The 144,179-nt window shown below is 38.0% G+C and overlaps 6 protein-coding genes and 1 long non-coding RNA gene across 13 annotated transcripts in view; 5 read left to right on the forward strand and 2 right to left on the reverse strand.

Moving 5' to 3' along the window:
- The first annotated feature begins 200 nt into the window (after positions 1–200).
- On the forward strand, positions 201–17,691 carry smg6 (SMG6 nonsense mediated mRNA decay factor). Of its 3 annotated transcripts, none has more exons than XM_038295779.1 (19): positions 201–316; positions 2,021–4,301; positions 4,375–4,567; positions 5,720–5,830; positions 5,955–6,061; positions 6,566–6,644; positions 8,359–8,469; positions 8,600–8,815; positions 9,424–9,485; positions 9,621–9,766; positions 9,963–10,076; positions 12,730–12,904; positions 13,935–14,154; positions 14,289–14,468; positions 14,574–14,744; positions 14,825–14,969; positions 15,090–15,352; positions 16,991–17,072; positions 17,155–17,691. In XM_038295779.1, the coding sequence occupies exons 1-19, from the start codon at positions 226–228 to the stop codon at positions 17,283–17,285; spliced, it is 4,878 nt and encodes a 1,625-aa protein (XP_038151707.1). In that variant the 5' UTR covers positions 201–225; the 3' UTR covers positions 17,286–17,691. The 3 variants fall into 3 exon arrangements, with proteins under 3 accessions (XP_038151707.1, XP_038151709.1, XP_038151708.1); XM_038295781.1 differs by having other exon boundaries at positions 14,577–14,744; XM_038295780.1 differs by having other exon boundaries at positions 12,733–12,904.
- LOC119790280 lies at positions 11,014–11,689 on the reverse strand. The gene is made up of 2 exons (XR_005281704.1): positions 11,581–11,689; positions 11,014–11,123 (listed from the first exon to the last, which is right to left on the reverse strand). It is a non-coding gene; the product is annotated as an uncharacterized LOC119790280 (long non-coding RNA).
- Positions 17,692–27,767: 10,076 nt separating the features above from the next.
- Positions 27,768–58,679, forward strand: taok1b (TAO kinase 1b). 4 transcript variants are annotated; one of them, XM_038295802.1, is made up of 21 exons: positions 27,768–27,896; positions 41,920–42,178; positions 42,519–42,590; positions 43,295–43,396; positions 43,470–43,515; positions 43,615–43,711; positions 43,805–43,918; positions 44,271–44,362; positions 45,778–45,871; positions 46,062–46,143; positions 47,090–47,257; positions 47,432–47,638; positions 51,858–51,992; positions 52,078–52,314; positions 52,406–52,534; positions 52,659–52,742; positions 52,877–52,996; positions 53,077–53,316; positions 53,404–53,616; positions 53,741–53,923; positions 54,224–58,679. In XM_038295802.1, the coding sequence occupies exons 2-21, from the start codon at positions 42,047–42,049 to the stop codon at positions 54,722–54,724; spliced, it is 3,048 nt and encodes a 1,015-aa protein (XP_038151730.1). In that variant the 5' UTR covers positions 27,768–27,896; positions 41,920–42,046; the 3' UTR covers positions 54,725–58,679. The 4 variants fall into 4 exon arrangements, with proteins under 4 accessions (XP_038151730.1, XP_038151727.1, XP_038151728.1 ...); XM_038295799.1 differs by lacking the exon at positions 27,768–27,896 and adding an exon at positions 28,153–28,365; XM_038295800.1 differs by lacking the exon at positions 27,768–27,896 and adding an exon at positions 28,443–28,882.
- LOC119790292 (protein ABHD15) lies at positions 56,855–64,521 on the reverse strand. Of its 2 annotated transcripts, XM_038295804.1 has the most exons (4): positions 63,852–63,994; positions 63,608–63,763; positions 60,742–60,971; positions 56,855–60,654 (listed from the first exon to the last, which is right to left on the reverse strand). In XM_038295804.1, the coding sequence occupies exons 2-4, from the start codon at positions 63,749–63,751 to the stop codon at positions 59,931–59,933; spliced, it is 1,098 nt and encodes a 365-aa protein (XP_038151732.1). In that variant the 5' UTR covers positions 63,752–63,763; positions 63,852–63,994; the 3' UTR covers positions 56,855–59,930. The 2 variants fall into 2 exon arrangements, with proteins under 2 accessions (XP_038151732.1, XP_038151731.1); XM_038295803.1 differs by having other exon boundaries at positions 63,608–64,521.
- Positions 64,522–80,256: 15,735 nt separating this feature from the next.
- On the forward strand, positions 80,257–90,382 carry LOC119790294 (von Willebrand factor A domain-containing protein 7-like). The gene is made up of 17 exons (XM_038295808.1): positions 80,257–80,305; positions 80,558–80,625; positions 82,061–82,264; positions 82,356–82,628; positions 82,709–82,802; positions 82,938–83,072; positions 85,324–85,510; positions 85,594–85,769; positions 85,842–85,954; positions 86,050–86,166; positions 86,694–86,900; positions 86,975–87,107; positions 87,267–87,416; positions 87,736–87,828; positions 87,907–88,169; positions 88,260–88,553; positions 88,806–90,382. Exons 3-17 carry the CDS (start codon positions 82,082–82,084, stop codon positions 89,193–89,195), a joined length of 2,808 nt encoding a protein of 935 aa, XP_038151736.1. The 5' UTR covers positions 80,257–80,305; positions 80,558–80,625; positions 82,061–82,081; the 3' UTR covers positions 89,196–90,382.
- An 11,480-nt stretch (positions 90,383–101,862) lies between these two features.
- Positions 101,863–117,290, forward strand: LOC119790308 (von Willebrand factor A domain-containing protein 7-like). Its single transcript, XM_038295820.1, has 13 exons — positions 101,863–101,916; positions 105,587–105,797; positions 105,898–106,164; positions 107,133–107,226; positions 107,369–107,497; positions 108,806–108,992; positions 109,093–109,262; positions 110,253–110,365; positions 110,453–110,569; positions 113,177–113,383; positions 113,452–113,584; positions 117,004–117,095; positions 117,147–117,290. The coding sequence occupies exons 1-13, from the start codon at positions 101,885–101,887 to the stop codon at positions 117,288–117,290; spliced, it is 1,896 nt and encodes a 631-aa protein (XP_038151748.1). The 5' UTR covers positions 101,863–101,884.
- A 14,122-nt stretch (positions 117,291–131,412) lies between these two features.
- The window catches only part of LOC119790295 (von Willebrand factor A domain-containing protein 7-like), a 17,608-nt gene continuing 4,841 nt past the window's right edge, over positions 131,413–144,179 (forward strand). Inside the window, exons 1-9 of the mRNA XM_038295809.1 lie at positions 131,413–131,446; positions 135,707–135,910; positions 136,002–136,274; positions 136,364–136,457; positions 136,569–136,703; positions 141,236–141,422; positions 141,507–141,682; positions 141,757–141,869; positions 141,963–142,079. Of these exons, the coding sequence (XP_038151737.1) occupies positions 135,728–135,910; positions 136,002–136,274; positions 136,364–136,457; positions 136,569–136,703; positions 141,236–141,422; positions 141,507–141,682; positions 141,757–141,869; positions 141,963–142,079 (1,278 nt within the window). The 5' untranslated portion in view covers positions 131,413–131,446; positions 135,707–135,727. The remainder of the gene's footprint in view (positions 131,447–135,706; positions 135,911–136,001; positions 136,275–136,363; positions 136,458–136,568; positions 136,704–141,235; positions 141,423–141,506; positions 141,683–141,756; positions 141,870–141,962; positions 142,080–144,179) is intronic.

The raw sequence follows: 144,179 nt of genomic DNA on the forward strand, positions 1-144,179 counted from the left end.
TTTAGCAGCACATTTATTTTGTATTATGACGTTTTATTTATGCATCTAAATCAGTCGCTTTAGAAAATCGTAGAATTTGTTCATTTATTCAAATAAATAAATAAATGGACACCGAAATTTAATACTACTATACTAATCCGGTTTGAATACAAAACAATTATCGCTGCGCTTTTAGATTTGATCAGTTCAGGCCACCATACTTGTTGTGTTTGTTTCGAAGCAAAAATGGCGAACGAACTGGACAGAGTGCGAATCTCAGCCGCGGAACTTCGCGCAGAAGCTACAAATTCAGAGCAAATAGTCGATCGTTTCAGCGGTAAGAGAGAGTGCGTTCCGTCCTAGGATGGCACACGATGTTTAAAGACTCGTTAACTCTACTAAAACAGTAGCTGGGTGTCAAAGTTAGCAGGAAGTGCCGCGCGGAACTGCTAACTTCTTATCTAGCTAATGTTGTTAGCCGCACTGCTCTTGGTGTGTCTGTGCTCTAGTGTTCGAGGCTCGAATATTTCATATTACTAAATAACTGTTTAATTGTGCTGCTTATTCTTTCTACCATTTCAAAAGTGGTATATTTAAACATTTTAGTTTTTTATTGTTCAATATAAATATTCATTTTAATTTGTAAAAGGTAAGCCTTGATTTAGAGTGGACGTTAATGACAGTCAGCTCCATTAGGGGATGTTAGTGCTACCTTAGCAACAAAGATAACTTTTTGTTTTAAAGCTCTAATCTAAGTTCTTTTGTAGGGTGTTGTAGTATTTTTTTACGTCTTTTTCAATATTTTGTACTCGAAATTATCAAAGTGATTACACGTTCACTCTACTGCCAGTGGTTATTACTTTGAAATAGATTTTTTTTTAAATGCAGCTCGTGCCCTTTTGTTGCAAAATTATCATGTTTCCTATTTGTGAATTAAGTCTCTTAAAGTACAGAGTTGTTCAGTTACTTTTCAGTTAACACCTGAAGCTTAATGTTTAATGTGTTTGAGATCATTTTCATGAAACAAAACAAAGGTTTTAACCATTTAGCTGTTGAGTTGAATGTTTTGGATATAGTATTAATTTCTTTCATCTTCTGTGAAAAGCTGCATTGGCAGAAAAACAGTCTCACAGCAGGATGCCTCAATAGTTTACGCTGGTGAATGTTCTCAGTCATCCAGGTCATGGTCACTCCAAAAAAAAAAATGTAAAAACAATCCACTGACTATTCCTGAAACGTCTTCAAACCTGGAAACCAAGTCCATTGGATTGTTTCAAAGTTTTCTTTTTTTGAATGAATACTTTACATTTGGTGCTGTGATTTTAGGTTTAAAAACCTAAACAGCCTTCCAAACATTCTTCCTATTAATGTGACCAAACAGCCCAATCTTAGTTACATTTCACTGTAAAGTATTTCTCAAAATGAACCTTCTGTAACTCCAGGATTATGTACATTATTTTCGCCTTTGAGATTTATACCTGTGTTCTAGCATCTCTTGTTGGAAGTAGAAGATCGGTGATGTATCCATAGCAGAAAACCAATCATTTTCACTGAGCTTTTCGGCTCCTTATAACAGTTGTAATACATATTCACCAGGGCTAATGCTGGGATTCTTTTAAATAAATGAAAAATGTGCACAATTACCCTGCAACTTGCTGACTGATCATTATTCAAATATGTATGATGTGTGGGTATATTTTTTTTTTCTGTATTCATGATTTTGATATGGTTCTTCAAAGAAAAAATCTAAATTCTTGGATTAATTTGTGTTTAAAATAAATTTAAGCTGTCGTTGCCGTCTTAAAAATTCTGCAGTTTAAAAAACAGTTAACTTAGTTAGGATGCTTTGAAATGGTTGACAAATTAAATGTAACACTGTTACACACTTTAGTATAAGCAGTTTCTAAACAAGTATGACACGTAATGATGAAGAATGATATTATTATACAATACATGTTTTATTTATGTCTTTGAATGATGCAGATCTTTAATGTTCATATTCAGCATTTTTGGTTTCTTTCTTTCTTTCTACTTTTTCCAGAGGAGCAACAGGAACATAAAAAACACAAGCAGCACAAGAAGCGTGAAGCGAAACGTCCTGACCTGCAGCGTTATCAACCAGTGGCTGGACACGGACGCCGTCATCGAGACAGTGAGGAGGAAGAACCTGGTCAGAGTGATTCTCTAGATGCCAAAACACAGCAGAGCGATCAATCATCACACAGTGACAAGGACAAAGGGTCTGGAAATGATTTAGCTAGACAAGGGTGTACCGACCTGTCAGGTACCAAAAGCAGTGAAGACAGAATGAGAGGTGACGGCAGTAACAGCCTCATCTGTAAACAAAGTACACAATCTGTGGGTAAAACAGATGCAAACAGTGAAAAAAGGTTTGATGAAAATGAAAAAGAAACAGAAGAAGCTTCTGGAGCTGCTAAACCTGCAAAGAAAGTCCGCAAGCCTGACAGAGCGTTTTATCAACCCGGGAGCCGCAGGAATGTGCAGGGAAAAGACAGTGGTGGTGGGAAAGAGGTGGTTAAGCCTTCTCCCAAAAAACAAGGGTCAAACAATGAGCCAGAATCTCTGTCAAGTACAGGTGATGGGAGCAATGAAAAACCAATAGCCAAACATGGAGCAAAAGATAAAGAAATCAATTCTGACTTCAAAAAGAAAACTACAGAACAAGGGAGACTAACTATGGACCCATCAGTGGAGAAAATTATGAGTAAAGTTGAAAAACTCAACATTAAAGAAAAAGGGGAAGCTCAGAGTCATGGCAGCAATTTTGAAAATGTTACCTCTACAAGAAGAGAAAGAGAAAAGAGTTCTCAAGGTGCAGAAACCAAAGGTGAGCAAGAAAAGGCAGCTAAGAAGGAGAAAGGTCATCACCGGAGAAGAGGAGGGGAGAAGAAAGAAGAAAAAGGGGAAGGTGTGGATTTTAAAGGAGAAGATGAATTAAATCAAAGTAGAAAGAACAATCAGCGAAAGGCTGAGAGAGAAAAAGAAAAGAGGGCTCCCGAGGCAGACAGAAGAAAAGTGGATAAACCAGGAGAGTCACGGTCAAGAAAGGATAATCCCAGAGAAACTCATAGCATAAGAGACAACAACAGAGACTTTAAAGACTCAGGAAAAGCTGCTAAAACAGGGAGCCATGTAGACAGGGCTATTGAGGAGCGTGATCGACCAAGATCTAATCTAAATCCCCCTACACCAAACTCGAAGCGTTATTCCAAATCTAATATCCGACACTCCCGGAACAGAACTTATAGCAGTAGTTCAGCGAGCAGCGTAACCAGCCAAGATGGTCCAAGGCCACGAATAGGCAAAGAGAGCGCCAAGTGGCAACGCTTCCCTGGGCAAACTAACAGGGAGTTGGTGAATAAACATGAGGGGCGACAGAGACATTCTTCTACAGAATCACTGGATGGGAGTGAAGTGTGTTACAGAGAAGAGGAGGATAGAAGGAGGAGGAGGAAAAGAAGTGTTGAGAAGGAAGAAATGGGTGCCGTAAAACGAGGGGAGGACAGGAAGACGTCAAAGTCAAGTAAAATGGGAGGTCGAGGAATCCTTAGGGTTTCTTTAGATGATCAGTCATCTATCCCAAAGGATAGCTCAGTTCCTCGTGGCAGAGGGAGAGGCATCCTGGTGCTTCCCGCCCGCACCGAAATCTCTCACTCACCTGAAATGGGGCAGAGGCTGTTTTCTGCTGGAACTCGGGGAGGAGCAGCTGGCAGGAACAGAGGAGGCCGAGGAGGAGGAGCAAGACGTCTCTGGGATCCAAATAACCCCGACCAGAAACCTGCTCTTTCCAACACTCCCTCATCCAAGCATTCGGCTCTCAAACAGCCACTGTACCTTCAGGCTGGGACTGGATACGGGCAGCTTCACTTTCTGGACACAGATGATGAATTAGCCGGCAGCCCTCCGGTGCCACAAGGGGATCACTTCCAGTCCCAGCAGGCTGCTGCTATGGCGTACTACAAATTTAAAAACTCTGACAACCCTTACTGCTACCCCATACCCTCCAATAACACACACAATCCAAACACCACAACGGGGCAGCACTTAGCTTACCATTATGACATCGGGCCGTACCAAATGGCTTCCCTTAATGGTACGTACCCGAGTCCAGGTACTAGTCCATACAGTGGTAGTTATAGGGGGGCAGCATACACCCAACCGGCTATAGGAGGTGGTCTGACATATGAAGAGGACATGGGGAGGCTGCTGAAGGCTGCAGATGCACATGAACTTCAGCTCAGTAACCTGATCTCCAGGGACAGAGTCAGCGCGGATGGCTTGGACCGTATGTCCCAGCTCAGGTGAGCATTGCTGGAAAAAGTGTGTTTATACTTCAGGCTCGCAATATTTATCTGTCTATGTTGTTTTTTGAAGAGCTGCACTTTTGGGGCTGTATGAGCGGATAATTCTGACAGATATCGAGTTTTCCGACTCCAAGAACGTGGATCAGGCTTTGTGGAAGAACGCGTTCTACCAGGTCATCGAGCGCTTCCGGCAGCTGCTTAAAGACCCCCCCTGTGACGACATGCACGATATCAGAAACATGCTGCTCACGCTTCTAGATGAGGTGAGAAGCATGAGGACTTCAGGACAGAGAAGGAAGCCACTATGCAGCCTCCTGTCATCACTAAGATGTGAACCTTCTCTCTTTATTTTTTTTTTATTTAAGAAGTAAATATAGACTAGTCTCATTATTACAATTGGAATGCGAAAACAAAAATATTCCTATTTCTACAATAATAAAAAAAAGTCTGTGGTCTCTGTTTCATTTAGAGGTTGCCATATTTGTTTCCCACATAAGCCCCCTGTGCAGTCCTCCAGCAGTGCTTTAAAATAATAATTTTGGAAAAAAAAAAATACCAAAGGACACTTCTCTTTAATAAACACATCAGTGTATGATATAGAGTTAAACAACACATGGATCTACATATTTTATTTTTTTACTAAAACAGCAAGAGCTGTCCTCAGGAGTAAATTGACAAACTAAACATGCTGTGAAAACTAAAATACTTCCCCACTTTTCTCAGTTGATTCTTATTGATTTAAACATATATATATATATATATATATATATATATATATATATATATATATATATATATATATATATATATATATATATATATATAGTTTTTAAGTAAATGTCAAATTGCAGTTGTCAACATGGTTTGCAATCACTAGTACGATAAAAACATCTCTACACCTTTTTCTTAAATATTTTCTTCAACATATTTGTTCAGCCCAAGGTCTAGGTGTTAACAAACAGAGTTTATGTGACCCTAAAGGAAGAATAATTGCTCTTCTAATAATCTTCAACTCAAATAATCTGTGGATTATTGACTGGAGCAAGATGAGACACCAAAGCCAAGTATGTACTACTTAAAGCAACATGGGCTTCTTTAACAAATCAAACAGCACAGCCTATTCACCTTTGATTAAAAAAAAGAACCATGACCTAATGATGTGAAAAAAGTCCTGACAGCAAAGAATAGTGATGATTTTTTTTAAAGATATACATTTTTTTAATCTAATAAACAGAGAAACTGAATGGTAGGCATTGTTAGTTGTAAGTCATAAACATTAGAAAAATAAGAAATGTTAAAGTTCTCAAACTGCAGGTAACCTGGGATGATTAGACCCAGATGTGGCTTTACGTAGTCTATCAATTCATCTTTCATCAGAAGAAAATGTAAAAGTGGGTTTTTCTCTACTTTCACAGGGAGCATTGTTCTTTGATACGCTGCTTCAGAAGCTGCAGGCTGTGTACCGGTTTACATTAGAGGACTACATGGATGGTATGGCCATCAGAACTCGTCCTTTGCGTAAAACGGTATGTAAATACTGCTTTTTATTTTGTGAGTGTATATAACCTGTCAGAATTGTATTGATGTGTGCAAGTCACACTTATGTTTTAAGTATAATATTGTTCTTTGTGTTTGTATTTGTATTTTTAGGTAAAGTATGCACTTATAAGTGCACAGCGATGCATGATTTGTCAGGGTGATATCGCACGCTACCGAGAACAGGCCACTAACTCTGCCAACTATGGCAAAGCTCGCAGGTAGGCAGATCTTTTAGAGGGATTTCTGTAAATCCTTAAAAACACACATGGTCTTCTTGAAACTTTTATCAGTAAATATTTATTTACTTGATTGAACAGAATCAATCACAGTACTTTTGTTTTTGAATAGCAATGTCCATGGACAACCCAGTTAGGAGTTATTATAGCATAACATAGTAGCCATGTTAGATCCCAGTTTGATTCATTGCTGTCCAATTTTTCTCCTCTGTCTCAGCAATGTGAAGCATCTCTCAATTATTTTGATTCAGTAGAATATGAATGAAGATGTTAATTTCTTTCAAAAACTCAATTAATTTTATCTGTTTGCTACTTTTTTTTATGCTTATCTGTTTGTTATTCCTAAAAAGTTTATCTTAGGTTAAACTGCTGTTCTTGAAAAATACATTGATAAATGTCCTAATTGAAATGCATATTCTTCAGCGAATTATTGTTATATTTAATTTTTTAATAATGTTGGGTGTTCATCATTTCTTTTTTCTATAGTTGGTACCTGAAAGCTCAGCAGATTGCACCTAAAAATGGACGACCCTACAACCAGCTGGCCTTGTTGGCAGTTTATACAGTAGGTGATGCCAAGATAGTAAAAACAAGTATTTTGAAATGTATTCTTATCTTGATTTCTTTCTTTTTTTTTTTTTATTATTAGTTTATTTATAATTCACATAAATTAGTTTATTTATAATTCATATACCATTACCTAAGAAAAGCCTAATTTTCAGTCAGTTTCATTTACCGCAATTTTCAGACTATTAGCTGCACCTGAATATAAGCCGCAGAAGCTAAATTGCATGATTTGTACATATACAAGCCGCACCGGACTATAAGCCGCAGGTTTTTTATGTTTAATGTCCGTCTTTCTCACTGTCGTTCTGTCTCGTACCACTCGCGGTAGAAGTCCGCTTCTGGAGGACCTACGCATTAGGTATTACCGTTAGCTGTAAAAGTCCATAGATAAGCCGCATTGTTATATAAGCCGCAAGGTCGAAAAATGGGGAAAAAGTCGCGGCTTATAGTCCGAAAATTACGGTAATCATTTTTTATTTTAAGTCACTGACAGAGCTAACGGATATAATCATTATTTCTAGTTGCCGTTCAATAGCTAGATTGACCCCTGGATCATTCATTTAAACTTGACATGTGGGTCTTAAACACTTTTTCTAAAACATTTATTACAAAAAAGCTTTATGTTTGTGTAGCTTAAGCTCTAGTCCTCTGATAACCTTTGTCTTTCAAGTGTTTAGGTTCAGTTAACCTAAATCCAACAGTTGAATTGCATTTTGACATGCCTGTCAGTAGTGCAAAGAATGTCATCATTTAACTTAAATATGCTAAAGCAGAGATGTACCTACATATCTTAATACACCAGTCCTGAAATAAAAGACCTGTATTTAGAGAAAGTAAAACAGAGCTTTAACACACTGTCATTCTTAGGTCACTTTCACAGTTTTTTTTTTCATGCTTCCTAAAAATCCAGAGTATTATTTTTAATAACACTCTTAAAAATCTTGAAAATGCAATATGAAAATGTTTACACACTCAATCTTTGTTAATGTCTCAGCTAGAGTGGATGTATAAAAACTGCCTCATGTACCAAATTAGGGCTGAAACAAATAATCGGACTGATCGTGATTAATCTATTTTTGAAATGATCATCAACTAATTAAATAATCGACCAATCGTTAAATGGAGGGTAGAGACTCTAAAACATGCCTTTACCTGACCGAGCAACCCACTTACAGCAGTAATTATAAAGAAACTGTAAAAACATTTAAATATTTTTCATTTGAGGTAAAAAAAAAAAAAAAAGAAAATAGGTCAATATGCTTTATCCAGAACTCATTTTAGTTTCACCTGGTTTGATTTTATAGAAAATCTTCTTTAAGGAACCTTTGGCTGTGCCATTATTAATCGATTGATCGAATAAATAATCAACAGATAAATGGATTTGCAAAATAATTGTTAGTTGCAGCCCTATACCAAATGTAAACCTCGAACCTTTTAAGCTATAGTTATAGAAATTAATTGGATATAATTGATAGAAAAGTTATATATGTTTTGTCCAGTCGTAGGTGTTTTGGTTCAGTCACAATGATCAGTATTATCCTTCATGATGTCTGAGCTTTAGTGTTTAAGAAAGACTTAGCTAAAAGTTGTTGGTCCTTTCTTAATTTAATGTGTTTAATTAGGGCCTAAGACACCAAAATATTGGAGTAAATATTTAACATAACATACAGTATGATGTGTTTTAATTATTTTTCTATCTTTTTCGTCTACAGAAGAGGAAGTTAGATGCTGTGTACTATTACATGCGCAGTTTGGCAGCCTCTAATCCCATTCTGACAGCAAAGGAAAGTTTAATGAGCCTCTTTGAAGAAGCTAAGCGCAAGGTAAGTCATCAAAATGCACAGTGTTTCTGAGGAAGCAGTCATCAGCCTTTTTTAAGTCTGCCATTTGAAGTTTGATTTCCACAATGGAAACAGAACACGTTCATGACGATCATAATCTTTATTTTAACAGGCTGAACAGTTTGAGCGAAGAAGGAGGCAGGAGCATGAAGGAGGTTCCCAGGGTCCAGCAGTGAAAGGGAGACGAAAGTGGGATGATGGCGCCCGTGTTGAGGTTTGGATCCGCCCTGGTGGCCAAACAAGAACCCCATCATCTCAGAGAGGCGGCAGCCAGTCCAGCAGAGACTCCGAACAGGATGGAGAGCTTGGCAGTCTTAGTGCTGCTGAGGTAAAATATCCCTTCTTTTCTGCCTTGCTAAATTTTAATGGGTCAGATACCATTAATTAGATCCACCATTAATGAAAAAATTTATTGTATTAGAAAATACTCATGTATAGCGACTTCCTGGGAGAGGTTGTCCTCCAGAACTCTTTAACTTAACTTTCTATTTTTAAATGTACAACTTTTTTTTTCTTTTGTTGTTTATAAAACCTGTTTGAACAGACAGAGGGTGTGTAGGGCTATTTATAGATTTACTTTACTCACCCTTTAAACCTGCTTAACTATCCAAACAACAAAATATACTTAAAATAGTTGAACTAAGACCAGTCAAATTTCTCCACACCAAGCTTTCTACACATGTCTCTTTGAGAGGGATTGCAACACCTAATTCATTGTTGGTTTCACCCAATTCATTTGGCTCTATAGTTTATAATATCATGTGTCCACATCTTAGTTTCTTCCATATGTTTTAGAATATGCACTTTCTTGATATTTGTCCATGCAGCAAGATGTTAGTAACTGTTAGTGTACTGTAGTATATGGCACAAATACACTACTTGCACAGGGATGAATATTTTTTTTGTTGTTTACTTTTCCCCTTCTCTTTTTTTTAGCTAAATAAGCGATTCATTTTAAGTTTCCTGCATGCCCATGGAAAGCTCTTCACTAAGGTTGGGTGAGTCATGACTCCTAATGGGGTTCATTTGTAGATTAACAAAACCAAGCTGTTTAAATGAAGCTAGAATTTTTCTCATGCCTTTTGTGCCGCATAAGTTTTCTAAATGTGTGATGTTGTGTCGCGGCTTCACAGTATGGAGTCTTTCCCTGGAGTGGCGAGTCGTGTTTTAAAGGAGTTTAGGACTCTTCTTCAACATGGCCCTTCACCGCTCGGGTTTACAAACCTGCTGCAGATCATTACCATCAACATGTTTGCTATATACAATGCACATAGTAGAGGTAAGTTTGCATATTTGTTTTCTAAAATTTGCTGTAGGAATTTAAATTCAGACAACTTTGCAAAGTTTTGAGTTTGCTGTGTAAATAGTTTTTTTTATGTAATTGGGCATTGTATTTAACTTCTTAAATGCAAGATTTAAAAAATTAATAAATGCCCTAATTACACACAAAAAATAAAGTTATTTTTCTTTGCCAGGTGAAGAAGGAGATACCCGATCTGTCTTATTAGAACAAAGCACAGCTCTTGGCCTCAGTATGTTTGCCTTGCTGGTCCAGCGATGCACGGAGCTTCTGAAAGAAACTCCCTCAGGTAAATATTTCGTCCAATTCTTTTGAACAAGACTGAGACCATTTTAATGTTCCTTATTTTCCCAGATCACAAGTTTTACATCTCTCTAAGAAAGGATGGAAGGTGGTTAGTATGGGGCCAAAATGGTAGCTTTAATATTTGCAAATGTGTGTGGAGAGTTGTGTGTCTGTATCTCGATTTGTGTGTGTGCAGTGGGATTTGAAAATGTGTAAATAAATCTGTAAATGTGTGAGGAGATTTGTGTGTCTGTACAACAATCTGCAAATGTGTAAAACTACTTGTGTGTAATCCGTTTTGCAAATGTGTAAAAAATCCACAAATCTGTATTCAGATCTGCAAATGTGTACTGAGACTTGCAAATGTGTAAAAAATCCACAAATCTGTATTCAGATCTGCAAATGTGTACTGAGACTTGCAAATGTGTAAAAAATCCACAAATCTGTATTCAGATCTGCAAATGTGTACTGAGACTTGCCAATGTGTAGATCAATCTGTAAGCACACACAGAGACACTTGTGTCTGAAGTATTTTCGCTTCAAGACCCAGAAATACAGACAAATCATTGGTTACAAGTCAAGCGGTTTTTCGGTTGGCTCTCTTTACACACGTGATTTTTGCTACTCTTCTGCCGCGTGAGATGCACAAATGCGTAGAAGGATTTGTATGTGTATTTTCGCGATTTGTAACCCCTTGCGCAGGCTCACATGCTGCCCTGACCGCAGGCTCACAGGCTCACACACATCCTCTTTCTGCTGCGGCAGTTCAGCACAACTTGCTTCACATACAGCCACATACCACCAGTTGGCGGTATTGTACAGTACGTGACGTTACTGGGGTCCTAGGGGTTGTACCTGCTAAGTTGAGAGCAATGGAATCCCGTCAGCTTTCTGTAAGTATATTTCTTTAATTTTTCCTATAGTTTGCATTAGTAAAACAGTTTCTTCTTCTTCTGCTTCTGTTTTATGGCGGTTGGCAAGCAACTTTATGATGTGCATTACCACCATCTACTTCAGTGGAGTGTGGATCGGGATGCTATGTATTTTCCCACTGAAAAATTAAAATAAATATTAACAATATTTACATAAATAAACTTATATCCTTTCTACCAATTTCGTTTTTTCAGGATTGTTTATCAAATTACAAAAATAATCATAAGTAGATTTTTTTCCCCCAACATATCTTGTATATTTAACTGTAATTTATTTTCTTGTAACCCTTCTCTCCATAGAATATTTATAACATAACAACAAAACATGCTCCACCGTCTCCCCTTGATAACAAAAACCACAACCTCCTGTTCCCATTCTAAATAAGTTTCCATTTAACCCCGTGTTTCCGAAACTTAATCTAGATATAACCTCTTTTTTATTCCTTTCCGTTCTCCTCATTTCACCAATTTTCCTTTGAATACTATAAAGCCAACTTCCAGTTCTATGCTCTTCCCACAGCTTCTGCCATCTTTCCGTAACCTTTTGTTTAATAATATATTAAATTTTTTCCTTACTGAATGGTATCAATATATCATCCTTGTCACGTCAACTCCCGCAGCGGAGGAAAAAAAAAAGGTAGAGGCTGTCTGTGAGCCTGTGAGCCTGCGGTCAGGGCAGCATGTGAGCCTGCGAGCCTGCGCAAGGGGTTTACAAATCGCGAAAATACAGATACAAATCCTTCTACGCATTTGTGCATCTCTCGCGGCAGAAGATTAGCAAAAATCACGTGTGTAAAGAGAGCCAACCGAAAAACCGCTTGACTTGTAACCAATGATTTGTCTGTATTTCTGGGTCTTGAAGCGAAAATACTTCAGACACAAGTGTCTCTATGTGTGCTTACAGATTGATCTACACATTTGCAAGTCTCAGTACACATTTGCAGATCTGAATACAGATTTGTGGATTTTTTACACATTTGCAAGTCTCAGTACACATTTGCAGATCTGAATACAGATTTGTGGATTTTTTACACATTTGCAAAACGGATTACACACAAGTAGTTTTACACATTTGCAGATTGTTGTACAGACACACAAATCTCCTCACACATTTACAGATTTATTTACACATTTTCAAATCCCACTGCACACACACAAATCGAGATACAGACACACGACTCTCCACACACATTTGCAAATATTAAAGCTACCATTTTGGCCCCATAGTTAGTAAATAAGTTCTGAGCGATTTGTTTTGTGATAAAGATGGAAGTGAGCATAAAAACAGTTATTCTAAACCAGCTGCTTTAAGAAAAGTTATATTTCTTTATTTTTTTGCTGGAATTGATTTCAGCAGGAAAAAGATCGTAAGAAAAATCCCAAAAACTATGGTTGGTTTTTGTGTTTCCAAACAGCCATTACAGTTAGCTGTGTTTATCTCTCTGTCATGTTTAGTTTTTGTTTTCCCATAACTTGTCAATAATGCATGACTTGCATTGCTACATGTGATGCACCAATAAATAATATATATTTTATTTATTCACAGGTTGGGCTTTTTAAAACCACATTTTCTTCTCTAAAGGAGCTATGCATTCTATTCATTAAATAAACAACAAACTAGCCAAGTATTATTACGAATGGTTGATGCATCCATTCAGCTGTGTCTGACTAAATGATGCGTATGATTCAATTTAAATGGATAAGCATAGTGTTGCTCTCTGTCAGAAGCAGTCCCAGTGGCGGATGGAGAAGAGGAAGAGAAAAGCGAAGAGCTGCAGGGTATGGTCAAAGTTTCTGCATTCCCGCCGGGGTTGAGAGAACTACTGCCCAGCATCAAAGTGTGGTCAGACTGGATGTTAGGACATCCAGAAGAGTGGAACCCACCCCCATGCAGCCTAGAGTGAGTACTTTTGTGGTCTTAAATATAAATCTTCTATGGCCCATCTCCTGCGCTCCATTACTCTACACACTTTGGAACAAATGGCTAAACTGCCTCGCTAGCATTCAGCCAAGCCCTGCAGATCTATTTGCAGGAGCTAATGTTAAGTTGTGTTGAAGCAGAGATGCACTGTATAGTTCCAAGACAAGGTCCTTGACTGAAGTGTGAGACCACTGTAAAATTATTTGTATAAAAACCATGAAGCTAATTTTGTTTCATTGTGTGTTTATGTGAAAGAGCACAAAAGAGCTCTGCATAACCAAGGAGGTATTTTTGTTCATAAATGAACCCACAAAATTAAAAATAAAACATCCCATCACATGAGTCAAGTGATCTACAACTGGAACTTACTGCTGTGCAAAATGATAAAGAAGATCAGAAGTATTTGGAGAATGACGGCGTGGCAGATTTGAAGATTAGAGCCATGGTTCAGCCACATTGATATAACTTAGAATTTTCTGCTGCCACTTGATTTTCAAGAGTTATCACGTGAACAAACATAATCATGTTTGATTATTATGACTTTTTTTAATTACAATGCTGATGTAGTTGGAAAAAAACAAACAATTTATTTCCTTTTTAAAGTAAAGAAAAGCATACATCTATTTGAAAGAAACATGGAAACATCCTATTTAATGGAAATTTGTTATTTATAGAAGATAAAGTAAAAAAAAATATTTCCAACTTTATGACAAGAAAGGTACATTGAAGTTACATTCCTGGTATCCAATGCACTTATTCAACAAAAGAACCTTAGAAACTCCTAAAAACTGAATTATTCAGGTGTTTTTGTTTCCTTTGTTTTATCACTGTTAGCCAAAGTGATAAAACTGTTTATTTAGAGCTACAGTGGAAGGTTCTAAGAACCACTTGTGTCTCTGGAGCTGCAGTTTGCTGAGCCCTCCTCTAGTGCCAATGCAGTCAACCACCTATAGAACACATCCTCTAATGCAATCTCCTCATGACTTCATGTGATGATTCCTTGATCAAGGTGCAGTCCAGATGTTTGGCAGTGTCTTGCTGACTTGTGTAATGCTCTGGCCCTTGTGGACCATGAGGAGATGCCTCTCTACAAGATGGATACGGATGAAGTAGAGGGTGACGAGGAGCTGACCATGCTTCAGTTGAAGGAAGACAAACTGCTTGCTGGCTTTGTGCCACTGTTGGCTGCGCCTCAGGAGCCATGTTACACAGACAAACACACCGACATGGTCAGTGGTTTGTAAAGCACTGGGTGAAAATAAAAGCTTGTGACCACATGCTTTTATTTTCAATATTTTGCATGTGTCCCAAAGTTTCTATGCTGTGGTTTTCGGCACTACTATCTTTCATTCTCTTGTCTCAGGCCATAGCAGAGGATTGTAAGAGGGTAACAGTATTGAAGTACTTCCTAGAGGCTTTGTGTGGACAAGAGGAACCTCTGCTGGCCTTCAAGGGAGGCAAATACATATCAGTCGCAACCTCTCCCTCACTGAACCACTCAGAAGATGCAAGGAGCAGGCAGGATTCTTTAACAGAGAAAGAGGTGAGTGTCTGTGCTCTCCTTTCTCTAAATCTACTGCAGGAAACCAAAACAATAACACCTGCTGTTGGCAAAAAGCTGATCTCATTCTCATTATCGTCTGGTTAGCAGTCCGATGACGTCATACTTGAGGGCGAATCTTCTCTGTCTGGATCAGAAGAAGAGGAGGATTTTGAGGAGGCAGGAGACAGCGAAAACGACATCAAGGAGCTAAAGGCACGGCGGCAAGCCCTCGCTAGCAAGCTGGCGCAGCAGCAGAAGCGCAGGGACAAAATAGAGGTAGGAAACAAAGTATGGATGACCTGTATCGGTAAAGCAATCTGAGACAAAGTGGAGCCTCATGATTCTTTGTGTTTCAGGAGGTGTTACAAACCGGTGGCCAGTTAGAACTGGAAGTGAAGCCCCTGTTTTTGGTCCCAGATACCAACGGCTTCATCGATCACCTAGATGGGCTGAAGAAGCTCCTTCAGTGTGGAACCTACATAATAGTTGTGCCTCTCATTGGTTAGAGAAACAAAGAAAACATGATCATTCAAATGATGAATTAAAAGTTTAAATATTAAACGCCACATATTGCATTTATTCAATTTTTGTGTAGTGACTTTCTTTTGCTTTCTCTTCCAGTGATAACAGAGTTGGATGGTCTGGCTAAAGGCCAGGACCCTTCTGGGGGGGCAATGGGGACAGGAGGACGAAGCACTGGTAGTCGAGGCAACTATAATGTGAGTATGAGCCACGTGCGGGCCGTGCAGGAACAGGCTCGTTCTGCGGTGGCTTTCCTAGAGAGGGGCTTTGAAGGCAGGGAGCCATGCCTCCGAGCCCTAACAAGCCGAGGGAATCAGCTGGAGTCCATCGCCGTCCGCAGTGAAGACACATCAGGACAACAGGTAGGAGCCTTGCTGTTTGCAGTTCCTTGCAACATAGTCGTACCCCTTCTTGAAATATTTAAATTTTCAGGTATTATTTTTCATGTTTGAACCATAAAGTTGAATTTCTTTGAGTTTCATATAAAATATCAAAGCAATTACTATGTAGTCAATTTAAAAGGAATTCATCGTTTTTAGGATAAAAATGTTCATACCGCTAAATAAAATCAATTGCAACACACTTAATTTTACAAAAATTTAGATTAGGAAGTGTAAAGTCAAATATACATGTATCTTTCTGCCTTCAAGGTCCAGCTGGCAACACAGAGATGAAACATTTCTACTGACATCATTATGTACGAGCAGCAAATAATTAATAACCTCGTTTACACCTTCCCTCTATGTGAATAGAGTCTGTATCGTACTTCAGTCTTCTAGCCTGGGTGGAACGGTTCACAAAATCCACGGTTTCGTGGTCACGGTTTTCGGTTCGGTTCGGTACATGTTGATTGTTAGCCTAACATGTTGGCCGTGTTGCTGTTAGCATAAACAAAACGTGTTGCACAATGCTTGCACACCGTTTTTATCCACAACTTTCTTTCCGCCGTCATGGTAGGTCACTCTAAAGTAGTGGTCCCATACAGCAGACCTATAAAGTGCTGCTGGCGCGTCTTCCAACTCCTGTTCTTTCCCACTCGCCATACCCACACAATTCTCCACAACAACAGATTTTTTTCTGCTACAAGCGGCTATGCTGCTTCGCTTCTTCTTCTTCTTGTTTACTACTGGTGGTTAGCTTTGGTCGCAGTACCGCCACCTTATGCTCTGAAGTGTGAACGCTTTGCCTATGAGAAAAAGGAGCCGCGCATGAACCGAACGCAACACACGTGAATCAAACCGAGACAGTCGAACCAATTGGTTCGGACGGTTTACATAAACCGTTCCATCCCTAATATATATGTATATATATGTATGTGTGATTTATTCCTTTTTTTTCTTTTGTTTATGGTTTTTCCTTTTTTACTCCTTTACTTGCGATTGTTCAGTATTTTGTTTGGATCTTTTATTTTTTTTAATATATTTTTCCAGCAGTGCACCTTTTACCTGTCTTGCTAGTTAAGGCTGATTTATACTTCGAAACTAGGTCATCTGCGTAGGTGCAGTGAACAAAAAGCCGTCCCCGCCCCTCCACAGACACTCCGCTGCACCTCTCCCTAATTGTAACTGACCGCAGACAGTGCCGCAGACAGGAGGCCGGCTTGTTTTGTTTTTATGACCGAAATTGCGGAAAACAACTTGTGAAGTTTGACCAGCTAGAAGATCGAGGTGCGGGAGAACGCTGGGACCCTTTTTCCACTTGGATCCTCGCTCTTTTTCGCCCTCATGTCCCTCTGTTGTCGGACTAAACTTTTTTCTTAAAGTGATGTCACTATGAGCTTCTTTTATTCATTTTGAATAAAGAAACCATTAATTAACCTTTTGGCCAATGTGCAAAACCACACATGCAAAGTAAAATAACACCCCACATGACTTTTAGACTATAGAGCAAACCCCTCTGTCATCCTAACAGAAGAAGATCCCATCTTCAACAACATGCGGTTGTTTTATAACTAACACAAGCCAAACTCATCCCTTTATCTGCTCTCTGTTCTCTTTCAGGGAAACAACGATGACGTGATTCTGTCCTGCTGTCTCCACTACTGCAAAGACAAAGCAAAGGATTTTATGCCTCCTCAGAGAAGTATGTAACAGTGACTCCTTTAAATCACTTTTCACACGTTAAAGTAGCTTTCTGACCTAACTCTGTACCTGACTATAAACAGATGGAACTGTGAGGCTCCAGAGAGAGGTGGTCCTCCTCACGGACGACCGCAACCTGCGCGTCAAGGCTTTGACCCGCAACGTCCCCGTGAGAGACATCCCATCCTTCCTCAGCTGGGCTAAAGTGGGCTGAACCAGAATCGGGCTAAAGTCATAGGGATCTAGCTGATGAAGCCTGCTTGTCACTCAGGAGAGAAGACACTCAAAGCAGAGGAAGAAGAAGGAGATGAGTGGGGAGAGGAAAGGGTAATGAGAACGCAAAGCACCACTTCTTCAGGAATACAAGCAAATAAAGAGCAGATTGGTGTTAATGAGCTAATTTCTCTTAGCGAGGAAGTGTGTGCGTGTATGTATGTTTTAGGATCATCGAGCTTCCCCCCCTTAAGAAAGAATGACTTAATTAGTCTCTAATAGGTTAAAGGAGAAAGAGGTAAAACCGACTTATTGGATCTGGGGGTTACTGCATGCAGCCTGAAACTTCTGCAAGAATAATCCAGATTAAAAGCAGATGATGATGAAAACTCAGTGAGGTAAGCTGTCTGTGATCATTCGTTTGAGTAAGAGAGCAGAATATTACATACGGGTGTCTGCCTTTGAAGGCATCAGCCTGTACTGGTGATCCTCTACAGCAGCGCTGACAGAGCCCAGGGTAGAGCTTGAGTTTTAAGGTTTGTATCAGGAGAGATGATTGTTTGGGCTGAATGACAAGCCCTGTATCCAAATGCAGCACCCAGATAGAATCGTATGAAGACACTGTGTTTCCTGCTTACCCAGGAAATACTTCTTCTTTGGCAGCTTTCTCCAGCTTGATGCTAATGTTAACATATCTGTGCTGAAAAACAAAGTCTTACAAGATTTTTTCTGTTTGTTCTTTTCCCTTTTCTTTATTTCCTGTATATATTGCTTCATTTGATGGACTTAAAAATAAGAAACTGCAATTTCCCTTTGTTTTCTCTTTTTGATATATTATATATATTATTATTTTCTTTGTTTTTTTTTTTTTGTTCTTTTTTTGGTGGGGCCGTGTAACATGTTCAAAACCAGATTCTGTCTGGTGATTTACTTGGTGTTTTAATCCCAGAAAGTTTGTCTTTTGTCATTGCATGGTGGTTTCTCAGACAGCTGTAATCTTAGAAGGGATTTTTTTTTTATCAATTAATGTTGTTTTTTTTTGTTTTTTTCTTCACAACTCTTCAGTAATCTTTAAATTTTTTTAATGAATTTCTTTTAATCAACACTGCCTGTTTGGAAATAAGGCAGTGATAGCTTTTTTATAAATTTTTTTTGGGGTGGTATAAAGTTTAAATAAACATGATAAAATTTGTATTAAAAAAAACAGTCGACAAATAATTGTTGTTTTTTTGTTTCTTTATCCATTGTGTTCAACAATCAGCATCATGTTTGTTTTTCCGTTTTATGAAATGCATCAAAGTTAATACCGTCTGTTATATGTTTGCTTTTTGCACTCGTGTTACTTTTTTGGTGGGAGGGTTTAATGTCAGGGCTTAATGAGATTTGCCTTAATGCAGTGTTTCTCAACTCTGGTCCGTAGGACCCACAGTCCCTAATGTTTTGGATGGGTGTCCTCTCCACCGCACTTAAATTCAAATGATTGTATTTTATCCTGCATGCCATCAAGTAGCCTGTTAATCAGGTGTGTGAGAGAAAGAAAAACAGCTGAAACTGCAGGACAGTTGGCCCTGAGGAGGAATGATGAGAAACCCTGCTTTAATGCTTTCATTTCGATAATCCTGGAATTCCATCACGTTCTCAGAGATGGGGGATCTGGAGTCAACACGTCATTTCTATGTCATGAATTTGTTCTGCCCTGACACAGAACAAGGCGACTCCAATCTGCACAGGTTAAACCAGATTGGACAGATTAATCATAGAGATGATTTGTTGAAACCAGATCCCCCATCTCCGCTTTTTGTTGGTATCAAATCAGCTACTTATGAAAGAAACACTGTTTTTCTTTTGTATATTGAACTCTTGATAGAAAAACAAAATTAGACTTGCAAATAACACAAAGAAATCCAACAATCTGTATTGTTAAGAAAAAGCAGCAAGACAATGCACATCTCTGTGGATTTAATCATTGTGGGGTCAAAAATTGGGTGAGGGTTTTTTCTTGTAAATGCGTGCTTTTGAGAATTCTGTTTTCTTGAGTTTGTGTGGGTGTTTCTGTTGTAAATCTTTATCTGGATGCTTTTTGTGACATCAGCGTATGGCTCCTCCCTAGCTTCCTTCGCCATGTCCCTTTTTAATGTTCAGTGGCATGTAACTCAAACAAAGTTATACTGGAACTTCAGCCATTATTCCATGAGCAGCTTATTTGTTTTTGCCAACTTGAGCAATCAAGAAAGCTGTTTCATTGCTATATGTTGTGTTTTTGGTTCTGTGGCACATTTCAATAAAAATTACTAAACAATCACTTGGTAGTCATGGATGCTCAAATGATGGTGGTTATAAAGAAAAACAAAGATGTCTTGACAAAGGAAAACATTTATTCTCTCAGGTTTCTACATGGAAATGTGGCAAAGAGGTTAATAAAGCACCTTGTGTAATAAAAATAATTAGAAAAACCAAACTCATCTAATTTGAATAATCATTAATTTAGTACCAAAACCATCACTTATATGCAGTTATTGCATTAATGGAAGGTGTATTGGAAGCAACTAGGGCTGCGACTAACGATTATTTGGTTAATTGATTAATCTGTCAATTTTTTCGATTAATTGAATATTCAAAAAAAATTTTAAAGATTGATACACAATTAAACCATGTGAAACAAATGTTTCCCTTCTGGATAGAGCATATTAACAGATGAAAGATGACGTTTTTATGTTAAATTTTGGTCTAAATACTGCTCTAAGTGGGTTTCTCTATCAGCTAAAGGCATGTTTTAAAGTCTATACTCCAGCTCACGATTAATGGATTACAAAATGTGTTGATTATTTCGATAATCGATTAATCAGACTAATTTTTTCAGTCCTAGAAACAACCCACTTCTGCTTTCAGCCCATGCAATGGATATATCATTGAACGGTAGCTCTGGAAACACCAATACTTCACTTAAATATGATTCACAATCCTTCCAAGGTGCTAGTTTTTCATGTGCACCACTTCTATCCTCCATTAACTTCCTGCTCAGACACAGCCTTCTTATCATAGCAGGGATTATTCAGCAACCACAATTTTAACCAAATCAAAATCGCTTTAAGTGGCAATTTCATCAGAAAGGTTCTCCTGCATTGGACTTCGTTGAAAGTGTCGTTGACACCTGGACATACAGCGGGTAAAATAATTCAATTCAATTCAGTTTATTTATATAGCGCCAAATTCACAACACATGTCATCTCAAGGCACTTTACAGTTCAACCAGATCATACAGTCTAATTGATACAAAGTTTTCTATCTAAGGAAAACCAGTTGATTGCATTGACTCAAATACAATCCCTCACACTAAGCATGCTTGTAGCAACAGTGGAGAGGAAAAACTCCCTTTGAACAGGAAGAAACCTCCAGCAGAACCAGGCTCAGTGTGAGCGGCCATCTGCCGAGACCGACTGGGGTTCAAGGAGACAGAAGCAGAGATACAAAAAGCAGCTGTAAAAGGCGGCCCCGTCCAGGAAACACACAAAATAAGTATTGAACACTCCTCCATTTTCTCAGTAAATATTTTTCTAGAGGTGCTATTGATATGACATTTTACCAGATGTAGGTAACAATCTACACACACAAAGAAAACAAACCATAGGTGTCCAGAAATTATGTAGAACATTGTGAAATGGCACAGGGAAAAATTATTAAACACATGGCATGGAAAGCCAAGACATCAGCAGAAATCTGCCAGTAATTAGTGCAATCCTTGTCAATTCAAATTAATATCAGCTGGTTCAGTCCTAAATGATGGCCTTTAAAAAGGTATATCTGATGTCACACAAGAAACATCTCATGATGGGTAAAAATAAAGAGCTTTCTCAAGTTCTTTGCAACCTTAATAATGGCACTGGTTACAGAAGTATTTCTAAACTAAATGATCCATCATTTTGTATCTATATACTGTCATATTCTATGAGTTAGAATATGCATTCTTTGAGCCTCCTTATTCAGAATAAAAGTATATCTTTAAAATAAATCAGTAAGGCTCTGCCCAAAGACACTAGAGACAAAGTTGTACACCTCTACAAGGGTAAAAAGGGCTATGGGGAATTTGCCAAGCAGCTTGGTGAAAAAAGGTCCACTGTTGGAGAAATCATTAGAAATAAAAAATGGAAGAAGCTAAACATGACTGTCAATTTCCCTTAGACTGGGGCTCCATGCAAGATCTCACCTTGTGATCCTGAAAAAGGTGAGAAATCAGCCCAGAACCACAATGGATGAGTTGGTCAAAGACCTGAAAAGAGCTGGGAGATTTTGGGGAACAACCTGCTTGCCTCAGTTAGAGCATTGAAGATGTGTCGAGGCTGGATCTTCAAACATGATAATGACCTGAAGCACACAGCCAGGATAACCAAGGAGTGGCCCTGGAAGAAGCATATCTAGGTTCTGGCGTGGCCTAGTCAGTCTCCAGACCTTAACCCAATAGAGAATCTTTGGGGGGAGCTCAAATTCTGTGTTTCTCAGCGACAGCCCAGAAACATGACTGATCTAGAGAAGATGTGTGTGGAGGAATGGGCCAAAATCCCTTCTGCAATGTGTGCAAACCTGGTGAAAAATCTACAGGAAACATTTAACCTGTGGAATTGCAAACAAATGCTACTGTACCAAATATTAACAATTATTTTCTCAGGTGTTGAAATACCCATTTGCAGCTTAACATACAAATAAATAGTTTTTAAAAATCATACATTATGATTTTTCTATGTTGTTTTAGATTATGTCTCTTCCGGTGGACATACACATACAAAGACAATCCCAGACTCCTCCACAATACCTTTGGTGGTCAGGGCTGTAATTTTAGCTGGAGAAAACACATTTTTTCACCAAACAAAACCCTCGATCTGTTGGAAGTTCCGTTTGACTAACAACTTCCTTCCGAGCTGAGAGGGGGAAAATCAAGAGACCATAAAGGAAGCTGAAGCTAAGAAGTCTGAGTTGGTTCTGGGAAAGTAAACTGGTTCTGAACCAAAATGGAGGGATTCTGTATCCTGTCGCTGTATTATAGGGCAGTTTTCCAGTATCTGACCTACTAGTCTGCCTCTGTTGGGACCTATCCCCCCATTTTTTTAAGCTTTCCCTTAGACCAGTAATAACATATTTACATTTAAACTTTTTGTGTAAGGAGAGAGATTATATGATAAGTAAAGGTTTTTTTCAAGTAAAAAAAACCTAAACTTTCATTATCCAATCGTTTGAGAATCCCCCCATAGTAGCTCGCTTACACATCACTTTTCTTTTCACAGTTATATTCAAATCTGTGGGTTTTAAAGTGACATGTTATTTTTAACTGTGTAAAGTTAGCAAAGACTGCATTGTTTGAACCGAGTTACATACATGATTACATCAACATAATTGTGCAACATAATCATTTCAGCCTGAAAAGCAATCAGAAATGAATTTTGAAATATTAAAATAGCATAATTTGTAGTTTCAGTTTTCTAATAAAAATCTGAATTAGTCATACGGGAGAAAGGATAATCAAGGAGAAGGTGAGAATATTTTTGTTGAGAAACAAGCTCTGTTCCATCTGGTCTTGTCTGAATGTTTGATCTCACCATTTTCAAATACACAATTTAAAAAGAAAATCCACATTTCATAAATATCACTCAACAATTATTGTTTTATTTTACAGCTACCTATCTTTTCATGTAGGTAGCCTGTATGTGCAAGCTTACAAATAACTGCATTATCAATATTAATGGAATTTCATCTCACTGAAAAAAAGTTAAACACCTAATTGTTAGTAGAAGGTGTAGAAACGTGGGTCCAGACCACTTGTCCCTCTGCTGGTCCTCGGAAAAGATCACAGTGTAATGCAGGGGTAACAAATTAAACATCAGCGGGGTACGAATAAAGAAAATCATCAACCAGTAAAGGTCCGGTGACAGTTTTAATTATACTGTTACTTTAAACAGAATTTAACACTGAAATAAAATGAGGTTTCTATGCATCCATGTTATACATTATATTTTTAAATATATATATATATTATAAATATATATATATTTATATGTAAAGAAAATTTCCTCTTTTTAAAATCTAAAGTGTTTTTTGAAGTAGAGAACAACAATTGTTCAGTTTGGTATATAGACAATTTGCTGACTCACATATTTTATAAAACACCTGAACTGACTTTTTGTCTTTTTGTTTTGTTTTGTTTTATTTTCATTTTTTTATGGCTTAATGAGAGCAGTGAGCTTTAGGCTGCCCTGCAAGGCTTTAAACCTGGGTTTAGATGATCAAAGGCGTAGCCAGAACATTTTGAAAAAGGTGGCCTGGCAGTAACCAATGTACGCTGAGGGGTGGTTGAAAGTAGATCGGCACCAGAACCTCAGGGTCAATCTATACTGATCCAACAGGAAAATGAAGAATAAATTCAAATAAAGACAAACTATATGTTCCTCCAACCTTTGCTAACTAATAGACACATATATTTAAACATCCTTGCTTCTTAGTTATAAGTCATAGTGGATAAAGTTCTTTCAGGTTTGATTTCTGGGGCGAACATCTTTTCCATTGCTTAAAATTGATATTTAAAATGACTAATATTTGCAAAAAAATTGTATTGACGTATAAACATAAATATGTTTATTTACGTTTAAAAATATTACGTATTTAAGTTTTTATTAAAATAATTATTTATCTACAGTGTTGGGCACGTTACTTTGAAAAAGTAATTAGTTATAGTTACTAGTTACTTCTCCCAAAAAGTAACTGAGTTACTAACTGAGTTACTCCACAATAAAAGTAACTAGTTACTAGTAAAAGTAACTATTGCGTTACTTTTGCGTTTCTCGCCCCCGTAACCCTCACCACCCAGCCCCCACCTTCTCGCCGTGTGTTTCCAAAGCCAGCTGAATAGAGTGGACGACAAAGACAAGAACCTGCAGACAGTTTAGCATTTATTGCAACTCAATGTAAATGACATCAGGGGGGAACGCGATGTGAAGTTTTATAACAGGACATTCAGATCCGGTGAGTATATGAAATTAATAACTGGGGATGTCTAATTCTGAAATCCTCTGTGTTTGGGTTGTTATAGATAATGCAACATCTATCTATCCATCTATCTATCTAGATGTATACTCTGTGTGTGACATAAAATATGGATCTCCATCCCTGCCACAAAGGCCATCAAATAATGTTTAAAATAAAAAATACAGTAGGTTGAGAAGTCAGAGTATCCATCCATCCATCCATCCATCCATCCATCCATCCATCCATCCATCCATCCATCCATCCATCCATCCATCCATCCAGATTTCTCCCTTTCATTTGATCGTTCACGCTCTCCATAGTTCTCCTGTGGCGCGAGCACAGGGCGACTGTTGCGCGCCTTTAGCGAGCATGCGCGTTTCCTGTCGCTTGCGCGGTGACTCTTCCCGCCTGCGCTGTGTGGAGATGCAGAGGAAACCGTTATGTGATGGGGAAACGCAGCTCTACATAACACCGGTATTTCCATGTGGAAAACGCTGTTTTGCTGCTGGAGTCATCCTCACTCTCCATCTCTCTGTGTGTGCTGTACGTTAACACCCACCAGCAGAAACACCCACCTATTCAACTGACAGACGGAATCTCATCCTCCCCTCTCTCATGACAAGGCGCGCACCTCTGGATGACCTAAAATAAATCTTTAATATCTCTTAAACAAATGTAGCACAAACAATATTTTTTTCTGCACAAATCTGCACTAACGTTGCACTAACCATTCAGTCTATTTGCAGAGTTTTTTGACGTGGGTGGGGTGTCAGCTTCACGCAGCTGCGCACGAGTCCTATCATGAAAAAAGGTTCATTGTGCGACCTGTGTAACGCGCAGTAACGGGGTGCCTGCAATGGTAACTGCGTTATAGTTACAGTCAAAGTAATTAGTTAGATTACTCGTTACTAAAACAAGGTAACGGCGTTAGTAACGCCGTTAGTTTCAACGCCGTTAGTCCCATCACTGTTTATCTATGATTAACTGAAGACTCCTAGATGACTTGTATTTTCTCTTTACCCCATATAACAAAATCTAGTTCTGAAAAGAGCATGAATTCTGTACTTATCATCTTTAATGTTAGCATATTAATGTGCATAATTAATCACAGTGTTTTTGTTGTCAAGTAATGTAGTTAATGTATGAAAAATTAAAATGTCTTGATTATTGAGAGTGTTACGGCTGCCACTGTCTGTATTATAGGGAAAAAATGGTAGGGATGGCCGAAGGGGTGGCCAATGATTGGCTATGGGTGGCCATGGCCACCCCTGGCCCCCCATCTAGCTCCACCCCTGTAGATGATAACAAGCCATTCTCAAGCACTTCCAGGCTCATTCATGAGCTTATATACCTATTACCAAAAATAAAGAATGTTTAATTAAATGATTGGATGCAAACTATTGGTACTTCCACATACCAGGATATTTATTTTTTTCTAAGAGGCTTAAAAGTTTAATCAAATCCAGTCAAAACACCCAAGAGCACCTCCCACAACTTCAAAAGAAACAGCTCATCTCAGGCATGGATGAAGAGATGCTGAGTTTGGAAGCAGAGAAAAACATAGTTCATACAAACCATGGATGATCCTAGTTATCCCTGTTACAAAAATCCACAACAAAACTAAAATATTTGGGTAGAAACTGAACACATGCTGTATGCTGATGGTGGGGACTTTTTTAAATATGTCATAGTAAATTAAGCGTTCATTTCTGCATGTTTTGCTTCTGAATTTAATATTAATATCACGCATGCTCTCCTTGAGCTCCGAGGAAGTCGGAGCAGATCAAGACGGGATGAGTAGTCCATCCCCCTAGAAGGTGTTTGGCTCAATGGTCCATGAGTTATCTTTACTACTGACCACAGAGCTGAAAGCCAATTTTACTCCATAGTGTTATATTAAGTATAATATTAAGGATACACTTGGTATTTTTGGTTATTTAAGCCTATTCTGGTTTTATTTTGGTTTATTCACTGCAATTTTATCAGGCCAGCTATTGTTATTTCAATAAATTAATAAATTAATACTAACTGTATGTGTGCAACCCCATCACTAAAATGGACCTACAATGAATTAATATCCACTTAATGTTATGGCTCATTGGAAAGTAGCCATTGTGTTGATATTATTTATCTATGGTAGGAGATCACTAGGCTATTAGGCCTGATCCCAACACTGCACAGCTCTGCCATGTTGCCTACTGGTGGCGTTGATCATATTTCTGCTCCTCCTCTGATTGAATATAAGCAGGGACCCTCCATTCTATGGACCATGGTGTAATGAGGGGTCTGTCCCTGGATCAATCCCTGACGAAATAGCAGAGGTCCCTGTTGGTCTGCACAGACCATTAAGCCAGAGGCCCTTTTGGCGAGATGGACCACTCATTACACAGTGGTCCGGACCACTGATTCAGACACCTGAGTGGGGCAGACCAATCATTTTTGGACACTGCTGTTAATAAGTATGATCTTTGGGTAGGCCTATTAAAGCAGCATGAATAAAATAGGAAATGAAGAAGGATATCAAAGAACCTTTTAGTGATACAAGCACTCAGGATATTAAAAGGATTATCAATTAACAGTAAGTCCAATAACACACAGTTGTCACACACATAATGTTAATATATTCATTAACTACAAGGTGCAACAGGTAACCTATTGTATGAACCAAAATGCAATAAGAATACATATTTAAACAAAGACCAAAAATTAGGTTGTCAGTTGGAAAATGATGGAATAGGAATTGCCACTGAGCCAGGCGCCTTCTATGGGGGCAACCACTCATTACACTATGGTCCTTAAGGGCCAGCAGAGAAACCAGTTAGCCAGACGCCCTCTGGCGGCAGGGACCAATAAACACCCCCCCGGTACAGTGGTCCTGACCAGAACATCATTTTCTCTACAACCCCTTCTATTTTTTTTTTAAAGAAAAGGTTTTTTGGTTTATTATTGTGAAGAGGAGGGATCATATATTAATAAAAAAAAACTTCACAGACATTTTTTGATACATTTAATTCACTATTTGTTAAAAAGTTACACATAGATCCATTTTATTGGGGGAAAAGAAAACAGCAGGGCATTAATTGAGTTCCCTGAATTTTCATAAAATTCAGAAATAACTATGATTACCATAATATGTGTATCATATATGTTTGCAATCTAACTACAATTATACAGATCAGGGCATTACAATCTATTGCTGTTAGTTGAGGCATCAGGGATGGGTACGTCTGCAGGTGAACCAGTAGCATCCTTCTGCATCAGACGCCTGGATACAGACCACACAGGCAGGCCCTGATTCCCATCATCATGACAACAGGGATGCAAGACAACCAATCAAAGCCCCGCTAACCCTTTCCTGGAAGCTGATTGGTCTTCCAGCCTACAGCCTGTTGTGGAATGTCCATCTTTAACCTCTCTAATGCCACGCTCCCATATCTTCTCATACTGTCCATTATAGCTACATATGTCCTGCACTGGAATATAGCTTAAAGAACAAGCTGTCGTTGGTTTGATCTGTTTGAATTATGGCATTTATTACATATAGAAAAGTGGAGGAAAAAAATAAACCCAAGACACTGGCATAAATACTAAGTTAATAAAGGTAAACAGTATTTTTTTTGTACCATATTTCTTAATAAGGGGATCCAAATTTCTGGGAGATTCTTCAAAAAAGCAATGTTATTGTCAAATAAGCTATTATAATGTCTTATTATATAACATTTCCGGTGCTTAGATACAGACATACATCTGATGTTCCATAATTTAAGGAAGATAAGATACAATATTAGAGATGACTGGGGTCTATTTATAGAAGACAGATTAAGACTGAAACGGTTAATCAGGTTAGGGGCTCAGAGAGGGGCTGGGAGTGAATAAAGAGAAACACAGGAAAAGCCCAGCAGCCGTTTATCTTCTAAAATCACAAATGCTTCGGGTCTAATGTCGTGTTGATGGGTATAATGTGTATGGCTCAGCCTGGCTGCCACACACCTCAGCTGGATGTCACACCATCGCCTTAACAGGGAGAAAGCTGCAGTCAGTCACTGGATATAAACACCGCTCACGACCAGGTTAAATGATTTCAATCGTTTCTGGGTTTCTTTTTTTTATAATCTAAAATTTTCCTTGTAAGTGAAGGAGGAGGTTTTATCCGTCGCCATTTTTAGGGAAACTTTACAGGCAGTCGTTAGCCGCTAGCGCCTTCTTCCAGCCAGCTCCCATTGACAGTTAAAGCTCTGCTGTCGTTAGCTGCTAGCATTGCTTTGCATTAAATAGTTTGTTATTCCCGCTGTCAGAGCCAGTCAGCACAGCCGGAGAGACACGAATATAGTTCATATGGAGAATTAGAAAAGAATTGAAGCCAGTTGCGTTTATCTTTTTATTTTTTATTTTTGGGTAGTGCAGTTATGGTTTTTGGTTAACAACTTAGCATTGCTATCTTGAACAACAGGCGAATTTCCCACTTTGATTTCCCCGAGCTGCATTGGCAGTCTGTGATTTTTAGCCACCCTGGGCTCCTGCGGGTAGAGATATTGGATTATTCTGCCTCGTATCCCATCACCCCATGTGTTTTTTTCCTGTTTGTCGGTGAGTTTAACCTTTATATTAAAGCTTGGTGACTTAGTTGGTAACAGTTGGAGGCTTGTTTTCTTTTCAACCCCTATTAGCATCCGAGCTAGCCAGCCAGATTTACTGCTATCCGCCTGCTAACAGAAAGTTATTGCTCTGTTCCCCTCGGCAGATTTGAGTTTTTTTCTACTTGGAAAGAAAGGGAGCAGAGATGATTTAATATGTAGAAATGAATAAATAAGAATATATATTTTACGTTTTAGTATTCATAGTTGGTCTCAACATGCAGGATTTAAGGGCTTATTGGAGATGTAAATAATGGGAACAGATCGCTTTATCATATACGTGTTGGTTGGATGCGGTTAGTTCGCTAATCCGCTTTCTGCAGCTATCGTTACACGCCGTGCCACTCCCTCGGTTTTTGTTTTTGTCCAGCGTAGCTTTACGCTAACGTCAAATCAAGCTCGGCTTCGGATGTGTTTTCGTTTAGAAGGTTATCCGCAAAAGGATAACATGAGTCATCCATTACTGTGAATGATTAGTCGGTGACATCCTCTCATATATATGCCCCCCCTTCCCATAGGTTGCATGTCACGGCTGTGTGTGTTTACAAGCGGCAGTGAAGGAAAACGAATCACTGCCCTGATCGTTAGAGAGGCTAGCGGCGGATCCATCGGCTGCTGATCGCTGTTTTTATGCGCTGACGTGAGTCGCATTCCTCAGCTTTGTGTTGCGTAACTGCCTAGCATCGACTAAGTTATCCATGGCACAGTGGATCAGATACATAAGGAGCGTTGTGTACAAAATCGGTTTATGATAAGGCGTTTGGATACGTATACAGAGGATTGAGGCCGCTTAAATGTTATATCAGTACTATAACTAAATGTACCTGACCACCCACACCTTTTACAGCAGTCAAGCAAACACTGCAGTATAAAAAAGCTCACATTTAAACAGTTTTAATGCAGTCTTTATGCTAATTTGGACATGTTTCTTGACTTCCTGCTGTTTCTTTTATTGTATCACTGTGTGATTTCTCAAAGTAAAAGGCTCAAACTGTAGCCCCTTTAGTTTGGAGTTTTGTTGTTTACTTGTCAGCTGTGCATCAGCCAGTACTACATGCAGCACTAAATGCGGTTTAGTTTAGATGCAGCCATCGATAGTCTGTTATACAGGATGAGCATCCATGTTTCCCTAAACGAAATTGATACAAGATTATTTTATTGTTCCCCTGCTGCCTGATGACTACTTCCTTGTCTTCATGTGTTAGAGGAGTTTGTCAGTCTGGCGGTTATAATGCAATAGCAATGTTTTTGTTTTTTAAGCTGGCTAGAGGTGTCTAGTAACGAAGTACAAATACTTTTTTACTGTACTTAACTACAGTTTTTAGGTATCTATACTTTACTTAGTTGTTTTTCTTCCTACTTCTGACTTCTAGTCCTTACATTTTTTAAAACAAATGTTACTCGTTACTCCTGGCTTCGGTTTAATGTTTATAAATATTTATTTCGCGTCATATGAGCCGTCCAATGGAGGTCATTGGCGCTATCCACATCAAGTGAGAACTGGTGTAATTGGATGAGTCATATAACGCAAACACTCATTGGTTAGCTAAAGGAAATAATCAGAAGCGAGCAGGTGTTCTTCAAACTGCAAACGTGAATTGTCTATGCCATGCTACACTATGGATTCAGAAAAAGATGCTGAAATGTCTGAAAGGTCGGATAAGGCGAGAGCGTATTGGGAGATGGAGTCCAACAAGACCTCTCTCATCCTTGGCCCTATCTCAAAGAGTTTTTCGAAATAGTCGAAAAATTGAGCTTTCAGTTTATATAGTGGCATCTGGCTGGTTTTTTTTGTTTTTTTTTTAAAGGTTACTTTACACTTTTATACTTTAAGTAGTTTTTGGAGCACATACTTTTTCACTTTTACTTAAGCAAAGAAGTCAAGTTGATACCTTAACTTTTACCAGAGTGTTTTTAAACTGCAGTATCTATACTTCCACTTAAGTAACAAATGTGTGTACTTTTGACTCCACTGATGCTGCCTATGTATTCCAGTAACCATTAAAGGAATAGTACACCCAAAACATGATTAGCCTTCATTTTCTACTCACCCCCATGCTGAACAACACTCTGGAGTACTTTTTTGATATCTCAAATGCATCTGGAGATCTGGGAGGCTTCTTGCTGTTTGCTGACATTCAAATAATGGAGGTCTATGGCGCCCGAGGCAGAAAGGTCCATAAAAGTCCACAAAAAACGTGTCAATATTCCTCCATACTGTCCATAATTTACTCGAAACAAAGTCATTTAGAATGTTTTTAGAGCATAAACAGTAGTGTAGAGGATTTCCTAAAAGCGCGTTCACGAGTCTACGGAAACCGCGGCAGACCAAACCAGATGAAAGTGCGCATTCAGCTCGGCAAAGAACTCATGCTCTTCCTCAACACTGAAGTCCTCAGACATTTTTCTTTTGTTGTTTCTTTCTTTGCACATGTAAACAGCACATTTCGTCTTCTACGCTTGCATTATCGGCAGAGCAGACGCTGAATGCGCACTTTCGTCTGGTTTGGTCTGCCGCGGTTTCCGTAGACTCGTGAACGCGCTTTTAGGAAATCCTATACACTACTGTTTATGCTCTAAAAACATTCTAAATGACTTCGTTTCGAGTAAATTATGGATGCTACCCACTCAGGACACTTGGAATACATTGGACGACCAGTATGGAGGAATATTGACACGTTTTTTGTGGACTTTTATGGACCTTTCTGCCTCGGGCACCATAGACCTCCATTATTTGAATGTCAGCAGACAGCAAGAAGCCTCCCAGATCTCCAGATGCATTTGAGATATCAAAAAAGTACTCCAGAGTGTTGTTCAGCATGGGGGTGAGTAGAAAATGAAGGCTAATCATGTTTTGGGTGTACTATTCCTTTAAGATCCCTTTTGTTTATTTAGTTTTCTCTATCTCTAGAGCAGGGGTTCCCAAACATATCAGAATGTGCCCCCAAAAATAACAAAACAACAGACTGGAGAACACCTAAAATAAATAAATATAATTACTTTAAATTTATTAATACATATAAAGTTAAGTAATAATGTTGAATTTTATCTAAATCAATTTTAAATTATATTTAATCATCCAGGTCATAATTTTAAATGTTATATTTAATTAGAAATTTAATTACTCCTTTGTGCATTTTACAACATAATGGTGTATTTAAATATTTTTTTGATTTATATATAAATACGTTTTGTTTCATCTACTAATTTTATGTGACATTTATGATATATTTTGGCCCTCTATCTATCTCAGGAATCACTCTGGGATTGGGAGAGCCATCTCACGACCCCCAGCGGTCCTGACCCCTACTTTTGGAACCTCTGGTCTAGATATAAAGTTGTTTAAGAAAATACATCAAAACCTTTGACAAGCTACAAGTGGCATGTGTGTTGCCGGATAATTCCCTGAGGCCAGCTGGATAAAAATCTATTATGTATTATATAGAAGATGATTAGTCTAAATTCTGAATTCTTTGTATGGTACTATAAATGAAAGTTAATTTAGGTTTCAGAGAACAATAATAAAATGGTAACAAGCAACGTCAGAGGAATAATAGCTGCTTCTTTCCACTTGAATAATAATAAAAAAATCTGCTCAGCTTTCTAATATAAACCTTAAACTATTGTATTTTGAGTCAAAGTTATTATGGTGCGATGATCACATCTTAGAGGCATATGTAGAAATGAACCGATCCAATACCTGAATCGGATTTCCATGATTTGATATTGGATATCAGAGATCCAATCCAGTGCATTTTACATGGAACTCTTTAAAAAAAATTTTTTTTTTTTGCTTATTTGTTAATTATTAGTATAAAGTACATTTATATCCGTGTTAATTTGTTACCTTTTTTTAACAACATTATGTCAAGGCTAAAATCTTCACTGGCATGGCAGGACATATGGTTCATTCATTTAAAGTCGTAGGGAAGTCATATTTAAATGTCAAATCATTCTGGCTTAAACATGTATATAAATGTACTCTTTGTCAGTCCATATTTTTCCAAAAGGTAGAAAATTTCGTAAAAAAAAAAAAAAAAAAAATCTGTCTTAAAATCAGTGTTTTTTTTGTGTTGTTTTTTATTTTATGCAGACCAGTTAGTTATATGTCAGCTTGTATACCTAAATTTGGCATCGGGCATCTGTCAATCAAATGTTTTCGGTCATAGCATCTTGCCTAATACGTTGCAGAAAATATACACAACGGTTGAAATAAGAAACACGAATCGTTTTTTGTTGCATGTTTCTGCTGTCCATAGCGTTTCTTGACAGTGTCGTTTCTAAGTCACCAATTTAGTTCTACTTGGTCCCAATATAATTTCCCATTGGGAACCTACAAGCACTAAGTTGCTAACTGCTTACCAAGATGCTTCCGACTAATCGGCCACAACCAAACTTGCTGCAAACCTTCCGCCACAACAATCCCGCTCCGTTGATAATCGACCAATCAGATTCACTTTATTATATACTCGTGTAAATCCGGGCACCACTCAGGAGAATTTGGAACTGAAACTGTTGGAACAGTCGCTTCCCTACGACTTTAACAGTTGAATCGGAACTGTAACGGATATCAGCCAATACCGTTCGCCCAGGTATTGGATTGGATCAGAAAAATCTGGATCGTTGCATTACTATTTATATGTAGGTGTGTCTATTATCTATTGAGACATTATTTGTACAGCATATTTTATCTTTTAGTGAAGAAAATCAAATCTTAAACCTGAATTTGAATCTTCTTGTTTGTCTCCTGTTGGCAAGGAGAAGTCTTGCAAAGTTTTATCTTGCTGAGCAAGGGAGTGTAGCAACAGGTAGGGGAGGGGTTGGACTGAATTAATGTAAGGTCATTATAGTCTTGGAAAAAGTCCAGTAGCTCTGTCACCTTTTCTCTAAAAGAACTGTTGATTATAGGACGCCTATCACATAAATGTTTTCTTATTCTGTCATGTATAAACAGCTTATATTGTTTGGATCGTTTAAGTGGCCTTTGCATATTTAAATTGTTGCATTTTTCTTGTCCAATTACTGGAAAATCTCATTCTTTTTTTTTTCATAGTTATGCTGCTTTTTCAAATTTTCATAATGCAGCGACTTCAATCCTCTTAGCGCTTGGTCATTTTATTCCTCTCCTCCATCACCATCATGGCGGTAGCAGTAGAAATGAGATGTGTCGCTGTTGAAGCTAGGGGGTGTGGGTGCAGGAGATTTTGACTTCCTCTCCTCGGTCAAGTCAACAATCTGTAATCAGTCTGGAAAGCAAAAGCGTGAATGCCCCACCCTCCATCTTGGGATAGAGATGTAGTGTATATGAAAGCCATTTGGATAACAGCTCTCACGTAGGTCCTGAAATGAAGGTTTCCTCTGAACAAACAGCTGTAATGATGCCGTGTTGCTTTTATTGAGCGCCTGACTGATCACTAAGTAACCCTACACCAACACTCTGTTTATTGGCTAATTCCAGTTCTGCTGGGGTTGTCTGATGTTTCTTTTATTTTGCAACAGCTGAAAATGATCTCTGAATTTTACTGAACTTCCACTTTTTAAGTGGATTGGAGATACTTTAATAATGCATCTGCTGTTTATAAAGATGAATTAAAGTATTTGACACTGAGAGGCTTAGAAATATTTTACACGGATCCAGAGCAGTTTCATTTCCTATCGGTTTAGAACATGTACAACCTAAGTGCATTTCTGTTTTGAATTATTTAGTATTGCAGCATTCAGGAACATGGATGATGTTCATTGAGCATCCATATAAAAGGATGTGTAGATGTAGCTTATATGCATGAATGAAATAAAACAACAAACTAGATGTTGTTCTTTAAAAATGTCATCTTGCTTTCCTAAGAATCTTGGTTCATACGTTTTTCTGTAAGAGGCATTTTCACTTTGGGAAGGATCAAAATTAAACCACTGTTAAGTTGAACCACACGGATAAAAGTGTCTTCAGCTATTTCTCTTAGATTAGGGCATCTTAAACTTCTTGCAATAGCCTCTACAATACTGAACTATCACTGTCTTTGTCGGTGTTCCACATCCCGTTTTGCTCCAAACTCACCTGGAGTTTGAAGGATTGTAATGTCAGCCATGGTCTCATTTAACCAAAGCACAGAGTTCATGCCAGATATTTGAGTGATGCTGAGAACTTATCTGATAGTCCTCCCATCCTTTCCAAACAACTAGGGGGCTCATATTTTTGGGTTAACCTGACAGTGAGCTCTGGAAGCTTTTGTTTTTCTCCCTGGCTGAGACAAAATGTGTCACTCTGTTACATCAAATTTGTATAGTAGGAAAACAGGAAGCTATTTAATTAGAAGTTCTTAAAAGCCGTGATTTAAAAAAAAAGAATCAATAAAACTGTTTTATTTATTCTCAAGAAACTATTAAGGTTACTTACAACAATGCTGATTTTTATTGTTTTGTGTAATGTTTATTTCCCAACCTGGGGTTTTATTCTCCCCCTTTGAGAAAGGTACTCGAATTCAGAGTTGTGTAGTTCTTAAAGTTGATATCAGATTAACATATCTTCAAAAGCTACATTCATTTGGAGGCTTTTTACACATCTTTACAAGGGGTCATCAAACTCCTCTACATGTGTGCAAGTAGGGCTGGATGATATGGCCTGAAAATAAAATTTCCAATTTTTTTATGTTTGATTCAAATTATATATTTTTTCCCCTGATTTTTACCTCCCTGCCCCTCAACCCTTTATAGGGCACTCAGTGAAATACTTTGAAAATCAAAAATTCTTGTGTTATTGCAATTAACTTGCCATCAAAATATGGATGTTTTGAAGGCAAAAATTAATGTCAATGTAATAACAAGAAACACCAACTTGCCCTAATATATTAACAAAAATAACAAAGTGCTTCTATTAAAAATTCATGAAAAACACATTAATATACAGAGGCATTAATACTGGCACATATTTTTAAATTTATAAACCTAAATATAATTGTTAACTAGGCTATTTTAATTTCTAAATTAGCTTTTTACCTTTCTTTTCTTGACTTAACTTTTTTTCAGTAGGTATATATCATTCAAGGGCTCATCTAATTGGTCAATTGCCAAAATAAAATGTACAGCCATGTAGCAGTATCTTTGCTGAATGGCTGGATATAGATATTGTGCTTCTAGACCTCACTGAGGGATGAGGATGGGGACTTTATTTGTAAAGGGTATGTAAGTGATTGCTGGCGCTCCACTTTGTATGTTACCTGTTAAACTTTTACCAATATAGACATGTTATAAATCCTTAGAAAGCTTAGATTCTCTACAATTCAACCACTACGTTCATTTTATGGAAACCAGGAGCACCAAAGCATAATTAATAAAGATATAGAACCATATTAAATCAGAATTTTTCAAATAAAGTTTGGACTTCTACATTTGAAGTGTTCCTGAGGCCGTATTTTAAATCCAATATTAGATTGTTTATATTCCATTTGTCCGAAAGGGTCCACAGATAAAAAGTTATCCAGCATATTTGTAATAAAAACATCCCATTATAAGAAAAGTGCCATAAAATGTCCGTTTTTTTTGTTGTTTTTTTTAACGATCGGAAATTCCCATCCTTATAGCTAATGCTAACCGTTTTGCTAATTACCCTACCTTCCACAAACACATCCGGTTGAGTTTTTTGATATGTTTGTATTTATCACCTACCAGCCTGGGATTCTAGTGGAGGTTTGTTGGTTTGTTCAGGGTTGCTCGTTCCGTAGTGACTGGCATTTTTCATATTCTGCTGGATGTTGCAGCGTTGGGTTTTTGCTCCACGTCTGTCGCAATTCAATTCAACCCAAACCAGTACCAAACAACGGATGATTTTATTCCTTTTTTCAGGACTATCTTCCCACTCTCACTGGGAGCCCTGATATCGCTTGCGGAACTACACCGTTATAGTAGTACTCCATCTACGGAAGCTCCAGGGAGCCAAAATTGGCGCGTTATACAAAACAATAAATTTTTAAATCACCCGCAGAAAAAAAAACTCGAATTGATTCATTGAATCGATTTTTTTTGTTTGTTTGTTTGTTTTTTTGCCCATGCCTATGTGGAAGGGATGCTTTATAACGCACCTAAACTTTGTATTTAGTTTAGAATTACATAATTATTTGAAAATCCTTGTCTGTAAACTTGGATATGATTAGATCATAAATACAATGTTTTAATGGTCTCAATAACTGATTGAATATGTTATGTACCTGTAATTATCATTATATACTGGGTTTTTTAAGCAGCTTTTTAAAACAAATATGAAATGCTTATTTTGATCAACCAGTTCATTTAAGGTTTGTTAAAACCTGCTGATGATATAAAGTCTTTGTGAATTTCTCTGTAGAAATGATTACTTATTATTCACCTCTGCATGTCTTTTGGATGCTGCATCTCCAGCTCCTCGGCTTTTGCTTCTTCATTGGGCCCTTTCTTTGTTATTTGACACCCAAAGGAAGGCAAATCACACGAATCAAGAAAATAATTTTCTTCTTGCTGTAAAAGCAAAAAAAAAAAAGAAAAAAACGTAAAAACATTCAGTGATTTTTTTTTTTTTTTTGGACGCACTGTTCCTCTGAGTAATTACACACACACACATATCCTGCAGTCGGGCACATATCTTCCAGTTTTAGTCTTGTGACTGTACTCGGTGTTCTGTTTGACAAAGATGGAAAGAAAGAGCTGTTTGGGTAATAGATTTTCGTTTTAGCCCATATAATCTTGAAATATATGTGTTGTATTTTCCTCATGCTGCCCATTCACTAAAATACAACGTTTCAGTAAGGGACTAGGATGTTTATTGTAAAGGTTAATTATCATTTGAAAACTTAAGGCCTTATGTAGCATCCTGCATGGCTGTAATCAGGTTTGATAAGGCCGGCACGTCCTCCAGAACTATATTTGATTGATTTTTACTGTATTAGAGAGAAAGTTCAAAACTGTCCAAACAAATATAGTTTGAATAAAATTAATCAGATTTAAAGTGTCAACAAAAATTTTATGTCATGTTAGATTCCCAACCAGAACCTCTTTCAATTAACCTTTGGCACGTTTCATTAATGTCGGTGGTTTTCTTTACAATTATTTTTTGAATTAATACTAAATTTCTTTAAATAATCTTGTCAGTCTTTGTGAGAAAAAAAAAATCAATATGGTTAGGTGTTAAAAAGAAGCAAAATTGGTTACTGCCGAGTTAACCCTGATCTGTAAGTATTGTGAAATAGTCGTAGTCTTGCATATTAAAATAAATATTGCATGTGTCAGAATGATGCTAGAATAAGATGACTGACTAAATCATGAGAAGTAATAAACTTCCCTTTTCTTTTGAAACTGTGCAGATGGCTCCTAAAAGATGAAGTCCCTGACCGGGGCCTTTTTTAACCGCAGGTCTAATACTAAGATCTCTGACTTGATCACAAGTTCCTTCCTTGCCTCTTCTGCAGTGGTGCATCTTATTAGTGTTGATTCTGGGAATCTCTTCTAACAGATAAAACCACGTCTATAGGCCAAAGCAGACAGCAGGCTTATTTAGAGAGGTTGCATTGGTTCATTTTGGAGCACAGTCTTAGTAAAATTCCATAATATTAATGATACTTTATTCTGACATATTTCTAAAATATTTGTGGCACCAATGTGATCGTTTTTAATTAATAAAGGTCAGAAATGCTGTTCATTTGAGTTGCTAATGATTTCCTCTGCTTATGGAGTGAAAGGTATTCAGCCTAAATGTCCGGCTTTATCTGGATAAAGGGCTTCAAGAACTTTACAGGAAGTCTTTATGTCTGAAAATATCATTTTTTTTAACCCAAATAGTCCTGTTGATGGTTCTTATTGGGAGGGTAGAATGTAAATATTTTTAACTTTATCTGTTGAAATTGAAACCAATTGGTTTAGAAGGAAAGGAGTTCATGCTGTTGTGTTTGCTATGTGGATCATGTAGCTCCTGAAAAATGTTGATCAGCCGGCTCGGCAGCTTAAGTTTAGATATAATCATATGATGCTCTGAAGAAGCACAATTGGAAATCCCAGAAGTCAAATATAATTAACAAGTATGGTGTGGTGGAGGTAGTGGGACTACTGCACTGAATAACTGGTGGCAAATCTGAATAACTGAACATCCACATTTGAAATTTAAACTCAAGGGAAGAAATATTTAAATCTGTAAAACAGAGTAATTCGTTTTTAAGTTATAACAACTTTAAAATGTGTTTGAAAGGCCTTTCTTGGCCTTAATTAAAAGCAGGCACACAGCTGGAAAGCTTTACAGCAGAATAAAGCTTCTGAAAGATTCAGTGCTTCAGGAAGGTTAGCTATTGTGCGTATACTTGTCAACATCAGCAGTGCTGCAGAACCAGAAATAAACCTGCTCATCACACGTTTTATTTTGTTTGAGCTATTTATGGAATGGAAATCATTTTTATATATGTAAAATGCTTTCTCACTGACAGCATGTTATGTCAACGTGGCTTAAAAGTTAGAGAAGAGTTTTTAATGTTTTTTGGTTTCAGGAAATGTCATTTATTTTCTTGAAAAATGGTAAAATAGTTTTCTAGACATTAGGATTATCTCTCACTCAAGAACGACTCTCACAAGGTTGAACTACTTTGGTCTCGTTGACGACGATGTTGTCATGCAGCTTTCTAAAATGCTAGGCTAACGCTAGCAGGTCTACTCCCTGGTGCGTTGTGACTCATTGATTTTGCCTCTTCACGTGTCTCTGTGACGGTGAATATATATAAAAAGTGGGGAAAACGATTCTGCTTTGCAAACGTGACTTTCTTTGAACGTCTTACAAGTTTAATAAAAATGTTTTCTTAGCTGCTGGTCTCTACATCAACAGCTGTTTCTAATTATCTGAGCAAATTTCCAAATAGCTGACGTCACACAGACAGACTGGCCAGTTCAGTTCTTGTTTGGCTTCAAAAGATTACAAAAAACATGAAATCATCAAAACATTAGTTGTATTCTTATGTTATTAATTTGTATATTTTACTGTGTAAATTAGAGCTATATAAAAAAACTGAATTGAACTGAAAATTGAAATGTAAATATGCTCTGATTTTTGTGGTTTTCCATCTGATAAACATCAAACCCAGAAGGAAAGTAAAATCAGAGTAAAGTAATGATGGTCAAAATGTCAGAGGAGGGGCAGCTAAACAGAATTTGGGGTAGAATAAGTGAGGCATTGTCTCCCCAAAACCTTTAAGATCTGTTTTACAGTTGTGTCTGGATTTATCAGAAACAAATTCCATGCAACCACTTCAAATTCCAGCTGAATCAAAATTACCAGAATGTAAAACATGCGCAGGATCTTTACTTAGCTGCAATATAATTTGAGAGAATAATTTTCCCCAAATATTAATTTTCATTCCCTTAATAAGCTAAATTGTAAAATCTTTCTCCAGATATCTTATTGTAAAGATACTCATTTTCCTTTCAAATAATTGTTTGATATCCTACATTAGTAAATACATGGTTCTTTGTTTTAAAGTACAACATCATCCCAGAGCCCTACTTTTGGAGCTAACGCTCAGCCTTAAAAAAAAAAAGCCATCAGCATCCTTCGCTTGTGGCAGTTTGAATTGTTTTCGCTTGCCTCAGAAAATCATGAAGGGGGCTGCAAATAGCCCATAGGCTGGACTAGGGCTGCAACTAAAGATTAATTTGCAAATCTATTAATCTGTATTATTATTTTTTTATTAATTGATTAATAATTGGATTGCAAAAGGTTACTTAAAGAAGACGTTTTGCTAAATTACACCAGATGAAACTAAAACATTTCCACTTGAGGAGCTGTGGATTTAGCATATTAACAGATGAAAAAGATTTTTTTCTTAAATGCAAAATGTTTATAGATTTTTTTTAAAATGTTAGTATAATTACTGCTCTAAGTGAGTTGAACACCCCTGTAGTCAGCTTGTAAACTATTAGACAAGCATTATTGTCATTTTGTGTACACCAAGGGTATACAAAACGAAATTGCGTTGCTTACAACTTGCAGCTGTGAAATGAGCATTGAGTTGCATCCTATTTAAAAGGATTATTAAAAAGTTCAGCCACGCTGGTGGTGCAAAAATAATGTTGCAAGTGTGATGCAGAGTCCAGTTTAGAGTTCAATAGTCTGATGGCACAGAGGAAAAAGCTTTCCCAGAACCTGCTGGACCTGCAGCGGATGCTGCGAAGCCTCTTCCCAGAGGGCAGCCGGGAGAACAGTCCATGGTGGGGGTGTGAGGGGTCACTGATGATGTTACAGGCTCAGGACATGCAGTGCTGTAATGAGTGTGTGTTTAAAGTGTGTTTAAGTATTCCCCAATAATGAATAATATCGTACAGAGTTCATGTATTAACTGGAACAAAAGTGATGAATGGAGTTTAGAGAGATCAACCCACATCCCTATTCATCATCAGTGTTCAGCTCGCCTCTCATTACTGCCGGCCACCTCTTTGTTTTGGACACTAAATCAATCGTTGACCTGGGATATTTGCATAGCCTCAGTCACGCCTGTGGAGCGCAGATTTGCAGCGATTGCTGATTCAGTCTATATAGATTCACTAGTGATGACTCTGTAGTTAGTTTGTCATGTTATTAGCAGAAGCTGGAGGTTCAACCACGGAAAATTAATATCCAGCATTTTTAGTATTCAGAGAGCTTCTGACCTTGCTGTAAAAAAAAAAAGAAAAAAAAGCAAAGTCTATTTATTTATATTTACTTTGGTTGTGTGGAGAACCTCTTTTGAATAAATCAGGACTTCCTGAATCTTCTTATGCAGGTAATTAGAAGACATATAAAGTAATAACCAGGAACTGCGATCCTAAATTGTGGAGATGTTCTTTTAAACAATGTTCAGTGTGGATCACACCTTTTTCTTTTTTTTACACTGTTTAAATGCTGCCTTTCTGACTCATCTCTCTCATCTTCTCCCTTCTGTGGAAAGAGAATGTTTCTCACTTTGCCATTGCTTACACCTCAATCCTTCTCTCTGTCTTTTTTCTGCCTAGGTGTCCATGCGTTGACCTCCTCAGGCTCCCACATAACTGCAAATGAATCTTCAGCTGCTTTGGTGTAGCTCAGCGCCCAGATAGTCCCATCCGTCTGTACGGGCGATACGGGACTACGTAAACCAGGATGCCATCCTCTGGGAGGGCAGGGAGCCTAAAGGATCCGGACGTGGCCGAACTGTTCTTTAAAGAAGACCCGGAGAAGCTTTTCTCTGACCTCAGAGAGATTGGCCATGGCAGCTTTGGGGCCGTCTACTTTGTAAGGCCAAATACCATACACCGCCTTCAGATATTCAAACAACATATAGTGTGTTTCTATACAGTAATGTTTTAGATTCTTATAGATAAGTCTAACAGCGTGAGCTGTGTCCTGTTCAGTAATGTTTACCCCCTCTAACTACCTCCCTCCATTACAGTCTAATTGCACCAACTGACTGTAACTTTCCTGATTCTTTGCATCTGACTGCAGTTTCTAAATGATCCATATGCTGGGGATGTAAACAAAGTATTTCTTGTTTAGATCGATCTACAGAAAGTTCAAAGGTAAATGCTTGTTTTGTTTGAAATGTGAACTAACAGCTGTGGTTGATGTTTCCTAGGCACGGGACGTGCGAACGAACGAGGTGGTGGCAATTAAAAAGATGTCTTACAGTGGTAAACAGTCTAATGAGGTGAGATGGATTTGTTTTTTGTTTTTTTTACATAATCTAAATGTTTTTTTAATTACATAAAGAATCAAAAGATCATAATTGAGTTAAAAAAAGATTTTGTTTTTACAGTTTCTGTGCCTTTCATAGCTGCTACCATTTATGCATTTTCCCACACGGAAATCTTAATACATCTAAATAATATTGGAATGGCATCAGGAGGATATTATTTACATGTTTAAATTATAATTGCACTGATTGGTACTAAGAATATGCAATTTTTTACATGAAAACGGTTGTCTACTTATCTTTGATTTTAACCAGTCTGAGAAAGTATCACCCTTACTTTAGGATTGCCCAGGTCAGGTAAAATGAAGAAAAGAACTATAGAACTACTAAAGAACTGTAGAAAAATGCTAAACTAATTGACTATAGAAAATAATACATTCAATTCATTGATTCTTTATAAATCTCAAAGAGAAAAAAACACAAATTTGAAGCTATAATTTAACTTTGATTTGTAGTTTGTTTTACCAAAAACCCTTCTGATGAACCAGAGTATACTTGCCTCTGTTTGCAGTTTACTGCAAAGATGGTTTCTTATTGGCTATGATTACTTTTTAGGCAAACAGAACCATCTTATGTCTGTATGTGCAATGTACAATTATTTTAATGCAGACAGCTATTATAAGTGTCGATGGACTTTAACTTTTTCTTTTCTAATTCAGAAATGGCAGGACATCATTAAAGAGGTCAAGTTTCTCCAGAGGATCCAACACCCTAACAGCATAGAATACAAAGGATGTTACCTCCGTGAGCACACAGCATGGGTAAGTCATTCATTTTGATTTGCTATATTTTCACAATCATTTATGGGTCTACCTAATTCATGCTTGTTTCTAGTTGGTGATGGAGTATTGCCTTGGCTCAGCCTCTGACTTGCTTGAAGGTAAAATAAAAAATAACAAAGTATCTTATAAAAAAGACTTAAGACTGCTGCGATCAAAAAGGCAAATTTACTATTTTCTCTACTTATGTCCTCTCACAGTCCATAAAAAACCTTTACAAGAAGTTGAGATTGCTGCCATTACACACGGTGCTCTGCAGGGGCTGGCATACCTTCACTCCCACAATATGATTCACAGGTGAGATATTTTACATGATGCAGCTAGTTTGAGCTTTTAAACACTACAGTACACCACGGATCACCTTTAATTCTGCACATTATTTCATTTCAGGGATGTAAAAGCTGGTAACATCCTGCTGACTGAGCCTGGCCAAGTCAAACTGGCAGACTTTGGCTCTGCCTCCATTGCCTCACCTGCCAATTCCTTTGTGGGAACACCATATTGGTAAGTAAGAACAGTAAACATGCTACAAAAGTTCAGTTTCACTTTGGACTACATATAAACTTAAGTCTCTGATTTCTACAGTCAATTTGACTGTAAAAAGAGTCTGCCTCTGTTTGCATATTCATGTAGAGCTACCAGCTGATGTATTCAAATGAGTCTCTCCTGTTTCTCTGCAAACCCCCAATTTAAGCATTACTTGATGTATTCCGTTAATATGAAAAAAAACATGTTTTTTGCCACAACCTTCCATCTGTGTTTTTTACATTCACTGTAAAACAAATAAGCAAGAAATTGCTGTGATAAAGTATGCCTTTGATTTCTCTTTTAAGACTTGTTTTTTACTTTTACTCAGGATGGCCCCAGAGGTGATTCTAGCTATGGATGAGGGCCAGTATGACGGCAAAGTGGATGTCTGGTCCTTGGGCATTACCTGTATAGAATTAGGTAGGTCCGAGCCAGCGGTTCTTAATGTGTGGGGTGTATCCCTAAGGACTACATGGGCATAAGCACATCGCAGGTTGGAATAAAGTTTAGATTGTATACTTTTTTCTAACTATCAATGGAGAGAGAATAAGTGCAATAAAAACAAAAAGTTTCCCCACTCAAAAACAGCTCTATAATGACCGGGTTTTGGGCACAAACAAGAAATTGTACCTTGGTTTCCTATTCCTTACACTCCAATCAGCAGTTCATAAAACAACTGTGCATGTAAAGTAATGCTTAAAGGTTGAAAAAAAAAAAAGTAAATTGGAAACATGCTTGCATTATATAAAGAAACAGCCTAGATAAGACTGCCTGATGTTAGGAAGTTGCTCACTTTAACGATGGCAGCAGTATAAAAGATAGAAGTAACACAAATACATAAAATATGAGCCAGCGACGTACCAAGGCCAACATCTGAAGCAATCTACGAACATCATAGACAGTTACATTGAACAACATAGACGGGTATGTCTTACATCTGAGCAGAAGCAAAAACTGACATGGCTGGATGATGACATCTCCAAGCTGGTGGAGCTGGTGGGACAAGCCTGATAGAGCTAACAACATTTCTATGTTTATAGATCTTTATTGATAGATCTAACAAGATAGACAGTTATGTCTTACATCTAACCAGAAGCCAAAACTGTCTTTCTTTGAAAAAACAGACAATAACTCCAGAAGATGAAGAATTATTTTTTCTTTTAATAATTAAATATTTTGTGCAAAAACAAGAGAAAAATTTAAACCATGAGGAAAATTGTTGACTGGAAGTTGACACCATAGTATACCAGGTATGCCTAACAAATAACTGTTGAATAATCTGGTTTTATTATTTTAATTCATACTCAGTGAGAAAGGATCAATAATGTGACCATATTTCAAAGCAAAGCACTGTGTGCTGCCCTCTGCTGAACGCTTAGGGAAATGCAGATTTCCTTTTCATGCAAGAAATAGACTCTCCCGCTGCTTAAAGTTGCAGTACCTGTTTGAATGACCATGGTTTTAATGTACTTGATTGCCCAGAAAAATCCCTGGAACTATGGAGAATTAATTGTTTTTTTTGTTTTTTTAGAGAAAAATTAGGTCAGCTGATAGAACAACCTCATTAGAGCCACAGGGATCCCAACCATCTTACACTGCATTGATGCAGTTAATTCTTCTATTTGAAAAAGGCATTTTTTTTATTGGCTCTAATAAACGTACCTAATGAAAATACCGCTGTTTTTAGTGGCATCTTTAATGCCCTTTTCTGGGGGAAGAATTTAGGACCTGTCGTCTAAACTCAGAACTTTAAAGGATAATGTTCTAAATGAGGTACTTTAATTTGGTAAATGTATTGTTGATTCTGTAATTTACATTTGTTTTCCTTTTTTTAGCCGAGAGGAAGCCTCCACTCTTCAATATGAATGCAATGAGTGCCTTATACCACATAGCGCAGAATGAGAGCCCCACGCTGCAATCCAGTGAATGGTGGGGACTCTCTTCTTATTACGCTTTTCATCTTCATTAGTGTGGAAAAGTTATTGGACCAAGGCCATAAAGCTCCAGAACACTTTTACTTAACTTTTTATCATCATTTTAAAAAGGTTTTATTTTCAGTGTTAATTCTTTCTTTAATATGTAATAGTTATGACCTTCTGTCTTTTCAATTTTATTCCAGGACGGATTACTTTAGAAACTTTATCGATTCTTGCCTTCAGAAAAATCCCCAAGACAGGCCACATTCTGACGACATGCTGGGTGTAAGTAAACATGGATGCAAACAATGTAAATTTACCAAAAAACAGTAAGCGGTGAAATCATTTCACGGACGCAGTAGACAGATGAGAATCAGTAGCATTTCCCTACCTTTGACACAATGATCCATCCTTCAAGCCGCTTACATTTGTCTGCTTTAGTAAAAGGTCCTGCCTTCACCTTCATTGTCATATTAAAAACAATACCACATGGTGAACCCAATCCCTTTTCCTCCAAAGACTACGTAAATAAATATGTTTCTAAATCTGGTGACTGTTTAAAAGATGAAAAATATCAAATGATACCAGTGCTGATATAACGTGCATCTGTATCTATGAGATTTTAGGCCAGCATTTTTTTCAGATTATTTAAAAAAAGTTATTATATCAGAACATGTGACAAAGACATTAGAAGTATTTTCCTTGTTCTGCCATTGGTTATTCATAATTTTGATCAGATGTAGGTGTGACATCATGTCTGAGTTAGAGCCGGCACTGGAAAATTAGATTTTCCTTTAAAAAAATAGAAAAAGTTCAAATTGTTAGCATTTAAGCTTGGTTTAGCATCTTACATTAGCAGTTAGTACCACAAGCTTATTGTCTCTGTGCGCATTTCCTTGACTTCCAGCATTGGCATATGCAGATGAAGCTCAAAAGGATAAAAACCGAGCAGCTATGATGCATCCACTCTACCTTGGTGTCTGTTGAAAGTCTAGTCTCTCACGCTCTTGCAGCTTCAAAGCAGTGTAAACCTGTCTGAGGACATGTTTTATCTTAACTATTGACCACGGTGAAGGTTGTCCTGTTGTGTTTAGTATTGAAACAGCAAATCATTGGTCGGGTTTATGGATTGTGTGCAGATTCTAGTCCACAACTGATATATTAGGGATGTATCTGTTGGATCACAATCAGAAACTTTGCTTAAAGTTTTGTATTTCTTCTTGCCCTCCAGCACGCGTTTCTGCAGCGTGAACGTCCAGATTCAGTGTTGATGGATCTCATTCAGAGAACCAAGGATGCGGTGCGAGAGCTAGACAACCTGCAGTACCGCAAGATGAAGAAGATACTCCTTCAAGAGGCTCACAATGGGCCGACCACAGAGCCCCAGGATGGAGAGGAGGTCTGTGGATACTAAATTCACCCACCGCTGTTGGCGGCTTCATTTAGAGCAAGTGATTAAGCATATGCCGGTTTTGTGCATGTCTTTTCTTCTTTGTACTCTCTGTACCTCTTGGTCTTTCTTTGTCCTCTCTCTCTTGCTGTCTTTCCGTGTGGTCTGTCCGCCCTGCTCTAGGACCTGGAGTTAGGCGGAGGTCGTACAGGAACGGTGAACAGCGTTGGCAGCAATCAGTCCATCCCCAGCATGTCCATCAGTGCCAGCTCCCAGAGCAGCTCTGTCAACAGCCTGAACGAAGCGGCCCAAGACAGCCGCAGTGAGCTGGACTTAATGGAGGGAGACCACACGGTCATGTCAAACAGCTCAGTGATACACGTCAAACCGGTGGGTGGAGAAACTCTTAACATACAGCATTAGTTTCATTGCTTATCTTTGTACTTATTTTAAAAGGTTCTCTCGCTTTTAATTTGAACTTTTTGAATTGGGGGTATAATTTAAACAAAAATCTGCTAATATCTAGGGTTTGCAGTTTGGACAATCAAATAAAGGAATTTATGTTTAATTAAACAAACGTTAATGACAAAGAGCTAAAGCAGTATATGGGAAGTCAGTTAGATTTTAGTGGAACATCATATGAATATGATCTAAACCTTTGCTGTTAGCTCTGTTTAGGCTCTATGTTCTGCTTTAAATTGAACGAACCGCCTCAAATCTTTTGGAGCCTTTTAAAGGTTCCTTCTGGCGTTTCTTTATTTTTAGCTCCATCCATCTCCGTATTAACTTTGATCAGCTTCCCTATTCTTGCTGAAGAAAATGATTCCCACAGCCTGATGCTTCCACCATCTTTCCCTGTGGAGGACTGTAGATGATGTTTGGCTTTATTTTTCTAAACATTTTCAATTTTTAGTCTTTAGTTTTCAGCCTTCGTCAGCACGTTAAGTTTATCTCCAATGACTTTGCAAACTGCAAAAGGAGCAGTTTGTTCTGTCTTCCTGCAGTGGCTTTCCTCTGGTTGTGCTTCGATAAACAGCAGATTTGTAGAGTAGAAGACAACTGGATTCCCATGATGGATAATCTTACCTGAGCAATGCATCTCTGTAGGTGCTTCACACGCATACCAGGTTTAGATGATGCAATGAACAGTAGAATCAGAATTCCTTTATCAACATCATACATTCACTGAGATAAAACAATTTAACAGAGGTTAAAAAAACACAAATTTGCTTATTTACTAAACAGGAGACAATTGAAAGCATTTGGTTAAACTTTATTTTTTAATTTTAGGAGTAAAGAGGACTGAATACAATAAAGACAATATCCAGATGGTGTGTGAAACATCTTAAAAAGGTTGCATTAAATTTCTTCTATTTCACAGTTTTTCAGTACATTGTCGGTCACTTGGTATTAGGTGGTATTTTTGTGAAATATTTGTATAGGAATTTTATTCTGGATAGACACCTTTTCTTTTTAACCGCCTATCCTGATCTGTTATTACATTACCCCCAACATTTCCTGAACTTTTAGCATTTTGGACACTCATCTGTGTTTAAAAGGAGCTACAGCAATAAAGCTTAATATTTGATGTATTATACGGACAGTCTTAAAATAATGGCCCATGTCATTTTTTATCAGGGTTTTCAGTCGACTCAGATATTCCTAAAAAATATATATATGTATTAATCATTTAAATAAAAAAACAATAGCATTAAATTATATTACGCATTAGTGTTTTTATATTTTTTAATTTTTCCACATATTTTAAAAGAAATAAGTCGATTTGCAATTTTGATGTCTTTGATCAAATGAAATGGCTGGTATTGGAAAATAATGATGTATGGAAACAGTTCGGATCGGCCTCAAAGCCTTTTGGTTCCGCCGTTTGGCATTTCCATTAAAATTAGTACGCTGAATCCAAAGTGAAATGTTCTCCTGTTTGTGCCTCATTCTTCACTATAGCCTAAATTATCTGTACTGTTGTGAAAAGCGAATGCTTCTGTAATGTCCTCCCACTCGTGGCCTGTCCTGCTCTTTAAGCAAGCCGATGCCAGCAACCAGAGCTCTGAAACTCATTGTTTCAGTGGATGCTCTGTACTGTCATGCAGCTGTAAAAGCTTCACGCAATACATCTATGAAACCGAGAGTCATTTTTTATGCAGTTGCTTGGAAAATGTTAATGCATTTTTTTTCCTAGATTTATTTTTCTTGTTATTTTTGTTACTCAAAAACTGTTTTTTGGAAGAGATTTGACGGGATAAACCAGAACGAAAAAGGAATCTAGGTTTTTAGCACTTTTTCTTTAATAGCTAAAACCTAGGAGGTGTGGTTTACGTCTGTTAAGCCCCCTTTAAATTAAATACCCCAAGATAAAATAAATAAAATAAAGCAAGTACCTTCAGAGCTGCCCAATTAGTAGGGATGGGTACCGGTCACATTTCAGCGGATATGCTACCAAATTCTGCTAGCTGGGAATTGATATGTATGAGAGACATGTTTGTTGACAAGTCGCATCTGATGCGGGACGCTGCATAATGCAGGAGTTGTAGAAGTGTTCCTGTCACTTACATTCAGCTCAACAGCACAAATACTGCAGAGAACGATTTCTGCATTGCATTTTTAAAGGTGGAGCTCACCTCTTTATTAGGAGTTGAGCCTTCTATCAGCCATGATTGTTTTTTTAGTAGCAGCAGCATCTGACAGCATGCATATACATTCTTGTGCATGCAGTGTTCTAGTCTGGCATGGAAACTTGCCCACTCTTCCTCTGTCTGTGTCCCAATAATACATTTAGGTAGCTAAATATGTTACCGTTTGATTTTACTCCAACAACTCTATAGTACTGATAGAGTTTGGTTGGTACCTATAAAAGTACAGACCTGGTGGCCATTACTACTAATTGGAAAAGAGGACCCATTTGTGTTTAGTTTAATCTTTAGGTGCATTAAAAACCATTGGGAACAAGTTGTATCAGGAATTCCTAGGAACAAGCAAGACAATGTCTTGGTGTCGGGACGCTTTCTTTCAGCAGGGAGTTGCTGTAGAGCAGGGATCTCAAGCTGGTTCCAGAAAGGGCCGTCTGGCTAGTGGTTTTCTTTCCAACCAAGCAATAGCACACCAGACTCCAGTCATCTCATCAAGTGAGTCCAATCTGAACATGATGACTTGATGAAATGACTAGAGTCTGTAGAGGGTGGATGGAGTCCTGGATGAGACCCTGTTAAACTCGGGTCACAATAAAACAAAACTTTTTGCTCGATTTTGCTCTTAGTTTCTAGTCTGATAAGTGTAGCATCAGTCTACAGTAGTTGGACGTTCGACTAGAAAAGTTGGCACAAACATCTGTTAGCATCAGAGGGAGAAGATTGGAGTCAACAAGTGTTCGGAGGGAATCAACATGTCTCTACCTCAGTCATACAAACAGGCTTTAATTTCTATTTTGTAAACCAGATCTAGACACAATGGGGTTGTGTGAATTGATGTTTTTGCTGCTGTGGACCTTTTTTCTGCACAAAATAAACAGAAAACAGCAAGTTTATGCAAACCCCCCACTCAATGTTTTTAGAAAATAGGAATAAAAATAGAGAGATAGTTATTTATGTATGACTAAAATATAATCAATGATGCGGGTTTGGATACAAGTAAAGGTGATATAGCTTTTAAATAAAAAGTCTGTAGTAATTTATATAAACAAGATATAAGATATAGGGCTTAAGTTATAAAGTGACATTTGCAAAAATAAATATAAGGGAAATCATATATTCTACATATTCTTAATTCTGTTCTGCCCTAATACTATTTTGATGCCTGAGCTGAAAAGGTTAGACTAAAATAATGCTGAAAGTCATTCTAAAACCCACCAGCAACTTGGTAAAGAAATGTCTAAAACTCTTGTTGAACGTTATAAAAAACACAGGCAATATTATTTGAATAAGAAATTTAATTTGAGGAATTAAATTTTGGGTTAAACAATTTTAAACTGCATGTTTTTATTCTTCAGAGTATAAAGGTTTGATTTGTGTGGTTTGAAACGACCTAACAGCGCCACCTACTGGTACGTTTGCTGATCTTGTGGGATCTTTAGAGATATGAATACTTCAACAGGCCAATGAAGACAGATTATTTAATAGGTTTCATTCAAATAGTACAATTTGAACTGTATTAGCTATTACATAAAACAACTAGAAAATCACTTTGAAAAGCCACTAGAGGGCGCACCTCTCTTCATTTTGGTATTTTGGAAATATTTTGCTCATGAATAATATTCACGTTATTTCCACATATTTAATATTTTGTGAACTGCTTCCTGACTCGGTCAATTCAATTCAGTTTATTTATATAGCGCCAATTCACAACACGTCATCTTAAGGCACTTTACAGTTCACCAGATCATACAGTCTAATTGATTCAGTTTTCTATATAAGGAAAACCAGTTGATTGCATCGAATCATTGACTTGAAGGCAATCCCTTACACTAAGCATGCTTGTAGCGACAGTGGAGGAAGAAACCTCCCGCAGAACCAGGCTCAGTGTGAGCGGCCATCTGCCAAGGCCGACTGGGGTTCAAGTTCTAAATGGTTTCTAACTAATATGATGAATTGTTTTCCAGGAGGAAGAGGAGAGTCTCTCTGGTGAGCAGGCAGCAAGCAGCGAACCTACCGAGCCACAGCCAGCTCCAGTTCAGGCCCAAAAGAAGCACTACCGCAACAGAGAGCACTTTGCTACAATACGCACAGCATCCCTTGTAAGACCACCTTCTCCATATTTTTTTTCCCCCTCTCATGTCAACCCTGTGGACTTTGCGGTTCTCATGAATCCCCATCTCACAGGTGACGCGTGAGATGCAAGAACATGAGCAGGACTCTGAGCTAAGGGAGCAGATGTCAGGGTACAAACGCATGAGGCGGCAGCATCAGAAGCACCTGATGGCCCTGGAGAACAAGCTGAAAGGAGAGATGGATGAGCATCGGCTGAGGCTGGACAAGGAGCTGGAGAGTCTGAGGAACAATTTCACTCAGGAGATGGAGAAGCTGCTCAAAAAACACCAAGCTGCACTAGAGAAAGATGTATGCACTCAGACTGGTTATCATGTGTTAACAGAAACTAAAATATTCATATGGATTCTGGTATAGTTATTTATGTTTTTATGCGATTTAGCTGAAGACATTTGCCAACGATGAGAAGAAGTTTCAGCAGCACATCCAGGTCCAGCAGAAGAAGGAGCTCAGCAGCTTTTTGGAGTCGCAGAAGCGGGAATACAAACTACGCAAGGAGCAGCTAAAAGAGGTAATCCTGAACTATTGATGGTACCTTTAACCAACCTTTCAATCAACTGAACCTGAACACATTAGATGTAATGAGAAGATTTTAATCGTTAATCTAACAAAAGTTATTGATGCTTCTATGGCAGGAACTGAGCGAGAACCAGTCGACTCCCAAAAAGGAGAAGCAGGAGTGGCTTTCCAAGCAGAAGGAAAACATTCAGCACTTCCAGGTAAAGATTTTAAAAACGATACATGGTAAATAATATGAAGACTATTTGTTGTATTTGCAATTTGCAAAGTTGTTGAAGGTTTTAGTTGGTGAGAGTTGGGCTCCTATTTTTTTGACCTGCTTTTCTATTTACAGGCAGAAGAGGAGGCCAACCTGCTGAGGAGGCAGAGGCAGTACCTGGAGCTGGAGTGTCGCCGGTTCAAACGGAGGATCCTAATTGCCAGACACAACGTGGAGCAGGATCTAGCAAGAGAGGTTCATGAACACAAATGCTTCTTAGACATCCCCATTTTTCTTATTTCTCTGTTTGAAAAACCTTTTACTATGTTTTCAAGGAGTTGAACAAGCGGCAGACGCAGAAGGATCTGGAACATGCAATGCTGCTCAGGCATCACGAGTCCATGCAGGAGCTGGAGTTCAGGCATCTGGCGACTATCCAGAGGGCACGCGCCGACCTGATCCGAACCCAGCACCAGACTGAGCTCACCAACCAGCTGGAATACAACAAGAGGAGGGAGAGGGAACTGAGGCGTAAGCATGTCATGGAGGTCCGACAGCAGCCTAAAAGCTTGAAGGTACAAAAACCGGTGCAGATCTGGACCTATAGAGAAACCATCAATGTCAAAATGTAAAACCTCTCCTGGATTCTTTCCCATATTTAGTCCAAGGAGCTTCAGATTAAGAAGCAGCTGCAGGAGACGTGTAAGACACAGACACGGCAATACAAAGCGCTCAGGAACCACCTGCTGGAGACCACCCCAAAATCTGAGCATAAGGCTGTTCTCAAGAGGCTGAAGGAGGAACAGACCAGGAAGCTGGCCATCCTGGCCGAGCAGTACGACCACTCCATCAGTGAGATGCTATCTACACAGGCAGTAATTGTCTTTTTTTCACAAAAATATATTTTTCCTCATCTAGCTGTTGCTCATTTATCGTGAGTTTTCTTGGGATTTTAGCAAATAGTTCATTTGTCGCTCTCTTTGATTGTTCCACCCTCAGCTACGGTTAGATGAGGCTCAGGAGGGTGAATGTCAGGTTCTGAGGATGCAGCTGCAGCAGGAGCTGGAGCTTCTCAACGCCTACCAGAGCAAGATCAAGATGCAGACAGACGCACAGCACGACAAGGAGAGGAGGGACCTGGAGCAGAGGGTGTCCCTGAGGAGGGCTCTGCTGGAGCAGAAGGCAAGCTGGTCTAACCTTATCTAGGCTGTCAGAAAACCAGCAAAGGTCCACATCGATTGCAAATTTACTTGCATGTCTGCTTGAATGTAAAGATAAAAATATGTAAAAAAAAAAAAAACTAACTTTGGCTCTCATTATAGGAAATGCTAAAATGTATTGTTTTATTCTTTTTATTTCTTTCTAATGCGACTAAATATCTCAATAACTTTTTTTGTTTTGTTTATGTTAAAATGACCCTTTACCTTGACTTCTGCTGGACCATATGTTAACTTTTCAAATGGTTTGTTACATTTTCCTCAGATCGAAGAGGAAATGCTTTCCCTCCAGAATGAGCGTTTGGAGCGAATCCGCTCCCTGCTGGAGCGCCAGGCTCGTGAGATTGAGGCTTTCGACTCTGAGTCGCTGCGGCTGGGCTTCAGCAACATGGTAATCACCAACCTGGCTCCCGATTCCCAAGGAGGCTGGGGGGGGGGAGGCGGTGGAGGAGGAGGAGGCAGTCAGGGGGGAAGCCAGTGGCCAGGAAGTGGCGGAGGCGGCAGCCATCATGGTCATCACCAGGGGGGCTCCAGTTCGCAGCAGCCCTGGGGTCACCCTATGCTTGCAGGCGGCCCGCCACCCTGGAGCCTTCACCATCCTGGAGGAGGCAGTCAGAGAAGTAGTCAGGGAGGTGCGGGAGGGGTGAGGAACAGCCCACAGGCTATGAGGAGGACGTCATCAGGGGGGAGGAGTGAGCAGGGCATGAGCAGGAGCGCCAGCATCACCTCTCAGATCTCCAACGGTTCCCACCTCTCATACACCTAAAAAAAAAACACTCAAGAAACACAATCGCTGTAAATTACAACACACTAAATGCACAGCACACATAATTTCCCACAATGCACATGGCATGGTAGACTGGCGAGACGGGGCTCTCTGTGGAAACCCATGAGAGCTGAAACCAAATTAGTGTCTTTTAATGGCGGTTAGTCTGCCAGAGCAGACTGTGTTTATATGATAGCTGTCAAGTTAGTGTCTGCTGCCATTTAACCCCTGATGGTATATTTAACATGGAGTTCAACTAGAGGTGATAGTTTTCAGTTTTTTTATGATTTAAAATGCATAAGTTGGTTGAGTCAGATGTTGGCACAAGTCATGTCGTTAAAAAATGCTTTGGCTTTAACATAAATAAAGAATTAAGAAATCCTGTGGGATGCCATCGAAACACTTTTTTCGAAACAGTTTTTCGTATGCTTGGAAGTAAATGTCAGTGAGGCATAAGTGTCGACAGAGTAAAGAAGATTCAAAAGAGGGAGAAAAGAACGTCTACTGAAAACATCCACTGGATGTTTCCTAGTATACTAGAAGCTTAGAATTTGATTTGAAAAGGTTTGAAGCAGTATGGTAACAAGAAAACAGATTTTCTTTATTTGTATTTTTTTAAATGACTGAATATAACAAAAAAAAGCACTTCAGTTGATTTATATTCCATCTACATCCAGCATCTTTCAATTAAAATTAATGATAATGACCTTATTTCTTTTTTCTAAAAGCACTTATAATAAAGTACTGAACTCCTGAAAAAAAAAAAAAAAAGTTTTTTGGTTGTATTTCAGATTTTTCTAGACCAGTATTTAAAACTGAACCCATGATTTTAGAACTCTGTTTGGTTTAGATGAAAGACGCAGCAGCTGTCCTACTCTCTTTGAAATGTCAAAAGACAGAGATTTAAGGGAACGGTGTAGGATAATTTGCTGATTCAAACTTTATACATTTAAAGCACAGTTTAAATAAATTGTTGAAGATGGCACAAAGATAAAAATTTGCATTAATTAAACTCAAGAGTTGAAGTTCAGCAATATCTTCTTCATTTTTCCGTAATTTTTTTTACATAACACCTAAAAAAAACACCTTGCTAGTTCTTTATTTAGACTTTTTGTGGTGAACTGCCTAGAAAACCTTTGAGTTTGGAACAGTGTTGCATTTTGATTTTGAAAATGTGTTAAATGCATTTATATTCAGAAAACAGGGTTGTACTTTGTAAAATTAATAATTAATAGTTGATTATCAGTGTTGGCTTTACTGTGTGAACCACAGAGATTGGAGGCTTTAACATAACACAGAGATCTAAAGGCCAAAGACATTTCAAAGTCTTAGATGTTTCAGGACATACTAAGACAGTGAACCTGAGCTCTGAAGGACAGAGCAACTTTCCTGTTACTTTCCAGTTTCCTGTTATTTGGCTGACTTCAGGTCAGTTTGCCCTTTCCTCAATTAAAAAAATGTACCTTAAGTTAGGAACATAGCTGGTGCAAAATCCTAAAAGTTGAGTATAAATCAAAAGCAGCACTTACTGTACCAAAGATCTCTGCGTTGCTTCAGTCTAAATCAACAGATGACTATACTTATTTGTCTACTTTTTGCTTCTTACATTTTGCTGATTTTAAAACCCTTCCTGAGTAACCCTTAGCTCACTTTGACCTCTTCCTTAACGTCCATGCCAAATAATGTCGTTTGGACAGCCTGGTTGCCTTTAGTGCTGCGTTTAATACATGGAAGAAGAGGATTGTGCCTCCCAGCCAGTTTCTTGGTGCATCTCTCTTTATTTGAAGAATTTGTGTCAGACTGCTAACATGCTAATTGTAGCAGTTGCCAGCACTGGACTGTTTGTCAGTGTGTGCCAGAGAGGCTTGGTCAGTTTAAGCCACACGGCCGAGTAGTAATAGTAGTCAGTTTTGGCTCAGCTCTTGGGTTTCCACAGACCTTTTCCCAGGCCGTCTCACTCTAAAGGATGCTGTCGCCATATTAATCCACCATCCTCCATGGAAAGGATGGGTTTTCAGCAGTTCCTAACCACAACTTGAATATAAACTGGTCTTCACCTGTTAGCAGTAACTCTACAGTGTCCCAAACAATGCAGTAAAGCCTGAAAGTTGCACTTTGGCCATGGCTCGCTCTGAAGGTCAGATGCGATTTTATTCTCATGCACACATGGTAGAAGAACGTAGACTTGGCTGATGGATGCATGTACAGAGAAAATGTAAACGTTAAACTTTTCAGGAAAAAAATGTAACACAGATCTGTTGTTAAAGGAGATGTAAATGTTGATTTAAAAAAAAAAAAAAAAAAGAAAGGCCTCAAAGATGAAAACTAATGAACAGCTTGGTTGGTGACTGCTGAATGTTTCAGTGGATCTATGGGTGGTGATGCTGGGATTTCCGCTGCCGTGCCCCTGCTAAGCCCCTCCCCAGTGTGACACCCCGCTCTGTCTCACCCTCCGAGCTGACCGCCCATCTCCCTGCATCCTTCGCTTCCATCCTTCCCTCCCGTGTCTCCAGAGGTCCCTTGGGGCCCTTCGCTAATCTGCAGGGAAATGACCCCCCAAAATAAAAGAAAAAAAAAATGAACTGGATATGTGTTGTTTCCTAAATCTATTAAAGAGAACATTTTAGAGAAGATCCAAGTCTTATTGTGAAATGCTTTATGGTTTTCACAGATGGAATGTACAGTCGCTATGTTAATATTGTACAGTCCAGAAAACTAAATGACAAATCAAAGCGAAATGAAACCTGCGATGAGGGCACAACGCTGTGGCTTTAAAGTTGCTGTAGCTAAAACAAGCATTTTCTGAGTTTTTATTTGTTCTCTTTGCAGCTGTTACATATATTTTGATGGAAAACACAACTTTAGGTCAAAATGCCTTGAGGAAGTAACAACATTGTTCAAAAGTGTATGAGGGGTATTTTTGCACATGATTTCAACCCTTTTCTCCTTTAGTTTTGACTGTGTTACACTGACAATGTTACATGAGGTAGACTAAAGCCTAAAGTATACCCTTAGAATTAAGTGTTTAGGCCACAATACTTGATGCACTCTTCACCCTGAAGTCCAAATTGTTGCACAAGGCTGAGAATTTTATTTGAAAGAATTTGTGAATAGGTTACTTTAAGCCTTGTGGGAAGTGCTGACTTTACTCAGGCAATCCCACATGGGTAACTTATTGAAAGCATTTTTTTTTTTTACCTTTGAATTATTTACCTCTAAAAATAAGCAACAACAGTTTCACCCCCATCTGTTTAAACATGCTAGTTTCTCTGTTTAGTAACATAACCCGTGTTCGTAGTTGTTAAATTTCTTTATTCCTCTGCTCTTCATCTCTTTAGTGTTCTACTCCCAATGTTTTTATTTTCCACAAGCTGTCTGCAGAGGGCCAAACAAGCTGCAGAGTTTTAGATGTATTTACTAGATTTTTCTTCTTTTTCTGCAAAGCAGTGGGGGCAGAGTCTAGCTTTAGACATTGGTCGCTCTGAACTGGATCGGTTGCACTGATTGCACAAGTAGCTGACCAGTTTTATGAGTCTACTGTGACACCCTCTCCCTCCCCTTCCTCCTGCTGAAGGGGGCGGCTGCTGTCGGCTGAAGTAGGTGAAAGGCCAGGTTACTTATCTGTACAGACTGTTTATCAGTATTCCTTTAATCCTTTTTGTCATATTTGGTGAATCTTGCTGTTTTCTTTTTTCTTTTTCCTGGTCCTGAGATCTGTATTAAACTGTATTAAAGTGTATAGTTTGTGCAAATAAAAAATAAAACAGCTGAATGTTCCATAGCAGAAGAGAATAGATATTCCTTCAGAGGAAAAATAAGTGATTTAAAATGTATAAAAGTAATTCAGATGCAAAGTTTAGGGGATAAATGTAATATTTTGTTTGTAATTACTATCTTTTGTTGGAAGAGGGCTACTGGATAAAGAATCACCTGTAATAAAGTAATTTTAATATTTCTCAGTTGTATTGTGTTTGTGTGTGAGGGGTCGGCATTAATGGAATTCACTTCCTTACAAAAACCTCAACTAAAATATTAGGTTTTATGAACACTATCCAACCTTCCCGCAGCCTGTAAAAGTGTTCACACCCCTCAGAATTATTCAAGCCCTCCTGTCCACAACCTAAAATTTAAAGTGAGAGTTTGGACTATTTCACTAAACTTTTTTAGAAATGAACAACAAAATAACTTCACTGTGAATAACTGTTCACCCTCCTAATAAGGATGTTTTGCTGTAATCAGCTACAACTTCTTTAGGTAAGTCTCTGAGGTTGCCGCATCTCGTCAGAAGAGTTGCCTTCCTGAAGGCAAAGTGCTTTAGATCCATTAAGTTGGAGTTTTTTATTTGTGAACAATAACCCTTGGCTATAAGCAGATATTCTCAATAGGTTTAAGGTGTAGCCTTGATTGAGCCATTTCAACAGATTTTATTGGATTCCTTTTAACTAATTAAGTGTTGCTTTAGTTGTATATCCTGGGTCTTTGCCTTACTGGTAGTTTGACCTCATTTGACTCACGGATCTTGCTCAGGAATATATATTTAGCACTGTCCATCTTTCCCTATTCTGCTGCTGAAAAAAAAAAAAAAAAACTTCCCTTAGCATGATACTGTCACCACCATGTCTTTAAGTTTGCAACAGACTAGCAAGTATACACAGGACTCACTGTCAGATGTTCAGATATGATATTTCTTTAGTTATGTACCTTTTTAAATTTTTTGAAAATGGTCTTTGATTGTATCTTAACAGCCAAACTAAGGATGGATGGATAGAATAAAGGCATATCTAGATTAAAAACATATTTGTAGACTAAGCCCTTCAGATATATTCAAAAAGCACGGTAAGTATGCTATTTTGGCCTCCCTGCAGTCTAGACCTACCAGTATTGAACAATCAAGCCTCCAAACCTGATAAGCATTTCTTCACTTCAGTTTCAAAATGTCAAATTTGAAAACCAGAGGTTGTGAGACACAAAGGTAAACATACCCCTGGACTGACCTGTGCAGGCTGTGCTGTTTTTTAATAACTTCACATTCTTTTTCACACAGATTTCACCAACTAATCTGGTCAAAATTGAACGGAATTGGTGTGATTTTTATTGCCTTGCCTTGGAATGCTGCCCTTAAAGCTTTTTGTTTAAAATCACTGTAACAACAAAAGAATGCAGTATTTTACACAAGACTGATCTAATGTCTCTGAAAGTGTTTGTTTTAACGAGTATAAGACCTCTTCCAGGTAAACAGGTCTCCATCAGCATCATCCAGCGCGCTCTGTTCAGCTGGCTGGGTTCTTGACCTTTTCATCATGGCGCCTCTGCGACGACGAGGCAGGGCCGTAACGTTCATCCTGCCCTTCTGACCTTTAAGACTGTTTGTTTCTAGTTGGCCTCCCCAGCTTTTCCAGTCCCCCTCTGCCTCTTTCAGGAAATCAGAGACCACTTTGAGGTACTCCAAAATTGCAGTATGACTCCAAACACCTTCCTCCTCTTCTTCATTTCTTGGTTTTCCATCATTTATGTCCTTGCTGGCCTCCAGGGTGAACCCACAGTGCCCTCCTTTATCTGTTAATGCCAACAAAAAGTAAGGATTGCTCTGGAAAAGAGAAAGGGGAAGCATGGAGGTTGGTGGAAGGAGAGGGTCATCAGAGCTGCAGATACAGAGCACTGGGACTGACATCTCATCTGCATCCCTCAGAGGTTCATTCCTCCCCCAGTAGTTCTCCCAGTCTTGGGCTGGGTTAGCTCGTTCACCTAGAGCCCAGGCCGCTGTTGGTGAAAATCCCCTCAGGGAGGAATATGAAGGGTTCAAAGATCTCTCATTTGATGGAAAAGCTTTCTTAGTCGGAGAGCAGAAAAGAGCTTCTTCAAAGTCTCTGAGACTGGAGGACCTGAGGGCACGATCCACATCCAGTGATCCTTGAAAGGAACTTGCATATCTAATAAGTGGATTGAGGAAAACAAAAGATCATCTTAATTTTTCATACATGGTATCATACTCATACCTGTAAATAAACTTCTCTTACCTGCTGAGCTGCATTTTTCTGTGAAACAACACCCCCCAGTGGTAGATAGGCGGCATAGCGCTTTCAAACCACAGTTGGCCCAGCAGCACAGGTGAGATGGCTGCAGCAGCTGTTATGCAGGTGCTTGAACCTCGCTCACCTAAGTAGGACAGCAGAACCCCAGAGCCTGATCCCTCGCTCACTGCAACCAGCACAGAGGACGGGTGCCGACTGTGGACGTAAGTCACTGCCTGAAATACAGACCTCATGAACAGCACCATCACTCTAAGGCAGGGGTATCAAACTAACATTTAGAGCAGGAAACTTCAGCATTTTTTAAGTCTTTAAGAAAGGCTTATATGATTTATTAATTTCTCTTTAAAAAGATGACATTTATACAGTGGTTTCATCACTTTAAAACATATGTCTCTATTTTATGGCATGATAACCTTTTTTTGGCTCTTGAGGGTAAGTTAATTATCATCGCAGCAGGTCCTATAGGCATATGGGGTTGATACATATTCTTAGTTAGAGGTTAAATGGAGAAAGGCAACAGACAACTCATTATGGAGTCTATAAATAAAAGATCCTACAGAACATCTTAAGACTGATGTAGCTTTTCTCTAAACTTGTAATAAAATGTACAAAAAAGAGCATTTAATAATCATACATTCTAAAAACAAATTTAAACTTTAAATTTTGTTTTGTATAGAAAATGTATTTGCTGTAATGCTCTCCTGGAACTTTCTTTCCGGCTTCGTCCTAAAGGCGTCTTTGCTTTCTTTTATCTTAACCTTAATTCCTTCTCCATATTCCTAAGCAATTCCCTGTCTCTCTTCCTGAAGGCTTTTTTTTTGTTTTGTTTGGCGGTACCCTTAAATTACTGGTGATCCAGGGTTGTTTATTAGGTAAGTATCTCAATGTTCTCTGCCACTGCTGGGCATCATTCTCACTTCTCCACACACTTTTAAGAAGCGTTGAATGTTATGTAAATAAGTTACTAGTTACTTATCCAAAAAAGTATATTGAATTTAGAGTTATTATTGAAATTAACTTGTTTCTAACAAAGTAACTATGCAGTTACTTTTTATGATCTAAAGTGTCGAAGAATTTGGAAAACTTACTTGTTATGGGAATGTTAAATACAACTAGAGGTTCAATTATGGAATACAAGATGTTTGTTATTAATTGATAAATTAAATAGTTCATTTAGACACATTGCTTAAGGCGTTAGTCCCAACACTGCATTTGAGTTTGTGGTTTTGTTTTTTGCATTGCATCAGTTACCCATAGTTTTTGTTATTCGTTGCTTTACCTTTACGGCCTTGCAATTTTTGTTGTAGTATTGAGCCAGTTGTAACTGATGACACTACACCCAGTGTAAATAACAGCAGGAGGTGAAATATAAACAGCTGCCAAAATAACAGTGGTGAACTCTCTGAGTAAATAATATGGATGAAAACCAACCGGCAACAATTTAATATCTAGGCTGCAGAGACGAAGCTTCATAGTATCATTCTTGAATGACACCATCTGTCGGCTAACTTCCTTGCATTTTCCAATCTTATTTTCTGTGGGACTTAACATAGTTGAAATGTTGTTGATTATTTGCTTTTGAGATGCTAATAATCTGCTCCCAGGTTTGAAAAAAAAAAAAACCCAACTTGCTGTGGTTGTTATAGTTACACATCATAACATCTCCAAAAATTGAAATACTACAGAAAAATAAATTCATCTGCACAACATCCAACACTGGAAGCAAAAAAAAAAATAAGAAAAAAAGAAATATTGATCCAGAAACAGAGGAGCTTAAATTCTTATTAAAAAGACTATCAAATTCAAACTAACAGAGGTACCCCAACATGCAGCCACCTTGGCCATTGCAATTATAGCAAGTGGGGATGCTTACTTAAAGTTCTAAGCAGGTTGGGATGCTTATTCGACAAACAGGGTGTCTGCAGATTCGTTAAAACATTTGACAGATGAATATGTTTTTAAAAGCATTTAAAGATATTATTTTCAGATGATGGTGCTAATGGGGCCCCACTTATTCTGACTGTTGTGGGTTTGCACAAATATTTAATTTAGGTATTATGTCAACATATTTGACTGTTTTCAGATTCATTATTATTAGGGAGCCTCCATATAGAGTTAATAATCATTCAGCTAGGGTCCTGCAATTTATAGATGCAGCTCTATTCCAGCTAGTGGTAGTTATTCATGTAGGCCATAGGGCTAACTGCCCTGGGTTGTATTCCATGAGGATAGCACAGACAGTAGGCTTTTTTTTTTTTTACATTTATGTGGGTTGAAGATGAGGGGTATTGAAATATTTTAATTTTCCCCAAAAGGAGAATATGGGTGCTCAACTGTCTTTGGACCTTTATAAATGTAACATTAATTATCTGATCAGCAGCTTTTGATTCCATTACATTAAAGGTAAATTTCAGTATTTTTTCTGTTCTCTAGATTATTCTGCTCCATCATTGCCGCAGTAAAAGGGGCTCATCTTTGCAAGCCTTTTTGTCAGAGCACTACTGGCACAAACATGACTCTATTAAACTGGGGACATGGTGAAGCATCACAGAGAAGCATCTATAGGCTAAAGGCCAGTAGCTTTCAAATGTCAGAGTTGGAGATGCCTGACCAAGATGTAAAGTTGTTTAGTTATTTTTATTTTTTAACAGTGAAATATTTATTTTAAAAATATAAATTTGCTAATGGAGCAGTTTAAAGGGGCAGACTTCTTAAAAAATTGCCCTTTCCATACATCCTGAAAAAAACAGATAAATTGGATTGAAACAGGATTCCCCCATTTATGAAAACTAAGAGGAGAGATTGACTTAGGCTGAGTCAGCTATTCCTTTTTTTATATATTGTAGCCTACCTGTTCCAGATCGCTTGGGTCTCCAAACTCAGTGAGTCTTGTTGTGGTGAGGGGGGAACCCGCTGTGCCTCGATGATGAAACACCACCACATAGAAACCCTGCCGCATGGCCTGACTGCAGAGCAGCTGTAAGTGGGGTGTCATCCCTCCCCAGAACTGAGGGATGAGGAGAAGAACAGGGGGTGTTGAGGTGAAGCATCCGAGCGTCTTCCTCACTGATTGATGCTCTTTTTTCACCTCCCACCTCCTCTTCGCTGTCAGCTCGATAAGTCTCGTCCCTATAGCCCAATCCAGTGCTACAATTCCCCCGTCTTTTAGTAATAGGTGGTCTCTGGTGAACTGTACCTTCTGTCTATGTTCTCCAAATATTTGGCTGGAGAAAGTCTGGAGGTGAGGGTCTCCCCGAGGCCAAGCAGCCAGTTTTGCCTTTGTGAGAGAGCCACAGTGCTGCAGGAGATATCTGGCCAATGCAGTGGGTTTACAGATAAGCTTGGGTCCATCTGAGACCTGACCTGACACCATATCTGTCTCAAGTGATTTCAGGTCCTCAGCCTTTGTTCTTTTTTCCTTGTGCAAAGGCAGCTGCAGGATTAGACAGATAATGACCCAGAGTCTCCAGCTTGACGCCCTGACGGCCACCCTTGCCCAGCCACACAGTCTAGGACAGTGCAGACCCACATAAAAAAGAAAAAGTAAGAAGGATGGGAGCAAACAGAATAAACAATCCAACACATATGATTCCATAGGTGAATAAGAGTAAAATCCAAAAATTCCTTTGAGTATTCTCTCTGGGATGGTTTGCTTATCTCTCAGAATCACAGAAGGACCAATGTTCAGAATTAAGTCTGTATTTCTCCTGCTTAAGAAAAGGAGAGCAAAGAAGATAAATATAAGAAAAATTACGAATGTTCCAAAATGACAGACAAAAAGAGGAATACAGGAAAACTTCCTCCTCCCCTTTATTTTCAACTCCCTCCATAAATCATTTACTACAAGGTTGGCTAGAAACCTGGCAGACAAACCACATTAATGTGTGTCATTTGTTGTATGATGTACCTCATTTCATGCCGTATATGTGGCTTCATAGGAGAACAAAAACTATAATTAGATATTTTTTAAACCCTATGGATTTTAAAACTTTCACTGCTACAATGATTGGTATCATATTCAATAGGCCTACTAGTTTATTCTACAAAAAGTAGAAAAAATAGCAAACATACACGTCGTCAAGGGTGAAAGTGGTTCTATATTCGTGATGGTAGGATATTAAAATACACAGTTGCTTCATTTTATTTCCTTAGAACCTGCATATATTGCAAAAACACTGATATACCAGGTTGGCTAGAAACCTGGCAGACAAACCACATTGATGTGTGTCATTTGTTGTATTATATACCAGTATAACCTATATATATATATATATATATATACAGAGGTACTTCAGGAGTTAGTTTACCGCTACCTTTCATAACATAAAAAATATTTATAGATCAATGCCTCTATGCTTGTTTTGTATGTCTGTTTCTGTCTGCTTGAACACCAGTCGGCCTTGGCAGTTGGCCGAACACTAATCAGCCTGGTTCTGCTAGAGGTTTCTTCCTGTTAAAAGGGAGTTTTTCCGCCCCCATGTTACTAACCACATGCTTGGTTTGAGGGGTTGTTTTATAGTCAATTAGTCGCTACAGTCAACTGATTTTCCTTGGATAGAAAGCTTTAAACTATTCAGACAGTATGATCTGATTGCATTGTCTCCGTAAAGTGCCTTGAGATGATTGCGAATTACTGCTATATAAATAAAATGTATAAAGAATAACAGGCAGCAGATCTTCCCGGAACAGCATACAGCCTCAAATCTTTCTGGTACATAGTGCTGGAATATTCGGGCCAACTTTTACCCCTGTATCTCTTTTTAAATAATCTTTTTAATAGATTTTTTTATAAACTATCAGTTACCTACTACATGACACCACCACCACCCAACCATCCCTTTAGGCTAGCTTTTAGTTGTGCACCCATGACTGCAATCACAGTACTGTGAGTCAGACTGGCATGTCTGAGCACATCTGTATCCTTTGAATAAAACAATAAACACTGAGCTAATTAAGTGAAAGCGTGAAAGTGAAAGCCCTTTGGGAAACTCCTCCAACTCCCATTGTCATTGTGACACAGCACACCCAAGTGAACACTGCACACTATGAAATTGCATTTATGCCTCACCCGTGCAAGGGGGCAGCCCTCAATGGCGCCCCAAGGGAGCAGTGTTGCGGGACGGTACCATGCTCAGGGTACCTCAGTCATGGAGGAGGATGGGGGAGAGCGCTGTTTAATTACTCCCCCCACCAACCTGGCGGGTCAGGAGTCGAACCGGTAACCTTTGGGATCCAAGTCTGACACCCTAACCGCTCACCCACGAATTAAGTCGCTGATTAAAAAAAACAACAAAACAACAGCAAAAAACTACACAACAAATCTATATTCTGTTTCAGAATAAAGTATAGAAAACATATTTGGTGAATGAAATGCCCCGGAGCAGAGACCTCTTATCTCACTCTGCAAATATTTGCCAAAGTTACCTCAGAAATATTTTGTGGCTTTTAGAAATTCAGATATTTTTTCCTCCTAGCCATGGAAGAAAATCTGCATACCCAAAAAGGTGTAAACATAACCTAGGACCTGGCCATATTTTCTAGAAATGGATATTGATCCCATGATTTCCACCGGCATATATGGTGACAGTTGTTTAAGAAGCAGGAATTTGTCCTGCAAACAGATGGTGACAAGTTTATCTCAGTTCATTGTCCTTTGGCAAGACAGTTTACCCCCATTATCTACTGATGATGGGACTTTAGTACGACAGCCTTGCCTCTCTCAGTGTTGTAACCAGATCTTATCTTTAAAAGTTTCTACAGAAATGCATTGTTCACATTATGTTTGCCACAAAATCCCTGTGAGTTAGTTTGTAAGCATGCATGCATTACATCACCAACCCTTCAAAACACAATTTCCTTAAAAGACCTCAGTGGTCTAAAGTCTATAAACATCAAAATAAGAAGTGTCACCATCCCCTTAAAAGATTGTAGGGTTTTTATTTTGACAATAAAGGAATACATTTAACTAATTCCAACATGTGATCTGTTAGATGCATTTGTCCTATAATGCATCATGTGTCTTATTATACAGTACATACAACCTCTGGTTGTACAGTTTCTAGATTGGAGTTTGTGGTGCTTTTATCTTGTTAACATCCATTTATTCGATGAGAAACAAGTTTGCTCTGGTAAACAAGATTTGATTTGTGCTTCGTCATTATCTTTGAAGCTCATATGTCTAGGCTGAACAGTTATCAAAAATAAATGTACATTATTTAATTTTTTTCTGCTACAAAACTCTTACAGCTTTGTTTAGATGAGAAAAAGGTTCAAATCGATGATTCATTTATCCACTCATGCTTAAATGGTGAATAATGAGGAGAAATATAAATGAGTGACACATTTAAAAAGTTCTTTAAAAAAAGATCCTTGAATGAACGCTAAGAAAGCTTTAATGTTTTTATCATTAAATAAAAACATAAACAAACAGAAAGTGAAAACTTGACTCTTACATTAGTCCTTCATTTCATGGCCTACATTTCATTTAGGGTGTGTTAGTCAGTCAAGCAAGGAAACTATTGCTAGCATTCTATTGTGTCGGTCACGTAGTCACGGTGGAGTTAACAGGAAATGTATTGCTTAACATTAAAACCCACTTTCTTCCATGGAGCTGAAGTAAAATAACACAAAAACTCGGTCTTTTCCCAGAGTGTGTATATTGAAAATAAAAAATTAACACGGCGATAATTTCAGTAACAAAGGAGATTTGTGAAAATCATTCATAACGGCACTTTAATGAATTTTTGCAAGAATTGCAACAGACGGAGAGTGTTATCAAAGCTGTGCCTTGCTTCGACCAGTTTTAATCTAAACAGAGAGGTTTCAAACTTCTTTATTCCTTTCACGGCTGAAGGTGTCATGTATAATAGAAAGGAAAATAGCAAGATAAAACAGTTAAAAATCAGATGCTTAAAGTAGGTCAGCCGATGCCTATCAACCCTAGAAGATAATGTTATCACTGTTAAACAAAATGTAAAATGTTCTCACAATTAAGCCCGAACACCATTTGCAGTCAAGAGTATAAGAGTTGATCCTACTGTTCTCAACGCAAACAGACAACACCACCCACATCCCGGTCATAAAGAAACAGAAACTACAGTAGGGAAAAAAAGTATTGAACACGGCACCATTTTTTTAAATAAATATATTTCTAGAGGTTCTATTGACATGACATTTTCACCAGACGAATCCATGCAGTCCACACAGACAAAGATATCAAACTATAGATGCCCAGAAATTAGGTTATGAGTAATAATGGGAAATTACACAGGGACAAAGTATTGAACACACTTACTGTAATGTACTTAATACTTTATACAAGTCCTTTATTGGCAATGACAGCTTCAAGATGCCTCCTGCATTGCTCAGGTGTAATTTTTGGCCCATTCTTTAACACAAACAGTCTTCTAATCTTGAAGGTTTCGTGGGACTTCTTTGAACTCTGATCTTTAGTTCCTTCCAAAGAGTTTCTGTTGGATTCAGGTCAGGTGATTGGCTGGGCCATTCTACCAGCTTTATTTTGTTTCTCTGAAACCAACTGACAGTTTTCTGGCTGTATGTTTGGGGTCAGTGTTTTGCTAAAATATACACCCATGTTTCATCTTCATCATCCTGGTAAATGGCAGCACATGTTTAATCAAGAATGTCTCTGTACAATTTTCCATTCATCCTTCCTTCAATTATTTACCGTTTGCCAGCACCTTATTCTAAAAAAAACAGCTCCAAAGCATAATGTTCCGACCTTCAAACTTCACTGTTGGTAGGGAGCTTTTGGGGTGATGTGCAGTGCCATTTGACCTCCAAACAGGGTGTGCATTATTGCATCCATTATTGCAATTGTACCTGCTACTTCCAGGTCTTTCTGAAGCTCTTCACAAGTGGTATTTGGCTCTTGGACAACTCTTCTGGTGATTATTTTCACTCCTCAGTCAAAAATCTTGTGAGGAGAACCTGGTAATTGGTCGGTTTATGGTGAAATTATGTTCTTTCCGCTTCAGGATTATGGCCCTAACAGTGCTCATTGTAACATTCAGAAATTTAGAATTCCTTCTGTAACCAATGCTACCATTAAGGTTGTGACGGTCTTGAGAAAGCTCTTTACTTTTACCCATAATGAGATGTTTCTTGTGTGACACCATAGACCAATTTTTATTGGCCACCATTTGGGACTGAACCTGCTGATGTTAATTTGCACTGACAGAGGAAAGGATTGCTTTGTAATTACTCAGAGATGTCGGCTGGTGTCTTGGCTTTCCATGCCTTTTTGTTCCCTTTCTTCACACATTTAATACTTTTTCCCAGTGGCATTCCACATTATTACACATAACTTAATTTCTGTAAATATATCGTATGTTTCTTTGTATGTGTGGATTGCATGGATTGTTACCAGCATGAGGTGAAAATGTCATATCAATAGCACCTCTAGAAATATTAAGAGAATAATGGTGGCGTGTGCAATACTTATATCACCCGCTGTATTTCCATGACTGTTTTCTGTCATTATGCCTACATCTTTATGCTGTCCTCTGACCAGTGGCAATTTCCTATGAGGGAAAAACACACCCTTCCCATGAAACCAAAAGCCAGTATATTTATAAAGCACAATGTAAAGCAGCAAGTTTGCCACAATATAAAAAAAAGATAGGACCAACAGAGATACAAAACACCTATACAATAAAACAGATATAAGAGCATGTTAATTTACAACTTTTTTTTTTAAAAAGAGGTTTTAAAAAGATATTTAAAAGCAGGAAGTAAGGATGTACTAAAAATGCCTTTTCTCTGTAACATTGTGCTGGTTGTATACCTGAACATAATCAGTTCTCATAAAACATAACTCATATGGATAAATATGATAATTTCAGTGAATGGGACCTTCAGTCATGGATAATACAGTCAAATTTGACAATGTGATCTGGTTGAATTGTAAAGTGCCTTGAGATGACATGTGCTGTGAATTGGTGCTATACAGCTAAACTAAATAGAATTGAATGTTAAACAAACTCAAATTCAATCCAGTTCAGTTTATTTATATAGCACCAATTCACAACACATTTAATCTCAAGGCACTTCACAGAAACAGTTCAACCAGATCATAGTCAGATTGGTTCAAAGGTTTCTATCTAAGGAAAACCAGTTGATTGCATCGACTCATTGACTTGAAGGCAATCCCTCACATGCCTGTGGTGACAGTGGAGAGGAAAACTGCCTTTTAAGAGGAAGGGGTGGTGATTTTTACTGAAAAAGTATCTTTAAAATATACCCTTTATGACTTTGATATGCAGACTGACACCTCAGTAGTTCAGTTAGTTCTGTTTAGCAGATACAATGTCATGATGTCATGTATATCCATGTTAAATGGGTCCAACCCAGCAGAAAATCTAAGTGGGATATTCAAGATGGATGTTGTTGGTACTCAGAATTGACCTGCATCCAGCTCAACTCAGGGACCGATGTCAACTCCATGTAAAGTGAAAAAAGTAAAGGCATTTGGACCCTGTAGATAAAAACTAACCCTATTTTTCTTTCTTTTATACACACTTTATAATAAAAAATCTCCAATAGATTCAGTTTTGTCAAAATTTAAATATTTTACCTGCAGTATAAAATTATGGCATTATTGCAACCTAAAATGTGAGGTTCTGCCAGACATGAATTAATAAAAATTTTTTATCTAACTCCAATTTTACATGGCTGACCCCCAAACAGATATTTAACTAGATAAATTAAACTACAGTGAGCACCCCAGGATAGAAGATGCAATAACTGTCACAACTAAGCTTTGACATTATTTGCAATGTAAGTTAAACCATGATGGAACATAACACTATTGAAGTGACTGACAGAAAACGGCCAACAAGAAACTCTCAGGTGACAATTATCAAAAAAAAAAAAAAAAACCTGGTTTATTGAAAACAAAGCAAATGTCTGTAACTGAGAATTTACTTTAATACTGCAAGGAAACATGCGAGAGCTTAACCAGGCATCTAAAGGAATTGTTAAGGGGTTAATTAGAGAGTTGATCTTTCTGGTTCTACCACACAAAGACCATGCAACCCAGATCCCTGAGGGAGAAACTAAAAACAATTTCATTGTTCTCTGCCATTACGCCTACATACTTTTTCAGTCTACTGCCAGTTTGATCCTACAGGTCCTAATACACAAACACAACACCACCCAGATCCCTGTCATAACGAAACAGAAACTATTTCCATAGCTGTTTTCTGCAATTATGTTGACATCTTTATGCTTTCCTATGGACCAATGCCAATTTGCTTTGAAGCAAAAACAGCTTAGACACCCTTCCCATGACATCGAAACCCAGTTTATTTTCAAAGCACCTTTAAAAACAGCAAATGTGCTTAAGTGTATTGAACAGAAATATAAAACACTTGAAATAGAATTGAAAGTATTCTGACCCTCAGAGACCTGTTAGTCTGCCTTCAAAATGTCCACCTCCACTCCATTTATTATCCTAAATTAGATGCACCTGTTTGAGGTCGTTAGCTGCATTAAGACACCTGTCCACCCCATACAATCAGTAAGAATCCAACTACTAACAAGGCAAAGACCAAAGAGCAATCCAAAAACACAAGAGACAAAATTGGCTGGAAAGAGCTATGTTGAAATTGTCAAGCAGGTTGGTGAAAAAAGTCCACTGTTGGAGCAACCATTAGAAATAATTAGAAAATGGAAGAAGCTAAACATGACTGTCAGTCTCCCTTGGACTGGGGCTTCATGCAAGATCTCACCTCATGGGGTTTAAGTGATACTAGGAAAGGTGAGAAATCAGCCCAGAATTACACTGGATGAGCTGGTCAATGCCCTGAAAAGAGCTGGGACCACCGTGACCAAGGTTACTGCTGGTAAAGAGTCATGGTTTGAAATCATGCATGGCACAGAAGGTTCCCTGCTTAAACCAGCACATTCAAGGCCTGTCTTTACTTTTCCAATGACCATTTGGATGACTCAGAGGAGTCATGGAAGAAAGTCATGTGGTCAGATGAGACCACATGACCACATGAGAAGAATGATGAGTGTCATCCCAAGAAAACCATCCCTACTGTGAAACATGGGGGTGGAAGTATCATGCTTTAGGAGTGTTTTTCTGCACATGGGACAGCGCAACAGCACTGTATTAAGGAGAGAATGACCAGGGTCATGTATTGCGAGATTTTGGGTAACAACCATCTTCACTCAGTTCGAGCATTGAAGATGGGTTGAGGCTGGGTCTTTCAACATGACAATGACCCGAAGCACACAGCCAGGATAACTAGGAAGTAGCCCTGGAAGAAGCATATCATGGTTCTGGCGTGGCCTAGTCAGTCTCCAGACCTAAACCCAATAGAGGATCTTTGGGTTTCAATAGAGGATTCTGTGTTTCTCAGCGACAGCCTAGAAACCTGATTGATCTAGAAAAGATCTGTGTGGAGAAGTGGGCCAATATCCCTCCTGCAATGTGTAAAAACCTGAAAAAAAACAACGGGAAATGTTTGACCTATATGACTGCAAACAAAGGTACTCTATCAAATATTAACATTTCAGGTGTTCATATAATTATATGCAGCTATCATACAAAAAATAGTTACAAAACATCATAAATTTCGATTTCTGTTTTTTTTTTATTATATCTCTCACAGTGGACATCTCTAAGTAGGAGAACTTATTTTCGTCACTGTAACTCATATTGAGAAATTTGATTATATCTATTCATAAAATGGTGTTAAACATACACCCTATCTCCGGTCTTTTTAGCAGAGGTTGGTTAGTCTTATTTATTCCCCTTTCAAATGTAGGTCCTTAGTGGAGCACAGGAGAAGCAGGCTCCAGGCTAAATAACCAGAGGCTGTTCTGATGCCTACTAATTAGATTCTGGATCAAATCTGGATTTATGTATTCTTTCAAGTCATTAAACATGACACTGTCTTAATATTACCATTTTGTAGATTGCAACTGCCCTGGTACTTATAGGCAACCAGCTTCTTTATATGCTATCCCTGAAATACATTCCACATGATATTTTCATGTCAGCTATGTGCCATTTCATTACTATGACGCATCTTAATCTGGAGCTGATGAGCTTGATAAAAAGCCGATGTGAATATCTGCTTGAAGAAAAACTTTCTGCTCACTCAAATCCCTGACATAAAGAAAAAGAAGAAACTTCATTTATTGCTACAGCCTTCTGTCTGTGTACATCTTTAAAATGTCCTACAGGTTGCTGACAGTTTTCTCAGAGCAACTTTGTCACATGCCTCTCATAAAATGAAAGCAAACCTGTGTGTCTGCTAGGACCTGTACATCAGGTTTTATCTATGCTTCTTTCTGTTTTAAAACCAACCTATTTCATTTAAATTAGGACTTTAAGATATATCTGTAACACATTCCTGCAGTGTAACTATAGAGAAGGTATATGGTAAGATAGTTGCAAAGGCTGCTTTTGCAACAGAGATTATTGTTAAAATGATCTTTTATTCCCATCTGTGTATTCATTTCTGGAAATAATTAGAGCCACATAATAGAAGCACAAGTTGAAATAATAATATAAATGAAATAACTCTAGAGACAGGAATTAAAGTTCAGCTCTTGTAGCAAAAGAGTAAATTAATGAGAATAAAAAGACGTGTTAAATGTACATATTATAGAGTCATAGTTCAGTCCAAATTCTGAGGTAGAAAATGGTTCCGGCTGACTGGCTGCCAATGCGGCAGTTGCCGCACAGAGAGTCCCAGACGCTGATGTATCGTGGTGGCAGGAAAGGCAGTAGATCAGAACTGAGCAGACAGTTGAAGGCAGGATAATCCAGATGGTGAGGCCAAAGCCGATGTCAGAGATGTAGAAGGTTGTCAGAGCCAGGAGGTCACAGTTCAGGTCACAGACAGGTCACAGTTCCTGGTAGAGTACACAGTGCACAAAATAATCTGGCACTGATGACTGGTATGAAGGCTGGTTAAATAGAAACTAAAGCAGGTTGATCAGATGAGCGGTTAAGGAGAACTGGGCAGAACTAAGCAGGTGTGTGAAATGAGTAATCAGACCAGGCATCAGAACTGAGATCATCACAAGAACCAACCCTTTTCAAGGCCATGTAGAGATAGATATCAAATGTATGGGACCATTGGTGAAGGAAAGCAACCAACATTTACGATCTACATTAAACTGATTTCATGGTGTTTAGATAGATTATTTACTGTGGGTGAAATAAGTATTGAACACGGCACCCTTTTTCTATGGAAATATATTTCTAAATACCGGTAAAAATCCTTGTAAGCCAAACATGCAAAAATCAAACCATAGATGTGCAGAAATTAAGTTGTGTCTAATAAAGTAAAATGAGACATGGAATAAGTATTGAACTCACTTACTGAAATGTATTTAATACTTTGTACAAAAGACTTTGTTGGCAATGACAAGATGCCTCATGCATAGAGAAATTAGTTACATGAATTGCTCAGGTGTGATTTTGGTCCAATTTACCACACAAACAGTCTTCTCATCTTGAAGGTTTTGTGGGGCTCTTCTATGAACTCTGATCTTTAGTTCTTTCCATAGATTTTCTATTGGATTCAAATCAGGTGATTAGCTGGGCCATTCTAGCAGCTTTATTTTCTTTCTCTGAAACAAATTGAGAATTTTTCCTTGGCTGGATGTTGCCAGCAGATTTTCTTTTATCAGGAATGTCTCTCTACATTTATCCATTAATCCTTTTTTCAGTTATTTGAGGTCCGCTAGTACCATATGCTGAAAAAACAGCCCCACGCCATAATGTTCCGACATCCAAACTTCACTGTTGGTATGGTGTTTTTGGGGTGATGTGCAGTGCCATTTGACCTACAAACATAAGGTGTATTATTGTATCTAAAGAGTTAAATTTTGCAAGATTACAAGAGGCTTTAACATGATTTTTCTTCCTCGGTGGAGTCTTGCGTGGTGCATACAGGCCATGTCAGTTATATTGTTTTCTTTCAAACAATTGTACCTGCACAGATTTGCTTCCTGTCCTGCAGCAGATCCCACGGGACAAGAAGTTGTGTGCAGAAACAAAAGAATACATCCGGTTAATTTAAAAAGAAATAATTTTCTGTGGTAACTTACCCTTACTTCAAGAGTCACCATAACGGTCCATCAAAAACCCTCAGAAGGCCCCATTTTTATTTACTACTCTAATGTACACTCCTGTGTATTTTCTACAATTGCGTAAATGTGCATATTTTATCTTGTTTATTTAATATCTATACTTCATCTTAACTAAAGCTGCTTTTACTATTTTAAACTTTGATATGGGCTGCTCTGGAACCCGTAATACCAATTTCTTTTAATTTCATGTTAAAGTGTTGAAATGGCTAAATAAACTTCTTGAAACATGATGTTGAATTGGCATATTGATTAATTTCTATTAGATTAAGTTTTGACTGTGTTGATATTCTTCACTAAAGGGAAAACAGGATAGGGGGGAAATGCTGGCTTAAACCAAGCTTTGGGCCAAGCAGCAAGTGGAGCAGTGAAGAGATAGAAGGAAGATACTGTGCCAGTGAACTGTATATGTTTTCAAAGTCAAATGTTTATTGCATGATACTTGAAGTATTGTGTAAGATTATAATAAAAGTATTTTCAAAGGCGGGCTTTCCATAACAACAGTGAACAGATTAGGCATGATTATCAACTTAATAATTTAATAGGTCTTCAATGTCTATTGTAAATGCTGAAGTAAGTATGAAGCAACTTCTTTCAATTATACCGGAATGTCTTTTGTGACACATTTCTAACCGCTTTGATAGAAGCTTCAAAAGAAACTTGAGATCAAGTTAACAAGTTTGTAATGCCTGAAATGTCTGTCAGGTTAAGAGGAACAGAGAACTGCCCCGCCTAGCCTATTCATAAGACATATTTATGATGTTTTTGCTGCTTAAGACTGAGAATGACCAAACTTAAATAATGGAATCACAAACATTTTCTTGGATGCAGAAAACCTAGAAGTAACTGTCCTGACCTCAGTATTTTTTGGGCCCTGCGTACGGCCCTGGTGCTACTTCTTAGTGGGTCTCAAGCTGCGCCGCCAGCTTCCAAGGTTACTGCCCCAAATATGCCAGCCTCCAAGGTTCCTGTGCGATAGTTGCAACCTTGGCCGTAAGAGAAAGTTATGCCAGTAGGAAGAACTTTGCAGCTTTGCACCGTAAGAAAGTTGTAGCTCCTTACCCTTTCTTTGTGTTAATTAAAATAATAATAATTTATCAACAAGTTTATATAGGCATTTCAACACTAAGCAATCGTTTGATTGCAGCGTTTGCCTCAAACTGGTGTGCAACAAAATATGAAGTTATGGGTTCCATCATTTTTGTCCAGTCTTATTTCATGAGTTTATTTTTTTAATGATTCTATTAAAGCATTGTCGAAAAGCAGTGCCTCTTTTTCATTTGTCCATTTTTACAGTTTTTTTTAATTTTTTTATTGCTTTTGCCAGTTGGGTTTTCTTGTGGTGGGTTTTCTTTCATTAAACAATTAGGTATCAACATTTTTTTCCATGTGTGTATAAATCATCTCTTGACTTCTGGGTGAACAGGTTATTAGCTGTTGATAGAAATTAGTTCATTGTTAGTCAGCATTCAGATTGTTTAACAGCATCATTCTTGGGTAATCCGGCTCTACCTGCTCCTACCGGCTCCAACTCTGCGGAAGGCTCCTTGGCTACTCTTCCCAGAAAAATTCTTAATATTAATTTTTTAAGAACAGCTGCAGTAAATAAGAGGGAAAATTCCCAAACATGCACTAAACTGTGCAGCAGTTCTCTCTGCCAAAACACATGCTGAAGAGCTCCCTTGGGAGCCAAAACAGGAGTCAAAACACATGCTAAATTGCTCTCTACAGTGTTGAGGAAAGAATTGATGCCTACCGATGGCAGGTTAAAACAACCCCCGGAAAACAAAACCAGGGATCTTGAGGAATGATTTGACTTACTCTAAACACAGGCATTTTTCTAGCCTTGATTTATAGGTGTATTGGAGGATTTGCTTGAATTTTTGACAAGACCACCCTCTCAAGTCTTCAAAAAAATGGGCATGCACAACCCTGTACCCGCTCCCGAGAGGGAACGCTTATTAAACGAGTGTTAATAATAATAATAATAATAATAATAATACATTTTATTTAACAGCGCCTTTCTTGACACTCAAGGTCACTTTACAAATAATACAAAAAAATAAATAAAAAGAGATGAAAATACAAAATACAGATACAGGAACATAAAAAAAAAACAAAACAAAAAACAATCATGGATAGGGAAAAGAGCAGTATATTCACAGATAAGCGAGCTGGAACAGATGGGTTTTGAGTCTGGCTTTGAATAAGGGGAGAGAGTCAATACTGCGGAGGTCGGGAGGAAGTGAGTTCCAGAGCTGGGGAGCAGAGCGGCTGAAGGCTCTGCTCCCCATGGTGACAAGTCGAGCTGGGGGTACAGTGAGGTGGATGGAGGAGGAGGATCTAAGGGAGCGGGAGGAGGTGGCAATGTGAAGTGTTAGAGCGTGCACAAGCCTATTTCTCTTCAAGGATGTGCGGGGACACAATAAGATTGTCGCTCGTACGGATCTCATCTCACTCATATGTATATATAAAAAAGTTTCCCTGCAAATAGGACTGGTACATTCAAAAAATCATGAGATGCTTGTATGTGTTTGTTTGCTGCAGTGGAAATTTGGACATGTTTGCGGGGTAAATAAGCATCTAACAATGCAAATTGCAAAAAAAAATAAACTTATCTTCCATGGAAAGTTACAATGTAGAGGCAGATAACTTTTACAAGCAATAATGTGAAATGATTTCTCCATATAGCATGCCAAACTTTACCTGTCGAGTAGAAACTTTGCAACCGAGGCATCAGTAGGAAGATCGACCTGTGCTTTCAGTGAACACCATCGCGTGAAAGAATCTCCCAAAAACACTCTGGTCTTGTTTCTCTCTTCTCAGGCCTTTCTCTTCTTCGTAGACACTTTTTCTTTTACAACCATTGGCCATTTTCAAAGAACTGCGGTGAGAAAGGCCAGCTTTAATGACTGTCTTACACCGTAGCTCAGCACATAAAAGTGCGCATGTGCAGAAAAAGACAGCTAACTGAGGACCAGAGCATAGGACGGCCTTATATACACATATCACCAGAATGATTGACAATTAGGAGGACCACTTATTTAGATGATCCACCCGCAAAAAGAAAATCCTCCACTATACCTTTAAGGACAGCTTTGCAACAATAACAAAATCAAATGTTATGGACAATTTAATGACAAGCATTAGTGTTACTAATCAGTCAATATCTTCAAGTGCAATAAATGCTACAAAGAAAAGCAGGCAAATTCTGAGAGAACTCATTAAACCTCCAAGGGGGAGAAAAAATCAAATAATGAATCAAACCCAGCTCCACTAAAACATCAGTGAGAAGCGTGAATGAATACATTATCAAGAATTACCTCATAATATACCTAAGATCAGTGCTGAGATAAACCCTTCAACGTGAAAAATATTTTCAAGTGGAGCATGTATTCAATATGTTTGGTGTCATTTGAAGCCCTATTAGAACAAAGCTTACGTAGCAGCATATCAACATGCTTGTGTTTGTTGGCAAACAATGTAAATGGAAAAACTTGTTCATTCGCACACAAAAATATACTCAGTGACTGTACAGATTTAATCATATCATACTTCATACCAAAGTTTGCAAATAAGTAAGTCAAAGTTTTTTAGTTTTTGTTTTAATACAGTGCTGCAAAACCTGTTATTTAAAGCACATTTCTGGTGAGTGTAACCTTTGGGGGTTAGGTGGAGTCCGTGGAGAAGCATTCAAAAATATAGAGCTCATTTTCCATGTGACAAAAAAATATATATATTTCAGAGAGTCCGGCTAACAATCTGATTATCCTGTAAATATCAAATATAAAGAAAAATATTGTAGTTGTATTATTCAATTCATGAAAGGTCTGTACATAATTTATATTACAACAATCCTATCTTCTTAAAATGTTCTATTTCAATAATAAAATGTACTTTTCCCCCTTCCTGTTGCACAAACTCTGTTCTGCTTTTTTATCATCATCTTGGAGGATAGCTCTTGCAAAGTTGAATGTGGAGGTAAAAGGTTCATTCTTTACAATTTATCGTATTAGCTTACCTCACAGATAGAACCTCATGAATAGAATCTGTACACTGTTTCTCCATTCCTGCCTTCTCAATGCAACTGCAATTCAAATATCACTGAAATTACTCAACAAGTTTACTCAATCTGATGCTATACTCTCATGCTGGATGTCATTCAACAACTTTATTAAGAGCTCTTTTCTAATCAGGATAACCTATTTACCGGTATAACAAAAGTAGGAAGACTTTTCTAATTTTTAGTTCCCAGTGCTCCTAAAGTTTGAAAAGAACAAAAACAACCGAACCAAGCTTGTTTTTTCAATGTCTTCAGTTATTTTCGCATCATGATTCTTATATTTTATGTTGTAGTGGGGAAAAAAGTATTCAACTATTCAACCTAGTTAAATTAACGGAGATCGATGGATTTCACTCAGTCGGCACATTTATTAATATCTTTGCAAAGAGAGAACAGTTCATCATACAGCCTTAACAGCACAGCATTCTGCCCTGTTCCGCATGACCAGTGTTCATTCCCCCTTACTTACAACAATGGAAAACTAGTCAGAGTCAAAACAAATTACAGACACTTTGGTTAATAGTAACATGTTATGAATAAACCTTGAGAAAGAATCTGGTTTGTTATTGGAAGAAGATATGTTTGGTCTACAAACACCATCCAGCAGAGAATTGTGTGGCCTTGAGAGAGAAACAGACTGAGTGAAAACCTTTATAGTGAGTAAATAGGAATAATTAATATATAATAGAAGAGAAATCTAAATTTTCTGACAACAGAGTGGAAATATAAAATCAATCTGAATCATGTTGCAATGTAAACGTTTATCTCATAAGAAACCAAAAGTGAAATTTCATTTGTCCTACCCATCCAGATATGGATCCTGCCCAGCAACTGTTGCAGATAATTATCTTACAATTCAAAAGATGAATCATAAAATTATCTTGAGACCTGTCAGCATTTCATTATGAACAACCGCCATGCATTGCGAAAGGAAAGTACTCATTCTTTACCCTATCAACAATCTATGGAAACTGCTAAAACAGGAATGTAAAATATGCATGAAGTAAACCATGAAAAACAAACAAATGTAAAAAAAAAAAAATTTAAGCCACCTTTACGGTAGTTTGTTTTCCTCCTTCTTAACAGAATATAAAACAAAGATAACCTTTGTATTCAAATAATTTGCATTCAGATTTTAAGTTAAACACTTGATGCCCATTTGATTATGAAAGGTAAATGAGACACAAAATTAGAAATCTGCATAACTGCATAATTACAATGAAAAGAGAAAAAGGGGCAGCGTGACTCCACCTTTACCCTCAGCTTTAACAAGTAGATCCGGTTCAGTGTGAATCTTCCTTTAAGCAGACCTATATAAAGTGTTGACACAAAAAGCACTGTCACATCATCAAGGTGAGTAGCTTTTCCTTTAACTTAGCTGAAACACAGAAAATATAAAAGTTGCCTCTTCTGTAAAAGAACATTTCTAAAGAACCACTAGATCTTTCTCAAAAGAGGCAAAAGAAAAAACAAATAAATTACTGAGTTATAAAGATTAACATTTGCAATGCTTGTTAAAGCTTTCACCAGCTAACAGAATATATAACAAAGTTCATTATCCACATGTTTTTTTCAACCTGACTTGAATTGTTTGGATTAATGTAGGTTCTTCAAGCTGTTTTGGAGATTGCTGGAACCAGCTTAACGAGGAATAAAAGGTGTTCAGAATTCTGGTAAGGAAATTATCATGTATAACGAACTGTTGAAAATATGCACTCATTATTGGAATAAATGTCATAATAATTTATCCCAATATGGCATTTATGGCTTTAATTATTAGTTCAGATATGTATTTTTCTTATAATAAAACAATACACAACTTCAAAGGAAAATTAGCAGATATGTTTAAATTAGATTTTTACAATAATGGGTAGATTTGACTGATCCCTTCTCAAATATATGCATGTATTCTGAATAATCTTTGGTGACAAGTTTCCTAGAAAAATTGCAAGAAAACAAACCATTTTAAAGCCATCATCAGCTACTGTATAACCCTTGGTAAATATTTCACTACTTTTCTTATCAGAAATAATGTATGTTTGTTGGACTCAGTTGCACAGCCCAATATCTGTTTAATCTAATTAAGATGTGGTTTTATTATATATGTATTTTTTGTTAAAACAGCCAATTGTGTCCAAGTTTCACCTATCTATGAAGCAAAATTTGAAACATTTGGATTAGTCCTCCATATTGATATTCTATTCACTTTGTGCACTACACCAGGGCAGTCAACGAATCTTATCCTTAGATTTATCCTAACATTACCATGCTTAATATTTGGTTATGAGTTACCAAATCTTGGGTTTGAAACATTTTATAATGGTTTAAATGTTTATTTTGACTTATCTATGATGGTAATTAAAATATGATTGCTTAAACCTCTTAAACAAAGTACCAGGGCTTTTTTGGCATCTTCCTCTCAATTGATTTTGATATTAAACTTCTATGGGTTTAGTCTGAGGGGGAGCTAGGGCAGTAGACACTTCCTTTATGTACCAGTTAATCTTTTGCAAGCCAGCCAAACTGATAAAAGGTCTTCCAAGGAAACCTAACCAATCGCATCACCTCATTGATTCATGAAATTTATTCATCATGTTTGATCATATAGAGCTACTGAAAAGTCACTTACATTGTTATTTACTTTGCAGCAGTTTTTCTTAGTGCAAGCATGTAGCAACACTAGAGAGTGAGGCAATGGCAAAGTGTATTTTGCCAGCACTTGGACTTTGAGACAATTGGGTGTTTTAACAGGGTAACAATTGCAACCACACATAAAAGTAACTTTGAAAGTTAAACTTTTCCAAATTAAGCTTTTGGAACGTTCTGGTGAAGATTCACAGTCATCTGACCCTTGTAGTTTAAAATCTACAAGTAATTAAAATTTGCTCCAAATAAATTTTGGGCAAAAAATGTCTTTCAACAGAAATGTTCAGTTGCTGAACTTTTTAATTGTATAATGGATCTCCTCTGGAGAACATCTATGGTAATTCAATAATGAGTCAAGTAGAAATTATTTAAACTTTTCAAATAAAATGATTTGCAATATCTGTGTCACATACATAACTGAGTGTTTAAAAAAGTAAATAATGAAAATTATCTTAATTACAGGTGTTGGCAGAAGTTGGAGCTATGATGCGCTTGTGGTTGGGTGTGTTTTGTTTCCTCTTCCTACACATTGGAGCTCATGCTTTTGCAATATTGCCAGGAGACTCTTTAAATCACCAGGAAATTACAGAACAAGCAATTCTGAATGCAACTGTGCAGACATGCCGTGCTCTGGCAGTGGCCGAAGGAGTCAACTTCAATTTTCCAGTAGGAATTTACAGCCTTTATATTATTCTCTCTAAACAATGATTGTATCTCTTTATAATTCTGCTTTCATTTTGCAAATGTACCCAAATAGGCTCAGCCTTATACTGCAGAAAATGTGGCTGCTGCTTGTGGTGCCTCACAGTCATTGAAGACTTTCAGCCAAGCCATAAAGTCTATCACACTGAGGAACATCCGAGTGGACATCCGATATTTCTTCAATTCAAGTTATCACGTTGATGAGGAGATGTTTGTTCAAGGAAAGGGAATCATCACAGAGGGAATTGCTGCTGTCAAAGCCAGCAACAGGATGGAGAATTATGAGACTGCTCGGCAAATACTGGGAGAGATTATGCATCCTTTGCAAGTAAGTAACATCCCTTGCTTTTTTAAAAGAGTAAACTTATTTTGGATTGAGTGGTAACTCTTCTTCTCTTATCAATGAAGGACTTCTACAGTCACAGTAACTGGGTGGAGATGGGAAAAACAGTCCCTAACTCTAATCTGATCAGAGCAGAAAGCAGCATTGGTAACATAGCAGGTAAAGAGATGCTATGAGCTGATGGCTGAGTTTTCAATTAGAATGTCTGATAACACTGATGAAGAATGCAGTTTGAATGATATTAGAACAGAAGGTTTAAAATGGAAAGTAAAACATTTGTTTACCCATTATCAGATATAAACAGAGCCACGTGTCGTAACTGTGATGGAGACGACTGCACCAACAATATTCTGGAGGACATCCTAGAGGGAGAGATCCTGACCTCTGGATACTCAGGGCTTGTACCCTTTGTTTCAACCAAACCACCTGGTAAATTCTGATGTATTTGTATTTATAAATATCATTAATGTTGTTGGTTGACAAGTAAAATCTAGTTTGTAATCCCCTGAAGACTTGTGTTGCAAAGATAGATCCTTTCCTCTATTAACAAAAAACATAAAAAATTGTTTTCCTATAATTATGGTGTAATATTTTTTTTTTATAATTTTGTCATGAGGCATTATTATAAGAACAGTTTTTGAGCAAAATGAACAATTAAAGAAATGTTCAATTTGTAATCATCAACAGTAATTATTTTGTTTATATTTTTTAACCTAAATGTCTTTCCCATGCTTTTCCCACCACCTTAAAGTGAAGTGTTAAGATTTCTGAAGCAAGATTACTCTGAAATGTTTTACTTTGGAAGAGTTAGATTTTAAGGCAGAAATTCACTGTGTAACATGGGTTTATACAGAAAACTAAGCCAAAACAAGGCTTTGTTTTTGATTCACTCTACCAAGCCTCGAACTCAACGCCATTTCTGACATTTTGACTTGAAAAAGCTTCCTGTATAGAAAGATAAACATCTTCAAATTTGGAAACAAAGTCCAGTGGACTGTTTTTTTTTTTGTTTGTTTTTTTTTTTACCTTTTTTGGAATGTTTTGGACTGCAATCACAAAGTTCAGTTCACATTAAAAATTAAATGTCAATCATTTTCAAGCTCAGTCAAAATTAATTTCAAATCAGTACACAAATAGACAATGTTAGATCCAACTGTAAAAGATTATGTTCAAGTAAAATGATCAGTTGATGTAGCCAGAAAGGGGCATATTCCAACACTGATGCTGTGCTCTGTCCTGTTTTCTTATGTTTAATAATTCCCTTTTTTAAGCAGTAGTACTGTCTTTGGAGAGAGAAAACTAAAAACAGCAGAGACAGGACTCCCAGTTCAGTCCATCAAATTACAGTCATCAAAGTAACTTTTAGTATTGTATTGTGAATTTAAAATTCATGCTTTCAAAACAACTAAATTAAACTAAAAACACCATGCGGAAAAACTGGATCACTCACTTAAGATTTATATTAATCTTTCAAATTAGTGTTGAAATGTTTTATAAAGATAGAGCTGGAAATAAACTTTGAGATGTTCAATTTTTTTCATCCAACTTAATTGTTTGTAGTTAATTAGTTATATCTTTTCTAAATTTTTTGCTTCAGGGACTCATGAGATTAGATAGCATTGGGAAGGTCAGGTCAAGGATAAATAATTTATTTAAGATACATACGATTTAATAAAAAGAAACGCTTAAACTTTAAAAATTCTGTAATGACTATATATAACCCTCAAAATAACAATATCTTTAAAACCTTCAGTATCAGTGTAGTTGAATAAATCTTTAAAACAAAGATTTTAAACTGTCTATATATATAAACTGTCTATATATATATATATATATATATATATATATATATATATATATATATATATATATATATATATAAGGAAAAAAGTGCTGATTGAGTCTTGAAATAAATACATTTTCAGGATCACATTTATGTGTAATGAAGAGCTTTTTGGAAGGATCCTGCTGGCTTTCAAGCGATGCTTATTCTTCAATTTGGTTTTGTTTTTGTTTTTTTTTTTCTGCCTGTCTGGAGTGATTTATTGAACAGAACCTGGAGGAAGTATTTTCATTTTGGTATCTTCAGTTCTTAAGCTAATTAAGTTCAGAAATGACAAGTTTCTGAAATATGAGTTCAGCTGACGTTCTGAGCATACTCAAAGAATCCAGTTTTGCAATAGTAATTAGTTGTGTTTTTTGCCCTCAAGTCACTTTCTGTCCTGTCATGGCTGTTCCTTTACTGCTTCAGTATGTGATTATAATTAGATTTATTTTTCATTCTGTTTTCTCAGTCTGACACACTCTCAGAGTATGCAGTGTTAATTTAATCTGACACACATGCTTCTTCTGAGAGGAAGTAGCATTAATGTTTTAGAGTCCCAAATACTTTCAGACAGAGAATCGATAAAGAACCCCAAAGATTGGGGTTATATGAAGAAGGCCCTTTGACTACAAACAATTCACTGTCATCACCAAAAATAAAATGTCACAGTGGAAACATGCACTAAAGAGTTTGAACAAATTTGAGCAGGGTTTGGTTACTGTTAGATACAATAGATATATACATTTCAGATATGGCACCCTTTAATAATATCTAGGTAAGCATATTAATTATAATTTTTCAAAAGGGGACCTAGCTGTGAGAAATTACTCACCAGTTCTCCCTTTTTCATCAAAGGGAAATGCAGTCATGGAGGGTTCCATGATCAGACTAGTAAACAAGAGCCAAAGGGAGGGATAAACAAAGATACCCTCACTTCTGAGCATGGACATCTCCACATACAAGCGGCAAATGTGGCGATTGCTGCAACCAGTGAGCTTCTGGAGGACATTCGACTGGCAGCAGGAGAAATATCTTTCCTAAAGTAAGTTGTTTAATTATGGACCAATGTTTTATTATTGTTGTTGGTTTTTGTCTTATTTTTGTCCAACTATTTGTTTACCTCAGGATGGTGGGAATCGCAAGGGGATCAAGCAGAGCTCTTTGTTTTGTCACTGACACCTCGAAGAGCATGAGTGATGACATTGCAGTGGTGAAGACCGTCACCTCCAGCATCATTGAAAGATATAAGGGAACAGAGAATGAACCATCACTTTACATCCTCATACCTTTCAGCGATCCAGGTAAGGCTGAACAATTTAGCAAGCTTTTCAAACTGTAAATGCAATTTCTGATTTCTTGTTTTGCTTGTGAAGGATTTGGGCCACTGATTCGAACATCAGATGCCAACCTTTTCAAAAATATTGTTGATAGTTTAACAACTACTGGTGGAGGAGATAAGGAGGAAATGAGTCTCTCTGGGCTACAGGTAATGCTGTCTGTGTTCAAATGTTTTTAACCCTGCTGACAAAAAAATGGATTGAATTAAAATGATCTTTATTTTATGCATGTTTTGTCTTACAGCTGGCATTAACTTCTGCTCCGTTCAGCTCCGAGATCTATCTCTTCACGGATGCACCAGCTAAAGATGAACAACTGAAGAACACAGTGATCGCCCTTATTGAGCGGACCCAGACAGTGGTATCTGTTTGCATAATAATATTGAATGTTGTTATATTGCCTTGTAAAGAGATCGTAAAGATTCGAGATCATCATTTGTTTTTTTTGGGTTTTTTTTACATTTTGTCATATGAAACACAAAAACTGATTTAATCTTTTCTTGTAATCGTCCTCTTCACTTTGATACAACTAAGTAAATCAACATTAGGCTCCTCAAATAGTGGACTTGTGTTTTGTAAAAATATTGAAAGGTTTTTAGATTGGAGCAAAGAGCAAGGAGCATCTTGAAGACAAAGGAATGGTCCAGACAATCAGGAAAAAAGTAGTTAAAATCACAATCGCCTATGCCAATTTGAATAGACAATCTCCTATTCGAGCACATGGTGAAGCGAGATAGGTGAAATTTCACCATATTTTTGACACAAATTGTTTGTGAGAGAGAGGTGAAATTTTGAGCGACCAACGACAAGCATTGTAATTGGCATTAGCAGTGATTAATTAAGCTGATTATCTTTGCTTTGGTTGAAATATTTGTTTTCTTGTTACAGGTCAACTTTATGGTTACAGACACAGTAGAGACTAATCGTCGCAAGAGGAGAAGCGTCAAGCAATCACAGACAAGAGCGATCAATGAGCCTGAAGCTCAGCTGTACAGAGACCTGGCTCATGCATCAGGAGGTCAGGCCATTGAAGTGACGAAGGCTCAACTTCCTGTTGCAGCAGCAATCATTGCCCAGTCTGCCAGCTCCTCTGTGGTAATGTCTGCACAAGTCAACATGATTCTTTGTAAAATATGTCTCTAGACTAAGCTGCTACTGTGATCTCTCAGGTGACCCTGCTACAGGCATCCAGGAGCCCAGGACAGACGGATAGTTTTACCTTTATAGTTGATCAAACTGTTACAAACCTGAGAGTTTACATTACCGGCAAGTCCGTCACTTTCACACTCACAAGCCCAACAGGTAAAACTACCTTTAAAAAAAAATTACAGAGTCAAAAAAACAAAACAGATCTTCTGCTTTCTCTGCAAAGTTCTTTTAAATGGTACACAATTAATAGTATCTTAGCAACCGATGTTTCAATATTTACTCAAGTATGCCCATTGTTGTCCATACTTTCAGGTGCATCTCAGCAAAGCACAGACACATCAGGCTCACTCATCACTAATCAGGAGACTGTGGGGAACTTCATAACGGCACAGTTACAAAAGCAAGTTGGAGAATGGAGAATACAAATGGTGTCCACTAACCCCTACACCCTAAGAGTTATTGGTGAGAGACTTAAAAATTGTATCTATTTCTTAAAGGAAAGCGCAAATCAACTGTACACATGAATGTGGTATAGTGATGTTTCTTCATTTGTATGGCTTAACCCAGACCCTTACCTTAACCCTAAACAATACAGAATAAAACTATTTGAAATATCAAATAAGTTAAACCTTTCATTTGAGATTTTTATAGCTGCAATTCCCTATTTTAAAGTTAAACTGCTCTTTCTATAAGTGGTGATCCATATAGGAACAACCTGGTAGAGGTGGCCACGGTGTTGGCCAATAATATGACTGATATTGAGAATTTTATGTGTTTGCAGGCCAGAGCTCTGTTGACGTCTTGTTTGACTTCGTTGTGCCATCTGTGGGTCCTTTTGGTGGATTTGATACTCTAGACACACGTCCCAGAGCAGGTAAAACCACCTCTAGGTATTGAATGTTTTAATCATCACTAAATTAGCATTAATTATACCTTTTTTGTTCTTCTAAAGGTGTCACAGGCAGGTTGCTGGTGTCTATAGCAGGAAGTGACTCTGCTACTGTGAATGAAGTTGCTCTGGTGGAATCATCAGCTGGATCGGAGGAGATTACAGGAGCTGTTGCTTCACAGGGGGACGGAGATTATTTAGTCCAGTTCGATGTGATGCCAGAAGTGGAGTTTTCAGTTCGGGTAAAAGGAAGAGTTCAGGGTTCTTCAAATGACTTTCAAAGACAGTCATCCACTAACTTCAGAGCTTCCAATCTGACTCTTACTGTGAGTAAAAGTTTGTTATGAACACAGTGACCGAAAGTGAGAAGTAATAAAAAAATTAACTTTAAATTTTCTGCTTTTCTTTGTATTCAGGCTGATTCAGAAAACATCTTGATACCAGGGACACCAGTCTCTGTGCCCTTCACTGTGTCATGGACCGGATCAGATGGAAACTTAACCATCCGAGCCTCCAACAATAAAGGCTTTGACTTAACGTCTCCAAGCATGTTATTCTTGGAAGGTGGGAACAGCACTAATGGCACAGTGACCCTGTCAGCTCCCACAAACACCCCGTCAGGTTCTGACGTCATCCTGACCATCGAGGCAGAAACTCCGGATGGAACTGATTCCAACTACATCGTGCTGCGCTTCTCTATATTAAACCCGGTAAGAATACAACACTTTCACTTACGTCAAAGTTTACCTTAAAATGTCAGTTACAAGCTTTCCCAAAAAAGATAATAAAGATTTCATTAAATAATGAAATTAATTTGCCTAAATATTTTTAAATTGAATTGAATTGAATTAACAAAACAACAATTAACCATCTATACTTTTCATTTACAGACTTAGTTAATCCTGTTTGTAAAAATTGTCCTAAATTATAAAACACTCAACCAACCTCTAATTACCCCACAGAATGGTGATTTTTCCCATCCAGATTGTGAGCTGCTCAACCTGCAGTCCAACTGCCCTGAAAACTGCAGCACATCAACATGGAAGCTTGATGTCCGGGTGACTGATGGAGATAACGGGGCGGGCGTTGACCGCGTCAGCCTCATCCAGGGCAACGGTACCTACAACACCAGCCTGGAAGCTGGAACTGGGAACATAACACTAGTGTCCTACACTGCATCCTGCTGTGCGCCTGAAATGGAGCTGTTGGTTATAGACCGAGTAGGCAACGTTGGCTCGTGTCTCTTCAGCGCCCGAGACTCTGTGTCCATTAGTGTCTCTCAGTCCCTCTCTCTGTGCCTCAGCATAGTGGCTTTAGGATACCTTTTACTGAATGAAGTTAATACTGAATAACGTATGAGAGGTGCAATAGTTTGTTTTTTAATATTATTTTTTAGCTTTGAATTATTTTGCATTCTTTTTGTAATATAATTATATGTGACTGTAATGTAAATATTTTGCTCAGTTATGAAGGGTTAAAGGTAAAACACTGGTCCCTGAAGCAATAAGGGATCCGTGCTGAAGCCCAAGAGTTATGCTTGGTCTATCTAACCTTGAGGGGGCACCAGAGGGGACTCCACAAATGCAAATGCAAAATTTAACATCAGTTATTTTTTCTGTTCGAGGCTGATCTTTTGCTAGAGTCTTAAAGAGTTGAATGAGAGTAGATAAATCAATCTGAAGAAAGGATCAAATTTATAATATTCAGATTAAGCTTGATCACATACCGTTTGGCCCCAAACTATTCATACCCTGCACAGATTTTGTATTATATTTTATAAACCTTGATGAAATAAAAAAATATAAAATCATCTGTGGAGGTAAATTAATATCTGGTGGCAGGGCTGCCAACTTTTCACCAAACCTTGGAGTGAGATTTTGAAAGAATTTGAACAGGCAACCCTTGTTAGGGAGCATAATGTGGGATTTTTACACATTTTTCACACAATATACATTGTTTTCTTTATTCTAGTGATTTTTGGATAATGGAAGTAAAGAAGTATGGGTCCTACTAAAATACTTACATCTTAAATATACTGTAAACTAAGAATTTCACAACTGTGTTTATTAGTTATTGTATGCAGTTCAAGTAAACTAAACAATGGGGAATTAATAAGATTCCTGACACTAATGCAGGAACCAGTGCAATCGAATCACATGCAAACTATACTGCGAATGAATATTTGGTAATAGGCTACGGATTAAAAAGCTTAATTCTTATCCTATTAGATTTTTTTAAATGAACAAAACATCTAAACAATTCAGACCCTCTATGAGGCTCTAAAACTAACCATGACACAAGATAGCATTTCTGTGGATGTTTAATTTTGGTATATGTGATAAAAATTCAGTTTTTAAATATATTCAGTGAACCAAAATAAAGATAAATGAATAATGTAATTAATAATAAAATGAGAATCTCCCTGTTGGTTTCCCTCTGAATCCAGGATAACTGAGTTGTTCTTCACATCCTCTCTGTATGTGGTTGGTCTTTTCTTGGTTGGCTGATCTTTTGAAAAATAAAATACAATTGTTCTGTATGTGAGGCATATCTGAAAGCTTTAACTATTCAGAGATTTGTGTTGGTCTAATTAGTCCAAAAACCCAACGGAAGATTTTTCAGCTAGACTGAGCAATTATTATTTAACTTGTGAGCAAAACAAATACCCAAACTTGGACTAAATCAGGTGGGTAAACTAGAACAAACAAGTACAAGATAAAGAAAGAGAAAACCATTTGATATGATCCTACACTTGATAATAATTTAAGCTAGCTGCTGTATATTTCATTCATTAAATTCATTAAATATTTAAGTGCTAGATTGTTTAAATTCTTCATTAATTTATTAAGTGAATAATCTCAGTCCAGATAAGATAAGATAAAATGCAAATAATATACCTCATAATACATTCTCAGAAATCCTGGTCTTTTTCCAATATCTATTGCAGATCCTTCAGTTCGCTGTTGTCAACACAGTGAATACTGTAGGTGCAAAAAAAAGGACTGGATATAAGCCTGGCATGTCCTTGTGTGGTAGCACTATGGTTGCGTTTAAAACGTGGAATAGATTTTTGTCAGCATGGTATTTTTACATACACTGCTCAAAAAAATTAAAGGAACACTTTGAAAACATATCAGATTTCAATGGAGGGAAAAATCATGCTGTTTATACTGATATGGAATGGGTGATGTGTTAGGAACAAAAGGATGCCACATCATTTGATGGAAATGAAAATGATCAACCTACAGAGGGCTGAATTCAAAGACACCCCTAAAAGTTACAGTGAAAAAATTATGCAGCACGTTAGTCCATTTTGCTGAAATTTCATTGCAGAAACTCAAAATGGTATTCAGTAAATTGTATGGCCCCCATGTGCGTGTATGCATGCCTGAGAACGTCGGGGCATGCTCCTAATGAGACGATGGATGGCGTCCTGGGCTATCTCCTCCCAGATCTGGACAAGGGCATCACTGAGCTCCTGGACAGTCTGAGGTGCAACCTGGCGGTGTTGGATGGATCGAACCATACTGTCCCAGAGGTATTCTATTGGATTTATGTTCGGAGAGCGTGGGGGCCAATCAATGGTATTAATTCCTTCATCCTCCAGGAACTGCCTGCATACTCTCGCCACATGAGGCCAGGCATTGTCGTGAACCAGGAGGAACCCAGGACCCACTGCACCAGCATAGGGTCTGACAATAGGTGCAAGGATTTCAGCCCGATACCTAATGGCAGTCAGGCTGCTGTTGTCTAGCCTGTATAGGTCTGTGCATCCCTCCATGTATATGCCTCCCCAGACCATCAATGACCCACCACCAAACCTGTCATGTAGAATGATGTTACAGGCAGCATAACATTCTCCATGGCTTCTCCAGACCCTTTCACGTCTGTCACGTGTGCTCAAGGTGAACCTGCTCTCATCTGTTAAAAGCACAGGGCTGCCAGTTGCGACTTAACAATTCCGGTGTTCTATGGCAAATGCTAATCAAGCTCCACGGTGCCGGGCAGTGAGCACAGGGCCCACTAGAGGACGTTGGGCCCTCAAACCACCCTCGTTAAGTCTGTTTCTGTCAGAGAGATTCACACCAGTGGCCCACTGGAGGTCATTTTGTAGGGCTCTGGCAGTGCTCCTCCTGCTCCTCCTTGCACAAAGGAGCAGATACCGGTCCTGCTGATGGGTTGTAGACCTTCTACTGCCCTGTCCAGCTCTGGTGGAGTAACTGCCTGTCTCCTGGAATCTCCTCCATGCTCTTAATATTGTGCTGGGAGACTCAACAAACCAATGGCACATATTGATGTGCCATCTTGGAGGAGTTGGACTGCCTGTGCAACCTCTGTAGGGTCCAGGTAGCGCCTCATGCTAACAGTAGTGACAGGGACCCTAGCCAAATGCAAAACTGGTGAAAAAGAGTCAGAAAGGATGAGGAGGGGAAAAAATGTCAGTGGCCTCCACCTGTAAAACCATTCCTGTTTTGATGGTTGTCTCGTTGTTGCCCCCCTAGTGCAGCTGTTGTTAATTTCATTAACAGCAAAGTAGCTGAAACTGATTAAAGAACCCCCTCTGCTACTTACCTGACCAAATCAATATCCAAGAAGTTCAGTTAACTTGATGTTATACTCTGATTACAAAGTGTTCCTTTAAATGTTTTTGAGTAGTGTATATAAGTGGCATGGAGTAGAAAGCATTTTTGGTTTTTGTTTCCCGAAATGGAAATTGAAATTCATCTTGACAATGCAAAGAGAAACACTTTGAATTTCAATTTCCTTTATTGTATTTTAAAACAAAAAATCGAATCGCCTTTTGTTTTTTTGTTTTTAATTCCCGTTTCTGAAATGAAAAGCTAAAAGATACATTGACCCTGTTGTTGGACATAATTTCTTGACTCTTTATGAATACTCTATGTATATGCCCAAAATTGAAAAACTACAATGAAAGTTCATCGTATGACAGTATTTTAGAAGATTCTGGGATGTCAGGAATAGGCTGGCTATATCGCCAAGGTGTGACAGGGCTTTAAATAGTTTTCCTCTGGGCTGTTTTCTCACTCACTTGTATATCTTGTTCACGAACACATGTGAGAGTCATTATATAAAACAAAATTTTTAAAGTTTGGATTTGTGTCTTTGGTTCTTAATAAAAGACGATCCATTGAATATGTGTCTTCTTGAGCAAACATTCTGAGTTTAAGATTAAGATTTCAAATTCGTCCAGGATTTTGAGATCTCGTTTCATTAAACACAATACAAACAGTTACATTCATGGCTCAAGATACATTTTTTTTTTTTTCTTCAACATTACAAATTACACCCCCTCCCACCCTTCTCCCCACCCTTCAGAACTACTGTGCACCTACCGACAAAATCAAAAAGTAATAAAAAAAAATTGTGAGTCATTTATATAAACATATACATCTTAGACCAAAAAGCAAAGGAAAACAAAAAGAAATAATAAAATAAATAGTAGTCTTCACTACAAATACACAATACAACCACTAGGGTGTAGCATAAACACAGAAATACAAATTAACAATGTCTATGCTTATATGCACACATATTCCTACCATACATAAAAGAAAAAGAAAAGCCTTATTTATTATATGTGCTTAACTTCTGTAGGTCTTGGCCATCAGATTTTGCTGCATTACTCTTAGGGATTCTCAGGAAATGTCTTAAGCTTTTCAAATATTTTATTAAGGGATTCCAAACACCATAAAACCAATCACTGGACCCTCTTAGTGTATATTTGATCTTTTCTAATTTAAGGTACAACATTAGATCAGACATCCATTCAGATAATTTTGGTGGACAGGACGATTTCCAGTGTAACAGAATTTGTCTTCTAGCTATCAAAGTTGAAAAGGCTATTATATCTTTGAACCTAGAGATATCTATACTATCAAGTGGTATTGTTCCAAAAATTGAGGTATACATATTAGGCTGATAATCTTTTCCTATGATTCCAGGTATTGTTTTATACACCTCAAACCAAAATGAGTTAAAGGATGGGCATGACGAAAACATATGTGTTAAAGTTTCAGGGGCACTATGACATCTATTACAATTTTCATCCACGGTCTCCAATATTGTTGCCAGTCTAGCTTTAGAATAATGCATCCTGTGTAAGATTTTAAACAGGATTAAGGCTAAACGGGCACAGGATGTAGTCCCATTCACCCTGTGCACAGTCTCTTCCCATATGCTATCTGGAATTACCTCTCCCATTTCATTATCCCACTCTAACTTTCACCTTAACATAAATATTCTCCCCTTGTGAGGTGATTATGGAGTGAATTCTAGAAATGAGGCCCTTTAGATCACGAGAGAGTGCAAACATACAATCCAAAACAGTAGGCTCTGGTTCATTTGGAAAGTCTGGTGTGTTGGTACATATAAAGTGGCAAATCTGTAAATACCTAAAGTAGTCTGAATTGGTAAGAATACATTTTACACATAGATCATTGAAACTTGCAAAAACCCCTACCTTATACTTTAATATTTAAACCTGACAAGGCCTTGTCTTTTCCATCTCAAAAAGGCTGGATATTTTACCTGGAGTACCGTATTTTCACGACCATAAGGCCCACCGTACTGAAAGGCACACTCTCAGTTATGTGTCCCATTTCTGTATTTAACACACACATAAGGCGCACCGGACTATAGGGCGCGTTTTTTATATACAGGTACATGTCCTCTACTACGTTTAAATACCTCTACTGCGTATTTAAAAATAGAGCGGGAGCAAAACTGAGTATGATTGTGCTTTATTCATGTATTTATTACAAAGTATTAATCAAACCTGGGAGCTGGCCGTGAGACAGACACATCGCTGACGATACAGAGCACTGTGATCACTCCTCTGAAACAGTTTATTGACACATAAATTAAATTAAAATGCAGAAATCTGCCGGCAGAATGTGTTCGCTTTTATTATCCTGGTGCCTGCAGTTTAGATTGTACCAGTTAGTTCTGAGGCGTGGCTGAATCAGCTTTGCTGCTCTGCCTGCGCGATGCAAAAGTGTGTCTGACGTGCGTTGGGCGGAGCTATCCTATCCTTTTTTTGCCTTGCAGCTATATTTGCTGTGATCAGTGGGAATACAGTAGTTTTAATATGTTTTTAAGTGGGAAAATCCGGCCGGAAAACTTAATTCAACAGCAGCCTCGGGTTGGTAGGTGTTTTTCATCTAAATAATCCAAACTGCAGGCACCAGGATAATAACAGCGAACATATTCTGTCAGCAGGTTAAGTTAATTTAGGCGTCAATAAACTGTTTCAGAGGAGCGATCACAGCGCTCTGTGTATGTGTATCATCAGCGATGTGTCTGTCTCGCTGTCAGCTCCCAGATCAGGTTCTCTGATTGGTTGATGTGGCGCGTCCAGCAGCAAAACTTCAATTTTTCCATCTCGAGCAGCAGCAGCGCGTTGGCGGCGCGTCAAACGCATCAGATGTTTAAACGCTCCCGACACGCTGCGCCTGCTGCTCAAAACGCGCTGCAGGACCTTTTGCTGCGTCTATACGCACGTCAACCATTGACTTTGCATGTAAACTCGCTGCTTCTGCTGCGCCTGCTGCGTCCGGTTCACACCGATGTTGAGCGGTTGAATAACAGCAAGCACAGCGTTCATTTGTTTCACCATGTTTTTCACATCAGCTGTGAGATGGGCGTGCATGGAGTCACAGATGAACAGCACTGGACAAACAATCTAGAAATAAGTAAATATTTCTCAAATTAAGTGCATTTACCCTTAATGTGAGTAGGTAAATTAGATGTTTTGCCAATGGAATGACTGTTTTTACTCTTAAAATAAGATATTTAGATAAAATGCACTTGAAATAAGAATATGCAATTGTGTTTTCTTATTTAAAGGTAACTTGTCTTGTTCCATTGACAAAATGTCTCCTTTTCATTCTCAAATCAAGAACAAATGCACTTATTTTAAGAAAAAAAATGACTTGTTTAGATTTAGATTTTTTCCAGTGAGCAATGGTGATGAGTGGAAAAAAACCACCTGGTCTCCTTACATTCACCTCCCTCAGCCACTCTTTCATCATCTCCTCAATGAGGAGATGAGGAGTTCTGCATAAAGCACATACCTGTTCTTTTATACACAATCCATGCCCACACTTCCCCCTTTAACGTTCTCATGGTGGTCTCAAAAGTCCGCAGTAACAACACACGTTGTTGCATCACTATAGGATTTGCAGAGTATGAAGAAATGGTTATAGGGACTCTATAACCAGTTTCGCATTGTATGACCCCTTTAAGGATGCTGGTGTATAACTGCAAGAGCAAAAACGAAAAAGAAACGAAACCAAAAAAAAAAAAAAAAAAAAACATTTAACCCAAATAGCTTACTTCTCTTATCATACCCAGAAATCTAAAGATATGAAATGCTTGTGTTTGCTAGGAATACACCTGAACTGGGACTCTGGAGGTTACTAGGGCTGGAAGTGATGTTGAAAGACATGAGTGGTTTTCAGCTTCACACCAGACATGATCTAATGACTGATGATACCAATATAGTATCTTCTGGCAATTTGTCGCCCAATAATGTATTTGTAAATCTGGCAATCCCAATCCTCCATCAGAGCGATGATTCTGGAGAAATGTTTTTTGTATTCTGGGAATTTTACCTTCCTTTCAAACCTCCTTCCTTTCCTTTCATCTCAGCAAGGCTTCTAAGTAATCACTCACAAACAGGCCGAACAAAAATACCATTCCACAATACTTTAAACCATCTCTAGACATAGAAAATGGAACATCAGAATCCTGAAGAGAACGAGCTTTGGCATTTATAGGTTATTTAGGTGCAATAGAAAGAGGCTCTATAACCAGTGGAACGAGTGATTTTTGTTGGTAACTACAGTACCAAAGCCTTGGGATTAAAATTCAAGAGCTCAATCCACTCTTTAAAATTGGGATGAAACCAAACCTTTTCAAACATTCAAAAAGATAACCCCATTGTACCATGTCAAACGCCATTTTTGAATCCAAAGAAATAACCACCTCTGGTACAGTATTGGATGCTGGTGTGTATAGAATATTTAAAAGACGACACCCATTAGAAAAGGAATGACGTCCCAAAATAAAACCTTTTTGACTGGGGAAATGACCTCTGCCATTACTTTTTCCATACAGCATGAAAGCACTTTTGCCAAAATCTTCACATCACATTTGAGAAGGGAAATAGGTTGATGTAACTCAGATTCCTTTTTGTCTTTCCTTGGTTTTAAAAGTAAAATTATAGAGGCCTCTGTTAAAGTTCTTGGCAATATTTTAGTGTGTTTTGATTCATGAAACATATCCTGTAATAGCGGAACTAATTGCCTGGACATTTTTTTAAAGAATTCCACTGGGTACCCATCTGGGCCAGGTGCCTTCCCGTTCTGCATTGCCCGAATAGCATCCTTAATCTCCGTCGAAGAAATAGGGCTTTCTAATTCTGCTCTACTGACCTCATTTATTTAAGGCAAATTCAACTGACAAAAATAATCTGACATATTTGTATTGTCTGCAGGCGCTTCAGAAGAATACAGTTTTGAATGAAACGTCTGAAAGGTCTGATTCATTTCCATAGGGTTCCCTGTAAGTCCACTATTGTTGTTTTTAATACTTGAAATATGTTGCTCAGATGCTTTACGTTTTAACTGGTGAGATAGCAGGCGACCTGATTTTTCCCCATGTTCATACATAAGGCCTTGTAATTTCAATAGCATCCTCTCGTCCAGAATTTTGGTCGAATACACTGCAGTGTAACCGAGAGCTGCTAGCTCCGGTGCTGCTCCAGAAACTCCAGTGGATGGGGGGAGGGATCCAGCTGGGGATGGAGAGACCGAACCCAACCCACTGACGGTAGCCGCAGCCCCGTGTTAGGCAGGTAAGGCAGGCGGGGGCAAAGCATACCGTTACCGGGTCAAGTTCGGTCGTACCACTGGGATTCCCGGACCAGCCCCGGAGCTCACGGCTAGGTGAGAATGTCCGGTCTGGTCCAGTCAGCGGCCCAAGCCCCCACCCCAAAAAAAGTGTCCTGCTCTTGGGAAACTCAAAACTGTTGCTAGCATTTTTATCAACAGCTTAGTGACTGAATCGTACTTAAAGCTTGTGGTTGTGATGGCCTTATGGTTGGAACAGCCCCTTGTGTCAGTGAAAGAGGTTTAGCAAATCCTGCTTTGAATGGTCCAAGATTTTGAAAGCTGTCTCTGCTAAAAAGGTAAAATTCTTAGAGCAAGTGAACAGCTGAGCATCAAACTTTGGTGGGATCTTATGATAGACAAAAATGATCCATGCCTCTTGAGTCTTCAGATCCTTGGGAAGACTGTAAAAATGTTCGCCTTTCTCCGTGCAGCCTGGAACACTGCAGTTACGATAGTGAACCAATGGGCTCGTCTGTATGTCAATTTCAGGGCGTTACAAAAGTACAGGCCAGAACCAAATATGGCAACATCCCTAAATTGACGTCAATTCTGTGCTTCATCTGGATTCGCCCGTTTTATGGTGGAAGTTTAGAATTGTGAGATTTGCAGAGAAAGGAGGTGTCGATGGGGCTTGAACTTCTCTGTACGTCCATTTCACCCACTGAACTATTGTTATTCATCTATGACAATGTAAACTCGGTTTCGCATTCTATGACCCCTTTTAGGATGCTGGTGTATAACTGCAAGAGCAAAAACAAAAAAGAAACGAAACCAAAACAAAAAAAACAAAACATTTTTTTTATTTTTATTTTTTTATTCCTTTATTTAACCAGGAAAAGTCCCATTGAGATTAAGAATCTCTTTTTCAAGGGAGTCCTGGCCAAGACAGCGGCAAAAGAATACATTACAAATTATATTACAGTTTAGAATTACATCTATCTATAATTAGAAATTCATAAAACAGTTACAAACCATAGATCTCATTTCCAAACCTTTGAGCAATCGTTTAAAATGTCCGATTGGAATCAAATCCTTCAACTTCCAGTCTTTCTGAAGATTGTTCCATGCTGTGGGAGCAGAGTACTGAAAAGCTGTCTTTCCAGCTTCAGTGCGGACACTAGGTACAGACAGAAGCAAAGACTCTTGAGAACGTAGAGAATACAGTCCGGCCGCTCTTGGTTGAATGTACTCACAGAGGTATGAGGGGAGCAGACGCAGAATACCCTTATAAATCATCATATACCAGTGAGTGAGTCTACGAGTCTCTAATGATGGCCAGCCCACACGTATGTAAAGTTCACAGTGGTGTGTGCGAGGCTTACAGTTTGTGATAAATCGTAGGGAGGCATGGTAAACTGAGTCTAACATTTTTAGAACTTGATCTGGGGCATTGATATAGATTGGGTCACCATAGTCCAGAATGGGTAAAAATGTTGCAGCTACCAGTCTCTTCTTCGAATTAAAAGAGAAACAAAGCCTATTCCTAAAGAAGAAGCCAATTTTCAGTCTGAGTTTCTTAATCAATTGTTTGACATGAGGTTTAAAATTTAGACTTTCATCAATTAAAATTCCTAAACATTCAAAAGATTGAACCCTTTCTATCTCTGAACCATCCAAGGTGATAAGAGGATCGCTATTTTGCAATTTTGTCTTTGTTTTTGAAAATAACATCATTTTAATTTTATTTGAATTTAAAGAAAGATCTAGTTTTAAAAGCCTGTGCTGAACCGAATTAAAAGCAATTTGTAAAGTAGAGACACACGCACTAGGGTTTTTCCCGAAACTGTAAAAAACCCTGTCATCGGCATAAAAATGGTAGTTTGTGTCTATAAGATCCTGGCCAACATTGTTCACATAGATAGTAAATAGTAGAGGCCCCAAAACGGAGCCTTGGGGCACTCCTTTAGTTAGTGACAATATACTAGAACAAATTTTATCGGATTTGACACATTGGGATCAATCAGTCAGATAATTACTGAACCATCCAACAGCTTGTTTAGAGAGTCCAATATTGGTCAATCTCTCTTCAAGTAAATTGTTGTTGACAGTGTCGAACGCTTTTGATAAATCAATGAAGAGTGCAGCACAATGCTGTTTATTGTCAAGAGCTGCCAAGATATCGTTCATCACTTTCAAAGTCGCTGTGATAGTACTATGACCTTTTCTAAAACCTGACTGAAATTTACACAACAGATTATTAGAGTACAGATATTCTTTCAACTGTTCATTGATTAAAGATTCTAAAACCTTTGACAGGATGTAGAGCTTTGATATAGGCCGATAGCTACAGTATTTAAGATTGCTGATTCGCCACCTTTGAATAGTGGAGTGACAAAAGCAGACTTCCAAATTTTGGGAATTTGCATAGTGCTTAGACTTAAGTTAAAAATGTAAGTCAAGGGTTGAGCTATGTAATCTGCTGATATTTTTAAAAAGTAGGAATCAATTAGGTCAGGTCGTTGAGATTTTCGAGCATCTAATCATTTCAATGCATTATAGACTTGACACAACGTAAAAGGCTGAAAACTGAATTTTGACACATCAGAAACTGGTGCAGGTGTTGTTATAGGCGTGGTTGACATGTTAGAGGGTTTGGAGGATATAAAGTGTTGATTAAAACAATTTAACATTTCGACTTTATCATGGATATTTGTTGAGATATGAACAATAAAATTTGGCAAAGTCTGTGAGTTATTTTCAACAATCAAAGTTTTAATTGTTTTCCGAAACTTTTTAGGGTCATTGAGACTTTCAGTTGTGGTTGATAAGTAGAATTCGGACTTTGATTTTTTTGTTTGAGAGGTACTTTTATTTCTCAATTTTCTGAAAATATCCCAGTTGCGTTTAAGATGGGTTTTCCTTGCCTTTGTCCATGCCAAGTTTCTCTCATGTAAAGCATTAGCCAATTCTGGTGTGAACCAATGGTTATCTCTTCCTTTAATTCTGATTCTTTTTAAAGGGGGCATGCTTATTAACAACAGCCATAAAATACTCATAGAAAAATGACCAAGCTGTTTCAACATCAGGAATTAGGTCAATTCTCTCCCATTTAACCCAAATAGCTCACTTCCCTTATCAGACCCAGAAATCTAAATTCTAAAAAAAGATATGAAATGCTTGTGTTTGCTAGGAAAACACCTGAACTGGAAAACCAAACCCACATACATGTTTGTCATATCTCTACAAGCAGAGGTATCAAACTCCAGTCTCCTAAGAAGAAATGGTTATAGGGACTCTGGGGGTTACTAGGGCTGGAAGTGATGTTGAAAGACATGAGTTGTTTTCTGCTTCACACCAGACATGATCTAATGACTGATGATACCAATATAGTATCTTCTGGCAATTTGTCGCCCAATAATGTATTTGTAAATGTGGCAATCCCAATCCTCCATCAGAGCGATGATTCTGGAGAAATGTTTTTTGTATTCTGGGAATTTCACCTGCCCATAGAAATGATGTAATACACCTATCTATAGACTTGACTTTGACATGATTTTGGCAAACAAATTGGGAGACACTGGAAAAGGTAAAAAAAAAATTAGGGAGAACATTCATTTTTATACAATTAATTCAACAAACCAATGTCAGATTGATGGCAGTCCATCTAGGAAAATTAGATGTTTAGCCTGTCCACCAATGGGGTGAAGTTTGTACCAAACAATTTAGAAAATGTTGGAGTTAGATTAATCCCTAAATACTGTTGAGTTAAAAAAAAATATGAGCACTGAGAGTTGATATTATTGGAAGAAAAGGCTTTACTTTACTCTACAGTTTCGGTTGAACAGTATTTAGAGCAGCACTTGACTCATCTCATTTTTCTAAATAAACCTGTTAAACTTTTCCCTGGTCTCTCTGTTTTGGTTTTCTGCATGTGGGTGAGAGCACTTGATAAGATCATGACACTGATGACCTAAATAGTTTGCTCTGGTATGTTTATTTTTAAAGTAACTCAAAGTTTTTTTTTTTTTTTCTATCTCTGTTTCTGTTGTCAGGCTATTGTACAGCCACATTTTTGAGTCATATTATAATAACCACCACACCCATTACCTGGAAGACTCCTCCCAGTAAAACAAAACAAAAAAATTATATATATATACCAATTCAAAGTAGTCAACACATCACATTTCATGTCATCACCAAACCAGCACCAGGACTTGAGGTAAAGTAATTTCTACTTATACTTTAAACAAAGCTGTATCTATTATTCAGGGAAAAACCAGGAGAGACATTGTTGTTACAGTGTCTATTGTTGTTTTCATTATCATATGTATATTTGTGATATTGACTGTCTTGTTTTTGCTGGTCAGAACTTTCCAGTGAAGACTGAACTAATCAAAAAAGAAAGATACTTAAAGATACTTTCATATTTTCTCAAAGAAATAGCTAATTGTTACTTTTTATCTCATTTTGTCATACATATAAATGCATTTTCCAATATAAATAATTTACTCAATTAATGGTTAAGTAAAGATAATTAGATAATTCATTTTAACTTCAATTCTTCCGTTTTATTTATATAGTGCCAATTCACAATGCAAGGTATCTCAGCAGATTTAAAACTGCATTTCAATGAAATCATACAGACATGATTGTTCACTGACTACCATCACACTGCTATCACCCTGAAATCCAGAATTCTGCATATTTGCACCTTATATACTTAATGCTCTGAAATTCCATATCAATGTGTTTTTGCACCATGCTTTTTTCCTCCCACACAGTTAACATTTGATCATTGCTGCACTTTAAGGAATCGAAATGCTATGAAAGCTGTACAAAACGAAAATTCATTTTGAATACACTCTGGGTATAGAAAATGACAATAAAAGCTGTCTAAGTTAAAAGTTTTCTATTTACGAAAAACCCAACTGATTACATTGAGCCATTGGCTACAAAGAATTCATTTCTCCTGGTTGAGCATGAGATGACAGTAGAGAGTCTTTTACATTGTGTCATTGACTCAGTTATTTCTTTCACCAAGCAACAGTGGAGAGAAAAACTCCCTAATGAGTAATAAATAAGTTAAGGACAAAAGGAAGTGGCCTAACTGTCACAATATGCACATTACATTGTTTGTATGAAATAAAAAGGTCTTGCATAGATGTAAAACATAATCTTCAATGCCATTTCTATAAATAAAGACCAGCACGTTCATTCACAGAGGCGTGGAAATTCGTAGACTTATATGGAATAATCGGGATGGTAATTATGCAGATTTACTTACTGGTGGACTACAGAAATGAAGGCTATTCCATGCGAGAAATTGCTAAGAAATTGAAGATTTCCTATAACGGTGTGTACTACTCCCTTCAGAGAGTATGTTTGATTGAAAACATAGTTTACAGTCATCAGTGTCAGGGTTTGGTTGAGGTTTGAGGACCCAGATGCAGAGGCAGAGAGGCTGAGGAGATTTGTTGCAGTTTTAATGATGATAAAACAGAAAAACAAAGGCAGGAATCCAAAAATCCGATTAATAATGTAAATCAAACCAGAATCTGGGGAAATCAAACACGAGGAGCCAGGGAGAGATGAGGGAGGTAGAAAACAGCATGGGAAGACAGCATGACAAGGAACCAACAAGGAGTGACAGCAGAGGAGAGTATAAATAACTGACAGAGACAAAGGGAGGGCTAACGAGCTGACAAGGAGCAGGTGTGAGAGGAGACACAGAGGGAGCCAAGGGGAAAGGAACACACACACACACAAGAGGGCTACAGAGGACAACAGAAAAACATGACAACTAACAAATCTAGAAATTACAACAAAACTGGAATTAAACCAATAAAACTAGAAAACAAGAAGCAAAGTACAACAGAACCAAGACCATGACAGATCAGTGGTTAGGGAATCACTATCAATGTCTGATTATATAAATGTTGTCAGATTCTTTATGTTTAGCAAAATAACTAATTGAGTGATTTCAAGGACAAAGCATATTATTAAAATGTACCAGTTCTTTTTTACTCTTGTGCCAAAATACATGTACTATTTGGACATGCAGACAAAAGATTTTTACAAGCAATTTCAGTAAAATGGCCATCAGTAATCAGTCAAAGCAAGACCACAGTCTTATAATAAGCCAGGGATGCAAAGTTAGATGTCAAAAATGAGTGAAAGTAAGTAGATAAGTATGTAAAATTTTATTTATATAGCACATTTTAAGAGAAAAATAACGATGTGCTTCAACAAATAAACAAACAAACAAAGAATTACAATAAAATAACATTTAAGCAAATTATGAAGTTTTAATTGGCCTTTAAAAGAAGCCACCGATACTGGTACTCTGACCTAAGAGATGGAAGAAGGTAGATTTAGTCTTTGGGCCACAGAAGAAAAGGACTTTATCCTCAAAACAATCCTCTCATAAAAAGGTGTGCCATGAGGGCTGTAAACATGGAGGAGGATTTAGGGTTGGGCATGATCTTGACTCTCATTGACAGCGGCACACTGCAACACATAATGTAGAAATACAAACATGGGCAGGCAGAGAAATCCCACTGATGACTGTTTTCCAAAGTAGCAGTTTGATCTTTCTTCACGGTCTCCACCAGACACCCAAGAAATCCTGGTAAATAGGAAGGATCTGTGGTTGAGGCCAGCTGCCCTGAGCTGAACTGGTTTGAGCCTCGTGACTGCTCCCGCTTACCACAAACAGTGGAATGTCATGGGGTCCATCAATAAATGTCTTTTTAAGTTGCTTCGAGGTCTTGTAAGAAACTGACACAAAAACTAATGTCAAATCATAATACACACTGGGCAGATTATGTAGACTTGTTTTTATAAATATAAGTGCATTTAGTATAATGTATTGGCCTTTAAAATGGAGACCAACATTTAATTTATTCTCAGTCCCTAAGTGAACTACCACTGCCCAGGGTAGAGCTTCTGACATCAGTTCTACCAAATTATATCACAACCCCATCACAGCTAAAACAAAAATATACAGAAACCCATGTTTTTTTTAACATGTGGAGGGCAACAAATAGACAGTTCTAGACAAAGAAGTAGTATTTCTACAAATGTGAATAAAAGTAATTCCCCGGAAATATAGGCAGCATTATTTGAAATTCATTTACACACTTTAATAGCAACAACAAAAAGACCTAAAAGCTAATTGTAGTGTATGTAGTCCTTTAAAATATATATTTGCTGTTAATTTTATGTAGTTTTTAAAAATTCTCAAGATTCATAAAGAAGATAATCAAAATATAATTAAAGTAAGCTATCAGGGTAGTTGTCCTCTGCAAAACAAAATTTTCCCATCATTTTTTAAAAGTGTTGTGTTATTTAATCTTAAACTTTATATTTGAATATTCTTAAAATCCAGACTTTAATTGTATTAACTGCAAAAATACATTTTGGATAAGTCAGTTACTTTAGATAAAGTTAGATCAGTTTAGCACCCAACACTCCCCCCTGGAGGAAACCACATGAAGGTATTTAAACATGTTGATGCATGGTTGCTCATCTTCACAAACTGTGTGACCCGTTGTGTAACCCGATTTAAAAACAAATCACTAGTACTACCTCTCTCTGGTTTATTTATTAAAATAATATGATCAATAGTGTCAAAAGCTTTTGTTAGATTAATATATATACTACATATTTTTTAGGGTCGATTATGAGCATCATGTGTAGTAGTCTGTTAAACAACCAAGAGTAACCTTGAAATTAACATGTTATATATTCCTGGCACATCAACGATTTGCATTCAAGTTGTATTTTTAGGAATGTTGTAATGACTTTTTGCTGAGCGAGAATTGTGTAAACCTCTTAAGGTCATGTCATGAAAAAATGTGTAACAACTGTGTATTCTCTGTTTGCAACAGGTTTTGCAAGGAGTCTGGATTGGCCTTACTTTGCTTCCTGCTTTTAAATACTGGAGTTCATGGTTTTAAGATATCACCACGCTTCCTTAATAACTTACTTAATAGAGGTTCTCTCACTCATCAAGACATCACAGAGAGAGCAATCCTTAACATCACTGCACAGGTTTGCCGTAGCCTGGCTCTGTCTGAGGGCAAAGACTTCACTTTTCCTGTAAGAAATACAGTTTCCTTATTTTTTTTTTCCTATTCCTCTCTAAAATGTACAGTCTAACAGTAAAATATTATATCTTTATGTATGTGTGCATTTGAAGTCCCTTACTGCTACAGCTGTTGCCACTGCATGTGAAGCATCAAAATCCTCCAAAAATTTCATGCGGACCATCAACAAGATCAAGAGTAATAACTGGCAAATAGATATTTTCAAGGCCTTGAGTGCACCTCATCACTGTGACAATGAGAAGATAACAGAAGGACAGAAGCTCATCACAGATGGATTATCAGTGGTAAAGGGTGCCAACAAGCAGAAAAACTTTGCTTCAGCAATCTCGCGTCTAGGAAACATTTTCCACACCTTAAAGGTATTTCTGTTTAACCTATATCTTGCTAAAGATTAACTGTGGCTGATTATATTTCAAACTCTACCCAGCTTTGCGTCAACATCTCAAAGATTTATGGAGATTAATATTCTCATGTTGAAAATAAAACACTCTTCAACCCGACAAATTTTCTTTACTTGCCTGTATCCAGTACCCTTCGGAGTTGCAAGGATGAATCTGACCCAACTCAGTCAATGAACAAGAGGCAGGGGCTGGGCACTCCCTGATTAGGTTAGCAGTCTGTAGAAATGCATCCTTAAAAAGAATTTGCATTGACAGCCTTGCGCAATTTAAGGCCCAAACAACTGATACTATTAATTTCACCTGATCATAGTTTTGTTGAATTTGTCTGATATGATAAATCAATGGAAAGAAATACAACTATTTTCAATTAGAAATACTTTATTTACAAATAGTTATTTTTTCTTAGGATTGCATTGCACATTTTACAATCCCTGAGATGAGTATAGGATAAAACTTCTAACAAAACGCAACACTTGCCATAGTATAACTAGACACTTTGTGGTAGGAAACTGATAATCTACATAATTAAGTATACATGATCCTGAACCCCATGTTTATACCAGTGAGTGGCAGCATGATTCTGTGGAGTTGTTTTTTCTGCAGCAGGGACAGAGTTTACAAACCTTTCAGTAAACTAAAAAATGTTTGATTGTAACAAGATAATAAGCAAACAACTGTTCACCGTATGAAGGGTGTTGCAAGGTACTGAATGTCAGTGAAACTAAGTTATTAGCAATACTTTTTTACTTGAATACATGCACTTTCCACCTCTGTATATCTACCAGATCCTGCTGCAGCTAAATTAGTGTATTTAGCTCAAAAAATAAAAAATACTAATGAAAGTACAATATTGTGCTGGAATTTGAAAGTGTAATGCTGTAAAGCTGCAATAAAGTTTTTTTGTTGTTGTTTTTTTGCTTTGAAAGGATTTCTACAGTCACAGTAACTGGGTGGAAATAGGCAACAGATTCCCAAACACCAATTTGATCAGAGGGAAGATCAGCATTGAAGATATAGCAGGTAAAGATGCAATAATCTTTACAAAAATTAAAATGAGATTTGCTTAGAAGAGGAACTCAAACAAGACAGAGAACTTGCTTTGCATGGATTCCTGTGAGTACACTCAACCCAGATTAATAGTGGAATCTGATGTGACTCTTAGCTAAAACTAGAGCAACCTGCCGCAACTGTAATGGAGATGACTGCAAGGACAACATTCTGGAGGACATCCTTGACAACAACATACTTACTTCAGGATATTTCAGTGTGAATCCCTTTGCCAAGCCTCCAGGTAAAATCATAATTTGTAAGGACTCACTCTTATTAACAGATGCTTTTGTCAGTTATCTGGCTTTATGGTGATGGGAATGCTCTTTTATATATTGCTTCCAAAATTTGAGGAATTCATAAAGGTATTTAAGAGCACTCTCTGGATCCTCTCATAGCACATTTTAAGAGCATTCACAACTTATGAATTTCTTTCTAAAGCTTGTTTTGTTGCCATTTTACACAAGACACCAACATAATATAGAACATAAATGTGAGCCAACCTACCTACCTATTCACCCACCCACTCACTTGGCTCTGTGAGTCATGGCAACTATTAGGTAAATTAGGTAGAAAATACCAAGAGCAACAATCCTTAACAATCATTCCCTTTTGAATGAATGTAAAATCCACTAAATTCATTATCTGTAAAAAAAAAATAAAAAATACCACAAACTACGTATAAACACCACAAACCCATTTTTACATATTTTCGTGACCTGCACAGTGGTGTAGGTTGTAGCACTGCTGACTAGCTTCAAGAAAGTAATAGGTTTGATTCTTTCTACATGGAGATTGCATTTTTCTCCCCTTGCATGTGTGGGTTCTCTCTGGGTACTCTGGCTTTCTACGACATTTCAGTAACATGACTATTAGGTTAATTGGCATCTCTCAATTGTCCTTAGGTGTGAGTGTTCGCATGGTTGCATGTCTCTGTGTTGCCTCACAATGGACTGGTGACCTGTCCAGGATGTACCGCACCTTTCACCCAAGGACTGTTGGAGATAGGCACCAGTTCCACTGTGACCCTGACAGATAAAGAGGGAGAAGATGTCTGGACATCTCTTCTTCACATTGCTCACAAAATGACTAAGTAGTCTTGGTGGCATGCCTGAAAGCTTCCCAATAGACCTGTCTTCAAAACGAGGAACAAAGGGTCTTTCAGCAGCAATCGCACCTCCTCCACACCCCAAGCAAACTGTTTGGCACCAGTGGGCTTGGTGCTATAGTCAGTGAAGATGCAGTTTCAACCTATTATCCAGTTCAGTCTCCTGAGGCTTATTTTACGCATTGGTACCCAAAATTAACATAAGAAAAGCCATTTTATATTTATCAACAATATACTGCATTAAAGTACAAATAAATAGCAGGGAACGTGAGCTTCCAGCTTCCTTAGAAACGTTCTACACACAACTTCTGGAATATTTTTTCTTGGAAATTTTGATTCCTTGTGCCACAAGACGCCTCCTTTGGCCTCTTTACTTTTTGGATCGATCCATTTTTATGATAATTCATTTTGTATAAAAATGTTAAAAACTTTTCTTACAAACAGGAAAATGCAGCCATGGAAATGTCCCTGATAGTACAGCTCTACTGGAACCCAAAGGAGGAATCAACAAAGATACAAAGGACTCTAGCCATGGACATCTCCACGAGCAGGCAGCCAATATGGCAATAGCAGCAACCAGTGAGCTGCTGGAGGATGTTCGAGGTGCAGCTGGAGACAGACAGTTCCTTGAGTAATGAATTTAATATTTTTTCCCTAAAACTATAAATTTTTCATTCACAGACTTAATTAAAACAACATATTTATGTCCATGCATCTTTCTCATTCCTCAGGATGATGGGACTCTTCAAAGGGAAACCTCTTTGTTTTTGTGTTGACACCACAGGAAGTATGAGTGATGACATAGAAGCAGTGAGGACTGTCACATCAGCTATAATTGACAGCAAATTGGGAACAGAGGATGAGCCCTCAGTTTACATTCTTGTTCCCTTCAATGATCCAGGTAGATGGTTTATGTTAAAGGCCAGGCTTAAGGCTTTGACAGTGTGAAAAATTCTTTATCAAAACTACCCCATCTGCTGTGTAGAAATATATGCCCCATTTACATTACCATTTTGAAACCGTGCCGAGAGCAGTTTAAGCACGGCAACCGAGATATGTGTTGAGTGTAAATGGCACTCAAACTGAACCGGACTGTGCCGACAAAACCGAACCGCACTAAACTAGTACAGGTTCAACAGCAGGGCTCAGAGCGGTTCCGTTGTGGCTAGGTTCTCTGATAACAAAGAGTCCATGAGGAGACTGAGTCATCTCAGACATTAAAAAGAATACTAGCCTCCCTACCGTGCCACACGATTTCCAGTGACGATTCTGCTTAGCCATGTGATGAACCTCAACGTCTGTCGTTGTTTCCTGGGTCTGTAAGCCCTGATTAAACAATCGTATGTTATATCCATATATACACCTTAAACTAGACATTTACAAATACTATAAAGTTTTATCATTTCTTCATCCTCTATATCTGGTCACAAGGTTTTTGCAGATTTCACTCTGAAAAATATCAGTTTCTGGCAGATGGAATCAGTCTCCTTTCTGAATGCTTATCACATGTTTTTCTTAAAATAAATCCACAAATGTTAGTCCATTTAACTTACATGCTGTAAGTAAACATATTGGAAGCCCTAGTACCATTATTTGACTATTTTTGAATTATCCAAAGGCATTAATCTTATGAATTCCTGAAATTAACTCAATGAAATCTCTCTCCCACTACCTTCATATTTATAAAGATTATTAATATATTCCTGAATGAACTATAACAGAAAAGGTTAATCTAATTTCATGCCAGACATTAAAGTGAGATTTCATGTTCTTATAAAGTTTTTGAAAATATTTGTTTTTTATGCTACATGCAAGGTAAGAAGACAATCTTTGCACAAACACAGTTAAACAAAAAGGAGCATAAAAATTATGTCTCACTTTTCAATCACAGATTTTGGGCCTCTGATTCGGACAACAGACCCAAACATTTTTAAGGGTTACCTCAACTCACTATCAGCAAATGGAGGTGGAGATTTTCCAGAAATGAGTCTTTCTGCTCTTCAGGTGCTTTGATTGATGGTTGCTTTCAAAGCTGATGAAATAAAGAAAGCAAATGGTTATTTTTTCTTTATATCCCTCCTTATATCCCAGCTGGCTCTAACTGGTTCACCTCCAAATTCTGAGATCTACGTTTTTACGGATGCTACAGCTAAAGATGAACATCTGAGGAACCCAGTGATTGCCCTAATAGAGCAGACAAAGTCTGTTGTAAGTATTACTGTACTACCTGGGTACATTATTTGCTTACAACCATTTAACGCTCCTAAAAAAAATCTCAATAATTAGTGATACAGCTTTTAACACTGGTTCCTTACCTGTAATTGATAAGGTTTGTTTTTTACTATATATATATATATATATATATATATATATATATATATAGATAGATATATATATATCTATATATATATATATATATATATATCTATATATAGATATATATACAGTATATCTATATATATATATATATATATATCTATATATATATATATATATATATATATATATATATATATATATATATATATATATAGATATATATATATATATATATATATATCTATATATATATATATATAAATATATATATATATCTATATATATAGATATATACACTCACCGGCCACTTTATTAGGTACCCCATGCTAGTAACGGGTTGGACCCCCTTTTGCCTTCAGAACTGCCTCAATTCTTCGTGGCATAGATTCAGCAAGGTGCTGGAAGCATTCCTCAGGGAGTTTGGTCCATATTGACATGATGACATCACACAGTTGCCGCAGATTTGTCGGCTGCACATCCATGATGCGAATCTCCCGCTCCACCACATCCCAAAGATGCTCTATTGGATAGAGATCTGGTGACTGTGGAGGCCATTTGAGTACAGTGAACTCATTGTCATGTTCAAGAAACCAGTCTGAGATGATTCCAGCTTTATGACATGGCGCATTATCCTGCTGAAAGTAGCCATCAGAAGTTGGGTACATTGTGGTCATAAAGGGATGGACATGGTCAGCAACAATACTCAGGTAGGCTGTGGCGTTGCAACGATGCTCAATTGGTACCAAGGGGCCCAAAGAGTGCCAAGAAAATATTCCCCACACCATGACACCACTACCACCAGCCTGAACCGTTGATACAAGGCAGGATGGATCCATGCTTTCATGTTGTAGACGCCAAATTCTGACCCTACCATCCGAATGTCGCAGCAGAAATCGCGACTCATCAGACGAGGCAACGTTTTTCCAATCTTCTATTGTCCAATTTCGATGAGCTTGTGCTAATTGTAGCCTCAGTTTCCTGTTTTTAGCTGAAAGGAGTGGCACCCGGTGTGGTCTTCTGCTGCTGTAGCCCATCTGCCTCAAAGTTCCACGTACTGTGCGTTCAGAGATGCTCTTCTGCCAACCTTGGTTGTAACGGGTGGTTATTTGAGTCACTGTTGCCCTTCTATCAGCTCGAACCAGTCTGGCCATTCTCCTCTGACCTCTGGCATCAACAAGGCATTTCCGCCCACAGAACTGCCGCTCACTGGATGTTTTTTCTTTTTCGGACCATTCTCTGTAAACCCTAGAGATGGTTGTGCATGAAAATCCCAGTAGATCAGAAGTTTCTGAAATACTCAGACCAGCCCTTCTGGCACCAACAATCATGCCACATTCAAAGTCACTCAAATCACCTTTCTTCCCCATACTGATGCTCGGTTTGAACTGCAGGAGATTGTCTTGACCATGTCTACATGCCTAAATGCACTGAGTTGCCGCCATGTGATTGGCCGCTTAGAAATTAAGTGTTAACTAGCAGTTGGACAGGTGTACCTAATGAAGTGGCCGGTGAGTGTATATACTATATATATATATATATATATTTATATATTTATATATATATATATATATATATATATATATATATATATATATATATATATATATACACTATATATATATATATATATATAGCTATATATATATATATATATATATATATATATATATATATATATATATATATATATATATATAGCAGTGATCCATATGTGCTGAGCTAAAAAATACAATGAACCCTGAAATGATGGTGCATTAATGTTTTTTAGTATTTCAAAAAGATTTTTTTTTCACATTTTAGATCATGCCTATATTAGTTAATATTTAATTATAATGACACAAATATTTTTTTATATTTTCATAGCATTATTAACCATTATCCTAATTTATCTTCCAATTTTTTTTTTTTTTTTTTTTTTACAATGAAGAACTTTATATTAAACATTAGAAAGACAATTAAAAGCTCAAATTATAATAATATACATCCTGAAGCAGCCTCAGAGAGCCAGACGGCCACCCTGGCTCTCTTAGCCAGACCCTTAAGGCCTGATCGCTCCCTGGGTGCCCAACGATGGCACCCCACTGCTCCCCAAAGGGATGGGTTAAATACAGAGGTAAATTTCTCCAATGTGAGATCAATAAAGTACAGGTCTTATATTATTCTTAAAGATAAGCTGCAAAGACAAAAAAACAACACTTCTACTCCACCAGAAACCTGTAGGTAATTTAAAGCAAGTTACCATATCTTTACAAATAGAATATCTGGAGGGATTATACAACTACAAGATGTCAGATAGGAGCTTTCCCATGAGCAATGGCTATATTATGAGCCACTTAAATTGTATAAGCATTTCCACCATCAATGGAACAGTTTTAGTTTGTATTTATGACCTTAAAATATCTACAAAGGGTGTACTGGCTAATTCCCTAAACCAAATCATCTCCTCAAAGGTATATAAATTTAACATGACGCAGATGTTAACTGAATTTCCATCAGGTAACCTTCATGATCACTGGTGGTTTGGGCTTTCGACGGCGAAGACAAGCAGACAGCAACCAACAGCAAAGTCTCCGGATGGCGAGATCAGATGCTCAGCTGTACAGAGACCTGGCTCAGACTTCGGGAGGCCAGGCTATCGAAGTCTCTAAAGGTCAGCTGCTCGAGGCCATCAATATCTTAACTGAATCCACCAGCTCTTCTCAGGTAAGAATAAAAGGTCCAGTTGTTCAAATTCAAAGATTTGAAAATTATACTCAAGTTTTATTTTGTAGATTGTCCTTCTGCAAGCAGCCAGGACCCCTGCAAAAGCTGAAAATTTCACTTTTGCAGTCGATGAGTCAGTACAAAACCTGACAGTGTACATCACTGGGACTTCTGTTGATTTTACACTACTCAGTCCTTCAGGTAATTGAGCATATCCTTCTCTGTCTGGTTTTGACTCATCTACAAGACAGGAAAGATTCATAATGCTACAAATATTAGTATTGTGGTTAATGTTCCCTCTGATACTGTGCATTAACACAAGCCCCCTGAGTACACTAAGGACTACTGTGAGCAAAATCAGATGTGCGTGCTGAGGCAACACACCACTATTAAACTTGTTATGAACCCAGGATCCTCCTTTATTTATTTATATAAATGTATTTTTAGACCATTATTTTTCAGCCACTATTGTGTTTATATCTATTTAATTTTTTTTTCTTTTAAATTAACTGATTTTGATGCGATCTATGGAGAACTCAAGTCAACTCCTTTACTTACACACAAACTTGACAAGCAAAACTTATTTTGGATGATTCTGATTCTAAGTACAATTATGTATAGCTCTTTTAGAAGAAGAAAGAATCTGCCATTGCTGGAACTTTAAACTAAATGAAGGCCTATAGGCCTATTTTTTTGGAAAAAAAAAAAAAAAAAGTTACTCGTTGTCGTCGTCTCCCGCTTTATCCGGAACCGGGTCGCGGGGGCAGCAGACTAAGCAGAGACTCCCAGACTTCCCTCTCCACTGACACCTCCTCCAGCTCTGTTGGGGGAAGCCCCGAACCGCCCCAGCGCACGCTGTAGGTCTTGGCAGGAGGGAGCCAGCAGAACTACGTCATCCACAAAAAGCAGGGACGAGATCCGCTGTTCCCCAAACCAGACCCCCTCCGGTCCTTGGCTGCGCTTAGAAATCCTGCCCATAAAAGTTATGAACAGGACCGGTGACAGAGGGCAGCCCTGTCGGAGTCCAACATGCACTGGGAACAGGTCCGACTTAATGCTGGCAATGCGAACCAGACTCCTGCTCCGCGTGTACAGAGAACGGATGGCCCCTAGTAAAGGGCCTCCGACTCCATACTCCTGGAGCACCCCCCACAGGGCAGCACGAGGGACAAGGTCGAATGCCTTCTCCAAGTCCACAAAACACATGTGGACTGGTTGGGCAAACTCCCATGAACCCTCAAGCACCCTGCAGAGGGTGTAGAGCTGGTCCACTTTTCCACGGCCAGGACGAAAACCACTCTGCTCCTCCTGCAGCCGAGGTTCGACAATCAGCCGGACTCTCCTCTCCAGCACCCTGGCATAGGCCTTTCCAGGGAGGCTGAGAAGTGTGATTCCCCGATAGTTGGAACACACCCTCCGGTCCCCCTTCTTGTGGAGGGGAACCGCCACCCCAGTCTGCCAATCCAGGGGGACTGTCCCCGACCTCCACGCGATGTTGAAGAGACGTGTCAACCATGATAGCCCGACAACATCCAGAGCTCTAAGATACTCAGGACGGATCTCGTCCAGCCCCGAAGCCTTGCCACCGAGTTTTTTGACCACCTTAGTGACTTCAGCCTTGGTGATGAACAAATCCAGCCCCAAGCACCCCGTCTCTTCTTCCCCCACGGAAGGCGTGTCTGTCGGGTTGAGGAGATCCTCAAAGTATTCCTTCCACTGCCCGACATTATCCTCCTTCAAGGTCAGCAGCTCCCCACTCCCACTGAAAACAGTGTTAGTGAAGCACTGCTTTCCCCTCCGGAGGCGCCAGACGGTTTACCAGAATCGCTTTGAGGCCAACCGATAGTCTTTTTCCATGGCCTCTCCGAACTCCTCCCAGGCCCGAGATTTTGCCTCTGCAACCGCCCGGGTCAAGAAACGCTTGGCCTCACGGAACCTGCTTGCTGCTTCAGGAGTCCCACGAGCCAGCCAAGCTCGATAGGACTCCTTCTTCAGCTTGACAGCATCCCTTACTATCGGTGTCCACCACCGGGTTCGGGGATTGCCACCACTACAGGCAGCTGCATCGACAATAGAGGCAGAGAACACAGCCCATTCGGACTCCATGTCTCCTACCTCCCTCGGAACCTGAGAGAAGCTCTCCCGGAGGTGGGAGTTGAACACTTCCCTGACCGAGGGCTCCACCAGATGTTCCCAGCAGACCCTCACTACACGTTTGGGCCTGCCGAGTCTTTCAGGCTTCCTCCTCTTTCAGCATATCCAGCTCACAACCAAGTGGTGGTCGGTGGACAGCTAAGCCCCTCTCTTCACCCGAGTGTCCAAAACATGCGGCCGAAGATCAGAAGATACGACTACAAAGTCGATCATCAACCTTCACCTAGGGTGTCCTGGTGCCAAGTGCACCGATGGACATCCTTATGCCTGAACATGGTGTTCATTATGGACAATTAAAGCCTGGCGTGGCCACGTGTGGTTTTGCTGCCAATCACGAGCGATTTCACTTGTTTGAGAATAGTGGTTCAGCCAATACTGAGTAGGGTTATTCAAGCCAGACCTGGCCAGGCACGCGGGTTTGCTGCATTCATATGCTAATTAGGGCCATTAGTACAGCTGATCGCTCTCCATATACGTCAGAGTCCGTTTCCGACAATTTGTGGCACGACAAACGCGGACAAGCGCGGGTTGCAAATTGTCGGAAACTGACGAAAATCAGGGAGATCTGCAGGAGTTTACGGGAGTTTACGGGGACGAAAATCTCACTTTTTATGCAGTGTGTGTGTGTACCCCGACAGATGAAAAAATCCAACCCGTAATGCTTGTGCAGGACCCCATAGCCACTGTTATGCTTAAGTTTACTTCTGCGGCTGAAGCATCTCTGCTGCTCTAGCTGCGCAGCTAGGATAAAAGAGATATGATAACTCTTTTTAATTTTCATCAGAACTACACTGTGTGCAGAATTATTGGCCAAATGAGTATTTCAACCACATCATACTTTTCATATATGTTGTCCTACTCCAAGCTTTATAGGCTTGAAAGCCAACTACCAATTAAGTAAATCAGTTGATGTGCATCTCTGTAATGAGAAGGTGAGTGGCCCAATGACATCAATACCCTATATAAGGTGTGCTTAATGATTAGGCAACTTTATTTCCTTTGGCAAAATGGGTCAGAAAAGAGATTTGACAGACTCTGAAAAGTCAAAAATTGTCAGGTGTCTTTCAGAGGGATGCAGCAATTTGGAAATTTCCAAGCTTTTGAAGTGGGTCATCGCACAATCAAGCGGTTCTTGGCAAATAGCCAACAGGGGCGCAAGAAGCGTGTTGAAAAAAGAAGACGCAAAATAACTCCCCATGAATTGAGAAGGATCAAGCGTGAAGCTGCCAGGAAGTCATTAGCCACCAGTTGTGCCATATTTCAGAGTTGCAACATGTCTGGAGTGCCTAGAAGCACAAGGTGCTAAATACTCAGGGACCTGGCCAAGGTAAGGAAACCCGAAAAAAGGCCACTTTTGAACAAGACACACAAGACAAAACGTCAAGGTTGGGCCAAGAAATATCTAAAGACTGATTTCTCTGAGTTGTTTTGGTCTGATGAAATGAGAGTGAGTCTTGATGGGTCAGACAGCTGGGCACGAGGCTGGATCAGTAAGGGCAGCAAGTTTATTATCGCCTCAGACACCAGCAAGGTGGAGGTGGGCTACTGGTATGGGCTGGTATCAAGATGAGCTTGTGGGACCTTTTTTCGGGTTGATGATGGAGTCAAGATCAACTCCCAGACCTACTGCCAGGTTCTGGAAGACACCGCCATCAAACAGTGGTACAAGAAGAAGTCGTCATCGTTCAAGAAAAACATGATATTCATGCAGGACAAAGCTCCGTCACACGCATCAAAATACACCACAATGTGACTGGCCAGAAAAAGTCTAAAAGGAGAAAAAATAATGGCCCCCTTGTTCCCCTGATCTGAACCCCATCAAGAACCTGTGGTCCTCCATGAAATGTGAGATCTACAGAGAGGGAAAACAGTACACCTCTCTGAACAGTGCCTGGGTTAACTGAAAACTGACAGAATCTTTCGATGGAAGGCATTTGAGCATCATGGTGAAGAAAGGTGGCTATATTGGTCACTGATTTTTTTTTTTTTTCTGAAAGTCGGAAACGTTTATTTCTGAATTTTGAGTTGTTATATTGGTTTACCTGGTGAAAATAAACAAGTGAGATGGGTATATGTTTGTTTTCTATTATGTTGCCTAATAATTCTGCACAGTAATTTTTACCTGCACACAGAGACATCCTCATAAAATGTCCAAATCTAAAAAAAAACACACCAACTTCCAAAAATATGAAACTTTTATATTAAGGAGTCTTTTGGGTTGATTGAGAACACAATTGTGGCCCAATAATAAAAATAATCCTCAAAAATACAATATGCCTAATAATTCTGCACACAGTGTATGGTGGATCAGCTGAAGGCTTTTAACTACAGTTTCTGGACTTCCTCATAGTAAACATTTTAAGAATGAGTTTGTGCTTACAAATGGTTCTTGCATAGGCCCATTGCATTTTATAACCTTATGACTGCAAACTTATTGTTTACTTAATGTCTTTGTTTTATTATCTTCATGAAACTGGGTGAGACATGGCATCTCTGCAATGTTGAGTGGTATGTGTCAGAGCTGGATTGATGCAGTTACAGAGGAGGTAGATTAAAAAAAACTCTGTAATCTTACAGATATGCTGGGAAGCTGGTTGATGACGTCATATTTTTTTTGGATGTCTCTTGTCTTGTGTATAAATGCATTGTGCTACTTCTGCCAGTAAGAGAAAATACCCTCACCCTATTGCAGAAACACTGTTCTCCTATTACCAGATTGCTGAATGAACTCTCCAGGGATGCCTTCATCATAACTGTTTTTGAACAATTTAAGTTCTCAATATAAAACAAAGTTATGATATAACTTGGTTTATGCTCAGAAACAAAAGGCTTAAAAACAAATTTTCAAATCTCTTACAATTTGAGTGATGAAAAATCTCTTTGTTCAATTCTGGGTAACTAATTAAGGTTTTCATGAGAAAACTAACCACCTTACACTGAAAATAACGGGTGTTGTAAGACATCTCAAAGACATACCACTTAATTCATTTTAAGGAAAAGGTTTTTTTTATAAAGACAAATAAAATGTTTTGAACTGAATTAGAACTGTGTGAGCAGAATAGTTGCTGAAAAATGTTTTTGTACTTCTTGGTTGTGTATAGCATGTATTCTTGAATTCAGCATAAAAAGGTAAACTGAACGATGATGGAAACTAATCACATTAAAATGTAATCAGCTCAAGGCTTTTAACCACAGTTTGTGGACTTTCTCATAGGGCCGGATTTATCAAGATCCAATTTTGCGTGCAGTAATTTGCGCTCGCAAACTGGAATTTTGCGCAAGGGGCTGAACCATGGTTTGCGGGTGATTTAACAAGAGTGACTGCGTAACTGGTGGCAGGTGCAAAACTGTTGGAGACACCCTATTTAAATTATGGTTTTGCGCGTTTTGTGGTTTGCGGCAAACTAGTTTGTAGTTTGTACAAACTAGTGCATTAAGAAATTTAAATCTTACAGTGACCCCCAACAAGAAAAAAATATATATAGATATATATCTATATATATCTATATCTATATATATGTATATATATATATATATATCTATATCTATATATATGTATATATATATATATATATATATATATCTATATCTATATATATATACACATATATATAGATATATATATATATATATATATATATATATATATATATATATATATATATATATATATATAGAGAGAGAGAGAGAGAGAGAGAGAGAGAGAGAGAGAGAGAAAAAAAAGTTTGGCAACTTTTATTCCCTAAGGTGGTATGTGGCTGAATTTCTACTTCACTGCAGTAAAAAAAAACAAAAAACTGGTGTTTTGTATTGGCCTGTAGAAAAATGCACATACTAAATGGCTCACAAGAAGTGACTGTGGATGAGATTACTGCGCGTACTGTACGCATCCCCGCAGCATTGGCATGTTGCTCCACAGGCGCAGGGGGGAGGTCTGGTTTCTCCGTTAGGGCGTCAGGGCGACATGGCATTTAGAACGTCGGACAGCACTTCTGAAAAACTAGATTGGGAGATCCAATGTTGCAAGGAGTTTTGTGATATCTGGTATTGCGTGGGTCCTCCTTGTGGCTGGCTCCAAATCCATTCAGAGTTCCCCCAACAGCTCCAAAATGGCAATGCTGGATAAACGATATGTTTTGAAGATCGTTTCCTCGTTCATTCCAAAAATATTCACACGGAGTGAAAAAATGCGTTCTCTGCGTCTCCTTGCTTCATTTCGATGTCTCCTTCTTGCGACAATAACCGCTGCCATGTGTGCGCAATTACGCATACAGACCATTTGCACCTTCTTTTGAAACATGTTAAATATAGAGACAGATACCGATAGCAAAATTGCTTTCAGGTTTAATAAATCACTTTGCGAGTGCTAATTAATATATTTACACGTTCTCCTCCCACAAGACGCACTTTAGCGTGTAAACGCCCTATATTGCATATTCATTGCAGAAAAAGTACTAAATGGATAAGAGGCGCTATTTAGCACGTTTTAAAGACCAAATCCTTTTAGCACGCTGTTGATAGATCAGTTTGTACATTTTTTAGCGTGCGCAGTGAAATAGCTCATGTTTTTATACACGCAAACCTTTGATAGATCCGGCCCATAGGGTCTTGCCCAAAACTAAAATCAAACAAATTAGAGAAGAATACAAAAGGTGTAAATCATGATAAACTAATAAAAATAACTCAAATTAGGGGACAAAACAATTGAATGTGGTTTATTCATCTCTCTTTCTTCGAAAAGTCTTTTAGTTAATGACTTGATTTGGGATAATCACACTGATTTCTGTTGCCTTACAGAAACCTGGCTGCAGCAAGACGATTATGTGAGCATAAATGAGGCAACTCCCTCTAGCTATTTACATTTTCACATACCCAGAAATTCTGGGTGAGGAGGAGGAGAGCGGCAAAATCCAAAGTAGGATGGATGCCGTCTCTCCGAATCAGATCGGGTTTCCCCAAAAAGATTGCCAATTATTAATTTAGCCCATTTTGTTTTCAGGACACGACCTAGACAACCAGCAGTTGAATGACGACATGCAGCTAAACATGTCAGCACTGGTCAGATAATTAATTTTACAAAAGAAAAGAAAAGAAAAAGATAAGGTCAGGCTTATGGCAGTTATTGATAACAGCATGACAGTCCAGCATGTCTACTACTAGTACTAGTGTGCGCAATTCAGACACATTAAATTGTATTTCTGATGCCAGTTTTGCAGAGCGCTTGGTAGAGTTTTATGAACTAACAAAGGAAGACTCGGAAAGAAAAAAACAAATTTTTGTGCAAACTGTGCCCCCCGGGACTTAAAAAACAAGTCCATACACTAGCCAAGTCCACTTAAAATCTAAAGCGACGCATCAAGTTAAAGCACCCGAGCTATCTTGGGAAATATTTGCTATTTAATGAGGAAAGTAATTAATCATTTTTGATTTATTGATTAAATTAAGAGATGAACTTGAACTAGTTAATTTATAGGTTTGTGAACTTAGTTCTTTTTTTCAAACGTGAACTATAAACGTGAACTATTTAATTATCAGCGGTGTCAATTGAATTTTGAGCTAGTGCTTTTTAACTATGAACTCGACCAACATGGAGTGAACTGGTCGACATGCAGTGTGCCAGCAGCAAGACCAACACAAGGTGTTGGTGGGGGCGTGTTTAGAAACAACTCAGGAGACTGCTCTGCAGGCAGTGCTTATGTATGGCGAGCTATTATGAAGAATGGAGAGTGGCCACCCTTCCGAGTCTGAATCCTGCATGGAGAGAGCAGTCCACTCTGATCAGGGAATAAGCGTGAAAAAAAAAAAAAAATTTGGTTAGTGAAAGATAGAGGTTTCAGATGTTTTAATGAAGTTGTTCATATCTACCATATAAAGAAGAAGTCTTTTCAGGAAAGGAATGTTGTCTTGTCACCCCATTTAATCCTTCATTCACTTTAAGTGATTTTTCTTCCTGTCTGAGCGATTTTCAAGCATACTTTTGCTTTTTCTCTTTTAGTTACATTTAAGTTTGTTCACTAACCTTATTATTCTATGCCCTACTTTAATAACTTTGAGTTATTAATTTCCTATAAAAGATTGGAGCTTTTCTTTCTTTAAAAGCACTATGAAAATAAAAAAATAAAAACATTAATATTATTATTATCACTTAGATTAACGTAAGGTTTAAACATTGTGGTGACTGACATGTCACCACAATGTGTCATCAGCATATAAAATGTAATTCATAATGGTTGAGTTGTATAACATATATTAGTCTAACTAATAACATATAAAATTGCTTCTAAGTAACAACAAATGTAATCATTAGTTGAAAACTGGGTTTACATGAAAGCTAACTGATTGCGCAAAACTTCTGTATCAAGTCTTTGTTTTAGTACTCTCATGAAACTGGGCATGGCATCTCTGCCATGCCGAATGGTATGTGCCAGAGCTGGGTGAGGCAGTTGCAGAGAAGGTAGATAAACAAACTCTGTATTCTTACAGACATGCAGGGAAGTTTGTTGATCGGGGTCATATTTATTTTGGATGCTTTTTTTCTTGTGCTAACTCTGCCAGTAAGAGCAAAAAATCTGGTAAGATGAGAACTACTCATCTTACTAGATTTTTAAATGAACTCTCCAGAGTTGTCTTCATCATAACAGTTTTTGACCAATCAAATTTCTCAAAATAAAGCAAAGCTATCTGGTAACTTGGTTTATGCTCAGAAACAAAAGGCTCACAAATATTTTTTTTGGAGTCTCTTACAATTTGACTGATCAAAAATCAATTTTTCAATTCTGGATGACTAATTTAGGTTTTAATGAGAAAACTAACCCCCTTAGACTGAAAATAACGGGTGTTATAAGACATATCTCAAAGACAATTTGAGATTCATTTTATCTTAACTAATTGTCTGTATTTAAACTTTTTGTTAGATCTATTACTTAGATACATTTCATTTGTAAATGCATTTTCAGTTGTTTTTTAAAAGAAATTGTCACATGATGTGAATTCTAACATAATTTTACTGGAAGACTCCAACCTGCTGGATGATATTAGAAATGAATTTTTAAATGGTTTAAACGAAACAAATTTTTCAATCCAGACAGCCTAAGCTCTTACTTTTCAATTAACTAGTTTTAACAAGTATTTCAAAGTGATCTGTGATATTAAAAATATGGGATGTGGGAAAAGTAAATCATAAGGGAAAAGTTTTTTTGTTAAAACAATTAAAATGTTTTGAACTGTGTGAGCAGAATAGTTGCTGAAAAATCTTTTTGGTTGTGTAGTTAAAATGTGAAAACCATGCTTACACAGTGTTACAGTTCACTTTTTATTTTTATTTTTTCCCTGCTTTTGAATTATCTGCAGTATCCTTTAAGAAAAAAGAAATTCAGTTCAAATATAATTTAACAAGATAATTCCTAAACATATATTTAGTATAATCAGAAAGAAAAAACTACAAGCAAAATGAATTATTCTGCTGACTTGAAAATTGACATAAGGTACCTCCACAAAGATTGGAAGCTATGTAGAAAAACAGACAACAGAAAATGATGTCCTATGTAGAGATCTAAGCTGTAGACCTAAGTTGCCACAAAGTATTGATAAAACATTGTTCTTTGCTGCCTACTTGTGGCAAGATGAGTCACACATAGCTTTCTAACTAAATAAATAATCATTTCAACTCTATGTTTTTTTACATGTCTTCTAAAACGTGAAGGATTTCTACAGTCACACTAACTGGGTAGAAATAGGCAACACAATCCCGAACTCAAATTTGATTAAAAAACAACCATCAGACACATAACAAGTAAAGACATCACACTTTGTAAAATAGAAGTAAGATGTTTGGTTGAGGTAACAGAAAAAAAGAAAGATATAGGTTTTGTTTATTTGTACATTCCAGTTATTATATCTATTTTTTCATTCCTAATTCAGATATGAACCTGCAGCCAAAACTAGAGCAACTTGTAGCAGCTGCAGTGGAGATGACAGCAGGAAAAATATCTTGGAGGATATCTTCCAGCAAAGGATCCTCACTTTGGTATATATTACTCTTTTTAGGCCCGCTATAAAACCACCAGATAAACATCTTTTTGGCAGATAAAACTACTACTGTGGTATTGTTCCTCTTTAAATACAAAGTTTTATATAGCATGTGATCTAAATGGATCCTAATGCAAAAATGTGATTATTTTTTACTCTGGTTAGAAGGTTTTAGATCCTGGTCTCACTGGGAATTTTTTCAGTAAAATCTGTGTATTTATTGACACTTGCATTGACACATGTGGAGCAGTAGACCTGATTTTCAGCATTAAACAGAGTATATTAACTTTATAAAGGTACTAATACTTGTTAGTCAAGTGTAGATAGCTTGTTCATGTTTATGTTTGGGAAAAACTTTTACTTTACTGCAAAGCACAGCTACCCTTATCAAATAGATTTGTTACCTTAAACCTGTGGGATGGTTTGTAAAAGATAAAATGGTATTAAAATTTAGAATGACCTTGAGGTCATAGAACTAAACAGAATATATTTATAGTTTTTCCAGGTACTTGTTAATTCTCTAAGAATTAACCTGGCTTTATAGTCTTAGTTCCATCAGCTCTACTTCTTGGCCAAAAGACTCATCCGCCTTAGTTACACAGCTGCTCTTTGTCCTTGGAAGGTGGACTTTAACACCAGCCGGTGATTTGGCACAGTGTCATTGGCTCTTCTAACTGAATTAAGAACTCAATTGTAAACTTTCCGAAAAGCCATCTTTATAAAATGGATTATACAATAAGATTACCAATGTAGGTGTAAATGGTTATAGTAAATAAAACAACACAAACAATACAGGATACTAAAACCTGAATTAGCAACTTTTTTAATGGCTTTTTGTTTTTCTTTGCATCTATATTGTTCTCCCATGTATGACTATCTTTTATTACAGTAAGGAAAATGCAAGTATTTGAACACCCTGCTATTTTGAAAGTTCTCCCACTTGCAATGAAATTGTCATCGTAGGTGCATGTCCACTGTTTTTAACTATTCATTTGTATGATTCGTCTGCAAATAAGCATTTGAACACCTGATGAAATCAATGTTAATATTTGGTACAGCAGCCTTTGTTTGCGATTAAAGAGCTCTAACATTTCCTGTAGTTTTTCACAGCACACAATTTGCACACACTGTAGGAGGGAATTTAGCTAACTCCTCCACACAGATGTTCTTTAGATCACCCAATGTCGAGAAACATTGGGTACATTCAAACTCATGGGCTGTGTCTTCCAAGGACGCAGTCTACCTGGACTGGGTCCTTCGAAGTCTGTGAAAATAAGGAGACCGGAAGAGTTTGGGCTGTGGATTCAAAGAGGTATAGCCTTCACCTGCTTTCACCACCATGCCCGCTGTAGCTTAGCAACTGTGATGGATGACACACACAAAGCAGGAAAAGAATGAATACCGAACTTTTCAAAACTGTTTTTTTTCTCTTTTTTTCCTTCCGTATTTTCACGACCATAAGGCGCACCATACTAAAAGGCGCAGTCTCAGTTATGTGTTTAATTATCTTTATACCCTGCATTGTCAATTTCTGAAGGCTTATGTATGGATTGATCTTGTTTTTTACTCTGCCTCTTTTATTTTAGTTTGTCCTTCCATTTGTCTTTTTACTCTCTGTATGATCAGATTGCAAGATACTTTCTAGTTCCTTTGTCTTATGCATTTTCTTAGTGTTTCAAATATGAATAGATAATGTAACAACCAATCAGAATCAATAAAAATTAGTAGAAATAAGTAGAAACTATTATTTGATTTAAATACATACAGAAAAGCTATTTAACTCAGAACAGTACTACAGACATAATTAATACACACTAAGAATTATTCAGTGTCAGTTTGATTCATATCATAATGGTTTTCAAATGTATTTTTATGCAGAAAAATTAAGGCTGTTTTATCTCACTGTCAAGTCTTTTCCATAAACCCAGCATCTTTAATTGAAATGTATCTTTCCATTGTCGCCATTATTAATGCAAGTCTTTTGAAATTGTCGGCTTTTAGCTTAATTCCAAAGAAGAACAATGAATATGCTGAAGTGCAACATTTGCTGATGAAGACTAACCCCCATCATGTACCTATGCCTATAATTGGCCCTGGATCTCAGTTGTGTAAGGAAAGGAAATACGGGGTAAAAATAAGTCTGTGAAGTTTTATTAAAATGCTGCAGCGACCCCTGGTGTCTCTGTTGTTGCCCTTATGCAAAGCGTTTAGTTTTTTTTTCTTTTTGGTTAGACTCATTGAAGTGCTATGCTGCTCCGGTCTATCTGTCTGTCTGCATTTTATATGCAATTTAAAGAATCTCCTGACAGTTAAAGCCTGTTGAATAATCTTTAATTGATCCCTGAAGGAAAGTACACAGTAAATTTTGCAGTATTAAAGTAACACTCTAAGAGTGCTTTTGTTCCTACTCGGAATCAATGTTAAATTAGAACTCTATGTAGTGTATATTATACTCCAGTTGTTGTTGTAATAACTCTAAAAGAGTCAATGTACTTTGACACTGTATAATTTACACCGGAATTTACTATGTATCACTTCAATGTTCACTCCTTTCACATATTTGTAAAAAAAAAAAAAAAGAAAAAAAGAAGCATTTTGAAGTAAAATTTAATCTAATTGTTCTAAATCTAAAAGCTACACTTGAATGCACCAGGCAGTGTGCTGACACGAAGACTCCATGCTTAAATAGAATGTTAATTGAACTTGATTCTGGGATTTATGTTTCTTTTCCTTGGACAATTATATTCATTGCAAAGCAAACTGCAGAGTTTATTGCTTCTGACAAATGCTGATGAAAAAAAATTGACTTCCATCTCTATGGTTGAATGCAATAATACTTGAAGTAATAAAGCAATAATCCATTTGAAGACTTGAGGGGAACTGAGGAGTCCTCATCTGCTTAGTTATGGTGCTGCATTTCAGAGCTGCACCAGGAGGTGGTGTTGTAAACTTTAGAGCCACACATAGATATCCTGTGTATTTCTATGGGTTTAATCTCCAGCCGAGTTTGCCAAAACAGAATCCTTATAGAGGGACTCATAGATGCCTACTTTACTTGTGATGTTTGATCAGTATTGTTAGAATGTGTTAAAATTTATTTGGGTCTAAAAGCCAGACATACCCAAAAACAAAACAAAACAAAAACAAACATCAGAGGTAGCCAGGGTCCATCCATCAATCCATCCATCTTCCTCCGCTTAGCCAGGGTAATCTAGCCAATGAACATGGGAGCCACCAGTGGTGTCAAAAGTACACACATTTGTTACTTAAGTAGAAGTATAGATACTGCAGTTTAAAAACACTCAGTAAATGTTTAAGTATCAACTTGACCTCTTTAGTCAAATAAAAGCGAAAAAGTATGTAATCTAAAAACTACTTAAAGTATAAAGTAACCTTTAAAAAAAAACAGCCTGATGCCACTATATGAATTGAAAGCTAAATTTTTCGACTATTTCGAAAAATTCTTTGTGATAGGGCCAAGGATGAGGGAGGTTTTGTTGGTCTCTGTCTCCATCGCTCTCACTTGTGTCCGACCTTTCAGACATTTCAACATCTTTTTTCTGAATCCGACATTGTAGCATGGCATAGACATAGACAGTGCTACCCACTGCGCCACTCGCATAAGTCTTATATATTTCAAAAAACTAACACTGTTTATTTTAAAGATTGGATGCAAACTATCGGTACTTCAACAGACCAGGAAGCAGATTTCTCATCTCCATCAGAAACTGCACATATGCTGGGAATATTTTTAATATGTCATATTAAATTAAATTTCTGCATGTTTTGCTTCTATGAATTTAATGATAATATCGCGCATGCTCCCCTAAAGTTCAGAGGATACGTTGGAGCGCAGCAATACGGGAGGAACAGCGGAGGCTGTAGGCTTTGCTTTGCGCAGGTCTGGCATGCTGCAGGGCGGAGCAGTGATAGAGGATGTGGGTTTTCGGGGTAACAGGAGAAGAGGTGCAAGTGACGTTTAGACACTGTCGTCAGACAACATGCAGTAATTTATAAATGCTTTAAATCAGGTCAGGTCCGGATGAGCCAGCAGGTGGGTCCGGGTCCGGACCGCGGTCCGCTAACCCGTGTAAGCCAAGAATAATGAGTAACGTTTGTTTTAAAAATGTAAGTAATAGAAAGTACAGATACTTGTGTGAAAATGTAATGAGTAGAAGTCAGAAGTAGGAGGAAAAATAAGTAATGGAGTAAAGTATAGATACCTAAAAAGTGTTCTGAAGTACAGTAACGAAGTATTTGTACTTTGTTACTTGACACCTCTGGGAGCCACACAGCATACCAGATAGAGGCAGCCTTTATTATACCAGAGCACAGAGGACAAAGGTGTGTCTCATGCCAGGTTGTAGACCTCTAAACAAATTAAACCACATAAAGTGCCTTTACCTCCTGAAAATATATGACTCTCCCCACAAATCACACTATGTGCCTTGCACTATGAGCAGCAGAGAACTAAATCGTCTGTGTGCTCAAACGAAATGCTTAAAATAACATACGGTACATGAAACAGAGAAAAAGATCAGACAGGTTTGTATGAGTTTTCATGAGCCGTAAAACACTCCCACACGGGAAGTGTCGACCTTGTGGTTAGAGCAGTGAGCTTGTGCTCTGAGAAGGTTGCAAGTACCCGGTTCGATCCCCACAGCCTCCACTCTGGGTTCCTAAGCAAGACCCTTAACCCCACACTGCTCCCCACGGGCCGCACAATGGCAGCCCACTGCTCCCCAAGGTAATGGGTTAAATGCAGAGAGTGAATTTCACCCTTTGGTCTGGGGGAACCATGGAGACACTCCAGGACTGTTTTGAATACTCTGACTGGAACATCTTCAAGGCTGCAGCAACATATGACAACTTGTTAAATATTGATGAGTATGCCATGACTGTGTCAGCCTAGATCAACAAATGCATTGAGGATGTCAGCATCAAAAAGAACATCACGACCTGGGCCAGCCAAGCACCCTGGATGAATGGAGAAGTTCAGAAATCGCTAAAAGCACTGAACACAGCTTTCAAGCCTAATAATAAAGAGGCACTAAGAACAACGCGTGCCAACTTAAACCGTGGTATCAGATCAGTGAAGCAGAAGAACCACTGCCAGAAAATCCAGGATCTTTTACATGACGACAGCAACACCAGGAGGATGTGGAAAGGCATTCGGATGATCACAGACTACAACACCCCCCCCCCCCCCCCCCCCCCCCGGTAGATGCAGCAAACACTGACTTCCTAAATGAACTCAACAACTTCTTTGGAAGGTTTGAGGCACTAAACAGCACTCTAGCAGTGAGAGCTGTTCCACACCAGGGGGTAGAGGCACTAAACCTGAACGTAGCTGAAGTGAGGAAAACTCTGGGGAGAGTCAACCTAAGAAAGGCTCCAGGGCCTGTTAACATACCTGGGCTGACTACCAGTCAGTCCGGGTTTTACAGAACACCTCTGATGTCATCAGTCTAAGCACAGGCTCCCCTCAGGGCTGCGTCCTGAGCCCCCTGCTGTTCACCCTGATGACACATGACTGCGTCCCCAGGTTCACCACCAATCACATTGTGAAGTTTACAGACGACATCGCAGATTCCACAACAGTTTCTTCCCCACCGCCATTAGACTGCTGAATGTTATGTAAAATGGGTTCATATTTTTATTTTATTATATTTTATTATATTTATTGTATTTTATCATTATATTAAAAAAATGAAAGTGATAGAACTGTAAATTTACAGTCATGTGTTTATATTACAGATTTTATATACATTTTTTTTTTTTTTTTTTACAATTTTTCAAGGCTGCACTTTTAAAAAGACGAAATTATCCAGAGAGCTGTTCCAAATGACATTTCTTTTTGTTTTTCACTTGTGTAAACAAAATGACAAGTAAAATCTAAGTCCAAGTCTTTTGTGGGACAATAAAAGGATTAACATTTTCCGTAAGCGCTGTCTTTTTGTACATTGTCACAAGCTTCTTCACTATATGTAAGAATGCAGAATCCCTATTGCTAGGAAAAGAAGAAATTTGCTAACCAACTGGCTAGATGCATATTTCAGATAAGTTTAAGGATATAACTTCTGAAAACCACAACACACTGACTTTACAGCAAGTGTGGTAAAGATTCTCAGTCAACCAGGATATGGTAAATATAAAAAAAAAGTTTACAAAAATAAAACGCTTAACATGTTTTGTCCTTAATCTGATGACTTTTAAATTCAAAGTTATTAAGAGCGAGTATCGCAGTTCTTTTAAGCATTTTGGGATGTGCTGTTCAGCAGAACAAAATTCACATGATTTAAATTCCCCTAATAATAGGGCGTTATTGGTATCATTGTTAACTGCATCAATGAAAGGTACTGGGACAGAAAACACCTAACAAAAGAGGTCTCAAATTTCAGCTTTCAGTCATGCATCTCGTCTTGCATGTAACAAAACATGTGTGTGAGTCATGCTAACAATGTGTTCCTGCCTTAAATATTGTAATGATACAATATGAGGGGAACTCAGTGGTGGTAATTTGGTTGTTAAAATTAAAAATCTGTTAAAAATTTGTTAAAAATCTGTTGTTGATTTACAATTCAACATTTAACTCAGCAATCAACATGACAAATCTTTTTAAACTATTTTATTACAGTCATAATAGGTGTTTTTTTCCTCTGCCATGAGCTCAAAATCTACCCTGTTTTAACACACCTGAAGGGCAACCTCTGTCAAAGTCCAGTTCTTAGATGCTTTGTTTACTTTGCGTCATCCTGGAGTGAACATTTTGCATGATTTAATAATCAATCAGGGTAATTTATTGGTATGGAGAGGTAATAGCTCCCCCAAACAATCATATATCTGTTTGGTTCGAATAGGAAAGCATAATGGTATAGAAAAACAATGATAGAAAATCATCATCATAAAAAGTATTTGACCCCGTCGCAAACACACTCTGAAAACCGCAACAGCCATTTTTTTTATGTAAATAACTTCTCTGACTCATGAGCCAGGTGTTCTCTGTTTGGGAGGTATTGCTGAAGACTTAACATAACTACAATTCCAATGTTTATGCAAAGAACCAATGATAGTTTTACTCATCCTCATACTACACTCTCATGCTGGGTGTTATTTGATGCCTTTATAAACAACTCTTTTCTAACTATCAGAATTCATTTTTAGATCCCAGTATTGTTGAAGCTTAAAAAGAAATAAAACAATCATAAACAGGTTGTTGTTTTTTTTAAGCATCTTCAGACAATTAGGTGTGGTAAGGTGAACTTTCATCCCATTAGAAACCAAAAGTTAAATTTCATTTGTCATGCACATTCAGATAGGGATCCTGCCCTGCAACTTTTGCAGATTTTCATCTTATGATCGAAAAGATAGTTCATAAAGCTGTCTTGGCACCTGTCAGTGTTTCATTATGAGCATGCATTGCTAAATGTAAGCATTCACTCACCTTTGTTTTATGGAACATGCTAAAGCAGGAATGACAAATATGCAGGAAGTAAAGCTGTGGTTTGAACAAAGATTAAAAAAAAAAAAGGTCAGAAAAAAATATTACAGTGGGCTTTTTTCTCTTAAGAGGACATGAAACAAAGAAGGACTTTGTATTTGATTAAGGTAAATTGTGTTCAGTATAACAGAAGAGATTTTGGTAAAGGAACATATGACTGTCCTTATAAATGTGAAATGTAAACACCGAAATGCTCAGACATAGATTATAATCTGCATTACTGCATGATTAGAAGAAAACCCAAAACAAGGTCAGCGTTACTCCACCTTGATGCTCCCCCTTAGCAGGTAGAGCAAGTCCAGTTTGACTCCGCCTTAAAGCTAACCCATATGAAGTAGGTGTTGACACAATAACCACAGACTGAGCAGAACATCATTCAGGTGAGCAGCTTTTTCCTTCTACTCCAGTGAAAGAGAAATACAATGAGAATGAGCTCTATCATCATAGTAGGTTTGAAGTAAGATCGAATAAAACCGAGATACCTTCTATTTGACCACTGTGTGGAAATTCAGGTGTGTCAGATGCAAATAGGCAAATTCTAATGCAAAAAGCATACAAATACAGATAAAACTACAGGAATTATTAAACAAATCAACACTTAGAATAGCCTGCATTACAAAGTGCTTGATAAAAGCTTTACATCAGCTATCAAACTAAAGAAAAAAATTTATTTGTATTACATGCCCTTTCCAACTGCCTTGAATTGTTTGGATTAATGTAGGTTGTAGTTTCAGAGGTTATTAATACCAAAAGATGAAAGAATCTATTGTGCTCACAATCCTAAAAAAGGAAATTATTATTTATGATAAAGTGTTTGGATCAGAAGTTTGAATATATTCATATTTGGGATCAATGTCAGTATAATTTCAGGCATTTAAATGATGTGTTCAAATATTTCATTTTCCTTACAGATTGAAAAAAAAACTACAGAACTGGGACACTTATTTGATTCTTATGTAAACTTTCTCTAATTAATAAAGGGGCAAATTTACACCTGTTCAAATATATACAGAACAATGCAGGATTGTTTGAGTGTATGTTCCTTAGAACAGTGATTTTCTAACTCGGTCCTCAGGAAGCATGTTTTAGGTATTTACCCTCCTCCACACACATGACTTAAATAAATTGGTAATTAGCAAACCCCCTTCAGCCTGTGGCGGCTGATGAGCAGAGAGTCAAATCAAAATTGAAAAGAAACTACAAATTATTTCAGAGCTATCATCCAGCTTCTGTAAAGTCCTTTGTAAATATTTCACTACGGTACTTTTCTAATCCAATGTGTTTTTGTTTTATTTTTTTTTTTCTGGTTAACCAGTTGTTTAGACCAATGTTTTTGTTATCATCTGAAAAAAAACACCGTTATTTTTTAGTTCTTATGCCAGACTGTGACAAAGATTCAACCATCTAGCTATTGATTTGAAGTGCAATTGAATAACTTATATGTATTTCTCAATTTGTTAGTCTACCAGCTTTATGCACTACAACAGCACTGTCAGTGAATCTTACCCACAGCTTTATGTTACCGCCATTCTTGACATCTGGTAATGGGTGAACCTTAGGTTTAAAGCATTTCAGAATAGTTAAATAGATCAATATTCTTGCCTCATTTGTTCATGCTACTTTCCATTTGGAATTTGACATTTCCATGTGAGCTCCAAGAAACTGGAGAAGGTGCTTTTTTTATTTTTTTAATAGATCTCTGATTTTATGTTGATGTCTATAGTCTACTTCCCTTTCACTTGAGGTTGGCATTATAAAATATATATATATATATATATTATCTATCTCCTGGTTTTGTCAAGAAGTGATCCATGTACGTATGTATGTATGTGGTATTTTTGGGCCGGATTTATCAAAGGTTTGCGTGTATTAAAACGTGAGCTATTTCACTGCGCACGCAAAAAAATGTACAAACTGATCTATCAACAGCGTGCTAAAAGGATTTGGTCTTTAAAACGTGCTAAATAGCGTCTCTTATCCATTTAGTACTTTTTCTGCAATGAATATTCAATATAGGGCGTTTACACGCAAAAGTGCGTCTTGTGGGAGGATAACATGTAAATATATTAATTTAGCACTCGCAAAGTGATTTATCAAACCTGAAAGCAATTTTGCTAACGGTATCTGACTCTATATTTAACACGTTTCAAAAGAAGGTGCAAATGGTCTGTATGCGTAATTGCGCACACATGGCAGCGGTTATTGTCGCAAGAAGGAGAAATCGAAATGAAGCAAGGAGACGCAGAGAACGCATTTTTTCACTCCGTGTGAATATTTTTGGAATGAACGAGGAAACGATCATCAAAACATATCGTTTATCCAGCATTGCCATTTTGGAGCTGTTGGGGGAACTCCGAATGGATTTGGAGCCAGGCACAAGGAGGACCCACGCAATACCAGATATCACGAAACTCCTTGCAACATTGCACTTTTTTGCATCTGGGATCTCCCAATCTCGTTTTTCAGAAGTGCTGTCCGACGTTCTAAATGCCATGTCGCCCTGACTACCGGAGAACCCCGACACCCTGCGCCTGTGGAGCAACATGCCAATGCAGTCATCTTATCCACAGTCACTTCTTGTGAGCCATTTGGTATGTGCATTTTTCTACAGGCCGATAAAAAACACCTGTTTTATTTTTGTTTGTGTGTTTTTTTCTTACTGCGGTGAAGTAGAAATTCAGCCACATACCACCTTAGGGAATAAAGGTTGCCAAAGTTTATATATATATATATATATATATATATATATATATATATATATATATATATATATATATATAATATATGTGGTAATGTGGCCTTTTTGTTAAGTTGTTGCATGTTTTCTAATTTTGGATTTTCTTTATTTTTGAACTTGTTTGCTTGTTTTCAATTTTGTGTGTTGCATGTTTTTTTGGATTTTGTTTGGAGGCCACATTGCCACACACACCTGGACACGCCCACAACGGCACAGGTGTTCCCAATCAACTAAGCAGCGTGCCGACTGGGACGCTGATTTAAAAAAGGGCAGCTGCTTGGTTGGAGGGACAGACACCGGACATGGGAAGGTTTGGTTGGGGAAGGCCGATCTTGGAGGGAGCCGGACGGAGCGAGTGAGAGGGAAGCAGCGGGAGAGCCTTGGGGACTGACGGCAGGAGGCCCGCCGGAGCGAGGTGGAGAGACGCGCACCGGAGAGAGAGACGCGCACCGGAGAGACGCGCACCGGACAGAGAGACGCGCACCGGAGAGGAGCGCGCCGGAGAGACGCGCACCGGAGCGAGCGAGGTGCAGGGACGCGCACCGGAGCAAGGTGCAAGGACGCACGCCGGAGAGACGCTCACCGGAGCGGGGTGCAGAGAGGCCCGTCATGGAGCGAGGCGCAGAGACACGCTGGCGAGAGGCGCGTGTTGGAGGAGACCTCGCAGGCCAGCTACGCTGGAGAGGCCCACACGCGCAGCGTGCCGAAACGAGGACCCAGCGCTGGGGTGGACGGTGCCCTCCATTATACCCGCCAAGTGCGCGTCTTTTAACAGACTTCCCCATTGACTCTGCTGCTCTCCACCATCTGGATTTTTATCTTTCTTTTTAATCTTTTCTCTTTTATCTATCTTTTTTTTTTATCTTTTTCCTTTTAACGTATTTTATTGAACACTTTTAGCGAGCTCGTCTTTTTACGTAAATTATTGAACTTTTAATCTATTAAACTTTTTAGGGCCCTGCTCACAATCGCCGCAGTCTGTTTGGTTTTTATGTTTTTTTTAAAGATGATCGCACCTCTCGGGTGCCACATATATTTCTTTTTTTGGAGGGGGTGGTGTCACTGTAAGATTAAAATTTCTTAATGCACTAGTTTGCACAAACTACAAACTACTTTGCCGCAAACCACAAAACGCGCAAAACCATCATTTAAATAGGGCGTCTCCAACAGTTTTGCGCCTGCCACCAGTTACGCAATCGCTCTTGTTAAATCACCCGCAAACCATGGTTCAGCCCCTCGCGCAAAATTCCACTTTGCGAGCGCAAATTACTGCACGCAAAATTGGATCTTGATAAATCCGGCCCTTTGTGTATATGTGTGTGCTGTTATTTTAGTTATAGCTCGGCAAACTGAATTGGATATAGTTGGATGTTTCAAAAGAACAATAACTCAAAGCACAATTTAATTGCACAAATATATTTATACTACATGAGCTAGGCTAATATTAAGCTTTTGGAACAGCCTTGGCTTTAATCTGAATGAATTTTTCTGGACTACAACTAAGGCTTTAAATTAACAATTTCTTACAAAGTAAGAGTATAAAATATTGATCCAGATTATGTGATAATTTCTTTTTAATGGCCAAAAAGGGTTTAACTTGCAGGGGTTCTTTAACTACATAGAATTAGGAAGGGATTTTTGGGTCTTTATGTAAAATATTGACCCTTTGCAGTTTAAAATCAACTAGAAATTAAATTGTCTGCCAAAAATGTTTTTATACCTAATATGAGCATATAAGTTTAGCAGTTTTTAATTCCCTTTGGAGAATGAACGTTCTGACAATTCAGTATTTAGCCAAGTAGAATATATTAAGACTTTGAGGACAATATTAACAGTATTTGTTTCACATTCAACACAAATGACTGATTAAGATTGTTAATTAAAAAAATTATCTGAATTTCAGGTGTTGGTGAAAGTTGCAGCTATGATGCGCTTGTTGTTGGGTGTGTTTTGTTTCCTCTTCCTACATATTGGAGCTCAGGCTTTTGAAATATTGCCAGGAGACTCTTTAAATCACCAGGAAATTACAGAACGAGCAATTCTGAATGCAACTGTGCAGACATGCCGTGCTCTGGCAGTGGCCGAAGGAGTCAACTTCAATTTTCCAGTAGGAATTTACAGCCTTGTTGTTATTCTTTCTAAACAATGATGGGATGTCTTAATAATTTTGCTTTCAATGTCCAAATATATCTAAATAGGCTCAGCCTTATACTGCAGAAAATGTTGCTGCTGCTTGCGGTGCCTCACAGTCATCGAAGACTTTCCGAAAAGCCATAAAGTCTATCACACTGAGGAACATCAGAGTGGACATCCGATATGCTTTGAATGCAAGCTACCACTTTGACGAGGAGATGTTTGTTCAGGGAAGGGGAATCATCACAGAGGGAATTGCTGCTGTCAAAGCCAGCAACAGGATGGAGAATTATGAGACTGCTCGACAGCAACTGGGAGAGATTATGCATCCTTTGCAAGTAATTAAAATCTTGAACTTCAAAAAAAAAGAAAAAATTGAAGGTATTTGGGTTGAACGATGATTCATCTTTTCTTGTTCCTTTTTAAGGATTTCTACAGTCACAGTAACTGGGTAGAGCTGGGAAAAACAGTCCCTAACTCTAATCTGATCAGAGCAGAAAGCAGCATTGGTAACATAGCAGGTAAAGAGATGCTATGAACTGATGGCTGAGTTTTCAGCTGATGGTGGAGTTTTTGAAAGATATTCGAAATGAAGGTTAAAAACGAAAAGTTTTTTGTTTACCCATTATCAGATGAAAGCAGAGCCACATGTCGCAGCTGTGATGGAGACGACTGCACCAACAATATTCTGGAGGACATCATAGAAGAGCAGATCCTGACCTCTGGGTACTTTGGGATTGTACCTATTGTCTCAACCAAACCACCTGGTAAATACAGATATGTTTTTTTTTAAGGTTCATGTTGTAAGCTGACATGTGAATTTCAATCTTTGATCTACCTCTAGTAGTGTCTTGCAGGCTGGTTGTCTATTGCTATTGATATCCACACTACAAGTTTTAGAAAAAAGGCAGAAAATCATTTTATTCATTCGGTCACTCTCACTCTGTCCAGCAAGACTATTTTAGGCTCTTTGTTTCCATTTCTTAAGTTTATGTGATAAATGTGTGCTAAATGAACTGGATCACTGGACATTTGTCAAGTTTTACTCATTCAATTCCATTTAAATTATAAAGCAAATAAAAAACTGAATTTTGATTAAAGTAATGTACTATCCAAAAATACAGAGTAAAATAGAACATGGGAACAGGGAGCATGATTACAAAGGGGGGGGGGGGGGGGGGGGGGGGGAACGCCAGGAGCAGCTGATCAGTTGACCTTAGAGTTGGTGTAGGATAATAAGGGTGGATCAAATCTTAAGAATAAGGGGGAGAAAGGTGATTAAGACATTTAAATACAAACACAAGTATTGTACAAATCAATTCTGTATCACACAGGGAGCCAATGGAAAGCAATCAGAGTAGAAAACATGCCTCTGCTAAAACAAAATCTTGTTTTTGAAACAGACCTAATTTAAGCATCTGATCTAAAGTCCCCATCTAATTTAACCCCAGACTAGTGGCAATGGATGCTACATGAGAATTCAAGGAGCAATGATTCACATTTATAAGTTAAAGTTGGATTACTAATGGTAAGTTCCAACACTCAGGGCCGGATCTATCAAAGGTTTGCGTGTATTAAAACGTGAGCTATTTCACTGCGCACGCTAAAAAATGTACAAACTGATCTATCAACAGCGTGCTAAAAGGATTTGGTCTTTAAAACGTGCTAAATAGCGCCTCTGATCCATTTAGTACTTTTTTTGCAATGAATATGCAATATGGGGCGTTTACACGCTAAAGTGCGTCTTGTGGGAGGAGAACATGTAAATATATTAATTTAGCACTCGCAAAGTGATTTATCAAACTTGAACGCAATTTTGCTAACGGTATCTGACTCTATATTTAACACGTTTCAAAAGAAGGTGCAAATGGTCTGTATGCGTAATTGCGCACACATGGCAGCGGTTATTGTCGCAAGAAGGAGACATGGAAATAAAGCAAGGAGACGCAGACAACGCATTTTTTCACTCCGTGTAAATATTTTTGCAATGAACGAGGAAACGATCATCAAAACTTATCGTCTATCCAGCATTTCCATTCTGGAGCTGTTGGGGGAACTCCGAATGGATTTGGAGCCAGGCACAAGGAGGACCCACGCAATACCAGATATCACAAAACTCCTTGCAACATTGCACTTTTTTGCATCTGGGTCATTCCAGCGTTCGGTTGCAGCGTGAGCTGGGATCTCCCAATCTCGTTTTTTCAGAAGTGCTGTCCGACGGGGTCGGGGTTCTCCCCCTGCGCCTGTGGAGCAACGTGCCAAATGCTGCGGGGATCTCATCCACAGTCACAGGCCAATACAAAACACCTGTTTTTTTTTTTTTTTTTTTTTTTTTTTTTTACTGCAGCACATACCACCTTAGGGAATAAAGGTTGCCAATTTATAAATATATATATATATATATATATATATATATATATATATATATATATATATATATATATATATATATATTTACTTATTTATTTTTTTTATGGGGGTCACTGTAAGATTTAAATTTCTTAATGCACTAGTTTGTAGAAACTACAAACTACTTTGCCGCAAACCACAAAACGCGCAAAACCATCATTTAAATAGGGCGTCTCCAACAGTTTTGCACCTTCCACCAGTTACGCAATCACTCTTGTTAAATCACCCGCAAACCATGGTTCAGCCCCTCGCGCAAAATTCCAGTTTGCGAGCGCAAATTACTGCACGCAAAATTGGATCTTGATAAATCCGGCCCTCATTCTGCAAAATGGGTTTACAGTGCTGATTTAGATTATCTAAAATTCCCTACCATGTTTAAAAGAACAATCTGTTCTTGTATGTTTAATTCATCAACTTTAAATTATCTGTGTGTTTTCCTTGTTTCAACCAACTTTTAGGAAGTGAGGCAAAGGTAACCTTTTAATAACGATTGGTCTGAAAGGTTTAGCATTTCTGACCATTTATTTTGGAGTAATTTGACTGTAAAGCACAAATTCATAGAGCAACAGTGGTTTATAAGAAGGTTTTGGACTGCAAAACACAAGGCTTGGATTTAACATGAAAATGAAATCTTATTGTACTTGACAAACAAAATGCTTGCAAATAATTTCAAAATTCATGCATATACAATTCTAATCAATCAGACACATTCAGATCAAGCTGTATAAGTTCAATTTACTTGAAATTATGATTCGATATAGCCAAATATGAACATATTTCCCCACTGATGCTGTGTTAAGTCCTTTTTGCAACACTTCCCCTTTTAAGAGTACTGTCTCTGGACTAGAAACAGTAGGGATGGGTTTCCTAGTTACGTCCATCACAGGATGATCATCCAAGCAACTTCTTTTATTGAATTGTGCATTTAACACTTCCCTATAACTCTTCCCCCTTCTGTGAAAGCAACTTCCTTAGCTTCATTGAAAGGTAGATTTGGATAACTGAAATATATCTATATGAATTACTACCGTTTTGGTAAAAGCACCCATAGTTTTATCTTGTTTGAGATCACATGTTTGTTATCACATGTTTGATCAAACAGACGATTCCATTTTCACAAACATATTTTAACTATAAACATAACCATCAGGCAGCACTTGGAGGAATCCTCCAAGCTTCAATGAACACAAGCAGTGCTTATCAGTCTTCTGTTGGATTCAGTCCTAAGTTAATTAAGTTCAGACATAAGTATGTGGAAATATGGGCCGGATCTATCAAAGGTTTGCGTGTATAAAAACGTGAGCTATTTCACTGCGCACGCTAAAAAATGTACAAACTGATCTATCAACAGCGTGCTAAAAGGATTTGGTCTTTAAAACGTGATAAATAGCGCCTCTTATCCATTTAGTACTTTTTCTGCAATGAATATGCAATTTGGGGCGTTTACACGCAAAAGTGCGTCTTGTGGGAGGAGAACATGTAAATATATTAATTTAGCACTCGCAAAGTGATTTATCAAACCTGAAAGCAATTTTGCTAACGGTATCTGACTCTATTTTTAACACGTTTCAAAAGAAGGTGCAAATGGTCTGTATGCGTAATTGCGCACACATGGCAGCGGTTATTGCCGCAAGAAGGAGACATGGAAATAAAGCAAGGAGACGCAGAGAACGCATTTTTCACTCCGTGTGAATATTTTTGGAATGAACGAGGAAACGATCATCAAAACATTTCGTTTATCCAGCATTGCCATTTTGGAGCTGCAATTCCAGTGATTTGCTCCTCACAGAGCGTCAGCTGTACTTGTTCCTCAATGCTGGTCAGAGGCATCTCATCTACTGTGCCCCCTCCTGTTTTGTTCGCAGATGTTTTGTTATATGCCAGTTTTTCTTTGGTTCGCCTTCTAATATCCTGGTATCTTCTTTTTACTTCATCAACTGTTCGCAAGGTTTCACCAACAGCGTTTACTTTATTACAGATTTGTTCACATATAGCGTTCCTCTGTGTGACAGTCACATTTCTTTGCTGTAGCTCACTTAAATGTTTGTTGGCTTCATCCACCAACACCTCCATATGGGGTCGAATTTCCTTTTGCGCTTTCTGCTGTCCAAACTCGCCATGCCGCAAACCACCAAACGCGCAAAACCATCATTTAAATAGGGCGTCTCCAACAGTTTTGCACCTGTCACCAGTTACGCAATCGCTCTTGTTAAATCACCCGCAAACCATGGTTCAGCCCCTCGCGCAAAATTCCAGTTTGCGAGCGCAAATTACTGCACGCAAAATTGGATCTTGATAAATCCGGCCCTATGAGTTTAGCTGACTTTCTGAACATACTCAACGAGACCGGTTTTGAAAGTTGTTTATTCCCCTCAGGCCGCATTCCCTCCTGCCATGAATGTTCCTTTACCTGGGTTTTCTGGTTTAGCATGTGATTCTACAGTATGTAGCTTAATCATGGCTTCTTTTTTCAGCTCTGAAATACTACTTTGAGTTTACAGTGTTAACAAAACCATATTATTGATGAAAATACACAAAAGACCAAAAGTATTCATAAAAACTGTGAGTAATCTCTTAATTTGAGCAAAATGCTGCTTCTGAGAGGAAGTAAAATACATATTGTTTTAGAGATACTGAGCCACAGTCTTGAAGGAGTCTAATAAAGAATTTGTAATGAGAGCTAAACATTAGGGTTATAGGAATACCCTATTGTTGTTATCAAAAAAAAATAAAAGAAAATTATTCAGAAGAGGGTTCTATATATAACTTTTTGGCATGCCACTCTTTGATGAAATATAAAAAATCACTTTCCTATGCAAAAGTTGTAACTTCTCAAAAGGGAAACCTAGCGGGGAAGAATTACATATCACCTTTTCCTGTCTAATAAAAGGAAAGTGCAGTCATGGAGGAGGAATTGACCAAACTAGTAAGATCGAACCAAAGGGTGGGATAAACAAGGATTCCTTCAAGTCTGAGCATGGACATCTCCACACACAAGCAGCAAATGTGGCGATTGCTGCGACCAGTCAGCTGCTGGAGGACGTTCGACTGGCAGCAGGAGAGAGACCCTTCCTAGAGTATGTTTATTTAATTATGGACCAATGTTTTATTATTGTTGTTGGTTTTTGCCTTATTTTTGTCCAACTATTTGTTTACCTCAGGATGGTGGGAATCGCAAGGGGATCAAGCAGAGCTCTTTGTTTTGTCACTGACACCTCAAAGAGCATGAGTGATGACATTGCAGTGGTGAAGTCCGTCACCTCCAGCATCATAGAAAGATATAAGGGAACAGAGAATGAACCATCACTTTACATCCTCGTACCTTTCAGCGATCCAGGTAAGGCTGAAGAATTTAGCAAGCTTTTCAAACTGTAAATGCAACTTCTGATTTTTTTTCTTTTGCATGTGAAGGATTTGGGCCACTGATTCGAACATCAGATGCAAACCTTTTCAAAAATATTGTTGATAGTTTAACAACTACTGGAGGTGGAGATAAGGAGGAAATGAGTCTCTCTGGACTACAGGTAATGCTGTCTGTGTTCCAATGTTTCCAACACTGCTGATAAAAAAAAAATGAATTAAAATTATCTTTATTGCATTCATGCATTGTCTTACAGCTGGCATTAACTTCTGCTCCGTTCAGCTCCGAGATATTTCTCTTCACGGATGCACCAGCTAAAGATGAACAACTGAAGAACACAGTGATCGCCCTCATTGAGCGGACCCAGACAGTGGTATCTGTTTGCATACTAATATTGAATGTGTTTATAGCTCCTTGTAAAAATAATCATCTAGATCCTCATTTTTAATATAGATTTTGTCATTTTAAACACAAAAAGCTATGCAAGTTGTTTTTTTATTGAAATCATCCTGTTTACTCTGCATTTAATTAAATCAACATTAGGCTCCTAAAATAGTAGACTTTAGAAGTCCCTAACTGGTTGCAGTGAGTAGCTTACATCCAGTGTTTCTGTAAAAGTTTCGAAAGTTCTTAAAAATGCAACAATGAGCATCTTAAAGACAAAGGAGTGCTCCAGACAATCAGGGGAAAAAAGTTGTGGAGACATTTAAATCAGTGTGGTTTAAAATAATATTTTAATAACAGCTATTTGGGGGAGAAGAAATCCATTTCTAAAAAGGAATGTAAAAGGTAAATTATCTTTGAATTAGTAGCAAACCATAAAGAAAACTTGTGGAGTGAGGTTTTTTGGTCAAATGAGACAAACATTGAACATTTTGGATCGTGAATCAAAACTAACACTGCATATCACGCTGAACACACTATCCCCATAATGTTGCGGCGAGTATCAATTGATGGCAAGATGAATGGATGTAAATCCAGAACAATTCCCGATGTCTACCCTCCTTGTACCCCACTGATCTAGGGCACAATGATATACGCAAGCAACCCCATCCACACATATCACTAGAGTTTGGTTCCAGGTGTTCACGGATACACACTAATACTAAATACTAAGCTGCAGCTACAGATATACAGCGTGTGAATTGAAGTATTTAACACGCCACCATTTATCTCAATAAATATATTTCTAGAGGTGCTATTGACATGACATTTTCACCAGATGTCAGCAACAATCCATGCAATGCGCACTTGAAAAAGAAATCAAACCATAGATATTCTTAAATTAAGTTATCTGTTATAATGTGGAATGGCACAGGGAACTGAACAAGTACTGAACATGTGAAGAAAGGGAGGTGCAAGAAGGCATAGAAAGCCAAAACACCTGCCAAAATCTCTCAGTAGTTAGAAAGCAATACTGCCCATTGTCAGCGCAAATTAATATCAGCTGGTTCAATCCCAAATGATGGCCTATAAAAAGGTGTATCTGGTATCACACAAGAAACATCTCATGATGGGTAAAACTAAAGAGCTTCTGTGTTGTCTATTTGAGCTGTCTTGTTTTATTTTCTCTCTTTGCATATACTCTGTCTTGTCTCTTCCTCTCTTCCCTTAATTCTTATCCCCTGTCTTTTTCGCCTCCCTTTCCATCTCTGTGTCAGTTTTACACATTTTACTCCCTAGATAATTTTCCTTAGAGTTAATATACAAGTGTTGAGTGGAACCTTATGGTAAGAGTCATAATGGTCTGCTTGTAAACGCAAAGCTGTTGGGCTATCAGCTAGCTCTGGGAGATCTGTTCCCAGACCCATATTGGCAACAAAAAAAAAAACACACAAAAAAATACAGAACAATTCCATGGAAAATTTGTGGTAGTCCACACAGTAGGGGAGAGTTTCAGCTTCCAGCAAAGAAGCAAACGGAATCATATAACTAGGATAAAACTGTTTACATAAAGCCCCTGTCACACCATGACAATTTAACCAGTGTATACCTGATGTCCCAGAATCTTCTAAAACACTGGCATACGCTGAACTTTCTATGTACTTTTTTCAATTTTGGGCATATACATAGAGTATAGATAACAAGTCCAGAACTTATGTCAAACCACAGCCTAACTTGTGCATAACACACAGCAGCGTAATACCTATGAAATGTTACCAGCCAGCAATGTGCTTGGAGGTGCCTGGCATGGATAAAAGATTTCTTTGATCGCGGTATTGACGTAGCTGTTGTTAAGCACTCTGCAAAAAAAATTAAGAAATTAAATAATTGAAAAGAAAAAGAAAGGTTTGCATTCTCAGCAGTATTCAGCGTCATGTCTGCAAGGAAGTTTGTTGGCCATGGCCTTGGGCGTAAATGCAGGGAGGATCCATCACACTAACCTTCTTTCTTACTCTATGAGGGGGATGCACTCCAGAGGGGCACATGTGAACCCACTTTTCTACCAAAACGCTGCCAGTATGCCATTATA

The sequence above is a fragment of the Cyprinodon tularosa genome, unplaced genomic scaffold (genome assembly GCF_016077235.1).
Source record: "Cyprinodon tularosa strain WSP-4 unplaced genomic scaffold, ASM1607723v1 ctg36, whole genome shotgun sequence".
Classification (NCBI taxonomy): Eukaryota; Metazoa; Chordata; class Actinopteri; order Cyprinodontiformes; family Cyprinodontidae; genus Cyprinodon; species Cyprinodon tularosa.

Coding starts and splice junctions, on each gene's coding strand:
- smg6 (XM_038295779.1), top strand. CDS start 226: ATGGCGAACGAACTGGACAGAGTGCGAATCTCAGCCGCGGAACTTCGC. Junction 6,645..8,358: donor CCTTGTTGGCAGTTTATACA/GTAGGTGATGCC, acceptor TTTCGTCTACAG/AAGAGGAAGTTAGATGCTGT. Junction 10,077..12,729: donor TCTGAAAGAAACTCCCTCAG/GTAAATATTTCG, acceptor GCTCTCTGTCAG/AAGCAGTCCCAGTGGCGGAT.
- LOC119790308 (XM_038295820.1), top strand. CDS start 101,885: ATGTCATCACCAAACCAGCACCAGGACTTGAG. Junction 106,165..107,132: donor ACATTTTCCACACCTTAAAG/GTATTTCTGTTT, acceptor TTGCTTTGAAAG/GATTTCTACAGTCACAGTAA. Junction 113,585..117,003: donor TACACTACTCAGTCCTTCAG/GTAATTGAGCAT, acceptor TTGATGGGTCAG/ACAGCTGGGCACGAGGCTGG.
- LOC119790292 (XM_038295803.1), bottom strand. CDS start 64,351: ATGGAATCATATGTGTTGGATTGTTTATTCTGTTTGCTCCCATCCTTC. Junction 60,972..63,607: donor ACCCAAGCGATCTGGAACAG/GTAGGCTACAAT, acceptor TCTGTATTTCAG/GCAGTGACTTACGTCCACAG. Junction 60,655..60,741: donor AGAAAAATGCAGCTCAGCAG/GTAAGAGAAGTT, acceptor TCCACTTATTAG/ATATGCAAGTTCCTTTCAAG.
- taok1b (XM_038295802.1), top strand. CDS start 42,047: ATGCCATCCTCTGGGAGGGCAGGGAGCCTAAAGGATCCGGACGTGGCC. Junction 45,872..46,061: donor ACGCTGCAATCCAGTGAATG/GTGGGGACTCTC, acceptor ATTTTATTCCAG/GACGGATTACTTTAGAAACT. Junction 53,924..54,223: donor GGGCTCTGCTGGAGCAGAAG/GCAAGCTGGTCT, acceptor CATTTTCCTCAG/ATCGAAGAGGAAATGCTTTC.
- LOC119790294 (XM_038295808.1), top strand. CDS start 82,082: ATGATGCGCTTGTGGTTGGGTGTGTTTTGTTTCCTCTTCCTACACATT. Junction 86,901..86,974: donor AGTCTGCCAGCTCCTCTGTG/GTAATGTCTGCA, acceptor GTGATCTCTCAG/GTGACCCTGCTACAGGCATC. Junction 87,417..87,735: donor CTACACCCTAAGAGTTATTG/GTGAGAGACTTA, acceptor ATGTGTTTGCAG/GCCAGAGCTCTGTTGACGTC.